At 46.9% G+C, this 144,179-nt stretch overlaps 2 protein-coding genes and 4 pseudogenes across 4 annotated transcripts; 1 reads left to right on the top strand and 5 right to left on the bottom strand.

Moving 5' to 3' along the window:
- Positions 1-25,464: 25,464 nt before the first annotated feature.
- Positions 25,465-27,171, top strand: LOC123125579 (cytochrome P450 81Q32-like; annotated as a pseudogene).
- A 29,611-nt stretch (positions 27,172-56,782) lies between these two features.
- On the bottom strand, positions 56,783-58,532 carry LOC123125578 (GDSL esterase/lipase At4g10955). The gene is made up of 2 exons (XM_044546054.1): positions 58,234-58,532; positions 56,783-58,071 (listed from the first exon to the last, which is right to left on the bottom strand). Exons 1-2 carry the CDS (start codon positions 58,311-58,313, stop codon positions 57,039-57,041), a joined length of 1,113 nt encoding a protein of 370 aa, XP_044401989.1. The 5' UTR covers positions 58,314-58,532; the 3' UTR covers positions 56,783-57,038.
- A 6,875-nt stretch (positions 58,533-65,407) lies between these two features.
- LOC123120944 (zinc finger protein 1-like) lies at positions 65,408-65,867 on the bottom strand (annotated as a pseudogene).
- A 1,831-nt stretch (positions 65,868-67,698) lies between these two features.
- Positions 67,699-90,936, bottom strand: LOC123125577 (putative serpin-Z8; annotated as a pseudogene).
- A 1,612-nt stretch (positions 90,937-92,548) lies between these two features.
- LOC123120943 (GDSL esterase/lipase At4g10955-like) lies at positions 92,549-93,688 on the bottom strand (annotated as a pseudogene).
- Positions 93,689-116,765: 23,077 nt separating this feature from the next.
- Positions 116,766-119,438, bottom strand: LOC123125576 (transcription factor bHLH113). 3 transcript variants are annotated; one of them, XM_044546052.1, is made up of 7 exons: positions 119,197-119,438; positions 118,639-119,097; positions 118,383-118,457; positions 118,201-118,266; positions 117,650-117,715; positions 117,333-117,395; positions 116,766-117,227 (listed from the first exon to the last, which is right to left on the bottom strand). In XM_044546052.1, exons 2-7 carry the CDS (start codon positions 119,080-119,082, stop codon positions 117,012-117,014), a joined length of 930 nt encoding a protein of 309 aa, XP_044401987.1. In that variant the 5' UTR covers positions 119,083-119,097; positions 119,197-119,438; the 3' UTR covers positions 116,766-117,011. The 3 variants fall into 3 exon arrangements, with proteins under 3 accessions (XP_044401987.1, XP_044401986.1, XP_044401988.1); XM_044546051.1 differs by having other exon boundaries at positions 119,201-119,407; XM_044546053.1 differs by lacking the exon at positions 117,650-117,715 and having other exon boundaries at positions 119,201-119,407.
- Positions 119,439-144,179: the final 24,741 nt, after the last annotated feature.

Raw genomic sequence — 144,179 nt, 5'->3', positions numbered from 1 at the left:
CTGATGTTCCAATGTGCAACTGGCTAGATAATCCATGAGAAAGTCATAAAAATGAAAAACAGGTTGCAAACTAGTTGTGTGTCTTAAAAAACTATAGATTGTAAATGTACAAAATTTTAAAAACAACAGATTGATGGTAAAAATTGAGAAGAATGTCATGCTTCTTGTCTTACTTGCCGAGCTGCTTCGGTACGTCAATGTCAATAATCTGGAAGTGCTCGATGTTGTGATTTGGGTAATGCTTCCTCCATAGCTGGCGTACTGCCCCCGTGAAAGCACAAGTGCTCCCTGGGTGATTTTGGTAATTAATGTCAACATATCTCTTGTTGAACTAATACTTCTACCTAGTATGTTTCAGATAAGTTCAACGATGGAGTGGCATGGACAAGAGGATGTGGAACCCCTTCAAGATGCTAAGGACAAAGGATTGGCTCAAGCTCAAAGCTCAAGACTCTACATTTTCTATTTCAGTGATCCAAGATCACATTGAGTCCATAGGAAAGCCAATACTATTAAAAGGGGATGAGGTGTTGCTTAATGGGTTTCTTGCTCAAAGTGCTTAGTGATATGCTCTAGAGCCCTCAACCACTCACATCCACATATGTCCCAAACCAAAAGTCAAACTCGGCCCCACCAAATCTTCTATCCGGAGCCACCGAGTTTCCTCTGACATATCCACTGCCAAAACCCTAATCAATTCGGTCTCACCGATGGGATCTCGGTCTCACCGAGATGGGCTTGCAAACTCTCTGTTGACTATTGCAACAATTTTGGTCTCACCGAGATACGCAATCGGTCCCACCAAGTTTGCTTGGCTAACTCTCTGTTTTGCTTATTACCCAAATCGGTCCCACCGAGTTTGTGTAATCAGTCAAACCGAGATGAGGCTTTACCCTAACCCTAGCACATCGGTCCTACCGAGTTGCTCATATCGGTCCCACCGAAATGCCTAACGGTCACATTATGAACTAAATTGGTCTGACCGAGTTCTCTGATTCGGTCCCATCGAGTTTGGTAAATTGTGTGTAACGGTTAGATTTTGTGTGGAGGCTATATATACCCCTCCACCCACTCTTCATTCTTGGAGAGAGCCATCAAAACGTGCCTACACTTCCAACATACATTTTCTGAGAGAGAACCACCTACACTTGTGTTGAGGTCAAGATATTCCATTCCAACCACATAAATCTTGATCTCTAGCCTTTCCCAAGTTGCTTTCCACTCAAATCATCTTTCCACCAAATCCAATCCTATGAGAGAGAGTTGAGAGTTGGGGAGACTATAATTTGAAGCACAAGAGCAAGGAGTTCATCATCAACACACCATCTATTACCTTTTGGGGAGTGGTGTCTCCTAGATTGGTTAGGTGTCACTTGGGAGCCTCCGTCAAGATTGTGGAGTTGAACCAAGGAGTTTGTACGGGCAAGGAGATCGCCTACTTCGTGAAGATCTACCCTAGTGAGGCAAGTCCTTCGTGGGCGATGGCCATGGTGGGATAGACAAGGTTGCTTCTTCGTGGAACCTTCGTGGGTGGAGCCCTCCGTGGACTCGCACAACCGTTACTCTTCGTGGGTTGAAGTCTCCATCAACGTGGATATATGATAGCACCACCTATCGGAACCATGGATTAAAAATCTCCGAGTCTACATTGCGTTTGCACACTCCAATCCCATCCCTTTACATTCTTGCAATTTGCATGCTTTACTTTCCGCTGCCCATATACTCTTGTCATGCTTGCTTGATATGTATTGTGAATGTTTAAACATGTGCTAAAACTCCAGCTCAACTTGAAGAAATTAAAAACTGCCACTTTTCTTGCTAAGCGTCTATTCACCCCCCTCTAGACACCTCTTCTCGATCCTTTCAATTGGTATCAGAGCATTGGTCTCCATTGCTTTGGTTTAATCACCATTGAAGGAAGATGGATGAGTCTATGTTGGGGAGTCTTAGACCCAGAGTGCCTATTCTTGATGGAGAGTTCTTTCATGAGTGAAAAAATGAGATGCTTGAGATTTTCAATGAATATCATTTGAACAAGTACATTACTAGCCCTTGTGCACCTCATGTTGATCCTTTGCATCCTACCCTTGATGAGTCTATTGACATGATCCGGAACCTTAGAACTGTTAATCTTATCACTAGAGTCTTGCCTAGAAACTTGATTGGATGTTTACCTACTCTTGATTCTGCCTACACTATATGGAGATTTCTTGAGGAAAGATTTCCAAACTATTCCTTGCAAAACTTAGATGAAATTCTCCATAAGTCTATTGCCTTGAGTAAGATGAATTCCAATGATCCTAAGTTTGGTGATTGTCTATTTGAGCTTACAAATCTCATGCGTGCCAAAGGAGATGTTGGAATCATTAGCAATATCATCTCCGAAGCTATTAGAATTCATAAAGATGACCATTGTGATGATCATTTATCTAATGAATTACCCTCTCTAGGAATTGATCAATCACAAGACGATGTTGAACATGGATACTATGATGAGGATGATGATAGTGACTATGATCTTGATGATGCATGAGACACTTTGGTCTTATGGCCAATCTTCGCGGCTACATGGCTGGAGGAAAGGAATGGGTCCTTGATAGTGGATGTACTGATCATATGACCGGAGACAAAGATATGTTTTGTGAGCTTGCTGAAAGCGATGGCCCTCGAAAATATGTCACTTTTGGTGATAACTCAAAGGGTAAGGTGGTTGGCCTCGGTAAGGTGGCCATCTCACATGATAGCTCCATACAAAATGTCATGCTCGTTGAATCTCTTGGGTATAATTTACTTTCAGTATCTAGACTTGCTGATTTCGGTTTCAATGCCCTATTTACGGAAGTATATTGTTAAGTGTTTCGAAGAGACAATCATAAAATGGTCTTTACCGGTATACGTAGAGGTGATCTTTACATTGTCGATTTCACTAAAAAGGCTCAACCTAGAACTTGCTTAATTGCTAAATCCTCAAAAGGCTAGTTGTGGCATAGAAGTTTAGGTCATGTGGGCATGCGAAATCTTGATAAGCTTATCAAAGGTGATCATATCCTTGGAGTGAAAGATGTTATATTTGACAAGGATAGACTTTGTAGTGCTTGTCAAGTTCTAGGAAGCCACCGTGTGAAGAACATTATGACCACGAGAAGACCGCTCGAACTACTTCACATGGATCTCTTTGATCCCAATGCCTACAAGAGTCTCGGTGGTAACTCATTTGGTCTAGTCATAGTCGATGAGTTTTCAAGATTTACGTGGGTGTTCTTTCTTGATGATAAATCGCAGGTCCAAAAAATCTTCAAAAACTTCGCTAGGAAGGCCCAAAATCAATTTGAAGTGAAGATCAAAAAGGTTCGGAGCGACAACGGAACGGAGTTCAAGAACGCAAATGTGGATACCTTTCTTGAAGAAGAAGGGATTTCACACGAGTTCTCGGCTACGTACACGCCTCAATAAAATGGAGTTGTTGAGAGGAAGAACCGGACTCTTATTGAGATGGCAAGAACGATGCTTGATGAGTACAAGACTCCAAAACACTTTTGGCGGAAGCGGTTGAGACGGCTTGTCAAGCAACAAATCACTTGTATCTTCACAAGCTACTCGGCAGGACGGCATACGAGCTTCTCACCGGTAACAAACCCCAAGTTGGATACTTTCGAGTATTTGGCTCAAAGTGCTACATTCTTGATAAGCATCGTCGTTCTAAATTTGCTCCTAAATCTCAGAAAGGTTTCCTACTTGGTTATGGCTCAAACTCTCACACTTACCGTGTCTACAACAATTTCACCCGAAAGGTTGAAGAGACGGTAGATGTGAAGTTTGATGAATCTAACGGCTCGCAAGTAGAGCAATTGCCAATTGATGTAGGAGATAAAGATCCTTCGGAAGCAATCCAAGACTTGTCTATTGGCAAGACCGTACAACGGAGGTAAAGGAGAGCACCTCGTTCGTCCAAGTTGAAGCTTCTACCTCATGACAAGGTGAACCAAGAGTTGATGCGGAAGCATCCACAAGTGGGACACACCAAGATGAAGAAAACGAGGAAGTACACCAAGATGAACCTCATCAACCTCCTTCTCCACCAACACAAGAGAACGACAACGTCAACAATGAAGAAGGCGAAGAAGAAGTACAAGAGGATGAAGAAGATGTTCCACCCCGATCAAAACAAAAGCTCTCACGAGTTAGAGCAAGAGTCGCCAGAGACCATTCCGTCGAGCAAATCTACAATGACATCCAAACCGGGAGAATCACTCGCTCTAAAACTCGTTTGGCTAACTTTTGTGAACACTATTCATTCATCTCTAGCATTGAACCTATGAAGGTCGAAGAAGCATTGGAAGATCCGGATTGGATAATTGCCATGCATGAAGAGCTACACAACTTTGAGAGAAACCAAGTCTGGACATTGGTCGAGAAGCCAGACAACGACCACAACATCATCGGTACCAAATGGGTGTTTCACAACAAGCAAGATGAAGATGGACAAGTAGTTCGCAACAAAGAACGTCTCGTCGCCCAAGGCTACACTCAAGTCAAAGGTATGCACTATGGTGAGACATATGCCCCCGTTGCTAGACTTGAGTCCATCCGCATCTTACTTGCCTATACTAATCACCATGATATCACCTTCTACCAAATGGACATTAAAAGTGCTTTTCTAAATGGTGAAATTGACGAGGAAGTTTATGTTAAACAACCTCCCGGCTTTGTCAATCCTAAGAAACCCGATCATGTTTAGAAACTTCACAAAGCTCTTTATGATCTTAAACAAGCTCCTAGAGCGTGGTATAAATGCTTGACCAAGTTCCTTATTGAGAAAGGCTTTGAAATTGGTAAAATAGATTCTACTCTTTTTACTAAAAGGGTTAATGGAGAATTATTTGTGTGCCAAATTTATGTTGATGATATTATATTTGGTTCTACTAACCCTCATTTTAGTGAAAACTTTGGAAAGCTAATGTCGGAGAAGTTTGAGATGTCTATGATGAGTGAACTCAAATTATTTCTTAGTTTGCAAATCAAGCAAACTAAGGAAGGTACTTTTGTCTCTCAAACAAAGTACACCAAGGACTTATTCAAGAAGTTAATATGCAAGAATGCAAAGGTATGAGTACACCCATGCCTACTAGTGGACATCTTGATTTGACTAAGGATGGTGAACCGGTTGATCAAAAAGTTTACCGCTCTATGATTGGTTCATTGTTATATCTATGTGCCTCTCGTCCCGATATTATGCTAAGTGTGTGCATGTGTGCACGATATCAAGCGGCCCCTAAAGAATGTCATCTTAAGGCTGTGAAAAGGATAGTGAGATATTTAATACATACACCAAATTTTGGCATTTGGTATCCTAAGAGGTCTTCTTTTGATCTTGTTGGCTACTCCGATTCGGACTATGCCGGAGACAAGGTTGATAGAAAGTCCACTTCGGGTACTTGTCAATTTCTTGGTAGATCTCTTGTGTTTTGGTCCTCCAAGAAACAAAACTCGGTATCCTTATCCACCACCGAAGCGGAATACATTGCCGCTGGTTCATGTTGTGCTCAATTACTTTTGATGACCCAAACTCCTAAAGATTATGGGATATATGTGAACCATGTTCCTTTGCTTTGTGACAATGAAAGTGCCATTAAGATTGCTCATAATCCCGTGCAACATTCTTGAACTAAGCATATTGAAGTTCGTCATCATTTCGTTCGAGATCATGTTGCTAAAGGGGATATTGATCTTAAGCATGTTCGTACCGATAAGCAGTTGGCGGATATATTCACCAAACCACTTGATGAGAAAGTGTTTTGCCGGTTGAGAGGTGAATTGAACATCATTGATGCTTCAAACTTAGAGTAGGAACTCCATTTGGATACATGCAAGGCATGAGCCTATGACTAATCCTTGATATTTCTTTCATGATGCTATTCATATGTCTCTGAAATATTTGCACCCTTGCATGCTATCTAACCCTTGTAGGTACTTGGATGAATCCAAATCTATGAGATTGCAACTCACTCACATCTTGAGCAATCTCTACATCACCAAGTCTCTACAACATGGTGGTTGATGACAAGGAAGCACGGAACCTTTCAAACATATCCTTTGATAAATTCTAGATCAAGCTTCATAATTATCATTTTGGATACACAAGTGCTATTCCTTGCAAGACTAACCCATGTAGGTAGATGAACTTCAATTCCAAGTGGTGCTCCCAACTCTTAATGAGCTACACCAACCTTGAGCATCCCACAAAAGTTCAACTACATGATCAAGAACAACACCACCACCCAAGGTATGTTATTCCATCTTAGATAAGCTTTACTCCAAGTCATGGGTCAAAGCAACTCAACAAGATGTGAATACATTAAGATGCTTAAACGAAAAATGGTGACCCCATTTTGAGCTTAAACGATGAGTATGACCTATGATCAAGTGCCCTCACTTCACTCCTAAGTCAATATACTCTAACATAGGTGACTTTGTCGCCGACCAATTCTAGATGAAGTTCTCTTGTGTTTCTCCGTGTTCTTGCATTTGTCTCATGCATGTTTGTTTCCCCTTTCAAAAAAAACTTCATCTAGATTTCTTTTATTTTTATCTCAGTTCTGCATTCCCTGCATCCAATTCATTGCAAATCCTTCAGTTAATTCCATGCAAATCCTTGTGAGATCTTACTTGCCTAGTGAGCTGAGGTGACAAGTGTTTTCTCTGTGATGAACTCGGTCACACCGGTATGTTGCTTTCGGTCCCACCGAATCCTTTCGGTTCAACCGAAGCACACAACTCGGTGCCACCGATTTCACTACAGAAAAGACAACTTGCCACTTGATCCTGCATTCCTTTTGCTCCAGCTCCACTCAATGATTCTTGTCCTCTACCAGCATCACATTCAACATGCTACTTTGCTCTGTGACTCAAGGACCAAACCCATTTGAAACAAATATCCAGAAGAACCCTTCTTGGAAATTGATGTCAAAGGGGGGGAGAGAGATCACATCAAAGCTTAGTCATTTCAACAGGGGGAGAGAGTTCTTCAACAGGGAGAGAGAGGAATCACATCAAAAGCCCCAGATGATTGGTGTTCAAGAGGAGAGAAGACACATGTCTTTAAGAGGGGAAAGACATGTTCATGTTTATGCGTATTTGGTTGTTTGCATTTGCTCTGATTTTCTTTGCTCTGATTTTCTGTTCCCTATCTTCTCCCAGCATCCCATACAAGATTCAGGGGGAGCAAGACAGCTAAGGGAAGAGAATCTTCGAATTCTTTGCATATCTTTACCTTTGGGGACATGTCTATATCCAATAGAGTACCTAGTACTCACTCTCCACATGTCATCCCAATCTTGGTACTCTTGTGGTTTGATGTTCTTGCTCTGCTTAGTAGATGTATCTGTGTTATCTAACCTTGTTTACTCAGGTTCATCTCTTCCAAAGCCAGCTCAAGACCACAAGGTAAGTATATGCATCACACTCATGTGCATGAGGATTTCTTGCTGATGTACATATTGTTTGCAAGAAGGACTCATCAGCATGAAGGTATATTTCCTATATTCACACCTTTTGCTCTGATGCATATAGCCAAGATACATGTAACTCATTGCTTGCCTTGTCATGATTATGCATTCACATGCTCTTATATTCATATCTACATGAATGCATACATATAGGGGGAGCCTATGCATGTTACATGTCCTTCCAAAGCTTCACTTGTTATTCTTCATATCTTTATGTAAAGCTTTGATGTATGTTGTCATCAATTACCAAAAAGGGGGAGATTGAAAGAACAAGTGCTCCCTGGGTGATTTTGGTAATTAATGTCAACATATCTCTTGTTGAACTAATACTTCTACCTAGTATGTTTCAGATAAGTTCAATGATGGAGTGGCGTGCACAAGAGGATGTGGAACCCCTTCAAGATGCTAAGGACAAACGATTGGCTCAAGCTCAAAGCTCAAGACTCTACATTTTCTATTTCAGTGATCCAAGATCACATTGAGTCCATAGGAAAGCCAATACTATTAAAAGGGGATGAGGTGTTGCTTAATGGGTTTCTTGCTCAAAGTGCTTAGTGATATGCTCTAGAGCCCTCAACCACTCACATCCACATATGTCCCAAACCAAAAGTCAAATTCGGCCCCACCGAAATCTTCTATCCGGAGCCACCGAGTTTCCTTTGACATAGCCACTGCCAAAACCCTAATCACTTCGGTCTCACCGATGGGATCTCGGTCTCACTGAGATGGGCTTGCAAACTCTCTGTTGCCTATTGCAACAATTTCGGTCTCACCGAGATACGCAATCGGTCCCACCGAGTTTGCTTGGCTAACTCTCTATTTTGCTTATTACCCAAATCGGTCCCACCGATTTTGTGTAATCGGTCAAACCGAGATGAGGCTTTACCCTAACCCTAGCACATCGGTCCTACCGAGTTGATCATATCGGTCCCACCGAAATGCCTAACGGTCACATTATGAACTAAATCGGTCTGACCGAGTTCTCTGATTCGGTCCCACCGAGTTTGGTAAATTGTGTGTAACGGTTAGATTTTGTGTGGAGGCTATATATACCCCTCCACCCACTCTTCATTCTTGGAGAGAGCCATCAGAACGTGCCTACACTTCCAACATACATTTTCTGAGAGAGAACCACCTACACTTGTGTTGAGGTCAAGATATTCCATTCCAACCACATAAATCTTGATCTCTAGCCTTTCCCAAGTTGCTTTCCACTCAAATCATCTTTCCACCAAATCCAATCCTATGAGAGAGTTGAGTGTTGGGGAGACTATCATTTGAAGCACAAGAGCAAGGAGTTCATCATCAACACACCATCTATTACCTTTTGGGGAGTGGTGTCTCCTAGATTGGTTAGGTGTCACTTGGGAGCCTCCGTCAAGATTGTGGAGTTGAACCAAGGAGTTTGTACGGGCAAGGAGATCGCCTACTTTGTGAAGATCCAGCCTAGTGAGGCAAGTCCTTCGTGGGCGATGGCCATGGTGGGATAGACAAGGTTGCTTCTTCGTGGAACCTTCGTGGGTGGAGCCCTCCGTGGACTCGCACAACCGTTACTCTTCGTGGGTTGAAGTATCCATCAACGTGGATGTACGATAGCACCACCTATCGGAACCACGGATAAAAATCTCCGAGTCTACATTGCGTTTGCACACTCCAATCCCATCCCTTTACATTCTTGCAATTTGCATGCTTTACTTTCCGCTGCCCATATACTCTTGTCATGCTTGCTTGATATGTATTGTGAATGTTTAAACATGTGCTAAAACTCCAGCTCAACTTGAAGAAATTAAAAACTGCCACTTTTCTTGCTAAGCGTCTATTCACCCCCCTCTAGACACCTCTTCTCAATCCTTTCACCCCGCGATGGTAGAGGCGGTGTTCATCAACTCAATGTTGTCTAGCTTCCTGCTTGTATCAAGAACTTCGAAATGTCTGTCCCTCAAGTTGACGTTGAAGACCCAATAATGCCTGCCTCCTTCACGGTCGTTTATATCAGCGCACTCAAGCACTGGCAGCATGACCTGCACGTGTGAACGATTCAGACACAGATAGACATTGTAGGTAAGAAAACAGTAAAAAAATGGTGAAGTTAAAATAGGTTGCCAGAAAGTATTTGCCAACTAATAGATATGTCATGTGCAACTAAACATGCTATGAGTGCCAACTAAGAAATGGATCATGTGGGCACAGCACTGACCAAGTCGTGCTTGTCGAGACGGTTCTTGTATTCAAACTTCTTGTTTATCTCATTCACATTATGGATCCCTTGTTGTAAATTGATCTGCAGAAATTGTAAACATGCCTCAAACTCCTTACTAGATGAAAGGACTCCTTGAATTGGTCAACAAAAGTGGTACAAAAAAGGAAGAGGGTAAAAAGGTTCTGAAAAATCTTACAGAAAACCTGAGTGGCATAACGACCTTCTTTGACCCTTCTGGTAAGTTATCCATGATGTGTAAGATTCCAGTCTCAATAAAAATTCTTGAGAGCCATTGAACAGGCTTCATGGAATCAACTAACTCCTTTAAAGAAATGTAGAAAGCGCCATACCTGATTATCTCAGGGCTGAATTTTTTTAAAGAAATAAAAGACAAGTTAGCTTGAAGGGTCACATCAACAAAAAAATATGTACTAAAAAACAGTGTGCAACTAAAAGCTTTGTTCTGTGCAACATGCTTTGCTTTCTGTGCAACTAAGTGGGTGGTCCTGTGCAACTGAAAAAGATATGTATGTAGGCTGTGGGTAGTTGGTTTACCTGGTAGCATCATCATTTGCTCCTGGGTGATGGCTGACCCAATACAAGAGGGAAGCGTAAAGCTTGTTGACTGCCTCATTGGATTTGAACGTCTTCTTCTTGTTGTAATCAATGAATGGAGACCTTTGAGATGCTCCGAGCCTTATTACACTCCTCTGTCTTCGTGCAATAGGTGGTCCTGAAGAACTGCTTGTGCCAACTACTGGTTCTGCGCATATCGGGGTGTGGCAACTGTCTGGTGATCCAACATCTTGCTCTTGAGCTAATTCCTTGCCAGCATCAGCAGCAGCACATCCTTCATTCACAGTTGCTGGGTCCAACTCACCCTCATCTATGACAACCACATTGGCATCCCCTGTTTGTGCTGCTGGAGCAAGTGCTGCAGCAGGCCCATCATCACCATCTATGCCTAGGTCAAAAGTTGGTGCATCGCAGTACCCGTCACCATGGTAGCTATAAGAGTTTGATCTGCGTATGGGTTGAAGGCCCAGGGCATCTCCTTGCGGCACATACATAGGTGCATCATTCGCCGACTTGGTTCACAATAGTGTTGTAGTTGGCGGCCTAGGAGTCTTGCACCTACTTACAATCTTGAACACCTCCTCTTGTGTTAATGAGTGCTGAAAGTCAGCTCTTGGTGATGCAGGCTTGCTTGGATGCTGTGTGTTAGCTCTTGGAGACGACACTTTGGCAGTTTGATCACCTCCTTCCATATTTGGCATTGAAGCATCTCTATGAGTTGGCACCTTGGGGCTTGCAGTTGCAGGGGTGGCTTCCCGAGCAGCAGTGGTAATTTTGACTGTGACCCCGCTGCTAATTGACACTTCAGTTTGTACACTAGTATCAGCAGTGGGCATCTTTCCAGCCTGAGTTGGCAGCAATCTAGCAGAACTTGGCACTCTTGCACCGATGGTCGTGGCATGTTGTTCTGCCTCGTGTCTAAACCCCACACCTTTTGTGCCCTGTTCCCCCTTTGTGCCCTTGGCAAACTTAACAATCTTCTGCTGCTTAGCTGGTTTAGGTGGGACTGCTGAAAGAGGAGTCTTCCCCTTGATCTATTGAACTCCTGTCATGGTTGTAGGCTCAACATGTATTGCTGTCACATCTTGAGTGTTGGTTGGCTCTCTGCTCACTACAGTTGGCACAACAGTTGGCGCGACAACTTCCTTCTCCGCATTTATTTCAGCATCTGTTGCTGGGTTTGAGGAAACTTCAGATTCTTCTTCATTGAAACTCCTTTGTGCTTCTATACCACATGAGGGTTTGCCATGGATGCTGCCTTGCTCTTGCTGGAGCTTATATCTGGAAGCTGCTTCAAATATTCCTTGTATTTTGCCTTCGAATGAACCCAGTCTAGACCCTTTCCCGCTTCCTCCATATCAACTTGATTCTTTTCAGCCTCACTTAATAAGAACAGCTTCTGGTCAATGGCAAAATCGATTTTCTGACACATCTCTTGGTCACTAAAATCTGGCACGGGGAAAGTGGTTGGCAAAGTTGGCTTCAAGTTGCACAACTTGAGCATATCAATGCTCCCCTGAGACTCCGCTTCGTCATTTTTCTTTGACTTTGGTAAATGCTTCTCTTTCCAGCAAGTTTTGTCAATCAACATCTGTAGTGTGCTCCTGCTACTCATTGAGTTGCTGCTGCTGCCAGGGTTGGCAGAGCTGCTACTCCCCCTGGTTGTGTTGCCGCCTGTACCCCCAAAACCAGGGCCATTTTCATCATCGTCATCAGTGTTGTCACTGCCTCCATTGAATCCCCCTTGATCATCATGATCAACATCCTCGTTTTCTTCCTCGTCATCTCCTTCCCCCTCACTGCCATCAACTGTTACACCTTTGTCTCCATCCCCCTCTTTGGCCTCATCATCTTCTTCTTCATCCTCCTCTGCCTCATTATCTTCTTCCTTGTCCTCCTGCTCTCCTTTGTCCTCTTCTTCTTTGTCCTCCTCGTCTTCTTTATCCTCTTCTTCCTCCTCCTCCTCCTCATCTTCTTCTTTGTCATCCTCCTCTTTGTCCTCCTCCTCTGATTCATCCTCATCTATGTCCCCGTCATCTTCAACATCTTGTGCTACTTCCATTTCATCATCTTCTTCTGACTCCTCCTCAACAAACTCGTCTTCTTCTTGTATAGGTGAAACCCGTCTCTTTCCTTTTGGAGCACAGCATGACGTGCCGGTTCCCGTTGATGTCTGCAGTACATATGGATCAATATCCGGTTCCTCATCATCGATCTTGGCAACTGCTTGAATGAAGGTGCCAACCTGTTCAGTTACTGCCTTGCACAAGTCATTGACCACTTTGGCAATCTTTGGCTTTTTCTGCATCAGCACAAAAAAAGATTGAGTACTCATTCAATTAGAAACCATTTAAAAAAACAAAATGTCGGTAACTAATCCAAACTCCTTTATGCAAAGACTTACCTGTGGATCGTAGGTTAGTGGTAACTTGGATGCCACGAATGCTTCAGCTTGCAAAAGACCACCAAAGAGTGGTGTCTGCTCCGTGCCCCTATACTCCTCTTTAAGCTGATGTAAAAAAGAGAAAAAGAAAAGAACAAGGTTATCAAACAAATTTTGTGTTGAACGAAAACCAATTGTTATAACCTGTGCAACTACAACAAAATGCTGGGCAGACTAGATTCTACATATATGCAACTGCACAAACCAAAAAAATTGTGCAACCCACAGGACACCTAAAAATGTTTCTGCCAACTGATGTCACACATCTGTGCAACAAGATAAGTAAAACTGTGCAACTTGAAACAGATGATGTGCCATTTAAAAATGAACATGTGTCCAGATGCCCAGCTAAAGCTACAAGCTGTGCAACTACAGGCATTATTGTGCCAACTAATCACAGGTTTTGTGCAACTACCAAAAAGTGTTGAAAAGTTTATCTCAAAAGCGTATGTGTAGCTACCAAAGGAATTAAAACTGAGCAGAAAATGAATAGAACGTAAAAATAGCCACTGTTGAAAAAAAAAGAGAACTCACCTGTAATTTGCCGAACACACCAGGAGAGATCGAGTCCTTCTTGATCACCTTGGCAATTAGGCTACTGTCCCATGCATTCGCTCGTATAGCGCAGTTGCTTACTGGGATATCATGAACGAGCGGATCAAGGTATAGGATCTGCCACAGTACCAAAAAAGCAAACCCACCTTCAGTTATTATGAGGAGTATTTCAGAAACTATAACTGCACAAATAAGAAAAACACATGGAAGTGCTAGTTTTCACTCACCATCAAGTGATACAAGCAGCAGCAAACGATTTGCTTCTCCTGGTCCATGTTCCGGAAAGCTTCATTTATGCGTTCTGCTACAAAGAGGCAGATGTTTGTGTTCTTCAGCATTTCATGATCTAGCACATGTCCGTAGCACTTTGGGCTCAGCTTCAGGGCCGTGGTTGGTGCTAGAAAAGTGCTGAATGCAACCGCAAGCTAGGCCATAAAGAATGTGTCATTCGTTCTTCCCGCCATATCCTTAATCATCTTGCACCATGTAGTGATCTGGGGATGAGAATCTCCAGTTATGTTGAAAGCCTCTCCGAATCTCCTAGTTGCATCCTTGTCAACTACATATCTGAGTTTTTGACCCCTGTTTGGGAGATCAAACAGCCTGTAAACACTGTCAGCATCGACAGGGATCCTTCCCCTGCCTGGAAACACCATTTCAGAGCTCTCTGGCTGGTAGGACTGCATCGGGAATTTAGTGAGGTCCTCTGGAAGTGTCTCTGATAAGTTCAAGAGGCTCCCAAACAACTTTGAAACTAGCTCAGACTTTTGCGGTGCGGATAGCGAGCTGTTGAACTTCGCAAACCGCCCTGGTGATGCCCTTATCCTGCCCGCTTGTGATGGTCGCTCCACATCTTCCCCTGCAGCCACCTCAACTCCTTCACCGCTGGCCTGATGATGAGAAAATAAAAAATTAAACACAAGACAAAAAACTGGACTGAGAAAAAACTAGCAATGATCATTTGGATCAGTATTGCAAAAACTATATAAACATAAAATGGATCATACCAACTAATATGATGTTTTGTGCAACTATGGAAGCTCATCATGGCAACTGAAGACTACCAGTGTGCAACCTACAAAAAAACTAAGAAAACATACTAGACCTGATAACTACAAAAAGTTCCAGGGGATGTGCAACAATAAGCATGATATAGCAAGAAGATAATAGCAACTAAGAAAAAAGGTTTGCAAGAAACTGTTCAATAGCTCATAAACACACACAAAAACCCACATACCTCAGCATCTGCTGCGGAAGATGATGCAGCTCCTCCAGCAACTGCTGCCTGCACAAAATGGTGACCAGTGATGTCAACTACAAGATGCCAACTCAGGTCAACTTGTGCGAGAACTATATTTAGATCAAGATGACCCGTGATGTCAACTACAAGATGGTTATTGAGCAACTACAACAAAATAGTGGTGCAAACGGCTGCATAATTTCATCAGCGTCTAAAAAAGCGAGAAACATTGATATTCAAGGATTTACTTACCCTAGTAGATGATTCAACTCCCTCTGCAACTGCTGCACGTCTAGTCCATTTTACAACCCGAAACTGATCAACATCCTAAGAAAATAAAAAACATGGGCATGGGAAAAAAATTATTATATGACCCTAACAAAACCAAAATAAGGTGCTTGTGTCATGAGCATGCCACTTACCTCAACTTCCTCTCCCTGTTGAACACTACGCGCAGAGCGTGGCTGGCGATTAGCAGCAAGCTTCGAGTTCCGGCGAAGGGACTGACTTCCAGAACCCTAATTAAGCAACAACAAAAAATGAAAAAATGACATAAGCATACATGGATAAGTTGAAAACAACTCAAAGACACAGAAAAAATGAGAAAATACATCTTCTTCATTCCCATCCGCATCTCTTCCTATTATAACCATTTTTAGCCCGCGGGAAAATACAAGAAAAAAACATAGTTAGAAAATATGCAAACAAACTAGAGAAAACATAAAAAGGTTTCTTTGATCTGCAGACCTCTACACATAAGCATGACAGCTAGTGAAAAAACTGTAGAACATGTGAACAGACAACTACTACAGTGATGCAGCCAACTGGGCAGTCAACCTTGTGCAACTGGACAGCATATAAGCCAACTAGTTTCACTAAGGCAAGTAATAACTAGACAGAAAATAGTTAACTAAAGGCATCCAACTGGGTATGATAACTTGTGCAACTGGGACAAACAAAAAATGCATAGCCAAATAGAATATATGCAACAAACAATTGGGTATACTATATTAGAAAATTGGCAAGCATTGGTACTAATTTGCACAAATAAGGGTCCCTAGTTGCACACATCAGGGGAAAACACATGAACAACCACATCCACAACAAGACTGGCAGATTGGGTAGATTATATTGGTAAATTGGCAAGCATTGGTACTAATTTGCACAATCAAACGGCCCTAGTTGCACACAATAGGGGAAAAACACACGAACCACCAGATCCAGCACAAAGGCTGGCAGAAAAATTAGTAGACTATATTGGAAAATTGGCAACCATTGGTACTAATTTGCACAAGTGATGGTCCCTATTTGCACACGGCAGGAGAAAACACGTGAACCACCACATCCACCACAAGGCTGGCAGATTGGGTAGACTATATTGGAAAATTGGCATGCATTGGTGCTAAATTGCACAAACAAGGGTCCCTAGTTGCTCACAGCAAGGGAAAAACACACGAACCACCAGATCCAACACAAAAGCTGGCAACTTGGATTGAGTATATTGGGAAATTGGCAAGCATAGGTACTAATTTGCACAGGTAATGGTCCCTAGTTGCACACAACATGGGAAAACACATGAGCCAGGAGATCCACCACAAGGCTGGCAGATTGGCTATATTATCTCAAAAATTGTGTACTACTGCTCCTAATTTGCACGCAAGGGCCAACCTAGTTGCACACCGCGGGGGGAAAACACACATCAAAAACACCAGATCCACCGCGAGGCTACAATTCACAGACGAGGCTCTATCGCCGCGAGCCACTCCTCCTCCTCCTTGAACCACTCATCACGTACGTATATGCACGAGCTCTCCCCTACTGCAATGCAAAAACGACGGGATAAGCACAACCCTAGCCCACCCCTGCCAATCCCGCTGTTTCCCAAACGGAGTAGTCCGCGGGGGTGACCTCAACCTCGCCGGAAAATGAGCACATCCTGACCCCGACCGCGACCTCGAGTTCGACCTCTACCTCGACCTCCCTGACCCCGACCACGACCGTGCCGGAAAACGTGCGATCTCACCAGAAAAAGGAGGGCGGGCGAGTGAAGAAACAAGAAGAAGAACAGGGAGCGCGCGTAGGAGCAGTACATGTGCCACCGCGAACGCGACCCTCCCGGCGCGCCCCGCCGTCGACCACACCCTGGTGGATTCGGAACCGCCTCTGCAGCACCACCCAATAGCGAAGGCAAGGAGGAAGGAGGAATGGACCGCGAGAGGTGGGGGATGGACGGGATAATGGCACGGAATTCAAAACCGCCGCTCACTACGCACAACAGCTATCACACTGGGGAACTGCCTAATCCTCTATGACATGTGGGTCCTGGGGGAGGGTTATCTCGCACGGCGCGGGGTGATCGGACCAGGCGACCGGTCCACGTGCGGGTCCAAGCGGCGTGGCTCCATCACCCGACCAGGTAACACCTGGACACCCGCGCCATCGATCGGAACGAGATCGAGCGGCTCTCGTTCGGCCGCTCGCGACGACTAGATAGTGCACACACACTTTTTAGGTTTTAGGTTATCCATAAGGCCGTTCAACGCCGACCGTGGCTGACACTCCTACATAAGCAGTGGTTGTAGACAACTTAGAGCATCTACTCACTGTTGGCCTTTGGTTCAAAAAAAAATTAAAACTCAAAGCATCTACAACCGAAAGTATCGAATTTCGGTCATCAAATGCTCGCGGATGGACCGAGACAACACACAAAAAATCAATTTCACAACGGAATACCTTATTTTCAACGTCCACAACGGCAACATCCGCCACGAGGGCTCGTCCGGCTCCACCATGTACATGTCCGAGGTGGTTGCGGTGCTCGAGGTGGACATGCGCCATACGCAGCACCGGAAAGTGCGACTCCGCCTCGGCAACGTCCGCCACGAGGGCTCCCGCCACCTCCCACGTACACTGCCTCGCACGGCGGGCACGCCACGCCATACTTGCATTGGACGACGCCCATGTGTTCACCTCCACATCGGCGCGCCAATGCAGCGGTTGTGCATACGCCAGCGCGTTGGGACGCCAGACGGATCGCACCGCCTTCGGTGAGGTAGCGACGACACACCTCGCCCCGGATCCATGTGCCAGTTGGGCGGACGCAATGGATTCCCAACGGAAGGACTCCACCCGTTGTCGAGCTGCCTCATCCCGGGAGTGGTGCAATGCCAGGCGGACGACCATCTCCTCCTCGGGGCCGCGTGGGACGAGCTCCGGGCCAATGGATATGGAGGTGTAGGACTCGGATCCGCTGCCCGCCATGCTGGAGACGATGGGAGATCGCCAGATGGGATCTTGTGGGCGAAGGAGAGTGGAGTGGAGTGGAATGCGGCTAAGGTTTCGTTCAGAGTGAGGATAGGGTCCAATTTATATGCGTTCGGGTGGGCCATAGTGGGCCAGATCCTATGTGGCACTCGCGTCCAGGTGTCCCCACATCATTCCCAGATATGGGCTGGACGTTGGGGTTGCCGGTCAGTCCGGGCGTTTGGGCCGAATACGGGACTCCCGGTTGGTTGGCGTTTTTTCATCTGAACACTGACCGGGCAGCCTGCGCGGGCGTTTGAGGCGGGTATGGGGGATCCGGTTGTAGGTGCTCTTAGGGCATCTACAAGCGGAGCCCCGTATCAGGCTGCTTGGACAGAAAAATGTAGCCAAACCGGACTGCACAATCTAGCCCAAACGTTAAGGTTGACCAATACTCCCATACCAAATCCATATCTAGGGACGGATACAGGATGCACTGCCACGTCATTGAGCGCTCCTTCACCTTAGTGAAGACGGAAGCAAACCAGGGAGACTTTGCGGGAGTCCAAACATCCACATGATGAACTAATAATCACCACATACCCTTCTCTGCTCTTTGATCACGAACCAAAAGCCACCACATGTCCGTCTCTACGCCTTCATCCCTGAGAAGGAGTGAGATCGCCGTGACGTGCTGGAGGCCGCCGCAGAGGATCTCACCCTCCTCAATGGGTAGCCGGATTAAGGATTCCAAAACACCTGCGTCGTTTGGGATATCGAGCACGGCGACGTGCATATCTCGTATTTTAAAATTGTACAGCAAACCTTTTTAAAAAACACAATGAACATTTCTTATACATGGTGGACAATATTTTTAAATACACGATGATAAATATAGACAATCCTTTTGAAAAATACAATTTAAAAAATACAGAAGGCAAATTTAAAACATAGGATGAACATTTTTAATATGCCCTAAAGATTTTCTAAATACATGTTGAACAATTTTTAAAATGAACGATGAACCTTTTCTAAATACATGATGGGCATATTTCATACAATATGAACAATATTTTTAGATACAAGATGAACATTCATAAAATACACAATTTTCCACTTTCAAATTACCCACAAACATTTTTTTGGAAATATAACACGATTGTGTTTTTGATAAGGACTATGCGTATGTTATAAATTAGAGGATACCCCACGTGTTGTTGCGGTAATTGGTTGATGAATGTTGATAAATTTTTGGGTTGATAAGATGAGAACCTAATTTGAAAATATATATCACTTATTACATTTGGTTATGTATAGTTATAGAATATTTTATTGAATACAAGTAGAGTAATTGAATGTAAAATATTTTTTCATGCATTGTTGAATGTTGTGGTTAGTTTTTTCCCATGCATGATTGCATGTTGAGGTAGGCACTATCCAATTCATAATTGTATGGTGAGTGACATGTTTACATGATAAAACAGTTAATGGGGTTGGCTCTTTTAGGTATATATGATACGTGATAAAAAGAAGAACGGGAACAAAAGGAAAGAAGGAAAAATTGGGAAAAGAAAAGAAAAATGAGATGATGAAATTAAGCAGGATTTTGTTAAAAAAATTCAACTTATTTTACAACCAAACGATTTTAAAAAATCATGTAATTAATTTTAAAGTGAAAAATAAGCAAAAAATGAAAAGAACAAGAAACAAAATTAAAATTAAAAAAGAAAAAGAAAAAGGAAAAGGGAGAACATAAAATTAGACATAAATTTTTAAAAAATTCAACTCATTTTACAAGAAAATGATTAAAAAAATCATGTAATTAAATTGGAAAGTGAAAAATAAACAAAAACATGAAAAGAACAAGAAAATAAATTAAAATTAAAAAAATAAAAATAAAAAGAAAAAGGGAGAACATAAAATTAGACATACATTTTTAATAAATTCAACTCATTTTACAAGAAAATGACTTAAAAAAATCATGTAATTAAATTGGAAAGTGAAAAATAAACAAAAACATGAAAAGAACAAGAAACAAATTACGAAAAGAAAAAGGAAAAGGAAGAACATACATAAAATTAGGAAAAGATCCGAAAGATAAAAATTAGAAAGAAAGAATAAAATCTGACAGAAAATCCGATTACAAAACCCAGCAAAAAAAAACAATGGGTAGAAACTGCTTCCCGTTCGTTTATTACTGGGCCGATCCAAGCAAATAGCTTTTGCGAGTAGGAGGAGCACTCCCATGTAGCTCTACTTTATTGTCTAAAGAAAAAGCTCTATTTTAGCATAAAAAAAGCAGCTCTATTTGAGAAAATAAAATGTAGCTCTATTTGACTTTTTGTGTAAAAATAGCTCTATTTGATTTTGGAGGCCACAACCATCAGGTCGACATCGAAATCCACAAAACTGACAGCTGAAGAACCTTGTCTCAAAAAAAAAAAAGCCGATGAACCAGTAATGCTACAGCCACGGACCTTAGAGCATCTCCAACAAAAGCGCTAAAAGTAGCCCGTGCTGAAAAAAACACTAATTTAGCGCGCGAAGCATCTTCAACAGACGCTGCAAAAGGCAGCACGCCTGTAAAATCCATTCAGCGTGCTGGGAATTTCTGTATCGCACGCGCGATATTTGGTGCGCGGCGTACAGCGCACTGGACAATGATGCGCGAAGACCAAGTGCTGCGCTCCCTCTGCTCATCCCGCCTCTGCCCTTCTGCTCGCCGGCTGCAGCTCACCGCCTCGAGTTCGCCGGCCGGGAGCGCGTGCCGCCCGGGAGCCGCCGTTGCCCTTCTGCTCGCCGCCGCCTCGAGCTCACCGGCCGAGAGCGCGTACGGTGGCCGGAGGCGAGCGGTGCATGCGGAGCTTGCCATTCCAATCCATTACAAGCTAGCTTGCTCCAACGATTTAAGGAGAGCTCTTTTAGGGTACCCGGGGACAAATATTAACCGTCCATTTGTAAAATCTAATGGTAGCGATCGATCTATACTGCTCCAATTTGGCAATCGAGTCGCGAGCAGTATAGCTTTGCACCGCTTCGCTCCTTTTCTCCAGTATACAAGTCCCGAGGGTATTTTGGGAAGTAAGAAAATTCAGCCCGCCCCGCCGGCCCGCCTCGCCGTTCCCGACCGCGCCCACGCGAGTTCCAGCCGCCGCCGGTGTGCTCCTGGCCTTTTATGGCGAATCAGGAGGTTTGTCTTGCAAGGCCATCTTCCTCGCCATCAACGCCCCGCAGCTCTCTCCCGTCCCTCCACCCTCCTTTTCCTCCTGCCGCTAAGCGCTGGAGAGGACCCGCCACGCCGACACCGTTGCTCCACTGCGAGGCCGCGACTAGTCTTTCCTTGTCTTCGTATCCACAGGCGCCCCGCTGCTCTCTCCCGTACCTGCAGGTGCCCCGCGTCTGAGCTTTGCGCTCATCTACTCGGTCTCGGTCGACCTGCCCTTCGGAAGCGACCGCCGTCTCACCCGTGATTGGCCGCGTCGCCGACTTCAGGCCCGCCGTCTCGCCCTACAGGGACTGGACCGCCGCGGTAAGGAGCCAAGGACGGACGGGCCGGCAAGGTGGAGCACCTTGGAACCGACGCCGACGCCTCCCGGCGCACACAGCTCGTCCGCAAAGGTGGCTGGCCGTGCCGGGCAGGTAAGACCATGGCGGCTGGCTGCCACGGCCTGCCCTCTAGGGTTGCGCTGACCGCTAACAGCGGAGATGCGACACGAGGCTGCGGGGCTGCTCGCGTGCGGGAGGCGGGAGCAGTCACTGCGGGGATGTGGCGCGGGTGATGCGGTTGTTGCTGCGGGCAGGGAGCGGGAACTGGTGCGCACATGGTTGCGTCCTGGGTGTGTGCGTGTGGGATGAGCTCCAGGGACACGTCCATGGCATACAGGGCGCCGGCTTGAGTGAGACGACGCTACGGTGGACGAGAACTATGTGAAAGGAGGCCGGGATGAGCGACAGATCGGCACGGGCTCGATGGACGCGACGAGATGGCCGGGAACGCAGTGGAGACAGGCGAGGGAGCACGCAGATGCCAGTGGTGGTCCTCAGGTGCGCGACGAAGAAGACGAGCTCGAGGCGGAGGTCGTGGTCGACGACGACCGCTCGGCGGGCGCCTCCGTTCAGGCTCGAGCAACCGGAGCAGGAGGTAGAAGGACATCGTGGAGGAGTCGGGGACAACAAATCTATTTCTGGTCACCACTATCTGCTGTGCTGACCTACGACATAGCTAAGGTTCCCATGACAACAAACCTACGTCCATCCGACCCTCAGAAAATGAACGGTCCGATTTTAATATACTGCTCTCTGCCCTGTCAGCGGTATAGGGTACCGTAAAAACTCTCATTTAAGGAAGCTAGCTAGCTCGTGTTTTCGATTCCAATGAGATCACAGGAAGCTAACCTCGCGTGCGGTGGCCAGCGAAAGATGGTTTGCAAGCTAGCTTGCTCCAACCTAATTGGGTTTTTTGTTTTGGTCAGATGAATTTATTTGTAAATGTTTAGGGACCTGTTTGTTATACACATATTTATGGCGCTTTATTTTTTAGTGCGTCTGCTGGACTGCTGCGCGCGGTCCGCTACGCGCTATATTTTTGTGTGTCTGCTGGACTGAATCGGCCATAACACGCTAAAATTATTTTAGCGCGCCGCTTTTTTGGGCGTCTGTTGGAGATGCTCTTACATGGTTTTATGGCGTAGGTTTAAGCTGGCAAATTATCATTGAATTAAGTGGAGGGAGGGGGCTCATCGGGAAAATATCATGTACTCCAAAGGATGTGGTGCTCCGGCTGCACCCTGAACAGTCCAGCCGTTAGATATAGAATCTAGTGACAAGATGCAACCCGAACGCTCCACCCTTCGAAATTTGCAAAAATCACCCCATGCGATTACAGAATAGACTGTTTCTCCAACATGTGTTGCCCCCAGTTTTGAGCAAAACGGACGTGAACAGATAGGGCTCGTAGGCTCCGGCGGCGGAGCTCGGCGTGCGCTGCGCTGCCATCTCGGGCAATCAAACTCGCCACGGTACCATCGCCTCCCCACACCCAGCGGTAGATCCGCCATCTGACGACGCCGGAGGAGAAAACTCCAGCCTTCAGGTATCCTTTTGAATGTTAGAACCATGTGTGTTCATTGTGTATTTTGGGTTCTATCAATTGTCATTTCCACTGATTGTGTGAGATGTAGCCAATGCTATCTGTGTAAAATGTAGTGATATTTCTATGTATCAGGGTGCAGGAAAAGTAATCACTGAAACAACTTGTTCTATTTTGCTTAGACTACATATTCGAGCAAATAGGTAAACAAAAATTTCAACAACCTATGGTCTGAGATGAGCACAAAGTAGTTCTATCTGTCTGTTCAAGTACCTGAATATGAAGTGTTTGTTCGTACAAGACCGAGATCCATTAACACCTGCAATATTTACCTCACTAATTTCTGAGATTTATCTATCATTCTGTTCAGTATTTCCATTGAAACTCATACGATTGTAGTTTCGCTCAAGTGAATTAATGTATTAGCTCTTTTGATTTTTGTTGTTGACAAAAGCCGAAGCCAACGACGCGTTATATTCATTATCAAGCACATTTTACATTCAGGGTTTGAAAATTCTTAACAGATAACATCTAGATTGCCTAACTTTGAAAGCATAAAACACTGATCACCTGTATGTGCTAAGCTACAACATGTCATATTTTTGCCCACACCTTATCGAATCTACTACTTCTGCAGCACAACTGTGAGCCACAGAGTAAAGGTTCCTTGGTATGTGATAAATTTTGTATCTGCATGTTTGCTGTTGTAGCAAAGAATTTTGCTAGCTGGTTTTTGATCTCTCAATGCCCAAGGGAAAGAATAATATTTCTTCACACTGCCTTGCCCAGGGTCAGACTATCCATCAGAAAATGTCATGTTTGCATTCGAATTTGGAAATTATTCCTGCAGCAATCTGAAGGGCCATATACAGACTCTGCTTGTAATGGGGAGCTGACATGTTTGCCAGCTGCTGACACAAAGATATTTGTACTTCATTTTCTTCTTCAATATGTATTCCAATGCCTGCTTTGGTTGATCCTGCCTTGGCACAAATGGCATGACGCCATGCTAAATATATGTTGCTGTGCTCAGGAATATTTTTTATTGGCACCATTTTTGTAACTCTTTTTTAGAACATCTAAATGTCAATGCATTGGACATTTTCTTACTTCGCTGCTTTAGCATGGGATTGTTACATTTTTATACTTCCTTGTGCTACAACTCTCAGGACAAGCTAACTCTTAGTTACTCCTACATGTATTGCTCCAGGGAATGGAGTCCGTGGCAAGTTTTCCTCCAAGTGTCAGGTCAACAACATCGACGGGACTTGAACTTGTTTGATGTTTAGCGGCACAACACAGCCCATGGGAGCCGACATCATTTACTTTGCGTTAAATGCTGGATTAGAAATGCCTTCGTTCATGTGCTATGAACCTAGTTCCATTGTTGTAGACTTCTGCTACAACTTGTACACCTAGTTAAATCTAGCAATTTATGTGTACCTGCTAAGCTGTTATGCCTTGGGTTGTAAAAAATATTTGGATTGCAACTCCAGTTCTGTGCTTCATCATAGATTTATGTGTATTGTCATGCATACTATTCACCAAGCATTCATGATAGCACTGTCGTACTATGAACTTTGAAATGTTGAGATGATGACACGTTGGCTTCTAATTTGACAAAGGTGGTCAATACACCCGATGACTGGTGTTGCCGACTTTGCATTTTTGGTGCAGTTTTTTATCAGTTCAATTTTTGTTCATGGGCTTAATAATTTTTCATTTTCTTTCAATTAACTTTACCTTGTAAAATCAGCTCGCTGAATGTGTGTGTTGTGTTGTGTTTATTTTCCTATCTACATACGTATTGTACAGCTGTTGTCATATTTATATCCATTGGACAAAGCTTAAAGCATCAGCATGAAATGACCAGTACCTAGGTACATCATATGCGTTTTTTTCTGTTCCAAAACTGAGGAAGCATATCTTTTGAAGCAAAGTTATTAGTGTTATAGTTGTTTTGTACTTATACGGGGTGCTTTCTGCAAATTTTACAGGATGGGGGCCTTCAGGTTCCATCATGTACGCACGTATTTCATCCAACGCATCTCTTGTCCATGGTGCACTCGGAGTACTCCATACTTTGAAGTACACGGTACGCTCTCGGGGCTCACCCACCTGAAAATCAGGGGGTGGAGCGAATTAGAGGAAAGGGTCCCCGTAAAGCTCATGTAACAACCCGTATGTTTAGCATTCCCTCTATTATTAAGACCAGCCCAGTAGTACAACCGCATGTCCAAAAAAAAAACAGGAGTACAATCGCAATTTCGACTGAAGATCAATGATTTGCTGGAGATGCTGTGATGATCCCAAGCACATAGTTCCAGTCTCAAAGTTTCTCCTCGTTTGTCTGAGCTACGTTAATTGACATGTCCATGACGTATTGGCGTACGGTTAGGATGGGAATGCCTTGCCATGGCCAGGCCAATTGGTGCTTACACTGTCTTAACTCTGAAAAGCCTTGGATCTTGCATATGGCACTCCCAGTTCGGCCATTGGCTTCGTATCCAAAACTTACGAGCCAAATTTTATCGAGGACCTTATAAAATACCGCGCAAACAAGCCACTGAATCGAACGCGAAACCAGCTCTGCTCCTTCCAAGTTCCAACGGCATGAACACCGTCACCGCCCTCGCCGGCGCGGCCGCCCTTTTCGTCTTCATCGCCTCACTGCTCCGTCTACGTCACCCACTCCTCGGCGGCTCCAAGAACAAGAGCGCACAGCTGCCGCCGAGCCCCGCCGCCATTCCCTTCCTCGGCCACCTCCACCTCCTCAAGAGGCCGTTCCACGCCGCGCTCTCCCGCCTCGCCGCAAGCCACGGGCCTGTCTTCTCCCTGCGCCTCGGCTCGCGCCCCGCCGTGGTCGTGTCGTCGGCTGCGGGCGCCAGAGAATGCTTCACGGACCACGACGTCACCTTCGCCGACCGCCCGCGGTTCCCCTCGCTGCAGCTGGTGTGCTTCGGCTGCACCACGCTCCCGACGTCCCGCTACGGCCCCTACTGGCGCAACCTCCGTCGCGTCGCCACGGTGCAGCTCCTCTCCGCGCACCGGGTGGGCTGCATGACCTCGGACATCGCCAGCGAGGTGCGCGCGATGGCGCGCCGCCTGTCACGGGCCGCGGCGGCCGCCCCCAGCGGCGCCGCGCTGGTGGAGCTCAAGCGGAGCCTATTCGAGGTGTCCCTTAGCGCCTTGATGGAGACCGTCGCGCAGACCAAGACGTCGCGCCCGGAGGGGGGCGAGGCCACGGACATGTCGCCGGAGGCACAGGAGTTCAAGGAGTCGCTGGACGAGATCGTACCGCTGCTCGGTGGGGCCAACATGTGGGACTTTCTGCCGGTGCTACGGTGGTTCGACGTGTTCGGCGTGAGGAACAAGATCGTGGCTGCCGTGAGCAGGAGGGACGCGTTCCTGCGGCGACTCATCGAAGCACAGCGGCGGAGGCTGGGCGACGTCGTCGGCGAGGGGGAGAAGAAGAGCATGATTGCCGTGCTGCTCGATCTGCAAAAGACAGAGCCGGAGATCTACACGGACAAGGTGATCATGGCTCTGTGCATGGTAAGCGCTTCCACCATCTCACTGTCCGTTGTCTTTCACTCTCACAGTCTCACTGCTTCCAAACTCAGTGATTTGACCGATCAGTGGCAGTAACTCTTCTCGTCTTCCTAACCTTGGCAGACAATGTTCAGCGCGGGCACAGAAACCACGGCGACGACGGCGGAGTGGGCGATGTCGCTGCTGCTCAACCACCCGAACGCCCTAGCAAAAGCGCAGGCCGAGATGGACGCGACCGTCGGAACCACCCGACTGCTCCGCGCCGACGACCTGCCGCACCTCGGCTACCTCCACTGCATCATCAGCGAGACCCTCCGGCTATACCCGCCCGTCCCGGCGATGATCCCACACGAGTCCTCCGCGGACTGCACGGTGGCGGGCTACCACGTCCCGAGCGGCACGACGCTGCTCGTGAACGCGTACGCCATCCACAGGGACCCGTCGGCGTGGGAGCACCCGTTGGAGTTCAGGCCAGAGCGGTTCGAGGACGGGAAGGCCGAAGGTCTGTTCATGATGCCGTTCGGGATGGGGCGGCGCAAGTGCCCCGGCGAGGCCCTAGCGCTGCGGATGCTGGGCCTGGTTCTGGGCACGCTGGTGCAGGGCTTCCATTGGGACAGGGTTGGTGATGTTAAGGTTGACATGGGTGAAGGAGGTGGGCTGACGCTCCCCAAGGCGGTGCCGCTGCAGGCGACGTGCCGACCCCGGGCAGCCATGACACATGTCCTGAGGGGACTGTGACCGCTGGGGAGGCGTGCGTCGTGGAGGTAAATTGTACCGCGCCGTGGTCTCCTCCAGCACGCCTTACGCCTTCACTATGTGGACCAAAAGCGGTGCCAAATTTGCTTTCTGGACATTTGGCATCGGTGCCCTACATTGCCCAGCAGGTGCCAAATAAAAAATTCTGAGCTTGATGCATCTTCGTGCTCCGATGCCAAATTCGTTGAGCGAATAAACTAAGCGCGTTGCCCGTCCTTTGTCATGCGAAGCAGCCCCGAGCGCGCTGCCGTTCTTCCACTATATTACTAGTTTATGTGTACGTGGGGCCGAGCTGGAGTCGATGCCTAATCTTGCACGCTGTGTGGCCGGTGCTAAAACAGAGTCGATGCCAAATCTCTGTGTACCTAGCTGGCTTTTTACTATGTGGCACCAAGCACATAGTGGGAGGCCTTACGCATGAAGTGGTTCGATGAGGCCCGGAGGAAACAGGTGGACTCCTTCGTTAAAAAAAGTAGTGTGGGGTTAAGGTGAATGATGATATAAGCCATTATTTTCAGACGCATAAGGGCTTAAGAGAGAATGACCTTATGTCTCCTGTTTATTCAACATAGTTGCGGATATGTTGGCAGTTCTTATCAGTTGAGCTAAAGAAAACAGCCAAGTAGGAGTACTAGTTCCACATCTTTGTGGATGAGGGAGTGTTCATACTACAATACGCGGATGACACAATTTTTTTATGGAACACAATTTTTTTCATGGAACATGTTCTCGCAAAAGCTAGAAATATGAAGCTAGTGCTCTGTTTATTTGAACATTTGTCGGGACTGAAAACTAACTTTGACAAGAGTAAATTGTTCTGTTTTGGGAGAGCTAAAAAGGAGCAAGACGCTTACATACAGTTATTCAGATGTGAAATGGGTTCCCTACCTTCCAGTTACCTAGGGATACCAATTCATCATCGCAAATTATCCAATAAGGAGTGGAAATGCATTGATCGATTTGAAGAAAGGCTAAGTTGCTGGAAAGGCAAACCTATGTCTTATGGGGCCGGTTTGTGTTAATAACCTCAGTTCTGACTAGTTTACCGATGTTCCTCTTGTCTTTCTTTGAAATACCTATAGGGGTACAGAAAATACGTGACTTTTATTAAGGATAGCAATTTTATCTATGGGTACGGGTACCCGCGGATACCGTACCAGCATGGGCAGGGTATGGGCACAATTTTATACCCACAGGTAGTACCCATGCCCTACCCGTTAAGTCATGGATAGGGCATGGGTATAGTCTTTTACCCATGGATACACCCATACCCTACCCAATTATACTAACATGTGAACCTTATCCGTGATTCACAAGTGTATCTATGTTAAAGTTGTGTCGAGAGCTTGTGAGCCTATGTTAAAATTGTCACCAATTTTCAATTTGAATTGAGATAATTGTCATGTACTCTTCTATATGTTATTGAGTTGAGATCAATGTTATTTGGGTCAAATCTGCTATAGATGAATGTAACATTGCGAATAACTTGTGTTCTGTTTGATCTACCTGTTGGGTACCCAATGGGTATGGGTAACCACTAGGCATGGGTACGGGAAAAGTTCCATTACCATGGGTATGGGTATGGGTAGAATTTTGTACCCATTGACTACACGGGTATGGGTATGGTATTGCTCTACCCGCCTCATACCCTACCCATTGCCATCCTTAACTTTTATCGATCTCGCCTTTTTTGGCAAAGTGATGAAGTTAAGACGAAATATATATTGGCCAGATGGGATATAATTTGCAGACCCAAAGACCAGGGTGGGTTAGGGATCGAGAACTTAGAAGTTAAAATAGTTGCCTACTTAGCAAATGGCTATTTCGGCTGTCTGTTGAGACGGAGAGAACGTGGGTACAAATTTTGCGTAATAAGTACTTACAATCTAATACATTGGCCCATGTTATTGCTAGACCTAATGATTCACCATTCTGGAAGGGGTTAATGAGGATGATGTAACGCCCCGGACACACCCTCCGGTAGTCGTTACTCCTGGCGGGATCTAGACTGGCCCCACAGATCAATACTAGTCTTTTCTGTGCACTTTATACTCACTCATGCGCACCCGGGAGCAACTTCCCAGTCGGTAACCCATCCTGAAACTACTCCATGCTGAGCACGCTTAACTTTGGAGTTTTGTCCGAATGGGCTCCCGGAAAAGAAGGAATTCCTTATTGTTATGAGTAGTCTATCATCCTAATAAGCCAGGCTATCACATACACCCCCACTCAGAGGAACCGACGTCCTCGTCGGGCCATAGGAACGTTCCCTCTTGGCACAAACGTATGTGCAACCAGTCCAGTACATGTACCATGCCGTGTGCCACGACGGGTCACAAACGTCATGAACAACATGACCGCGCACCTGTCCGCAAACATCCGTGTAACCGCGAGGGTCGGCTCTGATACCAACTTGTAACGCCCCGGACACACCCGCCGGTAGTCGTTACTCCTGCGGGATCTCGACAGGCCCCACAGATCAATACTAGTCTTTTCTGCGCACTTTTTCCTCACTCATGCGCACCCGGGAGCAACTTCCCGGTCGGTCACCCATCCTGAAACAACTCCAAGCTGAGCACGCTTAACTTTGAAGTTCTGTCCGAATGGGCTCCCGGAAAAGAAGAGATTCCTTATTGATATGAGTAGTCTATCATCCTAATATGCCAGGCTATCACAGATGAAAAAACCTTTTTTCAGAGGGTGAAATTTATCATTGGTGATGGCATCACGACTACATTCTGGGAAGATGCATGGCTAGGGGAGACGCCTTTAGCCTTGCAATGTCCCATGTTATATAATATTATACAACGTAAGGAAGCTTATGTTGCTACAGCCCCCCTCAATATCCAATTCAGGAGGTCTCTGGTAGGGGAATGTTGGAACTCTTAGCTACACTTGGTGTGTAGGTTGATGGACATTTAACTCTCGAACAAACCTGATGCCATTCACTGAAAATTATCTAGGAACGATAGTTTCTCGGTAAAATCTATGTATTTGGATTTGATTGACTCTGGGCCAATCTCGAGATCACTTCATATCTAGAAGATTAAAGTTCGGCCGAGGATTAAAATTTTCATGTGATTTGTCCACAAAGAAGTGATCTTAACCAAGGACAACTTGTTAAAATGAAGATGGGTGGTAGTTCTCAATGTTGTGTTTGCGACCATGAGGTATACAACACCTATTTCTCGATTTTCCGCTAGCCAAACTGCTTTGGCAGACGATTTATATAGCCTTCAACGTTACTCCTTTCACTAGCATCAACACATTATTTTGGACGTGGCTAAATGGCGTGGAATCAAATATTACGAGAAATATTCGGACAGGGATATGTGCACTATTTTGGGTTGTATGGAGCTGCATAAATGATATGATCTTTAACCAAAATTTTTACCAACTTTTTGCAGGTTATCTACAGAGTCACTGATTGGATCCATACGTGGTCGTTACTCACTCCTGCAGACTCCAGGGGGCTTTTGGTAACTGGGTGCAATCGGCAGGAGATAGTAGCACGGGCTATCTTCAACCGATTTGGATGACAAGCTAATAATAGGCTAGGTGTTTAGACCGGGGGCTCTCCTCCTTAAAAAAAAGATTTATCGAGCCTTGCTCTGACAAGCATTATCTCTTGCTTTCCACATGCTTAGCTTGTTCTTGTACGTGCTATATATTTTTTCTAAAGAAAATATATTAATATCGTGAAGATGTTAATTACACCTAGTCTCTGGACTAACAAGATGTTACAAAGACATTTAGGATGCACACAACCTGAAAATAAGACAAAAAGAAAAGGTAAAAAAGAACAAAGGCCTTACCACAATGATCAGCTTCTCTCAGGTGCAAGCCTGCAACACACAAACCACCACCAAAGGTAACACTAGAAAATCATAAAAGGTCTCCAGAAACGACCTCTTCAAGAAGAAAAAAGTGCACAAGCGATGTCCTCGCCCAATCCAAGATCATAGATTTTCAACCTGAAAAAAGACCGCACTCTCAAAATAGTACCTTCGGCAAGGCAATTGCTAGACACTATCAATGAAGGCTAGACCTTAGGTTTTCACCCTGAAAGTCATGACTTGACACCCGAGAAGCACCATAAAAAATGAAATCCTCCCGTACCGCCGACCCCACTTATCATTGCTGCTTCTGAAAGTTATGAAACATCTGGCTGACTCCATCACCTCCAAGGCCCCCTCTGCCTAACCGATCCTCTGATCTCAGCCATCATGACTTTCTCCGCCGCTGTCTGTGCCATGAAAATCAAGATACTGACATGTTTCATGCTGTAAACAACCAGCAGATCAAGCTTCACGCCGCGCCCTCATGAAACCGCGTAGGCTGATATGGGCACACATGACCGGATTCTATCCGATCCAGATATCCTTGGGCAAGATCTCCGGCAGTAGTTCCGTAACACGTAGACAACCAGATCGAGGAGGACCGATCATGCGGATTGTTGTTGTGATGCAATAAGAGCACAAGACCGCCACCACACCACTGCCTCCACCCATGCCGACGCCATCGCCGCCACGGCGGAGGACACCGGCCCGCTCTGCCTACAACCCAGCACCACCACCACCAGATCCATGGGCAAGCCGCCACATCCACGGTGGTCGGCCCAGCACCGCCCCGACCAACCCCAGAGTAGGGAGGAGGGAAAGGCGCTGCCACCCTGCACGCGAGGCACGACCACTGCCCATGAGGCCAGATCCGCATAGATTCGATCCCCAGGGACGTGCAGTAGCCAGCGTCGTGAGCCTGCACCAGCGTCCCCAGGCTGAGAAGCCGTAGGTCGCCAACGCCTGAGATGCAAGAGGCGCGACGTTGCTTCGCCCGCCGCCGCGCCGCCAGGAGTTCCCCTTTTCGTGAAAGACGCCTCCCACCGCAGATGGGGCCATCTTCGCCTACCCCACACGAGCTTTGCCCTCGGGAGGCGCCGGCGACGACGAGGAGGCAGTCGGAGATCGAGGCAATTTGATTGCCGCCCGAGTCACCCCTGGAACGGAGCGATGCAAGGGCCTTTTCTGTCTGCGTATGTCTCATATTAATCCAATCTAATGGTTGATGTAGAGGGCATTTTAGTAAAGTCTCATTGAAAGGATCGAGAAGAGGTGTCTAGAGGGGGGGGGGTGAATAGACTCTTAGCAAGAAAAGTTACAGTTTTTAAATTCTTTAAGTTGAAGTGGAGTTTTAGCACAAGTTCAAACATTCACAATACATATCAAGCAAGCATGACAAGAGTATATAAGCAGCAGAAAGTAAATCATGCAAGTTGCAAGAATGTAAAGGGATGGGATTGGAGTGTGCAAACGCAATTGGAGACACGGAGATTTTTTATCCGTGGTTCCGATAGGTGGTGCTATCGTACATCCACGTTGATGGAGACTTCAACCCACGAAGGGTAACGATTGCGCGAGTCCACGGAGGGCTCCACCCACGAAGGGTCGACGAAGAAGCAACCTTGTCTATCCCACCATGGCCATCGCCCACGAAGGACTTGCCTCACTAGGGTAGATCTTCACGAAGTAGGCGATCTCCTTGCCCGTACAAACTCCTTGGTTCAACTCCACTATCTTGACGGAGGCTCCCAAGTGACACCTAACCAATCTAGGAGACACCACTCTCCAAAAGGTAATAGATGGTGTGTTGATGATGAACTCCTTGCTCTTGTGCTTCAAATGATAGTCTCCCCAACACTCAACTCTCTCTCATAGGGTTGGATTTGGTAGAAAGATGATTTGAGTGGAATGCAACTTGGGGAAGGCTAGAGATCAAGATTTATGTGGTTGGAATGGAATATCTTGACCTCAACACAAGTGTAGGTGGTTCTCTCTCAGAAAATGTATGTTGGAAGTGTAGGCGTGTTCTGATGGCTCTCTCCACGAATGAAGAGTGGGTGGAGGGGTATATATAGCCTCCACACAAAATCTAACCATTACACACAAATCACCAAACTTGGTGGGACCGAATTATAAAACTCGGTCAGACCGATTTAGTTCAAAATGTGAACGTCAGGATTTTCGGTGGGACCGACATGATCAACTCGGCGGGACCGATGTGCTAGGGTTAGGGTAAAGCCTTATCTCGGTTGGACCGATTACACAAACTTGGTGGGACCAATTTTGGTAAATAAGCAAAACAGAGAGTTGGCCAAGCAAACTCGGTGGGACCGATTTCATATTTAGGTGAGACCGAAATTAATGCAATAGGCAACAGAGAGTTTGCAAGCCCATCTCAGTGAGACCGAGATTCCATCGGTGAGACCGAATTGATTAGGGTTTCTGGCAGTGGCTATGTCAAGAGAACTCGGTGGCGCCGGATAGAATGTTTCGGTGGGGCCGAGTTTGACTTTTGGTTTGGGACATATGTGGATGTGAGAAAGTGTTTGAGGGCTTTGGAGCATATCACTAAGCACTTTGAGCAAGCAAGCCATTAAGCAACACCTCATCCCCTCTTAATAGTATTGGCTTTCCTATGGACCCAATGTGATCTTGGATCACTAAAGTGAAAAATGTAGAGTCCTGAGCTTTGAGCTTGAGCCAATCCTTTGTCCTTATCATCTCGAAGGGGTTCCACATCCTCTAGTCCATGCCACTCCATTGTTGAACTTATCTGAAGCATACTAGATGAAAACATTAGTCCAACAAGAGATATGTTGACATTAATTACCAAAATCACCCAGGGAGAATTTGTGCTTTCAATCTCCCCTTTTTGGTAATTGATGACAACATACATAAAAGCTTTAGATAAAGATATAGAGAATAATAAGTAAAGCTTTGGAAAGACATGTAACATGCATATGCTCCCCCTATATGTATGCAATCATGTAAATATGGAATATAAGAGCATGTGAATGCATAAGCATGACAGAGTAAGCAATGTGTTACATGTATCTTGGCAATATGCATCAGAGCAAATGATGTAAGTATAGGAAATGTACCTTCATGCTCATGAGTCCTTCTTGCAAACAGTATGTACATCAACAAGAAATCCTCATGCACATGAGTGTGATGCATATACTTACCTTGTGGTCTTGAGTTGGCTTAGAAAGGGATGAACCTGAGTAAACAATGTTAGATAACACAGATAGATCTACTAGCCAGAGCAAACAAAAGGAACCACAAGAGTACCAAGATTGGGATGACATGTAGAGTGTGAGCACTGGATACTCTATTAGATATAGACATGTCTCCAAAAGGTAAAGATATGCAAAGAATTCGAAGATTTTCTTCCCTTAGATGTCTTGCTCCCCCTGAATCTTGTATGGGGTACTAGGATAAGATAGGGAACAGAAAATTAGAGCAAACCAAATAAGCAAACATGAACATGTCTTTTCCCCTCTAAAGACATGTGACTTCTCTCCTCTTTGAATACCAAGCATCTGCGGATTTTATGTGATTTCTCTCTTCCTTCCTATTTGAAGTATTCTCTCTTCCCCCTTTTGAAGAATTAAGCTTTGATGTGATCTCTCTCCCCCCTTTGACATCAATTTCCAAGAAGGGTTCTTCTTGAGTGTGAGTCAAAATAGGTTTGGTCCTTGAGTCACATTGCAAAGCAGCATATAGAGTGTGATGCTAGGAGAGGACAGGGATCATCGAGTGGAGCTGGAACAAAAATGTAGGAACAAGTGGAAAATGGTCTTTTCTGCATAGAAATCGGTGACACCGAAAGGTGTCAGTTTGACCAAAAATGGCAGACCGGTGTGACCGAGTTCAGCACAGAGAGAACACTTGTCACCTCAGCTCACCAGGCAAATAAGATCTCACAAAGATTTGCAAGGAATTAACTGAAGAATTTGCAAGGAATTGGATGCAGGGAATGCAGAACAAAACAGAGAAAAGAAAAGCTAGATGAAGTTTTTTTATAAAGGAAGGGGAATAAATATGCAAAGAGCAATATGCAAAAACTCAAAGAAACACTAGAGAACTTCATCTAGAATTGGGCGGTGACAAAGTCACCGATGTTAGAGTATATTGACTAAGGAGTCAATTGAGAACACTTGATCATAAGTCATACTCATCATTTAAGCTCAAAATGGGGTTACCATTTTTCGTTTAAGCACTTGATGTATTCACATCTTGTTGAGTTGCTGAGACCTATCACTTGAGGTTAAGCTTCCCTAAGATGGAATGACATACCTTGGGTGGTGGTGTTGATCCTAGTCATGTAGTTGAACTTGTGTGAGTTGCTCGAGGTTGATGTAGCTCATCAAGAGTCGGGAGCACCACTTGGAAGTGAGTTCATCTACCTACATGTGTTAGTTTTTGCAAGGAAGAGAACTTGTGTATCCAAAATGACAATCATGAAACTTGATACCAAATGAAATTTGATATATATAATTTGTCAAAGGATATGTTGAAGGATTTCATGCTTCCTTGACATCAACCACCATTGTATAGAGACTTGGTGATGTAGAGATTTCTCAAGATGTGAGTGAGTTACAATCTCATAGATTTAGATTCATCCAAGTACCTACAAGGGTTAGATAACATGCTAGGGTGCAAATATATCCAAGACATATGAATATCATCATAAGAGAAATATCAAGGATTAGTCATAGATTCATGCCTTGCATGTATCCAAATGAAGTTCCTACTCCAAGTTTGAAGCATCAATGATGTTCAATTCTCCTCTCAAACGGCAAAAGACTTTCTCATCAAGCCGTTTGGTGAATATATCCGCCAATTGCTTATCGGTACGAACATGCTTAAGATCAACGTCCCCTTTAGCAACGTGATCTCGAATGAAATGATGACGAACTTCAATATGCTTAGTTCGAGAATGTTGCATGGGGTTGTGAGAAATCTTAATAGCACTTTCATTGTCACAAAGCAATTTCACATTGATCCCATAATCTTTAGGAGTTTGGGTCATCCAAAGTAATTGAGCACAACATGAACCGGCGGCAATGTATTCTGCTTCGGCGGTGGATAAGGATACCGAGTTTTGTTTCTTGGAAGACCAAGACACAAGAGATCTACCAAGAAATTGACAAGTACCCGAAGTGGACTTTCTATCAACCTTGTCTTCGGCATAGTCCGAGTCGGAATAGCCAACAAGATCAAAAGAGGACCTCTTAGGATACCAAATGCCAAAATTTGGTGTATGTATTAAGTATCTTAATATCCTTTTCACAGCCTTAAGATGACATTCTTTGGGGGCCGCTTGATATCGTGCACACATGCACACACTTAGCATAATATCGGGATGAGAGGCACATAGATATAACAATGATCCAATCATAGAGCGATAAACCTTTTGATCAACCGGTTTACCATCCTTAGTCAAATCAAGATGTCAACTAGTAGGCATGGGAGTTTTCATACCTTTGCTTTCTTGCATGTTGAACTTCTTGAATAAGTCCTTGGTGTACTTTGTTTGAGAGACAAAGGTGCCTTCCTTAGTTTGTTGATTTGCAAACCAAGAAAGAACTTAAGTTCACTCATCATAGACATCTCAAACTTCTCCGACATTAGCTTTCCAAACTTCTCACTAAAATGAGGGTTAGTTGAGCCAAATATGATATCATCAACATAAATTTGGCATACAAATAACTCACCATTAACCCTTTTAGTAAAAAGAGCAGAGTCTATCTTTCCAATCTCAAAGCCTTTTTCAATAACTAACTTGGTCAAGCATTTATACCACACTCTAGGAGCTTGTTTAAGACCATAAAGAGCTTTGTGAAGTTTGTAAACATGATCGGGTTTCTTAGGATTGACAAAGCCGGGAGGTTGTTTAACTTAAACTTCCTCCTCAATTTCACCGTTTAGAAAAGCACTTTTAATGTCCATTTCGTATAAAGTGATATCATGGTGATTAGCAGAGGCAAGTAAGATGCGGATGAACTCAAGTCTAGCAACGGGGGCATATGTCTCACCGTAGTCCATACCTTCGACTTGAGTGTAGCCTTGGGCGACTAGACGAGCTTTGTTGCGGACGACTTGACCATCTTCATCTTGCTTGTTGCGAAACACTCATTTGGTACCAAGGATGTTGTGGTTGTTGTCGGGCTTCTCGACCAATGTCCATACTTGATTTCTCTCAAAGTTTTGTAGCTGTTCATGCATGGCGTTTATCCAATCCGGATCTTCCAATGCTTCTTCAACCTTCATAGGTTCAATACTAGAGATGAATGAATAATGTTCACAAAAATTAGCCGAACGAGTTTTAGAGCGAGTGATTCTCCCGGTTTGAATATCATTGAAGATTTGTTTGATGGGATGATCTCTTGAGACTCTTGCTCGAACTCGTGGGAGCTTTTGCTTGGGTCGGGGTGGAACATCTTCTTCATCTTGTCCTTCTTCTTGGTCTTCTTCATTGTTGACGGTGTCGTTCTCTTGTCGTGGTGTAGAAGGAGGTTGATGAGGTTCATCTTGGTGTACTTCCTCGTTTTCTTCATCTTGATGTCTCCCACTCGTGGATGCTTCCATGTCGACTCTTGGTTCACCTTGTCGTGAGGTGGAAGCCTCCACTTGGACGGACGAGGTACTCTCCTTCACCTCCTTTGGTCGAATCTTTTCAATAGACAAGTCTTGGATTGCTTCCGAAGGGTCTTTATCCCCTACATCAATTGGCAATTGCTCTACTCGAGCCGTTAGATTCATCAAACTTCACATCTACCGTCTCTTCAACCTTTCGGGTGAAACTGTTGTAGACACGGTAAGTGTGAGAGTTTGAGCCATAACTAAGTAGGAAACCCTCATGAGATTTAGGAGAAAATTTAGAACGACGATGCTTATCAAGAATGTAACACTTTGAGCCAAATACTCGAAAGTATCCAACTTGGGGTTTGTTACCGGTGAGGAGCTCATATGTCGTCTTGCCGAGTAGCTTGTGAAGATACAAGCGATTTGTTGCATGACGAGCTGTCTCAACCGCTTCCGCCCAAAAGTGTTTTGGAGTCTTGTACTCATCAAGCATCGTTCTTGCCATCTCAATAAGAGTTTGATTCTTCCTCTCAACAACTCCATTTTGTTGAGGCGTGTACGTAGCCGAGAACTCGTGTGAAATCCCTTCTTCGTCAAGAAAGGTGTCCACATTTGCGTTCTTGAACTCCGTTCCATTGTCGCTGCGAACCTTCTTGATCTTCACTTCAAATTTATTTTGGGCCTTCCTAGCGAAGCTCTTGAATATCTTTTGGACCTGAGATTTATCATCAAGAAAGAACACCCACGTAAATCTGGAAAAATCATCAACTATAACTAGACCAAATGAGTTACCACCGAGACTCTTATAGGCATTGGGACCAAAGAGATCCATATGAAGTAGCTCGAGTGGTCTTCTCGTGGTCATAATGTTCTTCACGGGGTGGCTTCCTCCAACTTGTTTTCCTGCTTGACAAGCACTACAAAGTCTATCCTTGTCAAATATAACATCTTTTACTCCAAGGATATGATCACCCTTAATAAGCTTATCAAGAATTCGCATGCCCACATGACCTAACCTTCTATGCCACAACCATCCTTTCGAAGATTTAGCAATAAAGCAAGTTCTAGTTTGAGCCTTTTTAGTGAAATGAACAATGTAAAGATCACCTCTACGGATACCGGTAAAGACCATTTTGTGATGGGATAATTAGATTTATGTCCCTAGTTGTGTCCCACTCGTCTGTTTTACCCTAATTCCAAAAAGTCACCGGTTCTGTCCAAGTCACTTTGCTCCTCTTATGCTTTTGCCCTTTGACCGTTAGTTCAGAAACTTCATAACTAATTCATACTAAACCAGAAAAATGCAAATAAGATACCAAAATGTTTGAAAAAACATCACCTATATGTGAGTGTCATTTGCATTCATGAAAAAAGTGTTGGAAAGTGCCCATCCGAGTTTTAGCTCTTTTGATACCACCATGAATAGTAAAATCTAAAAAATTTCAGAAAAATTCAAAAAAAATATGGTGGCAAAGAACGACAAATGTTCTAAGTGCTTGCCAAGTTTCATCAGGGAACGACATTCGTGGAAGTCATGGCAAAAAAATAATCTATTTTGGAGTGCTAATTGTTTTTTTTTGCCGCGGCACCCACGAATGTTATTCCCTGATGAAACTTGGCAGGCACTTAAAACATTTGTCATTCTTTGCCACCAATTTTTTTTTAATTTTTTGAACTTGTATAGATTTTACTATTCATGGTGGTAGCATAAGGGCTAAAACTCGGATGGGCACTTTCCAACACTTTTTTCATGAATGCAAATGACACTCACATATATGTGATGTTTTTCCGAACATTTTGGTATCTTATTTGCATTTTTCGGATTTAGTATGAATTAGTTATGAAGTTTTCAAACTGACGGTCAAACGGTCAAAGGGCAAAAGCATAAGAGGAGCAAAGTGACTTGGACAGAACCGGTGACTTTTCGGAATTAGGGGTAAAACAGACGAGTGAGACACAACTAGGGGCATAAATCTAATTATCCCTTTTATGATTATCTCTACGAAACACTTGGCAATCTACTTCAGTAAATAGGACGTTGAAACCAAAGTCAGCAAGTCTAGATACGAAAAGTAAATTGTAGCCAAGCGATTCAACGAGCATAACATTTTGTATGGAGCTATCATGTGAGATGGCCACCTTACTGTCGGTTCTATATCCGGCGTATCTTGTAGTAGGGGTCATAAGCTAAGCGTCTTGGAGCGATGGTAACATGGACACAGGGTTTTACCCAGCTTCGGGCTCTCTTGAAGAGATAATACCCTACATGCTGCTTTTGATTGTATTCATATGGGGTGTAGTACAGAGTACATGTATCTAGCACGAGATTGTAGTAATGAATATGAGATTGCCTATTGACTAGCCTGGCCTCGGTTTATATAACACACCGGAGGCCTAGGGTTTTAGGCGAGTCCTTGGCTTGGGCGCCAAGTCTTGTGGAATCCTTCTTGTATGCGGCATGGGCTGTCCGAACTGGCCCAATAGTGAACCCCCATGGGGGTCCTCAGCCCAATCCAGCTAGTCGGGAGACGACGTGGTGAGTACCCCTAGTCCAGGACACCGCCAGTAGCCCCCTGAACCAGTCTTCAAGTTGGGGACGCTCCTCGATTCTTCCGAACTGTTCTTCATCTTCAGTCATCGGTCTTGAAAACAGGTTCAACAAATCTTCCCATCTTCGATCTTGGGGATCACCGAAGTGAATCCGAAGAGTTTACTCGTCGGGTATCTGAGGAGCCCCTTTAATTTTCTGGCCTTTATCAATGCCTTGTTATTTTTATGCCACACCTCGGGTTTGAAGTTGTTCCCGGGCGGCAGTGTCCTCTTGCGTCCGAGCTCCAATGCCGGACTGCATTCGAGGTATCTTTTGCAGCCGAGCACCAACGTCGGACCGCTTCCGAGCTCCAACGCCGGAATGTATCCGAGCTCCAACGCCGGACTGTATCCGAAGAGTATTGTCACAGCCGAGCTCCAACGCCGAACTGCATCCGAGCTCCAGCGCCAGACTGTATCCGAGCTCCAACGCCGGACTATGTCCGAGGTGTCATAGATCACTGATAACCCACAAGTATAGGGGATCGCAACAGTTTTCGATAAGTAAGAGTGTCGAACCCAACGAGGAGCTAAAGGTAGAACAAATATTCCCTCAAGTTCTATCGACCACCGATAGAATTCTACGCACGCTTGACGTTCGCTTTACCTAGAACAAGTATAAAACTAGAAGTACTTTGTAGGTGTTTTCGGATAGGTTTGCAAGAATATAAAGAGCACGTAAATAAAAACTAGGGGATGTTTAAGTAAAGAATCAATAAAGTAAATATAGCGAGTGTGGAAAAGTGGTGGTAGGAGTTGCGAAATTGTCCCTAAGCAACTTACTACTTTACTAGACCGATAGCAAGTTTCATGTGGGAGAGGCCACTGCTAGCATGTCATCCCTTACTTGGAATTCTATGCACTTATGATTGGAACTATTAGCAAGCATCCGCAACTACTAACGTTCATTAAGGTAAAACCCAACCATAGCAGTAAGATATATTGGTCGCCCTTCAATCCCGTATGCATCAATTTCTATGTTAGGCTGAAGCTTCTGTCACCCTTGCCCTCCAATACATAGTCCTATCAACATACAACTAACCCTATGGTGTGATCCACGCGCGCGCTCATATTATGGGCACCAAAGGACAGCAACATAACCACAAGCAAATTAAATCAATCATAGCAATTCATCAACTACCGATAGGACAACGAAAATCTACTCAGACATCATAGGATGGCAACACATCATTGGATAATAATATGAAGCATAAAGCACCATGTTCAAGTAGACGGTACAACGGGTTGCGGGAGAGTGGACCGCTGTAGATAGAGGGGGAAAGGTGATGGAGATGTTGGTGGAGATGGCGGAGGTGTTGGTGAAGATCGCGGTGATGATGATGGTGGCCACGGCAGCGTTCCGGCGCCACCGAAGGAGAGGGGGAGAGGGGCCCCCTTCTTCCTCTCTTCTTCCTTGACCTCCTCCCTAGATGGGAGAAGGGTTTCCGCTCTGGTCCTTGGCCTCAATGGCATGGGAGGGGCGAGAGCCCCTCCGAGATTGGATCTGTCTCTCTGTCTCTCTCTGTTTCTGCGTTCTGGTCTGCTGCCCTTTCACCGTTTCTTTTATATCCGGAGATCCGTAACTCCGATTGGGCTGAAACCTTCGCCGTGATTTTTTACCAAAAATTAGCTTTCTTGCGTCCGAAGAAGGGCATCAACCGCCTTACGGGTGGACCACGAGGTTCAGGGGCGCGCCCCCTGCCTCGTGGCCACCTCTGGCACCGTCTCGCGTGGATTTTTCTTCCGGAATTCTCCAAATATTCCAAAAATATTCTCCGTCCGTTTTTATCCCGTTTGGATTCCGTTTGATATGGATATTCTGCGAGAACAAAAACATGCAACAAACAGGAACTCGCACTGGCACTGGATCAATATGTTAGTCCCAAAAAATAGTATAAAAAGTTGCCAAAAATATATGAAAGTTGCATACTATTGGCATGGAACAATCAAAAATTATAGATACGACGGAGACGTATCAATCACCTTGGCTCAAAAAAGTTGAAGGAGTTTAGCCGAGCTTAATGCCGGAAATGCCCTCTATGGAGCCAGCCACTGGCGCCCGAGCTTTATGCCAGACTGCTTCCGAGGTGGTGCACCACCTCGACTGCGGGCCAATTTTTTGTTAATATTTTTTATTGGTGCAATTTATTCTCTGCCGAGATATACAGCCAGTAGCCCTCAAGGTGTGTATCGGTCTAAAACCCGAGATGCACCTGAAGGATGACATAAGACCGCTGATCCTAGTAGCCCATGAGACTCAGGTTGATTCTCAAAATCGACCTGAGGATCAACTCCTAGCTCGGCAGAATACTACGGGACACAAAAAGCGGTGTGCAAAGTCCTCGAGACTTAGGTTGGGGGCGGCCGACCAACCTGAGAATCATAATCTCCTCGCAAACTATGTTGCACTTAAATTTTATGCATTGGATTGTCATTGCAGTAGCCCCCGAGACACTGGTCGGTGAAAGGAAATATTCCCTAGAGGCAATAATAAAGTATTATTTATTTCCTTGTATCATGATAAATGTTTATTATTCATGCTAGAATTGTATTAACCGGAAACATAATACATGTGTGAATATATAGACAAACAGAGTGTCACTAGTATGCCTCTACTTGACTAGCTCGTTAATCAAAGATGGTTATGTTTCCTAGCCATAGACATAAATTGTCATTTGATTAACGAGATCACCTCATTAGGAGAATGACGTGATTGACTTGACCCATTCCGTTAGCTTAGCACTCGATCGTTTAGTATGTTGCTATTGCTTTCTTCATGACTTATACATGTTCCTATGACTATGAGATTATGCAACTCCCGTTTACCGGAGGAACACTTTGTGTGCTACCAAACGTCACAACGTAAATGGGTGATTATAAAGGTGCTCTACAGGTGTCTCCAAAGGTACTTGTTGGGTTGTCGTATTTCGAGATTAGGATTTGTCACTCCAATTGTCGGAGAGGTATCTCTGGGCCCACTCGGTAATGCACATCACTATAAGCCTTGCAAGCATTGTGACTAATGAGTTAGTTGCGGGATAATGTGTTACGGAACGAGTAAAGAGACTTGCCGGTAACGATATTGAACTAGGTATCGAGATACCGACGATCAAATCTCGGGCAAGTAACATACCGGTGACAAAGGAAACAACGTATGTTGTTATGCGGTCTGACCGATAAAGATCTTCGTAGAATATGTGGGAGCCAATATGGGCATCCAGGTCCCGCTATTGGTTATTGACCGGAGACGTGTCTCGGTCATGTCTACATAGTTCTCGAACCCATAGGGTCCGCACGCTTAACGTTACGATGACAGTTTTATTGAGTTTTGATGTACCGAAGGAGTTCGGAGTCCCGGATGAGATCGGGGATATGACGAGGAGTCTCGAAATGGTCGAGACGTAAAGATCGATATATTGGACGACTATATTCGGACTTCCGAAAGGTTCCGAGTGATTCGGGTATTTTTCGGAGTACCGGAGAGTTACGGGAATTCGTATTAGGCTTTAATGGGCCATACGGGAAAGGAGAGAAAGGCCTCAAAAGGTGGCCGCACCCCTCCCCATGGTCTGGTCCGAATTGGACTAGGGAAGGGGGGCGCACCCTTCCTTCTTTCTCCTTCCCCCTTCCCTTCTCCTACTCCCACAAGGAAAGGAGGAGTCCTACTCCCGGTGGGAGTAGGACTCCCCCCTATGGCGCGCCTCTCCCCTTGGTCGGCTGCCTCCCCCTTGCTCCTTTATATACGGGGGCAGGGGGGCACCCCAGAGACACAACAATTGATCCTTGAGATCTCTTAGCCGTGTGCGGTGCCCCCCTCCACCATATTACACCTCGATAATACCGTTGCGGAGATTAGGCGAAGCCCTGCGTCGGTGGAACATCATCATCGTCACCACGCCGTCGTGCTGACGAAACTCTCCCTCAACACTCGGCTGGATCGGAGTTCGAGGGACGTCATCGAGCTGAACGTGTGTAGAACTCGGAGGTGCCGTACGTTCGGTACTTGATCGGTCGGATCGTGAAGACGTACGACTACATCAACCGCGTTGTGATAACGCTTCCGCTGTCGGTCTACAAAGGTACGTGGACAACACTCTCCCCTCTCGTTTCTATGCATCACCATGATCTTGCGTGTGCGTAGGAAAATTTTGAAATTACTACGTTCCCCAACAGTGGCATCCGAGTCTGGTTTTATGCGTTGATGCTATGCACGAGTAGAACATAAGTGAGTTTTGGGCGATATAAGTCATACTGCTTACCAGCATGTCATACTTTGGTTCAGCGGTATTGTGAGATGAAGCGGCCTGGACCGACATTACGCGTACGCTTACGCGAGACTGGTTTCACCGTTGCGAGCACTCGTTGCTTAAAGGTGACCGGCGGGTGTCTGTCTCTCTCACTTTAGTTGAACCGAGTGTGGCTACGCCCGGTTCTTGCGAAGGTTAAAACAGCACCAACTTGACAAACTATTGTTGTGGTTTTGATGCGTAGGTAAGAACGGTTCTTGGTAAGCCCGTAGCAGCCACGTAACACTTGCAACAACAAAGTAGAGGACGTCTAACTTGTTTTTGCAGGGCATGTTGTGATGTGATATGGTCAAGACATGATGTGATATAATGTGTTGTATGAGATGATCATGTTTTGTAACCGAGTTATCGGCAACTGGCAGGAGCCATATGGTTGTCGCTTTATTGTATGAGATGCAATCGCCATATAATAGTTTTACTTTATCACTAAGCGGTAGCGATAGTCGTAAAAGCAATAAGTTGGCAAGACGACAACGATGCTACGATGGAGATCAAGGTGGCGCGCCGGTGACGATGGTGATCATGACGGTGCTTCGGAGACGGAGATCACAAGCACGGTGCTTCGGAGATGGAGATCACAAGCACAAGATGATGTTGGCCATATCATATCACTTATATTGATTGCATGTGATGTTAATCCTTTATGCATCTTATCTTGCTTTGTTTGACGGTAGCATTATAAGATGATCCTTCACTAAATTATCAAAGTATAAGTGTTCTCCCTGAGTATGCACCGTTGCGAAAGTTCTTCGTGCTGAGACACCACGTGATGATCGGGTGTGATAGGCTCTACGTTCAAATACAATGGGTGCAAAACAGTTGCACACGCGGAATACTCAGGTTAAACTTGACGAGCCTAGCATATAACAGATATGGCCTCGGAACACGGAGACCGAAAGGTCGAGCGTGAATCATATAGTAGATATGATCAACATAGTGATGTTCACCATTGAAACTACTCCATCTCACGTGATGATCGGACATGGTTTAGTTGATATGGATCATGTGATCACTTAGAGGATTAGAGGGATGTCTTTCTAAGTGGGAGTTCTTAAGTAATATGATTAATTGAACTTGAATTTATCATGAACTTAGTACCTGATAGTATTTTGCTTGTCTATGTTAATTGTAGATAGATGGCCCGTGCTGTTGTTCCGTTGAATTTTGATATGTTCCTAGAGAAAATTATGTTGAAAGATGTCAGTAGCAAAGATGCGGATTGGATCCGTGATCTGAGGATTATCCTCATTGCTGCACAGAAGAATTATGTCCTTGATGCACCGCTAGGTGACAGACCTATTGCAGGAGCAGATGCAGATGTTATGAACGTTTGGCTAGCTCAATATGATGACTACTTGATAGTTTAGTGCACCATGCTTAACGGCTTAGAATCGGGACTTCAAAGACGTTTTGAACGTCATGGACCATATGAGATGTTCCAGGAGTTGAAGTTAATATTTCAAGCAAATACCCGAGTTGAGAGATATGAAGTCTCCAACAAGTTCTATAGCTAAAAGATGGAGGAGAATAGCTCAAGCAGTGAGCATGTGCTCAGATTGTCTGGGTACTACAATCGCTTGAATCAAGTGGTAGTTAATCTTCCAGATAAAATAGTGATTGACAGAATTCTCTAGTCACCATCACCAAGTTAGTAGAACTTCGTGATGAACTATAGTATGTAAGGGATGACGAAAGTAATTCCCGAGCTCTTCGCGATGCTGAAATCAACGAAGGTAGAAATCAAGAAAGAGCATCAAGTGTTGATGGTTAACAAGACCACTAGTTTCAAGAAAAGGGCAAAGGGATAGAAGGGGAACTTCAAAAAGAACGGCAAGCAAGTTGCTACTCAAGTGAAGAAGCCCAAGTCTGTACCTAAGCCTGAGACTAAGTGCTTCTACTGCAAAGGGACTGGTCACTGGAAGCGGAACTACCCCAAGTATTTGGTGGATAAGAAGGATGGCAAAGTGAACAATGGTATATTGGATATACATGTTATTGATGTGTACTTACTAGTGTTTATAGCAACCCCTCAGTATTTGATACTGGTTCAGTTGCTAAAGAGTAGTAACTCAAAACGGGAGTTGCATAAACTAGTTAAGGATGAAGTGACGATGTGTATTGGAAGTGGTTCCAAGATTGATATGATCATCATCGCACACTCCCTATACTTTCGGGATTAGTGTTGAACCTAAATAAGTGTTATTTGGTGTTTGCGTTGAGTATGAATATGATTTGATCATGTTTGTTGCAATACGGTTATTCATTTAAATTAGAGAATAATTGTTGTTCTGTTTACATGAATAAAACCTTCTATGGTCATACACCCAATAAAATGGTTTGTTGGATCTCGATCGTAGTGATAAACATATTCATAATATTGAAACCAAAAGATGCAGAGTTGATAATGATAGTGCAACTTATTTGTGGCACTGCCGTTTAGGTCATATCGGTGTAAAGCGCATGAAGAAACTCCATACTGATGGACTTTTGGAACCACTTGATTATGAATCACTTGGTACTTGCGAACCGTGCCTCATGGGCAAGATGACTAAAACACCATTCTCCGGAACTATGGAGAGAGCAACAGATTTGCTGGAAATCATACATACAGATGTATGTGGTCCGATAAATATTGAGGCTCGTAGCAGGTATCATTATTTTCTGACCTTCACAGATGATTTGAGCAGATATGGGTATATCTACTTAATGAAACAGAAGTCTAAAACATTTGAAAAGTTCATATAATTTCAGAGTGAAGTGGAAAATCATCGTAACAAGAAAATAAAGTTTCTACGATCTGATCGCGGAGAAGAGTATTTGAGTTACGATTTTGGCCTTCAGTTAAAACAATGTGAAATAGTTTCACTACTCACGCCACCTGGAACACCACAGTGTAATGGTGTGTCCGAACATCGTAACCGTACTTTATTAGATATGGTGCGATATATGATGTCTCTTACCGATCTACCACTATCGTTTTGGGGTTATGCATTAGAGACAGCTGCATTCACGTTAAATAGGGCACCATCTAAATCCGTTGAGACGACGCCTTATGAACTGTGGTTTGGCAAGAAACCAAAGTTGTCATTTCTTAAAGTTTGGGGCTGCGATGCTTATGTGAAAAAGTTTCATCTTGATAAGCTCGAACCCAAATCGGAGAAATGTGTCTTCGTAGGATACCCAAAGAAAACTATTGGGTACACCTTCTATCACAGATCCGAAGGCAAAACTTTTGTTGCTAAGTATGGATCGTTTCTAGAGAAGGAGTTTCTCTCGAAAGAAGTGAGTGGGAAGAAAGTAGAACTTGATGAGGTAACTGTACCTGCTCCCTTATTGGAAAGTAGTTCATCACAGAAACCAGTTTCTATGACACCTACGCCAATTAGTGAGGAAGTTAATGATGATGATCATGAAACTTCAGATCAAGTTATTACTGAACCTTGTAGATCAACCAGAGTAAGATCCGCACCAGAGTGGTACGGTAATCCTGTTCTGGAAGTTATGTTACTAGACCATGACGAACCTACGAACTATGAAGAAGCGATGGTGAGCCCAGATTCCGCAAAATGGCTTGAGGCCATGAAATCTGAGATGGGATCCATGTATGAGAACAAAGTATGGACTTTGGTTGACTTTCCCGATGATCGGCAAGCCATTGAAAATAAATGGATCTTCAAGAAGAAGACTGACGCTGATGGTAATGTTACTGTCTATAAAGCTCGACTTGTTGCGAAAGGTTTTCGACAAGTTCAAGGGATTGACTACGATGAGACCTTCTCACCCGTAGCGATGCTTAAGTCTGTCCGAATCATGTTAGAAATTGCCGCATTTTATGATTATGAAATTTGGCAAATGGATGTCAAAACTGCATTCCTGAATGGATTTCTGGAAGAAGAGTTGTATATGATGCAACCAGAAGGTTTTTTCGATCCAAAGGGAGCTAACAAAGTGTGCAAGCTCCAGCGATCCATTTATGGACTGGTGCAAGCCTCTCGGAGTTGGAATAAACGCTTTGATAGTGTGATCAAAGCATTTGATTTTATACAGACTTTTGGAGAAGCCTGTATTTGCAAGAAAGTGAGTGGGAGCTCTGTAGCATTTCTGATATTATATGTGGATGACATATTACTGATTGGAAATGATATAGAATTTCTGGATAGCATAAAGGGATACTTGAATAAGAGTTTTTCAATGAAAGACCTCGGTGAAGCTGCGTATATATTGGGCATCAAGATCTATAGAGATAGATCAAGACGCTTAATTGGACTTTCACAAAGAACATACCTTGACAAAGTTTTGAAGAAGTTCAAAATGGATCAAGCAAAGAAAGGATTCTTGCCTGTGTTGCAAGGTGTGAAGTTGAGTAAGACTCAATGCCCGACCACTGCAGAAGATAGAGAGAAGATGAAAGATGTCCCCTATGCTTCAGCCATAGGCTCTATCATGTATGCAATGCTGTGTACCAGACCTGATGTATGCCTTGCTATAAGTCTAGCAGGAAGGTACCAAAGTAATACAGGAGTGTATCACTGGACAGCGATCAAGAACATCCTGAAATACCTGAAAAGGACTAAGGATACGTTTCTCGTATATGGAGGTGACAAAGAGCTCATCGTAAATGGTTACGTTGATGCAAACTTTGACACAGATCCGGACGATTCTAAATCGCAAACCGGATACGTATTTACATTGAACGGTGGAGCTGTCAGTTGGTGCAGTTCTAAACAAAGCGTCGTGGCGGGATCTACATGTGAAGCGGAGTACATAGTTGCTTCGGAAGCAGCAAATGAAGGAGTCTGGATGAAGGAGTTCATATCCAATCTAGGTGTCATACCTAGTGCATCGGGTCCTATGAAAATCTTTTGTGACAATACTGGTGCAATTGCGTTGGCAAAGGAATCCAGATTTCACAAGAGAACCAGGCACATCAAAAGACGCTTCAATTCCATCCGGGATTTAGTCCAGGTGGGAGACATAGAAATTTGCAAGATACATACGGATCTGAATGTTGCAGACCCGTTGACTAAGCCTCTTCCACGAGCAAAACATGATCAGCACCAAGGCTCCATGGGTGTAAGAATCATTACTGTGTATTCTAGATTATTGACTCTAGTGCAAGTGGGAGACTGAAAGGAAATATGCCCTAGAGGCAATAATAAAGTATTATTTATTTCCTTGTATCATGATAAATGTTTATTATTCATGCTAGAATTGTATTAACCGGAAACATAATACATGTGTGAATATATAGACAAACAGAGTGTCACTAGTATGCCTCTACTTGACTAGCTCGTTAATCAAAGATGGTTATGTTTCCTAGCCATAGACATAAGTTGCATTTGATTAACGAGATCACCTCATTAGGAGAATGACGTGATTGACTTGACCCATTCCGTTAGCTTAGCACTCGATCGTTTAGTATGTTGCTATTGCTTTCTTCATGACTTATACATGTTCCTATGACTATGAGATTATGCAACTCCCGTTTACCGGAGGAACACTTTGTGTGCTACCAAACGTCACAACGTAAATGGGTGATTATAAAGGTGCTCTACAGGTGTCTCCAAAGGTACTTGTTGGGTTGGCGTATTTCGAGATTAGGATTTGTCACTCCAATTGTCGGAGAGGTATCTCTGGGCCCACTCGGTAATGCACATCACTATAAGCCTTGCAAGCATTGTGACTAATGAGTTTGTTGCGGGATGATGTGTTACGGAACGAGTAAAGAGACTTGCCGGTAACGAGATTGAATTAGGTATCGAGATACCGACGATCAAATCTCAGGCAAGTAACATACCGGTGACAAAGGGAACAACGTATGTTGTTATGCAGTCTGACCGATAAAGATCTTCGTAGAATATGTGGGAGCCAATATGGGCATCCAGGTCCCGCTATTGGTTATTGACCGGAGACGTGTCTCGGTCATGTCTACATAGTTCTCGAACCTGTAGGGTCCGCACGCTTAACGTTACGATGACAGTTTTATTGAGTTTTGATGTACCGAAGGAGTTCGGAGTCCCGGATGAGATCGGGGATATGACGAGGAGTCTCGAAATGGTCGAGACGTAAAGATCGATATATTGGACGACTATATTCGGACTTCGGAAAGGTTCTGAGTGATTCGGGTATTTTTCGGAGTACCGGAGAGTTACGGGAATTCGTATTGGGCCTTAATGGGCCATACGGGAAAGGAGAGAAAGGCCTCAAAAGGTGGCCGCACCCCTCCCCATGGTCTGGTCCGAATTGGACTAGGGAAGGGGGGCGCACCCTTCCTTCTTTCTCCTTCCCCCTTCCCTTCTCCTACTCCCACAAGGAAAGGAGGAGACCTACTCCCGGTGGGAGAAGGACTCCCCCCTATGGCGCGCCTCTCCCCTTGGCCGGCTGCTCCCCCTTGCTCCTTTATATACGGGGGCAGGGGGGCACCCCAGAGACACAACAATTGATCCTTGAGATCTCTTAGCCGTGTGCGGTGCCCCCCTCCACCATATTACACCTCGATAATACCGTTGCGGAGCTTAGGCGAAGCCCTGCGTCGGTGGAACATCATCATCGTCACCACGCCGTCGTGCTGACGAAACTCTCCCTCAACACTCGGCTGGATCGGAGTTCGAGGGACGTCATCGAGCTGAACGTGTGTAGAACTCGGAGGTGCCGTACGGTCGGTACTTGATCGGTCGGATCGTGAAGACGTACGACTACATCAACCGCGTTGTGATAACGCTTCCGCTGTCGGTCTACGAGGGTACGTGGACAACACTCTCCCCTCTCGTTGCTATGCATCACCATGATCTTGTGTGTGCGTAGGAAAATTTTGAAATTACTACGTTCCCCAACAGTCGGGTGGCAACACCAGATCAGGGGATCGATGTGCCCCTTTAATACTAGTAAATGATAAGCCCGAAGCCCAGTAACCCCGAGCCTTAATGCGGGCACGGGTGGCCGAATTAAGGATCGATATCCATAGTAAAATCACAAATTATGTGTAATGATTCTATATATCCAAGTACTCTACATCATTAATGCTCGAATCCGTATTGTACAAAACTTTGTTGACCGACCATCGGCTTCAACCTCTTCGGCCAGTAGCCGAGGAGTGTTTTCTTAATTTATAAAGTCGTTATAAGGGCAAAGATTTATGGAAAACAAGGCAATCCGGCCATACGGTTTTATAAACAAAGGTACACGGAGAGATATGTTATATTACATTTTAACGTAAGAAACATCTTCCAAAGAAAATAGTCTCACTATCGGTTCCTTTCTTTGGGTCGTCATGCTTATCATGATTATGAAACCTCACCTCCGATCCGATCAATGTGGGAGGAAAATATTAAGAATTTAGTTCGGGGAAAGTTCCCGAACTCTATGGTATTAATGATTTTTTTTTTCACTTCCGTCATTGCCGACCAATGTGATCCTTTAAGATTGATAGCTTTCGGCTTCACCCAGTCTGAGGTACTAACTCGGATGACCCGGTAGTAACAATCACAGAGGTGCTTCCTTTACCGCCTAGCTGAACAATCAGGGACGTAGGGGTAAGCACAGGAGCTAGGCAACCCAGCTTGGCCAAAATCTTAAGTCAATTGATGCATATTTATGGCTTTATATAACAATAATTACGGAAGGCAACGCTTGTATAATCAATACAAACGCTGATGATATAGACTTATTTTGACTCCATTGCGACCGTTTATCAGTTGAAAGTGGCCCATCGCCGGCTTCTACCCCTTTGTTGATAATATGCAGGGTGTTTCCGCAATAACAAGACAACCCTTGGCCGACGTCTCGGTGAGCGAAGGCGGTTGTGTTAGCGGAAACGAGGCAATCATATATGCGGGCTTTATAACTTTCACTTAGTCATAGGAGCTTAAAGTTGGGAGGACAGTTACTAGCCCCCGTTTAGTGTTCGGCGACAGCCGAGGTCAAGCCGTAAACACTTCGGCCAATGGTATGGACGGCCCGTCATTTAACACAGTCCTCGGATCACTCACCAGTTTACGCTTATTGTGACAGTCAGTTTTCGGCTTTCTCCACTGAGGTGCTTAACCATGCGAGCTGGAATCACAATCGCAGTGGTTCTCCCTTTGCACACCTAGCCGAACAAAGCGGAACGTAGGAGGCAAGCACAGGAGCCGGGCAACCCAACTATTGACTAAAGACACAATTCGAAACTGACGCATATAAAGCAATACCCGAGAATGTTTTGGCGAATCTCTAAAGGTGTCCGGCGTTACACTGCGAGACTTATGCTGGAAACACATAAATAGTTTAAAAATGCCATAGGCTTAAAACCCAAAACACTTATGCGGAAACTCCACATCCGAACTAGATCAAGTGTTCGGTGCCAATCCGAAAATTGGTCTTAGAAAAAAAATGTGCTTCTGTCGTGCTTTAACATGACACATCCTATCTCAAGACTTCAAGCGGGTCGGCCTACGACTTCAACCTCCTATCCCGAAGGCGGAGTACTTCTCGTTAGGCCAGTTTAGCAAACTAAACTCGAGCAGCTTTGAGAGAGAAATTAGGCTCCTCGGCTAGACCACACACTCACGTCGAAAAAAGGAGTGATTGAAAAAGACTTTTGCAACGACTAAGAACACTTATTATAAAACAGCTCACACTAATTTAAGAGCCCCTAAGTGACTTGGGTAAAAGGATTTTATATATAATGATTGTATGTACCGAAGTACTTATATCATATCTGTGTTCACCCGAACTTTAAACACGTCTTAACCGACCGTCGGCTTCTCCCTTTTCGGTCAAGGGCCGAAAAGTGTTATGTACTCCAATCGAGAATGTCGACGGTGTTTCCGATAACCACGCAATCAGGCCATAAGGCTGTAACAGACAAAGCGCGCTCAGGAAACTTATGCTATATTACTGATGAAGTGTAAGAAGCATCTTCGAAGAAAATAGTACCCCCACCGATACCTTTCCTCGGTTGCTCATTGTTACTATGAGACTTGTGCAATAGATTTTTTGTACTCATGAGTTCCGTTGTGTGCCGACCATGATTGAAAACAATAAGAGCGCTAGCTTTCGTCTTCACCCAGTCTGAGGTCCGAGCTCGGATGACCCAATCGTGACAATCGCAGAGGTGCTCCCTTTACTCCCTAGCCGAACAATCGGGAACGTAGGGGTAAACACAGGAGCAAGGCAACCCGGCTTGCGGAACACTTAAGTCAACATGGTGCATATTGTGGCGTAATACACGAACAAGGAACGAAGCCATACAAGTATAATCATATGCAAGAGGAAAGGCTTCATAAAGGAAGCCCCCAAGTAAACGGGGTATTTGAATTTGTGTGTCACAAACAAAGTTTTGACAAGGAACTTTTTCACAAATAACTTTTTGCCAAAAAGTATAATGCTTGGTCGAACCGAACAAAATTTAAAACTGAAAGTTTAGGAGCATGAAAACGACTTAGCTGGTTAATGTGTTCGGTGTTGATGACGCGGTCCGAGCTTACGATGGGACGAAGTCCTAGCCCCTAAGCCGGTCCCAAGGTGGCGAAGCGAAGAGCTTGGCACTCCGAAGTGGCGAAATAGCACAGCCAATGCTGCGAGGTGGAACCCTCAGTCCGACCGAGACGATGTAGCAGGCCGACAGTATGTCACCGAAGTCCCCATCGTGGGTTAATGAAGCGATGACGAAGCCCCCGGTCCAGCCGAGGTGATGTGGTACGTCGGTACGCTGAGGTGACAGCGCTGCCCAATCCGGATCATTTAATTGTGCATAAAAACAGTGCAAGCCGGAGATGATAGTAATGATAATAAATTAAAAAAAAATTATTGCATAATTAATAATTTATGCAAAAGTGATAAAAGAAATATGGCCCGTGCGCCGAACACCTGACGAGGTAGAGCTCTCTTGGCGGCTGTCGGCCGCGTAAGATATCTTGTTGCATTAATCTGATCTTGTTGGATGTGCAACAACTAGTAGTGCTAATTGCATCAGGGAAGCACATGAAAGAGAGACCATTAGTGAAAACTGTAGACAGCCTCCAAACTTAATTAGATAATAGTGGAAAAAGAAAGATCAAATCTCCCTGTGACTGGGCTGAGCCGAACTATCGTCGGTCTCACACGCAATGTTGTGTACGGTACTGTGTCATCTCCACGGCTGAGCGAACTATCGCCGCTCTCACATGCATGTTGTGGCGCAGTCGAAGCTGATTACATGCACACATAAAATAGTGCAAGCCAATAATAATAGTAGTAATAATAATTAAAAAAACTCTTCTACTTAGTTAATTTAAGTGAAGTAAATAATTAAAGGAAAAAAGGGCCTAGGCGCCGAGGTGCGGCAACCAGGCTTTGCAGTGCGATTTCGCCTGACAGGCCGAGCTATGGATGCGGTGCTGGCCGGACTGGAGATGAAACCGGCTAGATCGAAACCGTCGAGACCGCCATCTCGGTCGCAGGGTGGCTGACCGAAATATAAGTCGGTTGTTGGAAATCTGCACAGAAAAATTATGCGGACCGGCATAAATTTTTCTATGTAAAAACTAATATACATATAGGTAATTAGAAAAATAGAACTTGATGTTCCTGTTTTTGATAGCACGGCATGTAACTCCGTGAGGTGAAAGACGTGCAGGCTAACAGACTGGCAGCATAACGCCCAGGTGCACGTGGGTGCCACTTTGGTCCTTGATCCAGCAAACTGTCCGGGGTGAGCCACCGCGATGAGGGCAGCAAGGATCCACGCCGTGTAACTTTGCCGGCCATTGGAGTTCGGAGCCGCAGATGCGTTTCGCCTGGGCCTGCGTGCATGTACGTTGGCTGCCGCTATATCTAGCCATGGGCCGGGGCGGGCTGGGCTTGGGCCGGGCCTAAAAAATCCCATGGCAGAAAACTGAGGCCCAGGCCCTCCCATGCCCTACCATCGGGCCTACTTTTCAAGCCCAAGCACGGCCCATCTGGTAAAAAGCCCTGAAAAGCCCTTAGGGCTTAGGGCCGTAGGCCGGGCCTCTTCCTTAAAATGCCATTATGCCAAGCCCAATCCCGTCCAGGCCCTGCTGGTGGGCTCAAAACTCAGGCCCAAGCCCGGCCCACAGACAAGCCCATCGGGCCTAGGCCCTGGATTTTAGGGCCGGGCCTGGATGGGCCGACAGGGTCGGGCCTGAGATGGCCAGGACTAGCTGCCGTTGATTTCTCCATAATTAGATCGGATTGTCCTTGTCATCGTCTAACGCTGCACACAGACTCTTTCATCCAAATTACTCTCGATTCGATCTAGCACAAATCTGTGCACATAAAAGAGTGCAAACCAGTAATAATAATTGAAAAAGGAAATTTATGCGAAGCGAATAATTTGATAAATATAGCCTGAACACGGAGGTCGGTTTGATGGCACGACGGCGTGGCTACGGACGACACACGTCAAAGTTCGGCGAACGACAGTGACCAGGTGTTTGCGCTGGCGTCGTGACGAAGTTCAATTACATAAAGCACAATATTCGCCGACCCGTGGACAGGAATATAGGCCAAATTCCGAACAGTTAACACACTTTCATAGAATAAACAACCAGAGGTAAAGATGTACGGAGTATAAGGATACTAGTAGTAATTCGTGCATGGAAAGCAAACTATACTACCACTGGTTAGAGACGTGCATGGCCGTTTTAGCTAAACAATAAAGGAAAGGAAGGGTCAAATCTCCCTGTGACTTGTAGCTTGATCGGCCTGTGTCCGATCAGGATTCCTATGCCGGAGCGCCCCTTGATGGATTGGGTTTCCTTTGTTGGATTTGCACAAACTGCTCCCTGCGTGTCAGCCTCCTTGGGACTTTCATGGCGCACGTGAGCCGTAACTGCAACAAAGCTCCGGTCCGGCGTATTTCCAGGCGCAGGGTACGGCCGGCCGCAGCTAATTTTTTATCCTGATCTGCCTGTGACCTAAGTAGCACGGAGCGAGCGACAATGATTTGGAAAAAGATAATAATTCACATAGAACAGATCTAACTCAAAAGATATCACCTGATCGTTGAATTCGATTCCCATCAAACCGCGACGAACGCCTGGCAGGCTCTTAATGAAAGCATCAATGTCGGTTCTATTTCCAGCGTATCTTGTAGTAGGGGTCCTAAGCTAAGCGTCTTGGAGCGATGGTAACATGGACACGGGTTTTACCAGCTTCGGGCTCTCTTAAAGAGATAATACCCTACATGCTGCTTTTGATTGTATTCATATAGGGTGTAGTACAGAGTACATGTATCTACCACGAGATTATAGTAATGTATATGAGATTACCTATTGACTAGCCTGACGTCAGTTTATATAACACACCGGAGGTCTAGGGTTTGACTAGCCTGAGTGAGGCTTTGAACCCAAGCTAGAAGAACAGATTTACAAATCAAAATTTTTCATGACAACATAAAATTGGTAAAATGGAAAAACTTTTTATAACTAAAGAGAAGTTTACAATTTCTATTTCTAAATTGGTCCCTGGTATTACCAGGTTCCTGTGGTTTAATAACAAGAAAACGTTACGATGACGAACTTCATTTATTCGAAAAAATAAGAGATAAACTGACTTCGACCACGAGCAACAGCTAAGCCGGCACTGAGGTAGAAGCAGTTTGTGCTTCAGGTACAGGGTAGCTATAATGCTGGACCTCCAAGCCGAGCTCGCTGTCCTGTTTCCACCACTGCTGGAGACCGTGATTATCGTGCTCGAACCTGCTTTTCCACAGCACCGCCGATGGCAGGAGTTGCGGCCGGTCCTTGTCCTTGCCAATCAGGTGCCAGAACGCGTCACGGCGAGAGAATGCCGCGAACGTTGTGCCAACACCGGGGGAGGCTTCCATGAACTTCTGCCGCTGCTCGAAGTAGTCGATGAACCCCTGGCAGATGGGGTCCTTCTCGTGCACGTACAGATTCGGCACCCAAGGGGAAAGCCGCTGGAACAAGTTGTCCATGCGCTCCCGATGGGAGCGCAAGACCTTTGCAGCACCCTCCCTTAAGATGTTACCCACCCGGTGCACGCTCTCCTTCGCCACCGGGTCCAGCTTCAGCAAGTTGATCGACGTTATAAATGACACGTGCGGTGGATTGAAGAGGAAGGTCGGGAGGTTGGGCGGCTTCTCCTGCACCATCACGTACCGTCCCACGACCAGCGCCACAGCTGCTCCGAGAGAGTGCCCGGCGAGCCAGATGCAGCTGTCTTGGCCTTGGCTTGCTTGGTCCTCCTTTCTCATAGCAGTAATAAGTTGGTCGACCAACCGGCACGGTTGCTGGACGCGCGTGCGTTTCTCCAGTTTGTTGATCACTATTTTCAGGTCAAGGTAGTAGTCTCGAATACTCCCCGGCTTTGTGCCCCTGAAGGCGACGACATACCGTGGAGCGCACCGGTCGCCGGGCGCGCTGGGGCTGTACTCGAAGATGGCACCGTAGATGGTGTCGAATACAACACCGACGATGGCGGAGTATATCGGCTCTCTGAGTTCTTTCTTTAGGTGGAAGCCAAAGCTTTCCCACCATGCCGGCGCCAGCTTAACCGCCCTGCGCTCCGCTCTGTCGTTCTCGTGGACGTAAACGCCTTTGACGAGGCAGGCGGCGATGCAGCGGCGGTGCTCCTCGTTGGCCCTGTGATATTGATACATACAGAGAAATCAGCCTACCGTAGTTCCTACTTCCTACATATGACTGGCGCGGCCACATGTACATACATGCATACTCGAGACTCGAGAGCCTGCGCCACGCGCGAGCACCATACATAAATCGGGCTTGCGCATACAGATAACATACCAGTCAATCTTGTTGACGCCTGTGATATGCTTCGGCCGATTGTCGTCGAAACTGTCGTCGGTGTCTGAAACCTTACCCATCAGCCAATATGATGCGCTTGATCGACCTAAGCTAGCTAGCTAAAGGTCTAGAGGTGGCAGCAGCAAGCCTTGCTATGATCTGATGGACACCACCGGAACTCGAGCTTCTTCTTTTCTTTGGGACAGTAGCTAGTACTGAGCACCAGTGGTTTTGCTTGGCTTAATTTGCAGCGAAAACTTGCTTACTTATAGAGTACTCCGTTTACAAGTTTACAAGTAGCTGCAGCTGCTACTCATTTAATGATGGTTTCTCAGAATGAGTCCAATCTTTGTTCTTCGGGGAACTAAGGAAGAAGGTGCACCATGACTGAACTCGTAACCGACGACCCAGTCGCTCACGTGCTCGTCTTTGGATAACCATGGGCCATGGGAATGTATGTAAGTACGTACTCTTCGAATACTCTTTGTGAAAATACTAGTTACTGAGACTGAGACGGACTTGAAATCAGAAAATGACTCGTTTGACAAATTCCCAGCCAGGGTATAATGACCGAAAATTCGTGAGAGATAGAAGTTTCTGAGTCACATTCGCATATGTCCATACATGGTATCTATCTGTCTCCACACATTGTGGGAGAAAAGGAGCAAAATACGAGACATGCCTTCGGTCCAAAGTTTAGGATCTACTGTGTGTTTGTGATATTTACATGTATGCAAATGTGTAGTTGATCTGGGGTAAACAGCCAACACGTTGTAGCAACTAGGTCCAAGGTTTGAAATTTTGCTTGTGCTTAGGCGGGGACCCCCTCAAAGGTGCTAGCCACCACAAAAATACGTTAGCAAGCTAAGCCCGCCCAATCAATGGGGTTTCAGGGGATTTCTCTCTCTTTGCAACGTGGTGGTGGCCCTAGCCAGCGTGGCTACACGGGATCGTTGCCCGGGAGGACAGCCCTAGCGGATTGTTCTGTGGTGATGCTCCTCACCGACATGATAGGAGAAGACGATGGTGCGTCAAACAGTTCTGGGACTGACGAGATGTTATTAGCCGAGCTCTAGGCTTGGCGGTCAAAACATGAATCTTAGCATGGATGAGGTGAGTGAAGTGGTAGATCCTTCATCCACCGCCCCTCCCTTTTTCGGCCAGGGTGATCGAAGGTGGTGCAACTGGGGCAGGATGTAGGGAGGCGAGGCCCTCAACCTATTTCCGGTGCACTCTCCAATGGCTTAGGTGAGCCTTGAAGTCTCTCGGTGCAGGAATTTGGTTAGGAAGAAGGCGCTACCCAGCAGAGATGTTGTTGGCAGTGATGGTTTCGAGAACACGTATGCAGATTCACGGGTAAAAATAGTGATCTCACCCCTGCTAGATCATGCATTGCCTACGCGCATGCATTGTTTCCTTGTAGAAGATGTTGGCTCGAACCTCGGCTTTGGAGTTTAAAATTCCAAGTTCGACTTTCCGTTGGATCGGTTTTTGTTGTTCAATTACACATTTACTAGTGGATTATAATCTATGGTCATAGGGTTCGTGGTAGGTTAGTGGCGATAATACTCACTGGTAGAAAATGGGCCTTTAGTCCCGGTTCGCAAAGGCCTTTAGTCCCGGCTGTGCAACCGGGACTAAATATGCGCGACTAAAGACCCCCCCTTTAGTCGCGCCTCTTACGAACCGCGACTAAAGGCTTTAGTCCCGGTTCTCGTGGCTAACCGGGACTAAAGGCCTCCTCCGCAGGTTTAGGGTTTTAGCCCCCCTAAACCTGGTTTTTTTTGAATTTTTTTAATTTTTTTATTTTAAAATTTCTGAATTATTTTAACCTCTAATCTCTAATCACCACCCCTCATCACTGCTCAATTTATCCTCTAATCTCTAATCACCCCTCATCATTCCAAATCATCTAACTTCCCGGACGGTCACCCATCCTCTCACTACTCCAGCCTGAGCACGCTTAACTTCCGGGTTCTATTCTCCCTCGTTTCCAAGTCTCCACTTGTTGTTTTCCTGACAATAGTAGGATGTCAATTCTATTAACCCTCGGAAATTTAGCTTGAGCATGAAGTGACACATTTCACTGTTTGAGTTTGAAACTATTGTTTTAAAAAACAATAATTATTTAGTAACACTAATATTTCTGGAATAATTAGTTTGACCATTGTTTGACCACTGTTTGACCACAGTTTGACCAGATTTGACCAAAATTTAAAAAGAACTGAAATAATTATTTAGTAACACTAATATTCTAGAATAATTAGTTTGACCATTGTTTGACCACAATTTGAAATTTTTTGAATTTTTTTGCCTCTCCAGATCTTAAAAGCCCTGTATCTTTTTTTCTGTTAGGTTTTTGAGGATTTTGAAAATGTTTAACGGGGTTCCCCCGGTTAAATTCGGATGTAACTTTTCGAGTAGATGATTTTTCATATAAAAAACTTTTTCATCCGAGTTCGCATGCAAAGTTATGCCCATTTTAAGAAATTCCAGAGAGATTTTGCAAATAAAGTCGAAATTCATATTTATTAATTTTCCCAACAACTAGACCACATATCACATGAGAAACTTATTTTATTTTATTTTTTTGACATTTTCATCATTTTCTTTTGGTCTGGCCAACCGCGACTAAAGGACTAACCTTTAGTCCCGGTTGGTCTGGCCAACCGCGACTAAAGGCCTTCGGGCCAGCCTGAGGACCTTTAGTCCCGGTTGGCCAGGCCAACCGGGACTAAAGCCCCTCCCGTCCGCCAGCTGTCGACCGAGCGCGCTGGGCCCAGATAGTTGGTCGCGGGTTTCCTCCCGAACCGCGACTAAAGACCCCTTTGGTCGCGGTTCGATTATTTTGGGGACTAATGGGGGCGCATGGAAGCCTCTTTTTCTACTAGTGACTCTTGAAATCTCGGAGAGGTCAACGTAGGTCAGTCGTCCTACCAAACATTAAATATTTTCTTTGTGAGAATACGACATTCCTATAGGAATACGAGGAAATAGCTAATGAGACTCTCTCAGAAAATTAGTTAATGGGAGTGAGACAGAATTGACGTGGAAGTGTACGTGACTTAAAACCAGAAACCGACTAGTTTGACAAATTCTCAGCCTTGGTACAAGGACTAAAAACCAAAAAGATTAATTTGCTAATAAGAGCATCTACAGCTGGACTTTGCAAATCCGATCCCTCAAACGCCATCGGACGCAACTGGATGCGTCCGCAGACAGTGACCAGTCACGCCTTAGATTAGCCTCTCTGCATCAGAGTCTCTCATATTTCGAACCCTAGATCTATACAAAGCATGCAAAAGAAATCCTACGCACTACATAATGTATACTACCCTAGCTAATCTTCGTCGTCGGAGATGTCCACAACGACGGTGTCGGGCGCCGGGTGGACGAGCGGGTAGGAGGGCTCCGGCTCATCCTCCTCCCGGTCGACTTCATCCATGTAGGCGAGCATCTCCGCCTCCATCTCCTGCTGGCGATAGCGTCTGGCCTCCGCAGCCGACTCCGAGCGGAAGGAATTGAGGATGGCCTGCTGCTCCGCTTGCAGATCTGCGTCACCAGCGTCCCATGCATCCTCCTCCTCCGGCTCATCCTCCTATTTCTCCCCCCCCTCCTCCGAATCCACTGCATTCGGAGGTAGCCCCGCGGCGATCCGGGCTTCGCGCCTTGCTTAGATCTGTTCAAAGAGCTCGAGCCGGTGCTCCGGCGTTAGAAATGGGTGGCTCCTCATCCGGCAGCGTGGGGGCATGGCTACTAGGCAGACCGGGGGGTGGAAAGTGGCAGCGGCGGACAGGCGGAGGAAAATACGGATGGTTGGGTTTCAGTGTCGCCGGTCGACTTAAATAGCAGGACAAGTCACTATGCGGCCCGCCGGAGCGGCGCCACGCGACGACATCGGTCCGACGAACGAGACAAGCTTCGGACAGCCGTCCTTCTAGACGTTTCCAGGTGGGACACCGACATCAGTCCGACGTGGCGAGCGTGCCCGCGCTCCCGAGCGCCCTATGTCTGCCTCATATTTGGGCTGGATATGAGAGGTGCCGGTCAATCCAGGCGTTTGAGGCCCGTTTAAGACGCTCGTTTGGGTCAGATATTCATGACCGGACAGTGACTGCGGGCCGTCCGGGTGTTTATGGAGGGTTTAGGGCACCCGCCTGTAGCCCGGACATTTCAGAATGGTTTTGGGCGCCCGGCTGTATATGTTCTAGCACGGATGCACAAAGCCGCTCCAAAAGAACAGCAGTAAGCAGATGGAAATGAAACGCTGATTAAAGTAAAACTCCAAGAAGACGTATTATTATAATGGTCTTGTCGTAGTTATTTTTTGCGCAGAATTCCTTTTTATACTTCATCCATTAGAATTCTGAAAGGACACACCAAGCGCACTACAAAATCTCTGCGTTTTTTCGAATGAGTCCACTCGTTATTCTTCTTGGGGGAAAGGAAGAAGGTGTAGCTAGCATGACCATGACTGAACTCGTGACTGACCCAGTCACTCACGTGCTCGTGCGTGGATAAGCATAGGCCATGGGAGTGTACGTACGTACTCTTCGAATACACATATGACGCCGGACGCCCAGTGAAATGCTCGCGTTGATTGGTTCCTTTGTGACGTTGCCATGCAGACATGCACCCCGTGCCCAGTTCGACGCAGGTTCCCCTGATCCAAACACTCTCGGATAGAACTCCGGCCAGTCATCCACAAACCCATTCTACCAAAATTTAGCTCATTTTCTTTGTGAGAATACGACATTCTCATATTAGTAAGTGGAATTACAAGTTGCTGAGTCTGGGACGGAATTGACGTGTGAGAGTGCGCCTGACTTGAATCCTGAAAACGAGCCGTTTGACAAATTCCCAGCCGGGGTATAATGATCGAAAAAGAGCCAGAGATAGAAGTTTCTTAGTCACATTGGCATATGTTCATACATGGTATATATCTTCCTGTCTTAACACATCGTGGGAGAAAAAAGAGCAATACACGAGGCATGCCTTCAGTCAAAAGTTCTCGATCTGAGGGTAGTACATGTGTAGTTGATCTTGGGTAAAAAGCCAACATATTGTATCAACTAGATCCAAGATATGAAATTTTGCTTTGCGGTTAGGAGGCGACCCCTCAAAAGGTGCTCGCCACCACAAAAACATGCTGGCTGCGTGCATACATCGTTTCCTTTTTGAAAGTGTTGGCTCAAACCCCGACCCCCACGTCGCCTTCCTCTGAGCATCCCTGACCCCCGTGTCGCCCCTCGCGACACGGGGGGATCCGCATGCTCCGCCGCAGGGAACCCCACCCTCCGCCTGCTATCGCTGCGCGTCGCCAGAGGACCGGCCGGCGAAGCCGTGCCGCGCCCCGGGATGGCGGCGGCGGGGGCGAATCTGCCCCCTCCTCCCCCCCCCCCCACACGCGCTTCCCCCGTCCCACCCAACGCCCCCTCCCCAATTTGTCAGCCATCGTCAGGACGCCCCCTCCACCCGCCTCCGCTCCACAGCCGCCGGTGGGCCGGTCAGCGGGGCCATGCCATGCCCCTGGGTTAGCGCTGGCTGGATCCGCCCCCACCGTGCGTCTCCCTCACCTCCCCCGGCTCCTGTGCTCCTACGCTAAAGCCCCTCCTCCCAGCACTGCTGCACATACCTGTCGGTCGCCCTCACCAGCAGCCCCCCCCCCCCAACCTGTGCCACGCGGCCAAGCCCTGCTGGTGTTGCTGGTCGTGGGTTGGGTGCGGGGTCTGCGGCTGGTTGCGGCGGTGTTCGTCTCCGGCGGCCCTTTCCCCCCGAGCCGCGGTGATGGCTCACCCGCGGAGGCGACAAAACTACATTGCTAGCGGTAGTCATGGAGCCCCTCAAGGCGGGTACTTGCTCGCGCTGCTCCAGCCCCGACAACCTTGGAACCGCGTCTCTCCGGTGTCCGTGGCTGTCGGTGTTGCCGGGCGGCTCCGGCCTCGGCGACCCAGCAGCTACGTCCCTTCCAGCTCTCTTGACTCCTCGACGTCCCGATGGTCATGGCCACTGCAGTTCGGTTCTGCGTTCCTCCCGTCCTAACTTGTCGGCGTCGCTGATTGCCGTCGCCACACCCCGTCATGGTTTGCTTCATGGTATGCCCTACCTTGTACACCTCAAAGCCTCCTCTTGTGTGCCAGATCCAATGCTTGTGCGTTCGGAGGAGGTGCCACCCTCCGACGGCAGGTGCAGCCCGCCAAACCCCTTCCGACATGGTGGCTCCAACCAGTGGCTTCCTCATCCTCGTTTCCGGATTCAGCGGCTATGGGTTTGCTCAGCCTCAGGCCAGGGAGACATCCCTGCTCGGTTTACCGATGCTGGCAGTGGCGGCGTCTACGGATGTCGTTTCCTCCTTGGAGGCGTTGTCAAGGCCCTGAGTTGAGCCCCTCTTCGAGCTCAAGGGAACCCCTATGTCCTTTTCCTCTGGACCGGATGGCGACGACGTCGTCTTCCTTCTTGAAGGCGCCATCTTGCTTGCTCGCGGTGTCCCCGGTCTTGGCTCCAGTGATGTGGGTGATCATGTTGGTTCCGGGTTGCCGCTCTTGGTTTGGGCTTGATTGGTTTAGCTGTGTTGTGTCTTCTATTTGGGCCAAGCATCCCTTGTCTCTCTACTCCGGGCACCATGTTCACGTCTGTCTGCGTTTGTGTCATGTTGTACTCCAATCTGGACTCTTTCTGCTCGAGGTAATAGCACCGCAGGTCCTTTAACTTGTCCTGAATATGATGATTTGGTCCTACAACTTGCAAAAGACAACTATTTGGTCCTAGAACTTGTATCAGATGTGCACATTTAGTCCTCGGCCAATCACGAGCAGCCAAGTGGAGCCGGCTGGACTGAGCTGGTCAGCACTGCACGTTTTACAAATAGCCCCTCCCATTTTGTCAATTCAACCCGCAGGACATGTGGCATCTCATCTCAAAAGATTTTGTGCTTGAAATTTATTGGTTGGTCAATTCATCTCATCCTGCTCAAGTTCCTTCTACTACATCCTTCCCTCCTCTATCGTTGCATGCAGTTCCAAATCCTGATTCTCTGGTCCTCAACATTTCAGCACTAACAGAATGGGAGAAGCCACTCCTTCTAACTACACTATAGATTAACCAAGTCAAACGAGCTGAACTACCACTCTTCCAATTACTATTAGTTCCAACGAGGAACGGCATCGGGCCAGCACTAACAGAATGGGAGAAGCCGCTCCGTCTGCGCCGCCGTGCCTGGGTGCACCGACGCGTGCGCCTGGATACCGATGGGGTACAGCTCGGGGGAGCCGTAGAGCGGGAGGGAGGCCACGTCGGCGTAGCCGTAGGGGTAGGCCTCGAGCCGGTGCACGGCGCGCCGGGGCACCGCCGGTGTGCGTTACTGTGTTCTGCTGCCCACCCAGCGCCTGCGAGCTGAAGAACTTCGTCTAGCAGTAGTTGCACGTGAACACCCGCGTTGGCTCGCGCGCGGCCTGCGCGTCGCCGTTGCTTTTGGTGGTGCTCAACTCGGCGGTCGTGGTGGCGGCGGCGGCGGCGGTGATGGTGAGCAACTGGTCGAGAGCGAGCTTGGGGCGGGAGGAGGTGTTGGACGCCGCCTGGCTGCTGATGTCGGACAGCTGATCCTCACACGCTTGTTGGACGCTGTTGCTCTTCATCTCTGAACAATCTCTCTCTGTCTTCTTTCGCTGCACTTTGATCTTTTATCTATCTCTCACATGCATGCATGCATGCATCCAGAGAACAAGCCAAGTCATGTAAGCAAGTGCATGTGTTCTTAGATGATTTGATGCCCTGACGTCCGCGTCGCTCCTCCTCCGTGCTTCTGTTGCTGGCCGCGCGCCGGCGCCAGAGTCTTCTCGTGCTCCTTGTCGTTGTCGCCGCTGCTGACGGCGCCATCGTCGCCCATCCACAGCCTCGTTGTTGGAGCCGATCGAGGATCGACGAACGATCAAGAAAAACACGAGACACAGTAGATTACCGGGCGACAAACGCCCGCCGGGCAACGTGGGTGACGACGCCACGGGTTGAAAATTCTAGACGAGACGAGCTAGGCGAGGAAGCTGGCAATATGTCATGCGAGTTTAATTGACAAAATGGCAAGGGTGTATTTGCAAAACATGCAGCGCTGACCGGCTCGATCCATCCGGCTCCACTTGGCTGCTCGTGATTGGCCGAGGACTAAATGTGCACATCTCATACAAGTTCTAGGACCAAATGATTGTGTTTTACAAGTTGTAGGAACACACTGAAGACAAGTTCAAGGACCTGCGGTGTTATTACCTCTCTACAGATTACCAAAACCGCTACTGCTGCATTCTTTTTTTGCGAGAAAACTTTCAATCTATTCATCTTCTATCATGGCAGTACAACGAACACTAGAAATAATAAAAATTACATCCAGATCCGTAGACCACTCAGCGACGACTACAATCACTGAAGCGAGCCGAAGGCGCGCCGCCGTCATCACCCCTCGCTCGCCGGAGTCGGGCACAACTTGTTGTAGTAGACCGTCGGGAAGTCGTCATACTAAGGCCCCGTAGGACCAGCGCACCAGAACAACAACCGTCGCTGATGGAGAATAACGTAGATCGAAAGGATCCAACCTGAAGACACACGAACATAGAGGAACCACAACCAGATCCGAGCAAATCCACCGAGGATAGATCCGCCGGAGACACACCTCCACACGCCCACCAACGATGCTAGACGCACCACCAGAACGGGGACTAGGCGGGGAGACCTTTATTCCATCTTCAGAAAGCCACCGTCGTCTCGTCTTCCTGAGTAGGACACAAACCCTAACAAATCTTGAAGGAACGACTAACAACGGAGCCCTCCCGCCGGCCTTTGCCAGGATCCACCGCGTCCCCATGGCCCTAGGGCCACCGGAGACGAGGCGGACCTGCGGCGGAGCCGGCGAGAGGCACGAACCCTAGCTTTTCTTGGAGGAGGAGGCGGCGGCTGGAAAGAGTTCTCTTTCCGCTACTGCTGCATTCTGATTACGTTGCATAGCCAAACACCCGCATGCAACTTGATACCTTTACACGTGGAAAACAAACAAACTAGCTAGTGGACCTGTTACAGCTCGATCCCACTGTCACCACATTACATTACCAGTCCGGTTACCAAACAAATACCTCCTAAGTGATTATGGAAAGGGGTTAACCCATGTAAAACATATATAAAGGGACAATCGTTGTCGTTTCAAAGTTGTTCTTCTATTTGCTATGTCCATGTATTATACAGAAGACGATTATGATAGCGGAATTAAACACTTCAAAATTCCTTAATGACTTTCATGCACACAATTCTTCTCTTGAAATCAAATCAAACAAAAGGCACAAAGTACATTCACATCATCATAGAAAAAATAACATGAAACCACATCATTATTATTATGCCAACTGGGATTCAAATCCAAATCAAAACAAAATCATCATTTGCAAAAACACAAAAATCAAAACAAAATCATGAGCATGAGATGACCTAGTCCTCATTAGAAGGGTCAAGGACGTGTCCCGCAAAGACAACTATGCCGGTCGCCTCCTCCACTATAAAGTACGCAAACAGATGGTCAGCTACAAAATCCACCGGAGGAGGTGGCGATGGCGGCATTGCACAACATCACTCAGGCTGCAGCTTCAGTGCCTTCCTCGTTTACCTCGATGACCGCCTTGTGGATGATATCACTCAGGACCAATGGCAAGCCGGATCCGTCACCTTCGACCATGTCAGACAGATCAGCCTGGTCTCTGAGCGGCAACTGAAGCCCCAGCTTCTTGAGAACGGTGACGAGGCTGTTGTGGAAGGACAGCTTGAACTTGGGCACCCGAAACTTCCTAACACTAGTAGAAAAAGGATCATTTGTCCCGGTTCGTAAGGCCCATTTGTCCCGGTTGTTGAATCAGGACTAAAGGGTCGTTACTAAAGCCCTAGGCCTTTAGTCCCGGTTTTTACACGAACCGAGACAGATGGGCCTCAACGTGGCCGGTGCGGTGAGCCCACGCAGGAGGGCCTTTGGTCCCGGTTGGTGGCACCAACCGGGACCAAAAGGCCTCCACGCGTCAGCATTTCAGTGGCTGGGGTTTTTGTTTTTTTTTATAAGGGGGAGGGTTTAGGGGGTAATTTAAGGTGTGTAAGCTAGCTAACAGAGAGAATTGTCCTCTCTTATTTCCGTGCTTGATTTACCAACGCTACTGCTATGCCTAAATATGGCTTAGATTAAAGTTAAGGCAACATGTGGTGCATGTCGAAAGTAATATTAATCATAACTTGATCAAGTTTGAATTAGTGCTACTTTCGACATGCACCACATGCTTGTTGCCTTCACTTCATTCCAATCCATGTTCATTTCACCCACTGATATATAATAACTCTTCATGCCCGCATCATGCATCATCATAATAACAAGTCCTACTAATCATAATCATACAACTTCTACTCGTTATTAATAACAAGTCATACGATCATCATCCTCATAGTCATCGAACCAACCCTACTTAATTGTTCTTAGCACATGATTATCAGTATTAGGTAGGACCTAAATACCCTCTTTAAGGTAAAATAGCATAAAACAATATAGACCCCGACTCTCCATTATGGAGAATGGAGATCATCCTGTCTCCAATTTTTGCGCTTCGCTTCCTTTTGCTTCCAAGAACCTCCTTGCGACTGTCCATACATTTTTTCCATTCTTTGATTTTCATGTCTCCACTTCTTTTAGGAATCCGGTATGGACAGTTGAGATTCGTAGGATGACCTGGTTGTATGTTCAAAACATCAAGGCTACCATTCTGATACATCAAATGAGGCACACAATCCTCTGGGATTATCTGTTAAAAAACATAGTAATAACTTCATAGTTAGCAATGATGTACTAGTTTTAGAAGTATGCAAAAGATGCACGGATGTCGTAATAGTAAGAAATCTTACCAGGGTATCTCCATGGTAGTTACCGTAGTTCAACACATGCACTAGTGGCACGTATTGACCATAATGTGGAGGAGTTTTACAATAGATATTGTAATTTTCAAGATCAGTACAAAATCCGACCAGATGAGTTTTCTCCTTACACTAGTAGAAAACAGGGCATAGGTCACAGGGCAGTTTTCACATTAGCCCCGGTTCAGTCACGAACCGGGACCCATGGGGGCATTCGTCCCGGTTCGTGAGCCCAGGGGGCCGGCCGGGGCCTCGTGGGCATTGGTCCCGGTTCGTATGGAACCATTTGTCCCGGTTCGAGCCACGAACCGGGACTAATGGTCCTCGCTCCTGGCCCACAACCATTTGTCCCGGTTCTTGGCATGAACCGGGACAGAAGGCCCGGATTTAGTACCGGTTCATGCCACGAACCGGGACCAATGAGGTGCCTATATATACCCCTCGCCCGCGAGCAGAGCACTCCAGTGCTCTGTTTTTCTCTGGCCGGCGAGGGGAGGGCTTTGTGGTGCTCTAGCTCACCTCCTATGCACATGAGGTGTTCGATGAAATGCCCGAGCCACACTAGTTAAGCTTTGTCCTCTCGAAGCTCGACCTCAAAGCTCCATTTTCCTCGAGATTTGTCTAGGTTTAGCGGCCCGTCACGTCCCATTCCCGTCTTCACCGCCGTCGACCGCCCGCGCCGATCTCGTCGCCGGCAACACCGTGGTGAGCCTCTTGTTCTTATCTTCTTTTTGAAAGAAAAAAATTCTTACTTTAGATAGATACTTGTCTAATTTTCTTACTATTTTATTCCTTCTTATTACATAGTGCGATGGTTTTGGTATCCGCCCCCGTCGGCCCTCGTCCTGTCTATGATTCGGATGTGGTATATATTATCTTTTTATAACTATTTGATTCATTTATTGTTTATGACAAATATACCGACCAGCGTGACATAGATTTTATTTATCTAGGAGGTGGTTGAACCGGAAATTCTAACCGACCCTATTGTCGAGAGGTTAAATTTAGTTGAAGAAGAAAACAATTACTTGAAGGAAAAAATAAAAAAAATTGAGGAGGAGAAGATGATATTGGAGTTGCATGTTGCGGATGTCGTCGATGATCACAAGATCAAGATGGATGCAATGCGCTTGAAGATTAGAAAGATTAGAAAATATGCCATTCATACCGAGGCTTGGTATCATTATGCCGTTGGATCAATTGTTACCTTGGTTGCGATTATGATCGCATTTGTTTTCGCATTGAAATGTTTTACATAGTTTCAATGTATGGTTTAATTAATTAGATGCTCTGGAGAGCTATATATATGTTGTTAGATGAGAACTATGTATGTACTTTGGTTCTAATGTGATGATGAACTTCTATTAATTTGGTCACTTAATTATCTATTCATGATGTTCTGTAATGGTTTTTGACACACTTAATTATATATAATGCACGCAGATGAACCGGCAATGGATGTACGGTGACAGACACACCTCCGAGTACATTAAGGGCGTGCATGATTTTCTCGAAGTGGCTGAGGCAAACAAGCAGAATGGTTTTATGTGTTGTCCATGCCCTACATGTGGGAATACGAAGTCTTACTCTGACCGGAAAATCCTTCATGCCCACCTGCTTTACAAGGGTTTCATGCCACACTATAATGTTTGGACGAGGCACGGAGAAATGGGGGTTATGATGGAAGACGGCGAAGAAGAAGAGGACGATGACAACTATGTGCCCCCTGAATACGGTGATGCTGCAACGGGGGAAGCTGCTGAAGATCAAGAGGAACCAGACGATGTGCCCAATGATGCTGCAAGGGGGGAAGCTGCTGAAGATGAAGAGGAACCAGTGCCCGATGATGATGATCTCCGCCGGGTCATTGTCGATGCAAGGACGCAATGCGAAAGTCAAAAGGAGAAGCTGAAGTTCGATCGCATGTTAGAGGATCACAAAAAAGGGTTGTACCCCAATTGCGAAGATGGCAACACAAAGCTCGGTACCGTACTGGAATTGCTGCAGTGGAAGGCAGAGAATGCTGTGCCTGACAAAGGATTTGAGAAGCTATTGAAAATATTGAAGAAGAAGCTTCCAAAGGATAACGAATTGCCCGACAGTACATACGCAGCAAAGAAGGTCGTATGCCCTCTAGGATTGGAGGTGCAGAAGATACATGCATGCCCTAATGACTGCATCCTCTACCGCGGTGCGTACAAGGATCTGAACGCATGCCCGGTATGCGGTGCATTGCGGTATAAGATCAGACGAGATGACCCTGGTGATGTTGACGGCGAGCCCCCCAGGAAGAGGGTTCCTGCGAAGGTGATGTGGTATGCTCCTATAATACCACGGTTGAAACGTCTGTTCAGAAACGAAGAGCATGCCAAGTTGATGCGATGGCACAGTGAGGACCGTAAGAAAGACGGGAAGTTGAGAGCACCCGCTGACGGGTCGCAGTGGAGAAAAATCGAGAGAAAGTACTGGGCTGAGTTTGCAGCTGACCCAAGGAACGTATGGTTTGGTTTAAGCGCGGATGGCATTAATCCTTTCGGGGAGCAGAGCAGCAATCACAGCACCTGGCCCGTGACTCTATGTATGTATAACCTTCCTCCTTGGATGTGCATGAAGCGGAAGTTCATTATGATGCCAGTTCTCATCCAAGGCCCTAAGCAACCCGGCAACGACATTGATGTGTACCTAAGGCCATTAGTTGAAGAACTTTTACAGCTGTGGAATGGAAACGGTGTACGTACGTGGGATGAGCACAAACAGGAGGAATTTAACCTGCACGCGTTGCTGTTTGTAACCATCAACGATTGGCCCGCTCTCAGTAACCTTTCAGGACAGACAAACAAGGGATACCACGCATGCACGCACTGTTTAGATGACACTGAAAGTATATACCTGGACAAAAGCAGGAAGAATGTGTACCTGGGCCATCGTCGATTTCTTCCGACCAACCATCAATGTCGAAAGAAAGGCAAGCATTTCAAAGGCGAGGCAGATCACCGGAAGAAGCCCGCCATGCGTACCGGTGATCACGTACTTGCTATGGTCAATGATTTACACGTAATCTTTGGAAAGGGTCCCGGCGGACTAGCTGTTCCGAATGACGTTGAGGGACACGCACCCATGTGGAAGAAGAAATCTATATTTTGGGACCTACCCTACTGGAAAGAGCTAGAGGTCCGCTCTTCAATCGACGTGATGCACGTGACGAAGAACCTTTGCGTGAACCTGCTAGGCTTCTTGGGCGTGTATGGGAAGACAAAAGATACACCTGAGGCACGGGAGGACCTGCAACGTTTGCACGAAAAAGACGGCATGCCTCCGAAGCAGTATGAAGGTCCTGCCAGCTACGCTCTTACGAAAGAAGAGAAAGAAATCTTCTTTGAATGCCTGCTCAGTATGAAGGTCCCGACTGGCTTCTCGTCGAATATAAAGGGAATAATAAATATGCCAGAGAAAAAGTTCCAGAACCTAAAGTCTCATGACTGCCACGTGATTATGACGCAACTGCTTCCGGTTGCATTGAGGGGGCTTCTACCGGAAAACGTCCGATTAGCCATTGTGAAGCTATGTGCATTCCTCAATGCAATCTCTCAGAAGGTGATCGATCCAGAAATCATACCAAGGCTAAGGAGTGATGTGGCGCAATGTCTTGTCAGTTTCGAGCTGGTGTTCCCACCATCCTTCTTCAATATCATGACGCACGTCCTAGTTCATCTAGTCGACGAGATTGTCATTCTGGGGCCCGTATTTCTACACAATATGTTCCCCTTTGAGAGGTTCATGGGAGTCCTAAAGAAATATGTCCGTAACCGCGCTAGGCCAGAAGGAAGCATCTCCATGGGCCATCAAACAGAGGATGTCATTGGGTTTTGTGTTGACTTCATTCCTGGCCTTAAGAAGATAGGTCTCCCTAAATCGCGGTATGAGGGGAGACTGACTGGAAAAGGCACGCTTGGAGGGGGGAACTCAATAATATGCAGGGACGGATATTCTTGGTCTGAAGCACACTACACAGTTCTACAGAACTCTACCTTGGTGACCCCGTATGTCGATGAACACAAGAACAGTCTGCGCTCCAAACACCCGGAGCAGTGTGACGACTGGATTACATGTGAACACATCAGGACTTTCAGCAGTTGGTTGGAAACACGTCTCAGAGGTGACACCACTGTTTGTGATGAGTTGTACTCGTTGTCCAGGGGACCATCTTCGACTGTATTGACTTACAAAGGATACGAGATAAATGGGAATACATTTTACACGATCGCCCAAGATCAAAAGAGCACCAACCAAAACAGCGGTGTCCGCTTTGATGCAGCAACCGAGAGGGGAAAGGACACATATTATGGTTACATAATGGACATATGGGAACTTGACTACGGACATGATTTTAAGGTCCCTTTGTTTAAGTGCAAATGGGTCAATCTGTCAGGAGGCGGGGTACAGGTAGACCCACAGTACGGAATGACAACAGTGGATCTGAACAATCTTGGGTACACTGACGAACCGTTCGTCCTAGCCAATGATGTGGCACAGGTTATCTATGTGAAGGACATGTCTACCAGACCGAGGAAAAGAAAAGATAAGGAAGCGAATACATCATACGATGAGCCAAAGCGGCACATAGTTCTTTCAGGAAAAAGGGACATTGTGGGAGTGGAGGGCAAGACAGACATGTCTGAAGATTATGAAAAGTTTCATGAAATTCCTCCCTTCAAAGTCAAGGCTGACCCAAGCATCCTGATAAACGATGAAGATTATCCATGGTTACGGCGCAATAAGCAAATGACACAAGCGAAGAAAAAGTGAAGACTTTCTCCCGCAACTATTATGATGATAGCATGCCAACTTTGTAATAGACGAGTATGATACCATTGTCCGTTTTGTACAAGAAGTGCATCTAGTTTTTGCCGTAACCCTCTCAACTTTCTTGCACATGCTATGTGGATGAAATGATGATACCATGCCAACTTTCAACCTTTTCAGAGTTCATTTGAAATGCTTTATAAGCCCTGAGTGCAGAGAGGTTAGGCCCGTAAGCCTGCTTTAGAGAGGAGCTCGACAGCTCAGGCGCACCGCACCTTATAAACAGGTGCGGCTCTCTCTTAGCTAGCGAGGTGGGACTAAACTCACCACCACGCCGCTGTGCAAGGCCATTGGTCCCGGTTGGTGGCACGAACCGGGACCAATTCCACCCTTTGGTCCCTGTTGGTGCCACGAACCGGTACTAATGAGGCTGTGGCCCCACGAGCACCTTTAGTACCTGTTCGTGGCACGAACCGGTACTAGAGTTTCTTACTAGCTAAGCAGTTTTTTAGTCCCACCTCGCTAGCTGAGAGGCACTAGGAGCGGTTTATAAGCCCTGAGTGCAGAGACGATGAAGAAGAGGCGCAATGCTCACGTTGCTTAGCTTCAAGCCTTGAGGAATAAGGTAGACTGCATCGAGCTATGTGCAGTGCAGTCTACACTATTCCGAAAGGCTTGAAGCAAATCAACGCGCATTGCGCCTCTTTTTTATTTTTAATCATTAAAAGCAAAAAGAATTTTCATAAAGAACTTTTTTTGATAGAAACTTTAATAGCAGAAAGAATTATCATAAAGTAAAATAAATAAGTAATTAGAAACAAAATAAAATAAAATAAATAAGTTTTTTGTTGTAAGTAGAAATAAAACAAAATAAATATAGCAAAAAAGAAAATAAAAAACTAAATACAGCAAAAAGAATTTTCATAAAGAACTAATGGCACTAATAGAAAGTTTATATGTTTTCTAAAACTAATGGCACTAACAGACAGTTTATAATTTTGCTGACCTAAAAGCAAAAAGAATTAAAAAATAAAGCAAAAAACAAAAGAAAATAAATAATGCAAAAAATTTAAAAAACTGCCACCTATTGGGCCACCACGGCCTGAATACGACTAGAAACCCAACCTGGGCCAGGATTCAGGCCCGCAGAAGGCCCAATAGGCCAACAGACAGCACAGTGTGACATTAGGCCCGTAAGCCTGCATTTGAGAGGAGCTCGAGAGGGCAGCCGCAGTGGAGCTTATAAACCACTCCGAGCCCCTCTCAACTAGCGAGGTGGGACTAAACTTTTGGCCGCGGGCAGCGCAAGGCCTTTGGTCCCGGTTGGTGGCACCAACCGGGACCAATGCCCCCCTTTAGTCCCGGTTGGTGCCACCAACCGGGACCAAAGGCCGCCGCTTCCCGCCCTTTGGGCTGCTGAAAAGAGGCCTTTGGTCCCGGTTGGTGGCACCAACCGGGACTAATGCCCACCTTTAGTCCCGGTTGGTGCCACGAACCGGGACTAAAGGCTTTGCTATATAAGTCCACACTTAGGAAATTTTCGACATACCTCGCCAGTTGCCCCCGACGCCGCCAGGCTGCCCGTGCTCGCCGTCGCCGCCCGCTCCTCATCGCCGTCGCCCCGCGCCCTTGCCTCGACGGGTCGCCGCCCGGTGCTCGTCGCCGTCGCCCTGCCCCCACGCGCCGCCCCGCCTCGTGCTCCCCTGCTCGCGCGCGCCGCCTCGGCGCCCCGAGCCCCCCTGCCCGGCCCGCGCGTGCTCGCCGGCGCCCTCGCCGCCCCCGCCCCGTCCCGGCCCCGTGCGCCGGCGCCCTCGCCGCCCCCGCCCCGCCGTCGCCATCGTCCTAGCCGCCCCCGCTGTGAGAGCCGCCGCCCCGGCTCTGTTTTTTTATTTTTATTAGTTTAATTTTTTTGTTCATATGTGATGTATATGTGTATGTGGCTATAATGTATATGTGAACAAAAAAATTTGTATGTATGTAGATGTTCAAAATGTATGAATATATATGTCAAAAATGTTTTTTGTTCATAGAAAGTTTTTTGTTCATATATAGAAAGTTTTTATATATGACAATGGATATATATTCGATATATATGAGAAATGATGATCCACATGGAAAAGTTTTATATATGCAAAAGTTACAATTTTAGAAAAGTTTTATATATCTAGCTAGGAAGGGAAGAAGAAGAAAAAGAAGGATAGGAAAGAAGAAAATAAGAAGAGGAAAGAAAGAAGAAGAGGAGAGGAAGAAGAGGAGATATAAATAAGAAGAGGAAAAAAGAAGAAAAAGAAGAGGAGAAGAAGAAAGGAATAGAGGAGAAGAAGAAAAAATAGAAATATTCTATTTTTTCTTCTTCTCCTCTATTCCTTTCTTCTTCTCCTCTTTTTTTCTTCTTTTTTTCTTCTTTTTTTTCTTCAATCCTCTCCTCTATTCCTTTCTTCTTCTCTCCTCTTTTTATTTCTTCTTCGTTTTCTTATGTTTTATCGGGTCTGTCGTCGTCGATATATACCCCCTCCTGATAACTTCAACACGTGGGGGGGGTCGATATACCCCCTCCCCGATAACATTATTTTCCCGTGTATGTATGTTGTCGTTGTCGATATTACCCCTCCCGATAACTTCAACACGAGGGGGATATAACTTCAACACGAGGGGGGTCGATATACCCCCTCCTCGATAACATTATTTTCCCGTGTATTTATGTCGTCGTTGTCGATATAAAACCCCCTCCCGATAACTTCAACACGTGGGGGGGGGGTCGATATATACCCCCTCCCCGATAACATTATTTTCCCGTGTATGTATGTCGTCGTTGTCGATATATATAACTCCCTCCCAGATAACTTCGACATGATGGACGGTCGATATGTATACCCCCTCTCGACCGTGATAACTTATACCACGGGAGCACCCCCCGGCCCTCTCGCTCGACCAAAACTCTCGAGGACACCCAAACCCTAGAAAAAAACGATGTCGGTCTCCTACCCCCTCCCGCCGCGCCCCTACCCTTGAAGCATTGCCTAGGCCACCCCAAACCCGGAATAAGCTAGGTCTACGTTTGCACTAATATATCCACCTGCTGTCATGTTTGTGTAATAATTGCCATGTTGTAATATTTGCAGAAACAATGGAGCACGGACGAGATGAGCAAGCAGAAGAGGTGTTGGGGGACATAATCTTAGCCGGAGGTGATATCTTGTCGTATCTTAACGACAATGATGGTCTGGAAGAACAGGGTGAAGAAGCTGGCTGCGGTGATCGAAGAGTGGAGGAGGAAAGACATGATTATGATGGCTCCGGTGACCCAATGCTGGTGCAAGAAGGAGCCCGTGGTGACGGCTCCGGTGACCGAACAGAGTCCGGCCAGGTAAATATATTAGTTAAGCCTGTGCTGACTAGCTAATTGATGCATTCATTGTTTTGGTATGTACACATATTAATTAACACTCGTCTTTCTTCTTTTTTCTAGCCCTCCGGATCGAGCACAACTGCGGTAAAGAGACGAGGCCCGAAGAGAAAGTTGCGCTCGGATGAAAGGTTTGAGATCACAGCAATCGCGCGCGACGGCCAACCGATTGAACCCCTCCGGACAAAGGATGCTTTTGCTGCTCAGTGCGGGGTTCTAGTTAGGGACAAGATCCCGATCAGCATCCACCAATGGTATAAGCCTAAGAAGGAAGACCCTGAGGTGTCTTATGTCAATGATATGCAGAAAGATGATCTTTGGACTGAGCTGAAGGCAAATTTCACCCTACCGCCAGAGGAGGATCCGGAGAAGCCAGTTATAGAGCAATTAATCAAGTCTCATGCTCTTAAGAAGATGGCAGACCTATTCAGGAGGTGGAAGAATGAGCTGAAAACGTTTGTCGACAAAGAAGAGACACCTGAATTCATCGGCCGGTATGAGAAGATCAGAGATCACTGGCCCGCATTTGTGGCCCACAAGACATCGGAAAAGAGTAAGAAGATGTCAGCGACAAACAAGATGAATGCTGCGAAGAAGAAGCTTCACCATCGCACGGGGTCAGGTGGCTACCTCAAAGCCCGGCCTAAGTGGGCCAAGTCTGAGAGGGATCTGCTTGATAAAGGGATCGAACCACAGACAATGAACTGGCCAGACCGTTGCCGGACTTGGTTCTTCGGGGCTGGCGGAACCTTGGACCCTGTATCAGGGAGGTGTCGTTGGACGGACGAGCAACTTGCAATACCCGTCAAGAAGATTCAGCACTATATCGATGCAGCGCAGCAAGGGACGTTCGTTCCAGACAGAGAGAACGACGAGCTCACAATGGCCCTCGGGAATCCTGAGCACCCTGGACGGACACGAGGCACGCCAGGCTCCGTTCCGTGGAAGGCTGGTTTTCCGGACGCGGGCGGTTACAAAACCCAGGAGAGGAGGAAAAAAGTGGAGCAGATCCAAATTCAGCGTCTGCACGAAAGGGTTCAAGTGCTAGAGGAACGAGACGGCAATAGAGATGCCGAAACTGCCCCCGAAGCTACACCGCCATCTCAGCGTAGAAGCAGCGTGGCTTCCACCGAGCTGCCTCAGCTGGAGCATGCGGCTACTCCTAGCTACCCCGTGGATGCTATCACGGAGTCTCAACATTGCCACCTTATGGCGGAATGGCAGAACTTGAAAGTCAAGGCGGCTGTTGGCTCTGTTTTACCTACTGAACCCGGCGCAACCTACCACTGCCGGCCGATTCCAGAAGGATATGCTAGGGTGATGGTGGATGAAATAACGGAGGGATTTGAGGACCTCCAGCTTGACCACCCTACCGGTGAAGGGGAGACTCGGCTGGGTTTAGCTCTGAAGACTCCATGCCTATGGCGGAAGGAGCTCATCAAGCTTCCGAACTGGACGGCTCCGGCGAGTAAGGGCACTCCGCCTCCTCCTCCGCCTCCTCCTCCGGCGAGTGATCAGGGCACTCAGCCTCCTTCTCCGGCGCGTGGCGGCACTCCGCCTCCTTCTCCGCCAGCGCCGGCGCGCCAGGGCAGCCAGCCTCCTCCTTCTCCGCCTCGTCAGCAAGGGCGGAAGAGACCCGCCGCCGCTGCGGCTGCTCCGGCGCGTCGTAGTCCTTCTCCTCCGCCTCGTAAGCAAGGAAAGAAGACAGCCGCAGCCGCTCCGTCTGCTCTGCCGGCGTCTAGCAGTACAGCTGCCAGAGGCGGGAGGCAATACAGATTCGGTCCTTCTCTGAAGACTCCAGAGAAGTTACCATATGAGAGGACCGAGGAGGAGAACGCGAAGATCGTGCGAGCCGAAGTGAAGAACTTCTTTGAAGGGGTCAAAGCAAAGAAACATCCACCTCCGGAGGAGAAGGTAGATCCGGTGAAAGCAAAGCGCACTCTGGCTGCCCTGACAAAACCACCAAAGTCTCCGCCAAGAGGCAACTATGAGCGCGTTCTTGGAAAGGCATATGCCGAAGCGGAGCGGTCGGGAAGTACTGTCAGTGATAAAAGGATGAAAGAACGACGAGCTGGGAAAAAAATTGCCCAGCTCGGCGAACAAGCGAACCAATCGTGCCCCCCGCTCAAGGTGTCAAAAGACATCGTCGCTAATGATCCGGGTATGGTGCCCGGTTATAGCAATCTTGGAGATTACCTGCCCGACGATGTACATTATGAAATCATGGAGGTGGACAACCACAAATACCATTACGGGAAGCCTCTCGTCAAAGATGTCAGATCTCTAAGCACGATGATGCGAAGACTACATGATTGGTACATGAAAACCTACAGAGAGTCTGATGGGATGAGTACTTTGACGCTGAGAGTTAAACCGGAGCATGACCTCGTTGGAATTGAACTGCTGAATGTTCCATTTGAGGATTTCTTCCAGTTTTACAATCTAAAGTCCCTCGATAAAACAACGATCACTTGCTACTGTCTGTAAGTAGTACTACTTCTGTCATTAAGTCTCTCTATATAGGTCAGCTCTTTCATTGCATGTATTTATACTTATCCTCACTATATTATGCAGATTGAAGATCGCCGAATTGAAGAAAAGACAAACCGGTGATATTGGGTTCATTAACACAAATCTCATAGATGCATATATGGTTGAAAACATCCCAAAGAAGCCGAGGCCAACTTGCTACAATCGTTGGTATTAAATCAAAACAAAGATATAATACTCTTTCCTTACAACTTCAAGTGAGTGTTACTGTCTTGTGCATATTCGGTTTCCCTTATTAGTCCAGGTTATGGTAATGTAATTGATGACTTATGCATGCATGCGCAGCTTCCACTATATTCTCCTAGAGATTAAGCTTGAGCCGGGAGTAGTAACCGTCTTAGACTCGAGACGAAAAGATCCCCAGGACTATGCGAACATGACTCAAATGCTCCAGAAGTAAGTTAAATCGATCATTATCCACCATATCAGCAACTTTGTTCATTTCCTGATATCAAGTAATTGTTTTCTTTGTCTGGCAGGGTTTGGAGAAAATTCACCTCAAAAGCCCCGGGACTGCCGAACCAGCTGCAATTTAGACACCCGAAAGTAAGTACTATAGTAGCATGTTCCGCGCATCTCCTAGTGATTCAAGCGCTAGTTTGATCAATACCATTTAGCATGCTTGCTTATCAGTTTGATTGACCTCTATTTCTTGTAAAGTGGTTGTGGCAGCAACCCGGGAATAATTACTGTGGATACTACGTTTGCGAGTCCATCCGCTACCATACCTGTGAGCGGGGCTACACTGAAGAACAATATGAAGTGCGTAAGCAATAATATTCACAATTTTATTTTATTACCATCATTTGTGTTGAGTTTCATTTATTCATATATATATATGTATTGACCCCCTTCTTCAAATTAGATTTTTCGGAAGCGGGATCAACTCCTAGCAGAAGATCGTATGCGAGGAATTCAAGAGGAATTGGCGGCATTCTTCCTTGACCACGTGATCGCTGAAAACGGAGAATACTATGTGGACCCTGTGTTCCTACAATATAATTAGGAGATTGTATTGTAAGAGATAATTATTGTATATATGTAGCCGGTAGTGTCGGATAGATATACGAGAACTTGTTGTTCGACCAATATCTCGGAGAAGGAGAGGTGGTCGATATCACTTCTCTCTGTCTGCATATGTTCATGACGATCTTCTGTTTCCTTCATTTGATTACTAGCTAGCGTGTCTACTCCTCTCCATACGTATATAGTACGTAGCGTCGACCAAGCACGGAGATAAGAGAGGACACTTCTGTCTATTAATTAGCTAGCTAACACAATATATGAAACACCTAAATTAACCCCCCAAAACCCCTAAACCACCCCCTTTCAAAAAAACAAAAACCTCAGCTCCTGCTAGGGGCTGACGCGTGGATGCCTATTGGTCCCGGTTGGTGGCACCAACCGGGACCAAAGGCCCTCCTGCCTGGGCTCCCCGCACCGGCCACGTGGACGGCCTTTAGTCCCGGTTCGTGTAAGAACCGGGACTAAAGGGGTAGGGCATTAGTAACGACCCTTTAGTCCCGGTTCCAGAACCGGGACTAAAGGCCCTTATGAACCGGGGTAAAGCCCCTTTTCCTACTAGTGTTATAAGTTAACTCAGAGCCATCGGTGTAGTAGGTTCTGTCTACCATGTTCCGCACATTGTTTGAACAATCAAAATAAGCTGTCAATGAAAATAAGCTGTCAACTATTTTGAAATGAACAATATAAAATTAGCTAATAACTATGTTTGAGAAACTCACATAGCGGTAGAATTGGAGGCGTATCAACAAGGACCCAAATGTCCATATTGTCTTGCTCGATGTCAGGATCACCAAGATCCATGGTGACAAGCATACCCTCATCAAAACCATACATCTTGCAAAATGCTTCCCAATTTTTGCAACCAAAATGGGTTAGCTCTCAGAATTATACAGATTTACTTCAAAATCTATATCATGATGGGTCCTTAGGTGAATTTTCTTTGTTTCCATACTTTCATGGTCTTCAAAACCCATCCTCTCCAAGACGTAGCGTCTTGCATGGCATGGGATAAGCTAGTCGAATTGTAAAAGATGAAAAGTACACATTGAAATAGTTGAAGTCATGCTTAATTACGAAAAAATAACACTTCTCGGCGTTGCGTACCGTTTCAACATCGAAGGTCTCCTCCAGCTTAATACTGAAGCGCCGATCTTCGTCCAGGTGAGGCATGTCGCACAGACCTCGGTCGTCGTGGCACCAGTCGCACTCCCACGGGAAACTTTCGTCGTCCGAGTACAACATTTTCTATGTTCATAATTCAAATATTAAACGTCTACAATTAAATATATGTACTAAAAACCTAAGTTAGATCATTATTATTCATCACGGGTTGACTATCGGTTTGTCGAGTCTTTTCTTGAAAACCCTCAGCTCATGTGGTGTATACATTCGACCGTTGGTGATGGTCGCTCCTCCATTTTTCCCCGAGTGCATTACACCAAAATGTCTAGCACACGGGAACGAAGGAGAAGCGACCCCCACGACAACAGTCGGGATTCTTCGTCCTCTCATATATATATGGTGGAACTCTCCCTCACTGATTCCTCTCAGACATTTCCGACCGTCGGTGATGGTAGCTCCTTCCTTTCGTTCCTGAGTGCATTACACCAAATTGTCTAGCACACGGGAACGAAGGAGAAGCTACCCCCACGACAACAGTCGGGATTCTTCGTCCTCTCATATATGGTGGAGACTCAATAGACTTAAAGTCAACCCGAAATATCGTTTAATTATCTTTCTAAAACCAGTTCGTGGCTGGTCTCACCTCGAGGTCGGAGGGGGTCGGTGACGGGGACGACGGCGGGGATGATGGAGGGGGGCTCCTAGATTTCTGCGAAAACAAAAACCCTATAAGTTATCAACTAATCATATGCATACGCCTTGCAGAGTGCTCTCCAATTTTAGCATTCAAAGTAGGAGTAGTTTTCCAATTTGAGCATTCAATAAGCAAAATCAAATCACAAAATAAAGTAGTATTCAAATTAGGATGCATTCAATTATAAGCAAAACTACATCATCTCCATGCGTCCGTACATCGTCGAATATTATCACTAATACACCTCGAATACTATAATACATATCGCCAGTACAGCTAGAACCGTAGTGCCCGACGGGTATCGGCGCGGGCGGTGGACACCCAAAGGGAAGGAACCATCATAGGATCATAGCTCCAGTGAGATCCCTGAAGAACCTGCCAGGTATTGTCGAACCTGCTCTCCAACGCAACCATGTAGCGACGGACGTGCTGGTCCTCCTCGCTGACACGGTGACGTACCACCTCCGCGGTGTCCGGAAGCCTCGGCACCGTCACTGGCCCACGCGACCGCCACCAAACAAGGATCGGGTCAACGACGGGCTGGCTCCTCACCAACCTACGCCCCCCGGAAGGTAGCACCTCCGAAAACCAGCCCGGAGGAGCCCAGTCCCGGACATGGCCCCTCTGATCAAGCCGGCCTCCTCCGCCGAGTCGACGACAAGGATGCGGGATTGGCATCGTCGACGTCGATGCGGGAATAATTGCTTTAACTAAAAAAATAAACTAGTTCTATTAATTTTCTTGCTAAAAATAAACTACTTCTATATATACTAAAATAAAGTAGTTTTATTAAATCAACTCGTTCAACTAGCTACTAAGCACTTACTATAAATAAAATAAAGTAGTACTTACTAAAAATAAACTACTTCTATATATAGTAAAATAAAGTAGTTTTATTAAATCAACTAGTTCAACTACTAAGCGCTTACCTAAAATCAAGTAGTACTTACTAATTTTACTTTTTCCTCTACACTAACCTAAAATGCACTAACCTAAATAAAAAATTAATACATATATGAAAAACATATATAAACAAAAAAATGCTATGAACATTATATTCATACATACATAGCCACATCCATTCATCATATAGCTACCACATACATATATACATTATATATATATATGAAAAAAATGCAATGAACAAAAAGGTAATACACATTATATGGAAAAAAAACACTGAACAGAGCCGTGGCGGCGGCGGCTCACATCGGGGGCGGCCGGCGAGCGCGACGGCGGGGGCGGTGAGGGCGACGGCGGGGGTGGCGAGGGCGTCGGCGACGGCCACGGTGGGGGGCGCGGGCCAGGGCAGGGGCGTGGCCGGCGACGACGGCGACGGTGGGGGCGGGTCGTGGCGCAAGGGCGCGGCCGGGCATGCTCGGGGGCGGCAGAGGGCGACGGCGTGGGTGGCGGACGGCGTCGGCGTGGGCTCGGGGGCGGCGGACGGCTTCGGCATGGGCTCGGGGGCACGGGCGACGGCGACGACGGCGGGGCAGCCTTGCGGCGTCGAGGAGGTCGGCGTCGTCGGGGGCAACTGGCGATGAAATTCTGAATTTTCGATAAGTGTTTCTTATATAGGAAAGGCTTTGGTCCCGGTTCGTCGCACCAACCGGGACCAACGCCACCTTTAGTCCCGGTTGGTGCCACCAACCGGGACAAAATGCCTCTTTTCAGAAGCGGCGGCCTTTGGTCCCGGTTGGTGGCACCAACCGGGACTAAAGGGGTGGAATTGGTACCGGTTGGCGCCACGAACCGGTACCAATGCACACCTTTAGTCTCGGTTGGTGCCACCAACCGGGACCAAAGGCCTTGTGCTGCTGCGCCCGCGTCGAAAGTTTAGTCCCACCTCGCTAGTTGAGAGGGGCGCGCAGTGGTTTATAAGCCCCACTGCCGCACCCCTCTCGAGCTCCTCTCCATTGCAGGCTTACGGGCCTAATTGTCACTGCTATGCCTGATGGGCTTACTGGGCCTTCTGCGGGCCTGAATCCTGGCCCATTGATGAGTTTCTAGTCGTATTCAGGCCGTGGTGGCCCAATAGGTGGCATATTTTTTATTTTTTGCCTGTTTTTTTGTTTTCTTTTTTGCTTTATTTATTTTGTTTTGTTTCTACTTACAACAAAAAACTTATTTATTTTATTTTATTTTGTTTCTAATTACTTATTTATTTTACTTTATGATAATTCTTTTTGCTATTAAAGTTTCTATCAAAAAAGTTCTTTATGAAAATTCTTTTTGCTTTTAATGATTTTGAACAGAAAATACTTTGATCATTTTAGTTGCATCAATTTTATATGATTTTAGTTTCAATAATACTAGAGGTTTCTTATAATGTTTTGAACAGAAAATACTTTGTTAATTTTAATTTCATAAATTTTATAAAAGTTTATTTTATTTTGTTTCTATTTATATATTTTAATAAAGTTATATTATTTTGTTTCTAATTACTTATTTATTTTATTTGTTATTTTTCATGCACCATTTTTCATGGATTTACTAATTATTTTGAGCTATAAGACCCTAAAATTGAAAAGCATTTCAAATGAACTCTGAAAAGGTTGAAAGTTGGCATGGTATCATCATTTCATCCGCATAGCATGTGCAAGAAAGTTGACAGGGTTAAGGCAAAAACTGGATGCACTTCGTGTACAAAACGGACAATCTCTTTCAAAGTATCATGATTTCATACGGAAACTCGTCTGTTACAAAGGGATTTCATTTTTTAAAACTTATTTGAACTCCTGACTTTTTGTGTGTTCAAAATGCACCATTCAAAGCCGCATCATCTTTTTCAATCCTTTCTGACTTCATTTGTCATTTTTTATGCATTTACTAATTATTTTGAGCTATAAGACCCTAAAATTGAAAAGCATTTCAAATGAACTCTGAAAAGGTTGAAAGTTTGCATGGTATCATCATTTCATCCACATAGCATGTGCAAGAAAGTTGAGAGGGTTACGGCAAAAACTGGATGCACTTCGTGTACAAAACGGACAATCTCTTTCAAAGTATCAGGACTTCATACGGAAACTCGTCTGTTACAAAGGGATTTCATTTTTTAAAACTTATTTGAACTCCTGACTTTTTGTGTGTTTAAAATGCACCATCCAAAGCCACATCATCATTTTTCAATCCTTTCTGACTTCATTTGTTATTTTTCATGCATTTACTAATTATTTTGAGCTATAAGACCCTAAAATTGAAAAGCATTTCAAATGAACTCTGAAAAGGTTGAAAGTTGGCATGGTATCATCATTTTATCCACATAGCATGTGCAAGAAAGTTGAGAGGGTTACGGCAAAAACTGGATGCACTTCGTGTACAAAACGGACAATCTCTTTCAAAGTATCAGGATTTCATACGGAAACTCGTCTGTTACAAAGGGATTTCATTTTTTAAACTTATTTGAACTCCTGACTTTTTGTGTGTTTAAAATGCACCATTCAAAGCCACATCATCATTTTTCAATCCTTTCTGACTTCATTTGTTATTTTTCATGCATTTACTAATTATTTTGAGCTATAAGACCCTAAAATTGAAAAGCATTTCAAATGAACTCTGAAAAGGTTGAAAGTTTGCATGGTATCATCATTTCATCCACATAGCATGTGCAAGAAAGTTGAGAGGGTTACGGCAAAAACTGGATGCACTTCGTGTACAAAACGGACAATCTATTTCAAAGTATCAGGATTTCATACGAAAACTCGTCTGTTACAAAGAGATTTCATTTTTTTAACTTATTTGAACTTCTGACTTTTTGTGTGTTCAAAATGCACCATTTAAAGCCACATCATCATTTTTCAATCCTTTCTGACTTCATTTGTTATTTTTCATGCATTTACTAATTATTTTGGGCTATAAGACCCTAAAATTGAAAAACATTTCAAATGAACTCTGAAAAGGTTGAAAGTTGGCATGGTATCATCATTTCATCCACATAGCATGTGCAAGAAAGTTGAGAGGGTTACGGCAAAAACTGGATGCACTTCGTGTACAAAATGGACAATCTATTTCAAAGTATCAGGATTTCATACGAAAACTCGTCTGTTACAAAGAGATTTCATTTTTTAACTTATTTGAACTTCTGACTTTTTGTGTGTTCAAAATGCACCATTTAAAGCCACATCATCATTTTTCAATCCTTTCTGACTTTATTTGTTATTTTTCATGCATTTACTAATTATTTTGGGCTATAAGACCCTAAAATTGAAAAGCATTTCAAATGAACTCTGAAAAAGTTGAAAATTAGCATGGTATCATCATTTCATCCACATAGCATGTGCAAGAAAGTTGAGAGGGTTACGGCAAAAACTGGATGCACTTCGTGTACAAAACGGACAATATTTTATACGGAAACTCATCTGTTATAAAGGGATTTCATTTTCTTGAACTTATTTGAACTCCAGACTTTGTGTGTTCAAAATGAACCATTCAAAGCAGAGACTGATTTTGAATGGTCCATATTCAACACACAAAAAGTATGTAAAGATCGCCAACTCAACATAAAAAAATGAGTATAGATGCGCCTATAGAGAGAATTCAACCTAAATTCATAATAAATTTTTCAGAGAAATTCACCCTGAATTTAGGTCAAATTCCTTGTATAAGGACATCTATTTTCATTTTGAGAGGAGCTCAAAGGCAGAGAGGGACAGGCTTATAAACCTGTGTGAGCGCCCTTCGGTTGGCGAGGTGGGACTAAACTCTAACTGCAACAAGGACCAACCCTTTAGTCCCGGTTTGTGGCACAAACCGGGACTAATGGTCATGGGCCAGGGGCGAGGCGCATTGGTCCTGGTTCGTGCGTGGAACCGGGACCAAAAGGTCCAGACGAACCGGGACCAATGGCCCACGTGGCCCGGCCGGCCCCCTGGGCTCACGAACCGGGACAGTTGCCTTCTTTGGTCCCGATTCATGAGCGAACCGGGGTAGATCTTCTCCTCGGGAAGGTGCTTGTGCAGGAAGCCAGGTTGAGATGCTATCGTGTCGACCAAGCTCTGCAAGCCGTCGATGGCATCTGGAAGAAAGATGCACATAGAAAACTGTGTACCCTTGTTACGATCGGCGCGCCACCCTGTCAACAGGTTAGCAAGATGTAATGCATGAGTGTGACCCGCGAATGAAAGGATCGAGACTGTGTCTGTGCAAACGGATTACCTTGCGCTTGAGCCATTCGGTACCGGAGTTTGAGCACCTTGAACCCTTCGCGCACGGCGATGAACTGGGAACACCAGCTCTTCATGAATTGCGCTTCAACGGTGCGGCCGTCGAGCCGGTGGAAGGGTTTGTTGGCGGTGTCCTGCTTGCCGAAGGGCTTCTCCCACTTGCCCTTGAAGTACATGGCGTTGCCGAGCACGACGCGGGTGAGCGGCGTTATGGATCGGGGGCCAAGGACGGAGCCGATCAGGTTGCTCGTGACCTGCGCGACCCACGCGTTGAGCTGGCCCCGTGCCGCCTCCGGGTCGTTGCGGAAGTCGACGGTGCTGGCATCGGCCTTGTACGTGCTCACGGCGGCGTGGCGGTAGGCCGGCTTCAGCGGGCACGCGAGGTCGGTCCACACGCCATGCGCGAACGCGACGCGCGGCCCGCCGGACTCGGAGTGGTCCTTGAGCGCGTCCTCCGCCACGCGCGAGAGGAACTCGTCGAGCGCGGCGCGAGACGGCGCGCCGAGGACGCCCAGGATCTCGTCAAGGGTGGCGCCCCGCGCGCCGGCGGCCAGGAGCGCGAGCGCCGCAGATGGACAGCGGCGAGAGCACCAGGTTGCTGTCCGCGTTGTCGTCGGCGAGGCGACTCGCGAGCCTGGCAGCGAGCGCCGCCTGGCCGCCGGAGCAGGACTGCGCTGTGTCCCTCGTCGCTTCCATCGCTTGCTTTCGGGATGGAGACAAAATTCTTCTCCTTGATGCACGCTAACAAGAATCGGCTCTATTTATGCTCGGTGATTGCTAGGCATATACACGTGACAAGTTTCAATTCTCCAACCGAAAGGTAAAAATCTGAGACAAAAAGGAAACAACTCGTCCCAAAATAAAAAGATCCTAAAAAATCATTTGCTTCCTTTTTATCAATGGAAAGCATGCCAATTTTCTAATTAATGATGAGATTCTGTGACGCATACTACGTTTTTTCGATAATTTTTTCTACTTTCTTAAGTTTATTTTTCAACTGTTATATTGTCAATTGTCTAGGTTGTCTCAGCTTAGGAAAGCTCAAATCTAAATGATATGTCTGCACATTCCTCAAAGAAATTATTTGCTGACCCTAAAAAATCATTTGCTTCCTTTTTTTTCAATGGAAAAGCATGCCAAGAAGTGTGCCGGCTGAGCATGGCCAATGCATAGCCTTATGTTGATGCCCCATGTGCCATGTAGGATCGGATGTCAGAGAAAGTAGGTTCGGATAGGGAAGTGGGTTCCTCTGGAAGAGGCGGGTGCTTGGAAAGAAAAAAATGTGATCCGACGTAAAAAGCTGAAAATGTTGAACTGAAGAGTAGAGATGCATATGTAAAAAAAATATTTTCTATTTCTTGATGCTGTCCACTAGTAGTAGCTTGCGTTGGGGAGAAAAAAATTAATGTAGTTGCCTCAAGCTACTTTTTGTCATGAGGCATCTGTATCCATATGCTACCATTGTACATGCCATGAACGCGCAACCAGTCACGTCGCAAGCATTCGGTCTACAGGTCTTATGTCTATCCCACGTCGTACTGCGTCCAGTTTTTTCCATTATCTTCCCGATCGCCCCTTTTCCTCTTTCCCCGGCTAGCACCACCGGCCAGTGGGCTCGCGCCTAGCCGCGCGCCCCATCGCGCCCGCTGCTCAGCAGCACAAAAACCCAATCCCACTGCCTTTTTGCTGCAACCTCGTCGCCATGGCCGCGCCCGTCGCCATGGCAGCGCCCTCGTGCTGCTCATGTCCCCATGGCCACGCGTGTTGGGGCGTGGAAGATGCGGCGGGGCAGACCTCAGGGACGACGCAAAGATCACCGGCGGTGTTGTGTTGAGAGAAGGCCGGGCCGACGAGGCTGGCGGGGAGGAACTGTGTTTCCGACGTGCTGCAACCGGCGATGGTGGAAGCTACCACCGGCAACTTTTTTGCTGCAATCATTCATAATTAGCACGAACCCGCGATGGCAATGATGCGCTTTTTGCTGCAACCATCGTCTATTTTTGCTACCATCGAAGTTTTTTTTGCTACATCCATTACGACATAGCTGGCGACCCCCGACGACGAGACGATGGTTTTTGTTTCAACCACGTCTTGATTTTGCTACTACCGGGCAACATTTTCGCTACATCCTGTGTACACGGATGGCGCCTCGCCGGCCATGGAGGATGGCAACCAAATATGCTACAATCGGGGGGTGACCATGAAGTGTGACCGGAGTAGGTGGTGCTGCATTTGCTGCAACCGGCAACGAGAAAGCTACCACAGGGGACCAGATGTGATGCAACCAGCAACGGTGAAGTATGGTCGTCGACGATGGCGCCGTGTTTTGCTACAACTGGCACCACCAGTGATGTGCTGGAACTGGCGCCGGCAATGATGAAGTATGGCCGTCGACGACGATGATGTGATTTGCTGCAACAGGTACCACCAGCGATGTGCTGCAATTGGCGCCGTCGCTGGCGGAGCCGCAATTACCGAGGAATGCTTCGACCAGTGGTCAATTTTGCTGGAACCGGCAGTGCGGTAGCAGCATAGGGGCAGGCCCACGTGGGCACCAACAATGCAGCAGTGAGCGGCCCGACAAGCTATGCCGCTGCGCGCAGGAGCTTCAATCGAGAGACTGCATGGGAGGCGACAGAAATAAGCATGCACGGGGGGAAGAAGACGACATGTGCAGGGTGCAGGCTGAGGCGAATCGTACGGCTGCTAGCACATACATCATGTGGCTGCGAGTTGACCAGCCCAAATTTGGGTCGGCGTAGAGTGCTGTCCTTCCCAATAAGAGATTCTCTGACGCAAACTATGTTTTTTTTCTATACCTAATAAAAAGCTTCTCGCGGTATGTCACACAAATTGCCCCCAAATTTGCAAAATATTACCCACCAATGCCACCTATAAATGATTAAAAAATGGTTCACACAGGGAAATCCCCCTTCTGTGCCGCCCCATACAATAGGGACCTCCTCTACTGCGCTCTGTGCGCTGGGTGAAAGCGCAACCACCTATTTGGGCCGGCCCATGTCTGGGTGGTCTGTTTTTCAATTTTTGTTTTATTTTTATATTCTTTTCCCTTTTCATTTTTTACTTTAAATATTTTGGGATTTCAAAAAGGTTTAAAATGAGAATTTTTAAATAAATGTTTAACAAACATAAAATGTTTGTCTATTAAAAAATCATGCTTTTATAAAAAATGTTTGCTTATTCAAACAATGTTCGAAATTTTAAAAACAAATGTTCGGGAAATTAAAAAATGCTCGTGATTTTTAAAAAGTTCATGTATTAAAAAATGTTAATTTAATTGTACAAAATTTTGCAAATTCAAAAAAATGTTCATGAATGAAAAAATATCCTAAAAATTCAAAAACTCTTTGTGACTTACAAAATAGTTTATTTATTCATAAACTGTTTGTTGATTCAAAAAAATTGCGTTAAATCAAAAAATGTTCATGAATTTCAAAAAGTGTTCTACCAATTTTCAGAACAATGTTTTTCCATTCTAGAAATGTTCGCAAATTCAAGAAAAATGTTAAAAAAAAGTTTGCAAATACTATAAATTGGTCATGAATTCAAAAAATGTACTTGATTTTTGAAAATTTGTAAAAGTGTTCATGCTATCAAATATGTTTCCAAGTTTAAAAAATGTTCATGATTTGAAGAAATTGAGAGTGATGGTATATCTCGGTGCTGCAACAAAATGTGATCATGGCCATTGAAGATTTTTTTTTCTCCCGCTGCAACGCACGGGCCCTATTGTTAGTCGATTTTTAGAGGACTTACATCAATCCTAAGAAACTCTCCCGTGTAACATTGGAATTTCTAAGGATTGTTTTGCATCCACATCCACTCAAATCTCTATAAAGTTTATCTATTTCAGTTGTTGTATGTCAAACACTTATTTCCAATAATTTATTTAGTTTTCTAATCATAGGATTCAAAGTACATAATACTCCCTCCATCCCAAAATAAGCAACTTTGTACGAAATCAGAGACACTAATTTTAGGATTGGAGAAGTATATACAGGAAGCTGACGCCCGCTTCGCCGCGCCAATTGTTGTTGTCGGGTCTATTGTGTAGTTTTTTTATTTAATCATTTCATTACCATTTGTTTATCATAGTACAAATGCAGATGCTCATACAACAAACACATACAATCATCCTATAAAAGCACGTATGCACACCATATCCCGATGAGCATCTCCAAGAGACTGAGTCGGTACATCATCTTGAGATTGACGAAGTAGCCGCGGACGCCTTCATAGTCTACAGGAATGTCTCCTCTAACTCAACGCACATCGTCGACAGGAATGTCTCCTCTAACCATGTGGCCCCCCTTGTTGATTGTCATTTGCAATTGTTGGATGGACAAAATCGGTACAGCACCCCCACGGCCTCTATCAAACCAACGCATCCAGTGGATGCATCCCCTCATGGGATATATACGTGGAAATCATCATAATAAAGTGACTGTTGATTGTCATTTGCAATTGTTCTAGCACAAATTTTACAACTCACTATAGCTAAATTGGTACGTAGGAATTTAGTATAACTATTTTCTTGTGATTTTACAAGAAAACGTTCCGATGATGAACTGCACTTGACAGCTTGCCGGCATATATAGAACTAGAAGTAGTTTATGCTTGAGGTACAGGGTAGCTATAACGCGTGCCGGCGCCCAAGCCGAGCTCGCCATTCGGTTTCTACCACTGCTGGAGCCCGTGCGCATCGAGGCTGCTTTGCGCGGTCTTCCACAGCATCGCCGATGGCAGGAGATGCGGCCGCTCCTTGTCCTTGCCAAGCAGGCGCCAGAGCATGTCACGGTACGACAGCGTCATAGACTTGCTTGCAACACAGGGAAAGCGGTCCATGAACTGCTGCCGCAGCTCGAAGTAGTCGATGAAGCCCAGGCAGATCCAGTCCTTCTCGTGCAGGTACAGATTCGGCACCCATGGAGAAAGCCGGGCGAACAGCTTCTCCATGCGCTCCCTGTGGCAACACGAGACTGTTGCCGCACCGGCCTTGATGAAGTAACTCGTGAAGTGCAGGTGCTTCTTGACCACGTCCTGCGCGTTCAGCAAGTTCATGGCCGCTGTCAGCGACACCTGCGGCGGATTGAATAGGAAGGTCGGGAGGTTCAGCTCCAGCCTCTCCATCATGTGCCGCCCCACGTCCAGCGCCAGTGATGCGCCGAGGGAATGCCCGACGAGCCAGACGCCGGCGCTTCCTAGGCCGACTTGGCCATCCATAAGTCCGTCGACCGCCCCGCACGCTAGCTTGGAGAGCGTGTCATTCTTCAGTTTGTTGATCAATATTTTGAAGTCAAGGTAGAGATCTTTCATCACCACCTCCCACTCCGGGTGCCTGGGCGTGGTGCCCCTGAAGGCGACGACATACCTTGGAGCGGCTGGGTGGCGGGGGCTGGGCACGTGCTCGTAGATAGCACCATATATGACCACATCCTCCTCGAGTTTCCGGTTGAGGCCGAAGTGAAAGGTCTCCCACCACGCCGGCGCCAGCGCCGCCGGCTAGGTCCTGCCCATCGCTCTGTCGCACTCGAGGACGTAAGCGCCTTTGACCATGCAGGCGACCATGCAGCGGCGGTGCTCCTCGTTGCCCCTGTGACATTGATACGTGTGGAGAGATCATCAGGCTATGCAGATACTAAATCTGGTTGGCTGGCTGGATCATATAACGTACCAGTCAATCTTCGCCGCGGAAGAACCGGGGCGCAAGATATGCTTCAGCTCATCGACGTCGAAGCGGTCTGAACCCATCGGTCAATATGATGCGCTTTGATCGACCTAGCTAGCTAGAGGTCTGAGGTGGCAGAAGCTAAGCTACCTATGATCCACAACATGAGCTTCATTTGGTTGTACTACTGAGCTTCAGTGCTTTGATTCTGCTAAAGTTGCTACGAAAACTTTGCTTATGTATACTCCGTTTACGTGTAGTTGCTGAAAATCTACTCGTTATTATCGGGAAGAAAGAGAGAAGAAGATGGCAAGTCAACTCGGTCGTAACTGTCTAACAGACCCAGTCACTAACATGACCCAGTAACTGTCTAACAGACCATAATATCATATTAACCAAGTGGAGTGTATAGAACGATGTATGGCTCCCTTCTCTTAAATACAAAAGACACGCGGCTTGTGTGTTTCTGAAAGGAAAGAAAAAAGGCAAGTGCAGTGTACGTACGTAACGTACGTACTTGCTCTTCGAATGCACAAGATCAGGTCAAATGTCGCGTTTTGGCAAATGATTGGCTCCTTTCTGACGGAAATGTTACTACTAGTAATATTTTCCACTGTTGTTTACATAGACCGGCGCAGGATTGACGTGGGAGTGTGCGTGAAATGAAGATATAGTCACTGAACTATTTTTCTCCGTGCAGCTCCGTCCCACAACTCAAAATATCTCATACGGTTCGCGATGACGAATTCGTCGCTGCCCCTTGTCCGGGCGCGATGCACGCGCGGCATCGCCTTCGATGCCGAGGACTCGCTCCACCATTTCCTTCACCGCGCAGGCCGCCTTCGATGCTGCAAAACCCGGCGCTGTCGCTATGCACGGGGCTCCGCCGCGACCTCTTGGTGCACTGTTGGATAAGGAAGAGGCCCGTCGTCTGGTGGATAAGGAAGAGGCCCGTCGTCTCACACTGTTGGGCGAGTGCCACGGCGTGACCCGGCCTCCGGATGCGGTGGAGGTGATGCCTGCAAGGGCTGGAACATCGGAAGCTGAAGAAAAGGAGCAGAAAAGGTTCACTAACGAAACTGAAGTTCGTTTGGCGGAGAAAGCCATGGCGGGAAAATGGAAAGGCGCTGCCGATCGGTGGATGTGGACAGGAGTAGATGAGCGTGCGCCATGTGGTTAGCGAGTGACGTGGGGCCAGTTATAAGCTCGTAATTGTACCCAGGCTAAATTATCGATCAAGAAATGAAGTCTCAATGACTCATCTCCTCTGTTCTTCTTCTTTCTCAAGTCTCTTACTCCTACCCAGAATCTTTAATGTTCTTCTGAATTGGTGTTACATCTAATATAATCATAGGTGTGGTTTCTGGTGATGGAAATCGGAGAGGGAGATCCCTTTTTCAAAAGATAAAAATAATCACAGGTCAATTGGTATTCAGATCTTTGTCGGTCTAGTGTTTCGATGTCTCGTACACTCTTTTTCCTTTCTCGAATACACACGAGTGTGCGTATCATCTATTAAGAGAAGAAGGGGGAAGGAACCCTAAAATAATTTTACAGGGCACGGCTACATGACACCCACGCCAACTCCACCTTACTCTACCTAGCACACTGTGACTACTCGCCCTGCGCCCACCTTAGAGCTGCCTCGATGCCCTGGTGCATATCGTCATCGCTGCGGAGCAGTCCCGCGTCCCTCCATAGCACGTATTCGCTAGCAATTTTCCGCAACAAGTCTCTGAGACATGGAGTCCTGCCATTGAACACAACGTCGTTCCGGTGTTTCCACACCTCCCAGAGGACTAGTAAGCAAGTCGCGCGCCTCGGCCTCGCCCGCTTCTTGGGCAGCCTATTTAGCCCGCTGCGCACGTACCAGTCCGATAGCGTCTCCTCCTGGCGAGGCTCAACACGCCCCAGGCCCAGCGCGGGCAGGACTCGAGTCCACACTTGTCGGACGAAAACGCAGTTCAGAAGCAGGTGGTTTATCGTTTCATCATGCTGATCACACAGCGGGCAAACGTCCTGGTGCGGCAATCCTCGCCTCGCCAGTCGGTCCGAGGTCCAGCACCTCTCCTTGATGGCCAGCCAGGAAAAGAACCTGCATCTTAGCAGCGCTCGCGAGCCCCAGGAGAGCGAAGCCGTGGGCGAAACCTAAAGCCCCCAAAACTTGGCCTGGTAAGCCGAGCTGGCCGAAAATTGCCCCTCCTTGCTCCAGGCCCAGGTAATAGCGTCGCTGTCGTACTCCTTCAGGCGGGTGGCCACCACCGCGGGCCATAGGGACAAGAATTGCTCCAAGGTGGTGTGGTCAATGGCCGGCCCAAGGTCCCGCGCCCAAGCATCTGAGGTTATGGCTTCGTAGACGGTTCTTGAGTTCTTCACACGCGCCGGGATGCGGTCATAAAGACGTGGCACAAGCTCTTGGATGCTGGATCCCATAAGCCATCGATCCTCCCAAAACAAAGTGCTCTTGCCATCGCCAAGGTGCACGCGCGCTGCCGCCTGGAAGAGTAGTCTTGATTCCTTGGGCACGGGAATGGCAAACTCCACCCAAGGCCTGGAGGTGTCCGTCTTTTGTAACCAGATCCACTTTGTCTGCAAAGCTACATTCATCCAGCGCAAGTCTAGCACGCCAAGGCCACCTGCCCACTTTGGACGGCAGACGACGTCCCAGGCGACTGCACAGGCGCCTCCTCCTGCCTCCGCCTTGCTGCTCCATAGAAAACTTCGACAGATTTTGGTCATTGCTGCGAGCGTTTTGGGTGGCAGCCCCAGAGCTAACATTGAATGGATGGGTATCGCTGTGAGGACTGATTGGATGAGAAGGAGCCTGCTGCTCTTCGACAGAGTCGCTGCCTTCCAGTGTGGCAGCATCGCAGCGAGCTGGTCCACGAGTGCACAAAATTGCACTGCCGTTTGCTTCCTGATGGTGAGGGGAAGGCCAAGGTATTTGCACGGGAACTCGGCCGTCAAGCAACCAAGTATATCACGGACAAGTTGCATTTCCTCCTGGGTGCACCGGATGGGAAGGGTTGCCGTCTTGGCAAGGCTCACATGCAGCCCAGAAGCGTGTCCGAATATGTCGAGGATCGACGAGCACGCTGAGAGCTCCTGAGATTTCGGCTTGAGAAAAACCATGACATCATCGGCGAACATGGAGAGTCTTTGTTTCAGGCCAGAGCGCGCCAATGGGGCCAGCAAACCAGTATCGGTGGCTCTCGCGAACAGCCGGTGGAGTGGCTCCATGCATAAGATGAAGAGCATAGGAGAGATCGGCCCCCCTTGCCTGAGCCCGCGGCAGTTGAAGATGGCATCGCCCGGCCTCCCATTGACCAAGATTCTGGTGGACGAAGTGGAAAGCATGCCACAGATCCAAGTGATCCATCTCTGCCCAAAACCCATTTGTCTCATCACCTCTAGCAGGAATGGCCATTGAATTGAGTCGAAGGCCTTGGATATGTCAAGCTTCAACATGACAGAAGGGTCACGCAGCGCGTGGAGGCGCCGGGCCGTGCACTGAACGAGCATGAAATTGTCGTGCAAGGACCTCCCCGCTACGAATGCGCTCTGATGATTACCCACGAGGAACGGTAGTTCGCTTGCAAGCCTGACAGCCAGAGCTTTGTCGAAGATCTTGAGCGCCCCGTGTATAAGACTGACCGGCCTAAAGTCCGTGATTTGAACCGCTCCTGCTTTCTTCGGCAAGAGGACGACGATGGCCTTATTGATCGCCGGGAGGCCGCACATGTCACCTCTATAGAACTGGCCCATCGCCCGCATCATATCATCTTTTATAATGTTCTAGCAAGAGGCATAGAAACGTCCCGTGAAACCATCCGGCCCAGGGGATTTGTCCATTGGCATGTTCTTGGCGATGCGCTCAATTTCCTCGATCGTGAATGGGGCTTCGAGGTGAGACAGGTTCTTCCATGGAAGATCAAGGGCGTCAAGCTGGAGCGAGTACTCACGCTCGGGGGCAGTTCCGAGCAGCCCGGAGTAGAACTCGTCTACCGCGGTTGCGATTTCCTCCTGATTCGTGAACGTCTGCCCGTTGTGTTGCAAGGAGAGGATGGCATTCTTACGTTAGCGATGACAGGCCTGACGATGAAACTAAGCGGTGTTGGCCTCGCCATCTCTGAGTTGCAGCAACCTCGATCTTTGCCTCGCTATTGTCCTCTGCAATGACGCCAGCCCGAGTAACTTCCGCTTGAGCAGTCTGCGCAAGGCGTGCTCGTCCAGGGAGAGAGCCTAGAGTCCATGGCCTCATCGAGCCGTGCAATGACCTCTAGGGCGATGAGGTTCTGCATCCTGACATTTCCGATCCACCGATCGCTCCAACGTTGTAGTGCTTTGGCCGTGGCTCGCAATTTGTTATCCAAGGTCAGGAAGGCATTATCGTGCAGGGGGACCGACTGCCAAGCAATCTCCACCGTCTCGTGGAACCCATCAGCTTTGGGCCAGAACGCCTCGAAGCAGAATCGCTTCCCCATCATGATATCGGCGTTGAGGTCAAGTAGGAGGGGGCAATGATCAGAGACTGCAGATCCCAGGGCGGTCAGGAGGCATGTCGGGTAAAGATCTTCCCAGCAGCTCGTGGCAAAAACGTGATCGATCTTTTCTAAGGTCGGCCTGAGCCTCTCATTCGACCATGTGAATTTTCTCCCGTTTAGATACAACTCTCGCAGCTCCAACCTGTTGAGCTTGGCACGGAAGCGGGCCATCATGCGGTGGTTCACGGCGCTGTTGTTCTTGTCCTCTGGGTCTACCAAGAGATTGAAATCTCCCGCTACTATCCAGGGGCCTGCATGTAGATCCCGGATATCAACCAGCTCTTGAAGGAAAGCAATCTTATCCTCGTTGCTTTGAGGGCCATAAACTCCCGTTAGCCACCATTGGCCTCCACTTGCCGGCCGGACCAGCCCCGTGGGTGTGTTCGTAGTGCGGTGAGGGTTCGAAACTGATGCCATGGTGACATCCCATGCAAGCAAAATTCCCCCACGGGTTCCCACAGCAGGAAGGTACTCGAAATTCTCGAATCTATTACCCAGACAATGTTTCACGATTTCAGGTGATACAGCTTGGAGCTTAGTCTCCTGGAAGCAAACCACCGCAGGGTTTGCCTGTTGGAAATATGCCCTAGAGGCAATAATAAAATGGTTATTATTGTATTTCCTTGTTCATGATAATTGTCTATTGTTCATGCTATAATTGTATTAACTGGAAACCGTAATACATGTGTGAATACATAGACCACAACATGTCCCTAGTAAGCCTCTAGTTGACTACCTCGTTGATCAATAGATGGTTATGGTTTCCTGACCATGGACATTGGATGTCATTGATAACGGGATCACATCATTAGGAGAATGATGTGATGGACAAGACCCAATCCTAAGCATAGCACAAGATCGTGTAGTTCGTTTGCTAAGAGCTTTTCTAATGTCAAGTATCGTTTCCTTAGACCATGAGATTGTGCAACTCCCGGATACCGTAGGAATGCTTTGGGTGTACCAAACGTCACAACGTAACTGGGTGGCTATAAAGGTGCATTACAGGTATCTCCGAAAGTGTCTGTTGGGTTGGCACGAATCGAGACTGGGATTTGTCACTCCGTATAACGGAGAGGTATCTCTGGGCCCACTCGGTAATGCATCATCATAATGAGCTCAATGTGTAAGGAGTTAGCCACGGGATCATGCTTTACGGAACGAGTAAAGAGACTTGCCGGTAACGAGATTGAACGAGGTATTGGGATACCGACGATCGAATCTTGGGCAAGTAACATACCGATGGACAAAGGGAATTGTATACGGGATTGATTGAATCCCCGACATCGTGGTTCATCAGATGAGATCATCGTGGAACATGTGGGAGCCAATATGGGTATCCAGATCCCGCTATTGGTTATTGGCCGGACAGGTGTCTCGGTCATCTCTGCATGGTTCCAGAACCCGTAGGGTCTACACACTTAAGGTTCGGTGACGCTAGAGTTGTTATGGGAAATAGTATGTGGTTACCGAAGGTTGTTCGGAGTCCCGGATGAGATCCCGGACGTCACGAGGAGTTCCGGAATGGTCCGGAGACGAAGATTTATATATGGGAAGTCCTTATTCGGTCGCCGGAAGTGTTCGGGGGTATATCGGTATTGTACCGGGACCACCGAAAGGGTTCCGGGGTCCACCGGGAGGGTCCACCTGCTCCGGAGGACCCTATGGGCCGAATATAGAGGGGAACCAGCCCCTAGGTGGGCTGGGCGCCAAACCCCGCTAGGGCCCATGTGCCTAGGGTTGGGGGGAAACCCTAAAGGGGGCGCCCCCCTTGGCTTGGGGGGCAAGCCTCCCCCCTTGGCCGCCGCCCCCCTCTAGATCCATCTGGAGGGGGCCGGCCCCCCTCTCCCTTGCCCCTATAAATAGAGGGGGGTGGGAGGGCAGCCGCACCCCTGGCAAGGCGCAGCCCTCTCCTCCTCCAACTCCTCCTCCTCCGTAGTGCTTAGCGAAGCTCTGCCGGAGAACCACGCCCCATCCCGCCGGCACGGTCACGTCGCCCCCGGCGAGACCTGGATCGACCACGCCTATCACAGTGATCTGGCGGCCCATCTGAGTCACCGTCCTCAGGCGGCGGCGGCGGCCCACCCCCAAGACGAGGAGCGACCGGATGGCCGAGCTGGGAGATCTCGACTAGATACCAGAGCGCGTCCGGCAGCCCGTCCTCCTGGCGCACCGCCCTTCTGCCGTTTTCTTCCACCACCAATATTCTACGAGCTGGAATCTGCGCCGGATCATCTGTACGGAGCCAAACCCGGAACGCCGACATGTCGTCGCGCCGGGTGGTGATGACCGCCACCTTGACGACGATGCCGATGCCCCAAAGCAGGGACTCCGCCACCCGCCGAGTCCAAGCGTGAGCCGGGACGCCTCTGAGAGCTAGTGGAACCAGGAAAGGCATGGATATGGCAGTGGCCTGAGCATGGCGCTGCCAAGGCCACAGAAGGAGCGTGGCTTGCCCGGCCTGGGCATGGCCACCCGACACCAGCCTGTTCCGCAAGGCACTCTGGCAGCGGGGGGAGGGGGGAAGCGAGTCGCCCCGGCAGGCGGCGGGCCCGCAGGAGGAGGGCGCAACGCTAAACAGGGGGGAACGAGGGCCGGGAATCCAGCCGGTGGCGGACCGCTCGAGCCCAAACGAAGCGCCGGGGGCGGATGAGGCGGCTACGACACCGGGGAGGGGCTCCGCGGTCGCGTGCAGCCCCGCGAGGTGTGGTTCTCGCCGCCGCAACGAACACACCGGGTTGGGTTGCTGCACTCCGCCGAGATGTGCCCCTCCCGCCCGCAGTTGTAGCAGCAGCCGTAGAGCTCCGCCGGCAGCCTGGAGTCCGGGCGAGGGCGATCGGCCGGGAGCGCGCGCCGGCGCAGGGGCCGCTGATGCCGTCGCGGCGGAGAGCGTGGCCAGGGCGCCCTGTTGCGGCGGTCCCGCTTGACCTGCCAGTCCGCAGCCGCCGGAGCAGGCGCGCGGGAGGGGCCGGCCGCCGCGTAGCCGCCCTGGACGATCGGGCCAAAGGGGGAGCCGACGACGGGCGGGACCACGATGGACTGGATCCGCGGCCTGGGCGGGGGCGCCGGAGAGGGAGGGTCTGACGAGAAGGAGCCCGAGAGGGAAACCTGGGAGGCCATGCGCGCGGGGAGGGTGTGCACCGGCTCCGGAGCGGAGGCCGCGGGGGAGGTGGCCGCCGGGGCCGGAGTGGCCGCCGGCGCAGCGCGCGAGCTTGGGGAGCGGGGCAGCGGGGGAGCGGAACTGATACAGACGGATGCAAATTACATTTTTGTGTCTCATACACTCTTGGTCGACTAGTCAAAATTTCGAAGATGGTTTGTTGTTAGCCGCAAGGCAGTCAACATGAATCTACAATCAGTTAGATTGATTCGAAGGAATAGCCACAGCTCCATCATTCAAGCCAACCGCGCGGTCTCAATTCATCGTCGCCCAATTCATTCTCGTGGAGGAGAAGCTGCAGACCGGGATTAAGGCCCTGTTTATTTGAACTTTTGCTTCTGCTTTTGTAACTTTTTCACTTTCGCCAAAAAGTCATAAAAGCTCCTAAATATGTGCTTTTGGAGTTTTTATGCTTTTGGACTTTTATGGCTTTTGAGGGATCAATATTTATAAACTTTTATGGCTTTTTGTTCAAAGTCAAAATAACTACAAAAGCAGAAGAAAAACCCAAACAAACAGAGCCTAAAGCCCTATCCGAGCGGTCCGGCGCTCTGGATCTGGTCCCGAAGCAGCTCAACAACCTAACCAAAAGAAAGTGGGAAGGCCATGCGTTGCAAGTCGCGCTAAACTCGGCCTCTCGCTCGTCTGCCTCGGCCAAGTGCAGCGGGAGCAACAACAACAACAACTTCTCCGAGCCAACTACTTGCAATCGCTGGTCAAGCGTGGTTCTGATCTGCAGGCGCTGACCATACTGGACGCGGTTGTCTCCCTCCACCGACGGTCACTGACCAGGTATCGCCTCCACCGCCAACTCCGATTACCGTTGATATGCATGAATCCTCAGATACAGGTCATCGACCCAACTAGGTGCCTAAAATGGAGTTTCCCCCATTCGCATTTTATCAAATTCCTGAGGGGTTCAAGGTAGTCGCGGTGATGTTGTACATGGTTGAGAATACGGTGCACTCGTGCCAAGCTGACAAGCTCACCGTCGGGTGTATGACTGGCACACGTTCAGTGAAGATGTGATGCTGGAATTCAAGATCAATGTCCACCATGACAAGCTCCAAGAGTGGTATCCTCTCAAGGAGTCGGGCATGGTGGAGGAGTACAAGCGCAAATTTTTGATCAATTGGTGTATCACATCAAATTGTAGGATCTTTCTGTTCGGGAACTCATTGCTAAATCAGTTCATTATGGGATTGAAACTTGAATTATGCGGGCATTTGGAGACGCTGTTACCAGAAGTAGTGGCCCACTTTGCCACTTTTGCCATGGTACAGGAAGGAGATTTGGAAAGACCTACAGTTTCAGGAAATAAAATTTTTTTTAAAAGGAGGAGGAGCCCCAGCCTCTGCATCTGGACGATGCATGCAACCACTTTATTAATTGTTTACATGAGACCGTATAAAGTCACACAACAGTAAGACTAAAGCCACCGTCTAGGCAACATATGTTGCTACTCCTAACCACTTGATGAAGGTGAAGGAAATATGACCTAGAGGCAATAATAAAGTTATTATTTATTTCCTTATATCATGATAAATGTTTATTATTCATGCTAGAATTATATTAACCGGAAACATGATACATGTGTGAATACATAGACAAACAGAGTGTCACTAGTATACTTCTACTTGACTAGCTCGCTGATCAAAGATGGTTATGTTTCCTAGCCATAAACATGAGTTGTCATTTGATTAACGGGATCACATCATTAGGAGAATGATGTGATTGACTTGACCCATTCCGTTAGCTTAGCACTCGATCGTTTAGTATGTTGCTATTGCTTTCTTCATGACTTATACATGTTCCTATGACTATGAGATTATGCAACTCCCGTTTACCGGAGGAACACTTTGTGTGCTACCAAACGTCACAACGTAACTGGGTGATTATAAAGGTGCTCTACAGGTGTCTCCGAAGGTACTTGTTGGGTTGGCGTATTTCGAGATTAGGATTTGTCACTCCGATTGTCGGAGAGGTATCTCTGGGCCCACTCGGTAATGCACATCACTATAAACCTTGCAAGCATTGTAACTAATGAGTTAGTTGCGGGATGATGTATTACGGAACGAGTAAAGAGACTTGTCGGTAACGAGATTGAACTAGGTATTGAGATACCGACGATCAAATCTCGGGCAAGTAACATACCGATGACAAAGGGAACAACGTATGTTGTTATGCGGTTTGACCGATAAAGATCTTCGTAGAATATGTGGGAGCCAATATGAGCATCCAGGTTCCGCTATTGGTTATTGACCGGAGACGTGTCTCGGTCATGTCTACATAGTTCTCGAACCCGTAGGGTTCGCACGCTTAAAGTTCGATGACGGTTATATTATGAGTTTATGTGTTTTGATGTACCGAAGGTAGTTCGGAGTCCCGTATGAGATCGGGGACATGACGAGGAGTCTCGAAATGGCCGAGACGTAAAGATCAATATATTGGACGACTATATTCGGACATCGGAAAGTTTCCGAGTGATTCAGGTATTTTCCGGAGTACCGGAGAGTTACGGGAATTCGCCGGGGAGTATATGGGCCTTATTGGGCTTTAGGGGAATGAGAAAGGAGAGGCTGCGCGCCCCCCCAAGGCCTAGTCCGAATTGGACCAGGGGGAGGGGCTGCGCCCCCTCCTTCCTTCTCTTCTCTCTCCTCTTTCCTTGACTCCTACTACTACGAGGGTACTGTTGGAAATATGCCCTAGAGGCAATAATAAAATGGTTATTATTATATTTCTTTGTTCATGATAATTGTCTGTTGTTCATGCTATAATTGTGTTATCCGGAAATCGTAATACATGTGTGAACACATAGACCACAACATGTCCCTAGTGAGCCTCTAGTTGACTAGCTCGTTGATCAACAGATAGTCATTGTTTCCTGACTATGGACATTGGATGTCATTGATAACGGGATCACATCATTAGGAGAATGATGTGATGGACAAGACCCAATCCTAAGCATAGCGCAAAGATCGTGTAGTTCGTTTGCTAGACCTTTTCCAATGTCAAGTATCTTTTCCTTAGACCATGAGATCGTGTAACTCCCGGATACCGTAAGAGTGCTTTGGGTGTACCAAACGCCACAACGTAACTGGGTGCCTATAAAGGTACACTACAGGTATCTCTGAAAGTGTCTGTTGGGTTGACACGGATCGAGACTGGGATTTGTCACTCAGTATGACGGAGAGGTATCTCTGGGCCCACTCGGTAATGCATCATCATAATGAGCTCAAAGTGACCAAGTGGTTGGTCACGGGATTATGCATTACGGTACGAGTAAAGTGACTTGCCGGTACGAGATTGAACAAGGTATTGGGATACCGACGATCGAATCTCGGGCAAGTAACGTACCGATTGACAAAGGGAATTGTATACGGGATTGATTGAATCCTCGACATCGTGGTTCATCCGATGAGATCATCGTGAAACATGTGGGAGCCAAAATGGGTATCCAGATCCCGCTGTTGATTATTGACCAGAGAGTCGTCTCGGTCATGTCTGCATGTCTCCCGAACCCGTAGGGTCTACACACTTAAGGTTCGGTGACGCTAGGGTTGTAGAGATATTAGTATGCGGAAACCCGAAAGTTGTTCGGAGTCCCGGATGAGATCCCGGACGTCACGAGGAGTTCCGGAATGGTCCGGAGGTGAAGAATTATATATAGGAAGTCCAGTTTCGGCCACCGGGAAAGTTTCGGGGGTTATCGGTATTGTACCGGGACCACCGGAAGGGTCCCGGGGGTCCACCGGGTGGGGCCACCTATCCCGGAGGGCCCCATGGGCTGAAGTGGGAGGGGAACCAGCCCCTGGTGGGCTGGTGCGACCCCCATGGGCCTCCCCCTGCGCCTAGGGTTGGAAACCCTGGGGTGGGGGGCGCCCCACCTGACTCGGGGGGGGGGGGGAGTTCCCCCCCCCCTTGGCCGCCGCCCCCCATGTAGATGGGATCCCAGGGCCGGCGCCCCCCCCCGGGGGGCCTATATAAAGGGTGGGGAGGGAGGGCAGCCGCACCCTAGCCCCTGGCGCCTCCCTCTCCCTCCCGTGACACCTCTCCCTCCTGGTTGCGCTTGGCGAAGCCCTGCAGGGATCCCCGCTACTTCCACCACCACGCCGTCGTGCTGCTGGATCTCCATCAACCTCTCCTTCCGCCTTGCTGGATCAAGAAGTAGGAGACGTCGCTACTCCGTACGTGTGTTGAACGCGGAGGTGCCATCCGTTCGGCGCTCGGTCATTGGTGATTTGGATCACGACGAGTACGACTCCATCAACCCCGTTCACTTGAACGCTTCCGCTCGCGATCTACAAGGGTATGTAGATGCACTCCTTCCCTCTCGTTGCTAGTACACTCCATAGATGGATCTTGGTGATGCGTAGAAAATTTTAAAATTCTGCAACGATCCCCAACAGGTACGTGGACACACTCTCCCCTCTCGTTGCTATGCATCACCATGATCCTGTGTGTACGTAGGAATTTTTTTGAAATTACTACGTTCCCCAACAGAAGGGACGCTGATAGTCTGGGCCTAATACCAAACAGACCTGGCATCCAAACCTAACACCTAAGACCTGAGGTCCCAACCAGGACGTCTGCCGGGTATGGAGCACCCACCAGTCCGGCGCACTCTTCAACCAGGACGTCTGCCGGGTATGAGGCCGCCGCAACCACCTGCCACCAATCCATCTTCAGTGCTGTACTGCTGCATCTACCTTGCCCGGTCTCGCTGCCGTCGACGCCACCATGGCACCAGACAGATCCACCGCCCTGCGCTCGTCCATCCAGCCGCATCCGTCTTCGATATGCAGTTGCACCATGCCGCCAAAACTCGTCGTCATCTATGCGGTGGATACAACGCCGCACCACCTGGCAACCTCCACACCGTCGCCACTGCTGTAGGTACTCGGAGCTCACCATCCACAGCATCTCTCCCCCGAACAGCAGGTCCTCCCAAGACGGCGCCTCCATGGAGGATACGATGCGCAGGGCGCCGCCACCGCCCAATCCAGACTGAATTTTGGACTTCCGTCCGGGAGGGGTTCGGAGGTGGATAGGAGAGACCCCGGCTTCGCCTCCACAGAAATAACTGTTGGAGATATGCTCTCGAGGCAATCATGTATGATGATAATTCATATGTGTTTATTGTTGAAAATATGCCTTAGAGACAATAATAAATATATTATTATATTTCCATGATTATAATTAAGTTCATATTTTTGTGTTATATTTGCATTGATTATTAAGTATGAGATTCGGAGGAAAACTCAATTGCATGTGTGGAAACATAAACACCAATAGGATCCCTTGTCATGCCTCTAAGACTAACTAATATATTAAAGATGATCTAGTTTTTCTGATCATGAGCATTGTTAGGATGCTATCAATAATGGGAACGCCTTGTTATCCGAACAATGGAGTTGGAAAGACCCAACTTATGACTTACTACAAGATCACATCGTTATTATGTTATCAGTATCTTCATATAAAGCATTGACCTAGTTCCTTAGACCATGAGAATATGGTATACTAACATACCGGATTGTTACTTTGGGTTTACTGAATGTCACTCTGTAACTATATGTGAAAAACTTACTTATGGTTATACTAAAAACATATGTCTCGGTATTGAAAGTTCAAGACTATCATTTGCTCCTCGAACGATAAAGCGATACTCTCTAGGCCCACTCGATATTACTATATCATTATTGCTTGGCCACACACATGTGATTAAGGTCACGGGTTACCGGAATACAAATACAAGTCACGGGTTACCGGTATAATGATGAAAGTATTGATCACGGCGATTCCGATAATATCTCACCTTGAGTTTTGTGGCATTTTACGGAGCAAAGGGAATGACATTCGTAAAAAAAAAGGTTTGCTCGAGAACATTGTAAATATGTGTGAGTTAACAACAGCGTCTAGATCCTGTTGTGAACTATTGACCCGGAACACTTTCTGGGTCATGTCTGTGTATTTCCGAACCTATACGGTCACGCGCGAGTACTCCATCGGCCCACAAAAGACCACACATCTAGTATTCAAAATTGTCTAAAAAACAGTGTTCATCTACACTCCCAGTGCACAGTGCTTTCAATATAGTCATCCTTAGTTGACTAATGCAGCAACTTGTGGCCTAATTATTGGTTGCATTCTCACTTGAGTCGGGAAGGGGAGGACGAGTCCACCTCTTAGTTCCACCTCCTTCCTCCCTAGTTCGGCGGAACTAAGAGGAGGGCTCCTTCTAGTCGGCGGCCCCTTCTATATGTGGGGAGCACACACACAAAATCCTAAGGGGATCTCTCCCACATAGCTAAGCTCCAATTAGGCTCTAATCCTGGTCTCGAATTAGGATGTTATAAGATGGTGAGGATGCCATCCAACCCCCGTCCCCGAAGATGTTCATCGGCCATCCGTCGGCCCTCATGGACCGCGTTCTCTTCTACCGCATCACGAGTCGCGACATACCTCTTCCTCGCCTCCGGATCGATGACCATGCGCTCGAGCGCCATGGCGGTTCGAGCATAATGCAGTGCCAGAACAAAGAAGTTGTTGTAGCTGTAGACTCCCGTCATCAGTAACGTCTTTAGATGATAATGCGGCTCACGGGCCGGGGGCAACTCCTCTATCCGCTTCAACGTCTCCCCTGTTCCGACTGGGCATAGCAGCTGGGCTCCCACATAGCTAAGCTTCAGTTGCCCATTTTACTACTCTATGTCACTACCCATTGTGGCTAGTCTAAAGGTAGTAACATAGAATAGTAACATAAGCATGTTATGTTACTACTCTATGTTACTACCCATTGTGGCTAGTCTAAGAGGATCTCTCCCACATAGCTAAGCTCCAATTAGATAGGCTCTAATCCTGGTCTATTGGGTCTAATTAGATTAGACTCTTTATTAGATGGGAACGCTGCTAGACTCCTAATTAGACTTCTATTAACAGTTCTTTTATTTCTATACCTAGATCTGAATATTTGGTGGAATTCTCCGCATACGCGCCATTCATCCCCCTTGTAAAGGTTTATGAGCGATCATCTCCGCAAAAAATTCGTCCTTAAACTTATGCGACATTGGCCACTAGACAGTGGCAACTCTGAAGGAGTTTTCCTCATGAGCATGTTTGATGGTTGCTGATAAACAGAATGTGCCGATGCACAAATCAGTGACCACAATTTGGTCCTCGTTCCATAACACTAAGATAACAAATCTGTATACGTCAAAAAAAACTAAGATAACTAATCTGGCCCCGGTGGCAGCTCATTGAGCAAAGCCCCGCAGGCGGTAAACACTTAAGTAAGTTGTTGATGCCGTCAAGCTTTGATTCTTGGATGCACACAATAATGTAGCCGCAGTCGTTTCCTGGACCACAGTTTGACGGTCGGGACAGTTTACGCCTCGATTTCGAGTTCAGAGTATCACCTCTGAAGGATGGGGCGTTGACCCGTTGGTTGAGCAGCTGGGGTTGCTGTCAGCTCATTCGAGTTCGAGTCCCGGCTCGGACGCGCAGTGCTCGCGGAATTTCTCTTATAAAAGTGCCAATAAAGGTTGAACTTTGGGTTGGTCTCATTTTTAGAATATCAACTTGGCACACCCAGGATCTTGAACAAATGATTTGCTAAGATAGAAATTGCATACAGATGACATCAGCATCCCTTCAAACTTGAAACTGAGGGGAAAGAGAAGCTATTAAGTGTTGGAATATTAGGCAAGTTCATGATTAATTCCAGTAAATAATTCATGACTAGAAGAGATACTAGCATGCAATAATCTAGCAAACTAGAAGAATAGCAAGACATGCATAACAACAGCAAACACGTAACAATAGCTGTAGAAACAGACATGAACAGAGGATGTTGGACGTACTGATCGTTAGCTATTATGGGTGCGACAGTGTTGATGACGATGTTGGCGACGATCTGCTGCTGACGGCGATGAATACGATGATGAGTAGCACCGCCCGACTTGGACGGAAGACGACCTGTGATGACGAATTTGAGCAGTCGCGCACAGCGCTTCCCAAAAACCTAATTCGTCCTCTCCCGGTGCAGGATCGCAAAGACGAACGGTTCGGAGACCTGCTCTCCCACGCGCCGATGCACGCCGGCGTTTGGGATGGAGTAGACTACGATGGCGGCGCAAGTTGTGAGATGAGGCAAAACCCTAGGTGTTTTTCGGTATATCTCTGGCCGCAGCCGGTAGCTGTATATATATTAGGACTAGAGGCGGTATTGTGTCGCGACCACAATCGCAAACCGACTCGGTTTCTAATTCGTATACTTACCGGACAAGTAATCAAAAACTTGTCTGCCAAGACATAAAAATAAAACGGCAAACGGGCCATTCACGCGCATGTCGCATGTACGCGCCGCCTCGCCTCGCCACGGCACGGCCCGGCCCGGCGAGGCGAGGCGAGCGAGCGCGTGTGGTTTTCCCTTTCTCTTCTCACACACCACTTAGAGTGGTGGAGAGAACCCACTATATAAAGAGGTCCAACTCTTCTTCAACTTCCGGGGTGGGACTAAACTTAGCACCACCACTTGCCATTTTACACATGGGCTTTGAGATTTCAGAAATTGCTATGGGCCTAGCCCATTAATTCTAACAATCCCCCACCAGATCTCAAATACCCATTTAGAGATTTGCCTTCTCTCACCACTTGTTTAATATACCAGTGTTTCAGCAGAGACTGTTAAGTTGAACTTCTGCCTAGAACTTTAAGCTACATCCATTCACAACTTGACAATTGACTATGCCTTGAATTGCTAATTTTGTGTGAACAGGTTTCACTCAAAGTCTTAACCAGTACCTGACCGCCAGTAGGCTACCCCGCGGTTTGGAGCTTATACGTCATACTCCCTGGTCTCTTCGTGAGCTTCCTAGAGATCACCCAAATCTCATAGACTGCGACGTTTACAGTCAGGACTCATATAGGTGTGTTCTTTCAAGACTGCTCTGTAGGACAGCATCTTTGCTAATTATAGCCAATAGAACCACATTAAGGCGTGTTGCCAACCTGCCTTACAAATCTGAGCCTTACAGCTCTGAGAGTTTTACATCTTCACTTGAAGACGATCATAAGTTATTACTCTCCTCAGTTAACCAATAGCTTGTTCTTCCCAGATCCTAATTCACGGGATCTCCGATCACAAAGGTTGGGTTACTACTATGGTGTAACATCTATGGGTCTCATACCCATCTCCCTCGATGCAATATCTATCACATTTCGTGATAGTCCCTTTGTAAAGGGATCTGCCAGGTTTTTGTCTGTTTGTATATACGTAACAGTTATTACTCCGGAGTTTCTCAACTTCCTGACAGACTTCAAACGTCTTTTCACGTGTCTTGATGACTTTGCATTATCTTTAGAATTGTTCACTTTAGCGATAACCGTTTGGTTATCACAATTCATAAGAATAGCCGGTACAGGTTTTTCAACAACCGGCAAGTCCATCAAGAGCTCACGCAGCCATTCTGCCTCAACAGTAGCTGTGTCCAAAGCAGTTAATTCTGTTTCCATAGTTGACCTCGTCAATATGGTTTGCTTGCAAGACCTCCATGACACTGCGCCACCACCATGAGTAAATACATACCCACTTGTTGCGTAAAGTACATCAACATCGGAGATCCAATTTGAATCACTATATCCTTCTAGCACAGCAGGATGCCCTGAATAAGTAATTCCGTAACTCATAGTACCTCTCAGATAGCGCAAGACCCTTTCTAGTGCATGCCAATGATCATCACCCGGGTTGGACATGAACCTACTCAGTTTGCTCACAGCAAAAGAGATATCTGGTCTTGTAGCGCTAGCTAAGTACATGAGTGAACCGACAATTTGAGAGTATCTTAATTGATCTCTCGTTTCTTTCTTATTCTTTCTGAGTGTCACGCTGGGATCATAAGGTGTTGGAGAAGGCTTGCTATCCATAAAACCGAATCGGTTCAAGACCTTCTCAACATAGTGAGATTGCGTTAATGTAATCCCACTCTCATCCTTAATAAGTTTGATGTTTAGAATTACATCGGCTTCTCCCAGATCTTTCATGTCAAAACTTTTTGATAGAAAAGACTTGACCTCATTAATTGCATTAATGTTTGTACCAAAGATCAGTATGTCGTCCACATACAAACATAATATGACACTATTGCCCCCACCATGGCGATAGTAAACACACCTATCAGCCTCGTTAATGACAAATCCTGCAGAAGTCAGAGTTCTATCAAACTTCTCATGCCATTGCTTAGGTGCCTGTTTCAGACCATACAAAGATTTTAACAACTTGCACACCTTTCTCTCTTCACCCTTAACCACAAACCCGTCAGGCTGATCCATATAGATCTCCTCTTCCAACTCTCCATTGAGAAAAGCTGTCTTTACATCCATTTGATGAATGATAAGACCATAAGAGGCAGCCAAGGAAAGTAACACTCGAATGGTGGTCATTCTAGCAACGGGTGAATAGGTGTCAAAGTAATCTTCGCCTTCTTTCTGAGTGTAGCCCTTGGCCACTAGCCGCGCCTTGTACTTATCAATAGTACCATCAGGCTTTAGCTTCTTTTTGAACACCCACTTACAGCCCACAGGTTTACAACCATATGGTCTATCAGTTAGTTCCCAAGTTCCATTAGAAAGAATTGAGTCCATCTCATTATGAACAGCTTCTTTCCAATCATCTACATCCGGAGATGCATATGCTTCTGCAATCGTCTTGGGTGTGTCGTCCACAAGGTATACAATGAAATCATCACCAAAGGATTTTGCAATCCTTTGTCTCTTGTTCCTTCTAGGAACTTCATTGTTATCCTTCTCAAGGACTTCCTCATGTGATTGTTCGAAATATTCATCAGTTGTACTAGATTCAGGAATTATCTCAGAAGAAAATCTAGCAATGCTATGCATATCTTTCATAGGAAATATGTTCTCAAAAAATGTTGCATCACGAGATTCCATTATAGTATCAACATGCATATCAGGTACTTCAGATTTTACCACTAAAAACCTATAAGCAATGCTCCGTTGAGCATACCCTAGAAAGACACAATCCACTGTCTTTGGTCCAAGTTTGCGTTTCTTAGGAATAGGAATATTGACCTTTGCCAAACATCCCCAAGTGCGCAAATAAGAAAGTGATGGTTTTCTCCCAACCCACTCCTCATAAGGGGTTTTTTCCTTATTATTGTTGGGAACTCTATTCAGGACATGACATGAAGTCAATAGAGCCTCCCCCCACCATGCCTTAGATAAACCAGCAGTGTCTAACATGGCATTCACCAAGTCAGTCAATGTGCGGTTTTTCCTCTCGGCCACTCCATTTGATTGAGGTGAATAGGGAGGCGTCCTCTCATGAATAATACCATGTTCCTCACAAAATTCATCAAAAACTTTTGGAAAATACTCTCCACCACGATCGGACCTAAGACGCTTGATCTTTCTCTCTAGTTGATTTTCAACTTCAGCTTTATAGATTTTAAAGTAGTCTAATGCTTCATCTTTAGTTTGCAACAAATAAACATAGCAAAATCTAGTCGCATCATAAATCAAAGTCATGAAATATCTCTTTCCACCTTTTGTCAACACACCATTCATCTCACAAAGATCAGAATGTATGAGTTCTAGAGGTGCCAAGTTTCTCTCCTCGGCAGCCTTATGAGGCTTTCGAGGTTGCTTAGATTGCACACAACTATGGCACTTAGAACCTTTGGCAACTGTGAAGTTCGGAATTAAACTCATGCTGGATAGCCGAGACATTAAACCAAAATTAATATGACATAAACGAGAGTGCCAAATACTTGCATCATCATTAACACTAGCACAAATTTGGTTTATTGACTTATTGCAAAAATCTGAAAGAGAAAAGCGGAACAAGCCTCCGCACTCATAGCCTTTTCCTATAAATTGTCCAAATCTTGACACGATTACTTTATTGGACTCTAAAACTACCTTAAATCCATCTCGACATAGAAGGGAGCCGCTAACTAGATTCTTGTTCATAGTAGGGACATGCTGCACGTTCCTTAGTTGCACGATCTTTCCCGAAGTAAACTTCAGATCCACCGTGCCAATGCCACGAACAGAAGCATGTGACCCATTCCCCATTAGGACGGAAGAATCCCTTGCGACCTGATAAGAAGTAAACAGGGAGATGTCAGCACACACATGAACGTTAGCACCCGAATCAATCCACCACGAAGATGATTGAAATACTGAAAGCACAATAGGTAAATTACCATACCCATCAGTATTGCTAGCGGTCACCATGTTGACAGTCTTGGAGCTTGTTTTGCCTCTGCGGTCTGCACGTTCAGGGCATTCCTTGGAAAAGTGTCCAGGCTTCCCACAGACATAGTATTGGCTTCCTGGAATTTTCTCCGATCTTCGTCGGTCATTCCCTCTGGAGCACCAACACTAGCGTGGAAAACTTTCAGAGCAGTAAGCCAGAGCGTGATCTTCACCTGCCACCTCTTAAAGTGCACACCGGTAAACTTATCCGGCCTCAGTGCATCAGCGAATCCAGCCATAGTTAACTCAGGAAATTGCCTATAATTAGGTTTTTGGATTGTTGGAATATTAGGCAAGTTCATGATTAATTCCAGTAAATAATTCATGACTAGAAGAGATACTAGCATGCAATAATCTAGCAAACTAGAAGAACAGCAAGACATGCATAACAGCAGCAAACACGTAACAATAGCTGTAGAAACAGACATGAACAGAGGATGTTGGACGTACTGATCATTAGCTATTATGGGTGCGACAGTGTTGATGACGATGTTGGCGACGATCTGCTGCTGACGGCGATGAATACGACGATGAGTAGCACCGCCCGACTTGGACGGAAGACGACCCGTGATGACGAATTTGAGCAGTCGCGCACAGCGCTTCCCAAAAACCTAATTCGTCCTCTCCCGGTGCAGGATCGCAAAGACGAACGGTTAGGAGACCTGCTCTCCCACGCACCGATGCACGCCGGCGTTTGGGATGGAGTAGACTACGATGGCGGCGCAAGTTGTGAGATGAGGCAAAACCCTAGGTGTTTTTCGGTATATCTCTGGCCGCAGCCGGTAGCTGTATATATATTAGGACCAGAGGCGGTATTGTGTCGCGACCACAATCCCAAACCGACTCGGTTTCTAATTCGTATACTTACCGGACAAGTAATCAAAAACTTGTCTGCCAAGACATAAAAATAAAACGGCAAAAGGAAGCTGCACTCCTGCAAGGAGACGGACCGGATTTCGGCGGACCATTCACGCGCATGTCGCATGTACGCGCCGCCTCGCCTCGCCACGCCACGGCCCGGCCCGGCCAGGCGAGGCGAGGCGAGGCGAGCGAGCGCGCGCATGTGGTTTTCCCTTTCTCTTCTCACACACCACTTAGAGTGGTGGAGAGAACCCACTATATAAAGAGGTCCAACTCTTCTTCAACTTCCGGGGTGGGACTAAACTTAGCACCACCACATGCCATTTTACACATGGGCTTTGAGATTTCAGAAATTGCTATGGGCCTAGCCCATTAATTCTAACATTAAGAGCATCTACAGCCGGGCACCCCAAACCGGCCTCAAACACCCGGACGGCCCGCCCGGTCACTAACCGGTCATGAAAATGTGATCCTGGCCGGTGTGAACGTCGTGTGGCACCGCTCCCACTTGCCGCCTGAGGCCAAATCCGGCTATTTAAGCCAGCCGGTGTCCCCCAACCCTAGCCCATCCACCTCCTCCCTCTCTGCGCCACAACCCGAACCCATCCACTTCCTCTCCCCCGCTCTCCCCACGCTCTCCAGCATCGCCATGGTCCGGTAGAAGATCATCACCTACGCTATGCTCACGCCGGAGCGTCGGTACCAGATTGCAGAGGAGGAGGAGGAGCAGCCGGAGCCGATGGTGGTGGCGGATCTAGAGGAGGACGAGGCGGAGCATGCCGCTCCGGGCTTCAACATGGAGGACACGGAGGTGGAGTTCGCCGTCGCCCAAGCCGCGGAGATGGCGGAGCAGCAGGTCATCCTGGAGTCCATCGAGGATGAGGCCTATGTGGAGGCCCACCGGTAGTTCCTTCGGCAGGAGCGGGCGGCGACCGCCGCGCTCTTCGCCAAACTCGACACGAAGATAGAGGAGGAGGCCGGAGCGGAGCAGACGGAGGCGCCGAAGCTGCAACTGCCACCCAGGTACCCGGAGCCGGGCACGGAGATTGTCGACATCTAACGAGGAGTAGGGTAGTTGATCTACGTAGTACGTAGGTTTTTTCTTTGCATGCTTTTGTATGGATTTAAGAATTCTAGTATGAGGTGGCCGGATGCAATTTCGCAAATTTGAGGTCTGATCGGTCATTGCCCGTGGAGGCGCGTCCGCGGGCGTTCGACGGAAGAGACGAGTTACGGACCGCCGGATTTCTGGACGATTTCGTGTCGGACCCCGACGTCAGTCCAACGTGGCGGACGCATCATATCCATCCAATATTTCGATTGGATATGAAAGGGGCCGGTCAGCCCCGACATTTGAGGCGCCTGTCTATGGTTGAAATTTTGTGGGCCCATCCAGACGTTTGCGGAGGGCTTGGAGTGTCCGGCTGTTATTAGGTGGTGTTTGGTTCTCTAGTTCTAGGACTTTTTCTAGTCCCAACTAAAAAGTCCCTAGTTCCTAAAAAAAAGTCCCTCCCTGTTTGTTTCCAGACTCTAAAAAGTCCCTAGTCCCTTCCTAGAGGTTATTAAATGACCATGTTGCCCCTAGTATATAGAAAAATAACAATCAAACAACACCATGGGGTGGCGGGCTAATGGGTGTATGGAGGGGCATTGTTGGAAAAGTCTCAAAAAGTTTCAAAAAGACTCTCCTTGAGAGTCTTCTTCATTTAGTCCCAAATGCCTAGTTTAGTCCCTAAAAAGTCCCTCCCGTTTGATAAAAAAGTCTCTAAGAGTGACTTTTTCTAGTCCCTACATAAAAAAGTCCCTGGAAACAAACACCCCTTAGTTGAATGGCCGACGCACCGCCTACTGTCCGGCAGACACTCGGTGACGATGATTTGGTGACTAGCCAGCCGTGGAGTTGCCCTCGCCCCAGCAAATTAGAAAAATGCAGATAGTGTGGCACATTGTGCAAGGTCCTACTTCCAAGAGAGACGCATGATACCAGGAACAAGACAGCATATTCAGATCTGACGGAGCGTATCCCCGATGCAGACCACGGATACCGGAGCCTGTCGTCGATCCGCACCGCTTCCCTAGCATCAACACGGACAGACACACACACATCTAGACTAGTAGACGTCGCCTCTAGCTACGCACCCACGCGCACCAAGTTAAACACAGATATCAAAGCCTGCCGTCCGCCCGTCCACAATCCTTCGGACAAGCACTAAAGTACCATTCACTGCCTGTCGTGACAGCACGGAGCCATTCGTGGCATCGTGTCCGAGCGAGCATCTCGGCCACATCAAACCCTGACGAGTCTTTCGACGCTGAACACAAGTTGGAATTTGGAGCAGCGTTGCTAAAAAAACGTCGGAAACACCGCTGCATATGCACACTTGGTTCGAGCCACCTTTCTGCCGGAACATGGTTACATGGATCACAGCCACGGCCCGTGCACCTAATAGAACGACAAAAAGAAGCTCATGGAGTCCTACCGCGGATTAACTCTGAGGAGCCTACTACCTGAAGTACTCTAGAGTAGTAACCCAAGCTGAAGCTGTAAATGTAACTGGAGCTAGGCTAGGCCAGCTGCCTGCTAGGATGATGATCCCGATCCCCGCGAAGCATCCCAGCAGCGACCGCGTACTCCTCCTCCGCCGTCGCCGGCATGCCCATCGCCGGCACCGACGACCAGACGTCGGCGCCGTTGCCGCTGCCGCCGGCGACGTGGTCGGTGCAGGACACCGGCACCAGGCACAGCCCCCGGCTCCGCAGGTCGCCCGGCTCCACCACCGCCTGCACATCGTCCGTAAAACCACACGTCAGATCACGTACGCATAACCAGACAGCGACGCGACACAAAGCGCCGGGGTAAAACTTCGATGGCGCCGGGTAGCTTACCGGGAGTGGGGCGGGCGGCGCGGAGGACGGCGGCAGGCGCTGCATGTACGGCGAGCTGAGGACCTGACACCAACCAGGGAAGAAGAAAAGCGACGACAGTGTTAGCATGCATGCGGCGCGGAAGCGGTACACGCACGGCAACAGCTACGGCCTAGCTAGCTCATCTCCTCGCTCGGCGTCTGCACGTACTCGTACGTACGTACACTGAGTAGAGACAGTATAGACTGGGCCTGCTGCTGTCGCGGCAGCGATTTAATTTTTAATTTTAATTTTAATAATAATGGACGTAGGTAGTAGCTGGTGCGTAGTGTACGTACCTGAACCTGGTCGTGCAGGAAGCGTATGTAGCCGAGCGCCTCGTGCAGGACGGAGGCCGTGTCGGTCTGCATAGGCAGCGGCAGCGGCAGGTTAGGTTAGGTTAGGTGGGTCAATGCAGTGCAGCAGCTCACATAGTATCATCCACCCGTCAGTCAAAGGGTCAAAAAGAGGAGAGACAGCAGCTTCAATGACCCATAGTCTGCCTTAATTACCGTACTATCCGTCTAACATGCATGGTTGCAAGCAAAAGGAAACTACAGTGATGTAATGTTAACGATGTGTGTGTGTGTGTGTGTGTGTGTGTGTGTGTGTGTGTGTGTGTGTGTGTGTGTGTGTCAGCCTGTGGGTCATTGACCAGTTGATTCATCTGCGTGAGTTTTTACGGCAAGAAATGCAGATTTTATCGCGGGTAGTTTCAGATGTTGCACCGGGATGGCAAGGCAGGCACGTACGTACAGCAGAGGGAGAGAGATGATAAAGAGCGTATCGCCAAAAGCGAAAGGCTTTTCCAGCTTTTGCGATCTCCTTTTTCACTGTCTTTCTTTCTTACCTTCCCAAACGGAGAAACCAGCTGCTGCAGCGCCAGGATCCTCTCCCCGAGCCGCTCCTTCCTCGCCTGCACAACCACAGCCAACCAAGTTTTTACTCCACTTTTTTACTTCACTGGATCATCATGTCTTAATTAAATTGGTCAGATGAGACGATTTATTAGTGGAGGAAACAAGCACTCACCCTGGGCCTCTTGTTTGTAGAAGCGGCAGGTGGAGCAGCCTTTCTCTGATCGCTGCTGCCTCTTGATCCTCTCTTCTGAAGAAGAACAAAGAACCAAGATAACCATCGGTCAGTTAAGAACTTAATCGTGCAAGAAACCTCCAAGAAACTTGCCGCAACAACCGGTCAACCGTCTTAATCTTCTTGCAAGAAAACGGCAGAAACACCAACCAACAATGCAAAGGATCGACGAAGAGAGGAGTTGCAGTATACACACCTTGCTGGGCTGTGGCTTGGAGGTGGAGATGCCCGAGGCGGCGGTGGCCGTGGGCGAGGACGACATGGTGGAGATGGAGGAGGAGCAGTCGGTGGTCGGGCTGGACTTCTGCGGGGCAGCCACTGGGACCGCTGGACCGCCGGCGCCGTGGTAGTAGTACTGGAAACCGAAGATGTCGCCACCACCGTAGTACTGCTGCTCCGCCCGGCCGCCGAAGCTCAGGACGTGGTGACACGGCGCCGCCAGAGGAGCCAGGTAGGAGGCGCAGGTGGGAGAAGCGACCGTATGAGTGCTGGCGCTGGTGGTGGTGGTGGTGGAGACGGCGGCGGAGGAGGACGGCGACAGGCAGAGGAAGTAGTCGGCCATGGCCTCCTCCCCGAGCCCGAGCATATCCAGGTACCCCCTCCCTCCAGCCTCCGCCATGACCTCCTCTTCCTTCACCATGATCTCCAGCTCGCACTGGCGCACCACGAGCAAGACACGCACGGGATTAACTATGAGCACAGGAAAGAAAGAAACAAACAAGAGGATTAATCGAGGAAGATTGGCGCGCCGTACCAACCAGATTGGGTGTCTTCTTGCTGCTTGGCTCTGGTCAAAGGGGTTTCGCGCCTTCCGCCGCTGCCGCGCTCTGGGAGCTCTGTGCGCGGCCGGAGTTCAGGCCTCGCACACACGCGAGCTTAAAAACGCTTCCACTTCTGAGTGTGGGGAGAGGGGACTGAGACGGAGGAGGATGTTGGAGTGGACCATGGTCTCGCTGTCTGGCTTCTCTCCTCCTTTCTCTAATGTAGAGGCCGAGGCCGAGGCCAGTGTACAAGTACGACCGACCGAGAGGACGGGCGGCTTTGTGATGCGGTGCCGGGACAGGGCTGTCAGAGGCACATACCAAACCAAGATTTGGAGAAGCGCTATGCGGAGTGTTACATATCCACCATTTCTTCACAAGAAAAATACAGAGTAAAATTCAGCTATTATTTCGATAATGGGACTATATTAATACCAAGATTATACGAAATACACCCAGCCTCTGAAACAACATAATGCTTAGATTCAGTTAACATCAAGGATGCCCACATCCAAAAGAAAACAAACGAGAAAGAATAAAGAAAACAAAGACCCGGTCAAAGCAAATAGAGATTCGCAGCAGCAAGAGCACGACCAGTGGTGATGACACCTAGACTTCAAAGAAGGTTCTCCAAAACGACGCCTTCAGAAAGGTAACAGTGCACAAACACAGTCATCATCCGGTCTAACCAGCCAGGGACGGATCTAAGGGGGGACGAGGGGGGTCGAGACCCCCCCCCCTCCCCCAAACGATCGTCTCGTCCCTCGATATCGATCAGTTAATCGCTGATTTTTTGGCTCCCCCCCCATCCTTCCCCACCCCCATTGTCATTAACGTGTAAGCTTCAGCCCATTACGTGCTAAAAAATCATCATAAAAGAAAATTGCCTAACAGGCCATCATGGAAGGAAAGGAGGCCTGTTAATTACAGCACGCAGCCACGACCTGATTACGCACTCCCCTATCGCTAATCTCTCCAAGCCGCCGCTGCTATCGAAACTGACGCCTGATGGCTGCTGCGATCAGATCTCTTCTTCGGGTCGCCATGGAGAGAAGCGGAGAAAGGAAGGGATCGCCGGAATACACAGGTGTCGATCCACGCACATGTTGCCAGTTCCCAGCAGAGACGACGCATGGATGAACAGCAACCACAAAAGGGGAAAAGGTAATTGTTTCTCGCTTCAGATTGGTTCTTTGCTTTAAAAATTATAGAAGTATAATTAGACAGATTTAGAATCAATTATAACATTCCTACTTGTGCTTGTATAAACATGAAGAAGAATAAGAGAGCAGGATCGATTCATAAATTTTCGATTCAGGTTTTGGGATTGGGTTCAGTCAGTGAAGTCCATCTTGCCAATTCCAATAAATAATGAGATTAGGTAAAATATTATTTATACCCACATCGCATTACTACAAATTATTCTTTGATAAGTTTATCTGATGTTTCTAGTGTTTTGATTTTTTTTCATTTGTCAATTTTCTATCAAGTTTGATCATGTGAATGCAATGAACAGACACAAAAAGGGTATGTTGATACCATGGCATCTCCATTAGACCAGACCCTAAATTTTTTTTACAACATGGCCGTTGCGTATGAGACTTGGTGTGAAACCTCGCCCCCCATGTCGAAATCCTGGCTCCGTCCCTGTAACCAGCATGGTTAGATCTTGAATTTTCACCCTCGAGAAGGTCTCATCTCCACACAATGTCTTCAACAAGAAAAACTACTAGGGAGCCGCCATTGCCAAGTACAACCACCAAAGGCCAGACTTAGGGTTTCACCCCGGAAACTGAGACGCGAAACTCAAAGAGCGCCACCAAGAACGAAGTCTGCTAGTGTAGCCGCCCCCACTTGCCGAGAATACTATTGCAAAATGCCAAACATCGACACACATACTTCTTCTGATCCGCTATGCATGCTCTCTGGAATCTTCACCGGCTCTCGACTCGATACGAGCATGCAAGATGGAACCTCCACTACCTATCCAGTCTTCTTCAAACAGGACCGCCTTGACCCCCCCCCATCAACACCTTAGTTAACGCGGCAATGAAGGTGCCAAGGCAGACCCAAGGTGGATGGTGGTCACCACTAGCCATAGTGAAAGGATCGATATGGTTGACTAGAGGGGGGGTGAATAGGCAACTAACAATTTTCAGCTTTTCTTGGCCAAATTAAACTTAGCATCAAAATAGGTTGTCTAGATGTGCAACTAGGTGACCAACCTATATGATGCAACAACAACAAGTACACGAGGAAGCAAGGGATACAACACAATGAAGGCTTGCACAAGTAAAGGTAAGAGATAACGAAGAGTGGAGCCGGTGGAGACGAGGATGTGTTACTGAAATTCCTTCCCTTTGAGAGGAAGTACGTCTCCGTTGGAGTAGTGTGGAGGCACAATGCTCCCCAATAAGCCACTAGGGCCACCGTATTCTCCTCACGCCCTCACACAATGCGAGATGCCGTGATTCCACTATTGGTGCCCATGAAGGCGGCGACTGAACCTTTACAAACAAGGTTGGGGCTATCTCCACAACTTAATTGGAGGCTCCCTTCGACACCACGAAGCTTCACCACAATGGAATATGGCTCCGCGGTGACCTCAACCGTCTAGGGTGCTCAAACACCCAAGAGTAACAAGATCCGCAAGGGGTTAGTGGGGGAATCAAATTTCTCTTGGTGGAAGTGTAGATCGGGGCCTTCTCAACCAATCCCTAGAAAATCAACAAGTTTGATTGGCTAGGGAGACAGATCGGGTGAAAATGGAGCTTGGGGAGGGAAGAGGTAGTCTTCTTGGGGAAGAAGACCCCCTTTATATTGTGGGGAAAAGATCCAACCGTTACCCCCCTGAAAGCACAAGTGCTCCCTGGGTGGTTTTGGTAATTAATGTCAACATATCTCTTGTTGGACTAATGTTTTTATCTAGAATATTTCAGACAAGTTCAACAGATGGAGTGGCGTGGACAAGAGGATGTGGGACCCCTTCAAGGTGCTAAGGACAAAGGATTGGCTCAAGCTCAAAAGCTCAAGACTCTACATTTTACTTTTAGTGATCCAAGATCACATTGAGTTCATAGGAAAAGCCAATACTATTAAAAGGGGATGAGGTGTTGCTTAATGGGTTACTTGCTCAAAGTGCTTAGTGATATGCTCCAAAACCCTCAACCACTTTCTCATATCCACATATGTCCCAAACCAAAAGTCAAACTCGGCCCCACCGAAATATTCTATCCGGCGCCACCGAGTTCAGTTGACATAGCCACTGCCAGAAACCCTAGTCACTTCGGTCTCACCGATGGGATCCCGGTCTCACCGAGATGGGCTTGCAAACTCTCTGTTACCTGTTGCAATAATTTCGGTCTTACCGAGATTTGTAATCGGTCTCACCGAGTTTGCCTGACCAACTCTCTGGTTATCTTATTACCAAAATCGGTCCCACCGAGTTTGTGTAATAGGTCCAACCGAGATGAGGTTTTACCCTAACCCTAGCACATCGGTCGCACCGAGTTGATCATATCGGTCCCACCGAAATGAATAACGCTCACATTATGAACTAAATCGGTCCGACCGAGTTCTCTGATTCGGTCCCACCGAGTTTGGTGATTTGTGTGTAATGGTTAGATTTTGTGTGGAGGCTATATATACCCCTCCACCCACTCTTCGTTCGTTGAGAAAGCCATCAGAACATGCCTACACTTCCAACATACATTTTCTGAGTGAGAACCACCTACTCAGGTGTTGAGACCAAGATATTCCATTCCAACCACATAAATCTTGATCTCTAGCCTTCCCCAAGTTGCTTTCCACTCAAATCATCTTTCCACCAAATCCAATTCTGTGAGAGAGAGTTGAGTGTTGGGGAGACTATCATTTGAAGCACAAGAGCAAGGAGTTCATCATCAACACACCATCTATTACCTTTTGGAGAGTGGTGTCTCCTAGATTGGTTAGGTGTCGCTTGGGAGCCTCCGTCAAGATTGTGGAGTTGAACCAAGGAGTTTGTATGCGCAAGGAGATAGCCTACTTCGTGAAGATCTACCCTAGTGAGGCAAGTCCTTCGTGGGCGATGGCCATGGTGGGATAGACAAGGTTGCTTCTTCGTGGACCCTTCGTGGGTGGAGCCCTCCGTGGACTCGCGCAACCGTTACCCTTCATGGGTTGAAGTCTCCACCAACGTGGATGTACAATAGCACCACCTATCGGAACCACGGATCAAAATTTCGTGTCTCCAATTGCGTTTGCACACTCCAATCCCATCCCTTTACATTCTTGCAATTTGCATGCTTTACTTTCCGCTGCTCATATACTCTTGTCATGCTTGCTTGATATGTATTGTGAATGTTTAAACATGTGCTAAAACTCCACCTCAACTTGAAGAATTAAAAAACTGCCACTTTTCTTGCTAAGAGTCTATTCACCCCCCTCTAGACACCTCTTCTCGATCCTTTCAATTGGTATCAGAGCATTGGTCTCCATTGCTTTTGTTTAAACACCTTTGGAGGAAGATGGATGAGTCTACATTGGGGAGTCTTAGACGTAGAGTGCCTATACTTGATGAAGAGTTCTTTCATGAGTGAAAAATGAGATGCTTGTGTTTTTCAATGAATATCATTTGAACGAGTACATTACTAGCCCTTGTGCACCTCATGTTGATCCTTTGCATCCTACCCTTGATGAGCCTATTGACATGATTCGCAACCTTAGAACTGTTAATCTTATCACTAGAGGTTTGCGTAGAAACTTGATTGGATGTTTGCCTACTCTTGATTGTGCCTACACTATATGGAGATTTCTTGAGGAAATATTTCCAAACTATTCCTTGCAAAACTTAGATGAAACTCTCCATAAGTCTATTGCCTTGAGTAAGATGAATTCCAATGATCCCATGTTTGGCAATTGTCTATTTGAGCTTACCAATCTCATGCGTGCCAAAGGAGATGTTGGAATCATTAGCAATATCATCTCCCAAGCTATTAGAATTCATAAAGATAACCATTGTGATGATCATTTATCTAATGAATTACCCTCTCTAGGAACTGATCCATCACATGACGATGTTGAACATGGATACTATGATGAGGACGATGATAGTGACTTTGATCTCGATGAGTCTATGAGACACTTTGGTCTTATGGCTAATCTTCACGGCTACATGGCTGGAGGAAAGGAATGGGTTCTTGATAGTGGATGTACCGATCACATGACCGGAGACAAGGATATGTTTCATGAGCTTGCTGAAAACGACGGCCCTCGAAAGTATGTCACTTTTGGTGATAACTCAAAGGGTAAGGTGGTTGGCCTTGGTAAGGTGGCCATCTCACATGATAGCTCCATACAAAATGTCATGCTCGTCGAATCTCTTGGCTATAATTTACTTTCCGTATCTAGACTTGCTGACTTTGGCTTCAATGTCCTGTTTACTGAAGTAGATTGCCAAGTGTTTCGTAGAGATAACCATAAAATGGTCTTTACTGGTATACGTAGAGGTGATCTATACATTGTTGACTTCACTAAAAAGGCTCAACCTAGAACTTGCTTAATTGCTAAATCTTTGAAAGGCTGGTTGTGGCATAGAAGGTTAGGTCATGTGGGCATGCGAAATCTTGATAAGCTTACTAAAGGTGATCATATCCTTGGAGTAAAAGATGTTATATTTGACAAGGATAGATTGTGCAGTGCTTGTCAGGCAGGAAAACAAGTTGGAGGAGGTCACCCCGTGAAGAACATCATGACCACGAGAAGACCGCTCGAGCTACTTCATATGGATCTCTTTGGTCCCAATGCCTACAGAAGTCTCGGTGGAAACTCATTCGATCTAGTTATAGTCGATGATTTTTCAAGATTTACGTGGGTGTTCTTTCTTGATGATAAATCGCAGGTCCAAAAGATTTTCAAGAACTTCGCTAGGAAGGCCCAAAATCAATTTGAAGTAAAGATCAAGAAGGTTCGCAGCGACAACGGAACGGAGTTCAAGAACGCAAATGTGGATACCTTTCTTGACGAAGAAGGGATTTCACACGAGTTCTCGTCTACGTACACACCTCAACAAAATGGAGTTGTTGAGAGGAAGAACTGGACTCTTATTGAGATGGCGAGAACGATGCTTGATGAGTACAAGACTCCAAAACACTTTTGGGCGGAAGCGGTTGAGACAGCTTGTCATGCAACAAATCGCTTGTATCTTCACAAGCTACTCGGCAAGACGGCATACGAGCTCCTCATCGGTAACAAACCCCAAGTTGGATACTTTCGAGTATTCGGCTCAAAGTGCTACATTCTTGATAAGCATCATCGTTCTAAATTTGCTCCTAAATCTCATGAAGGTTTCCTACTTGGTTATGGCTCAAACTCTCACACTTACTGTGTCTACAACAATTTCACCCGAAAGGTTGAAGAGACGGTAGATGTGAAGTTTGATGAATCTAACGGCTCGCAAGTAGAGCAATTACCAATTGATGTAGGAGATAAAGATCCTTCGGAAGCAATCCAAGACTTGTCTATTGGCAAGATTCGTCCAACGGAGGTGAAGGAGAGTACCTTGTCCGTCCAAGTGGAAGCTTCTACCTCACGTCAAGGTGAACCAAGAGTTGACATGGAAGCATCCACAAGTGGGACATGCCAAGATGAAGAAAACGAGGAAGTACACCAAGATGAACCTCATCAACCTCCTTCTCCACCACGACAACAGAACGACAACGTCAACAGTGAAGAAGGCCAAGAAGAAGAACAAGATGATGAAGAAGATGTTCCACCCCGACCAAAACAAAAGCTCTCATGAGTTCGAGCAATAGTCGCCAGAGACCACCCCGTCGAGCAAATCTACAATGACATCCAAACCGGGAGAATCACTCGCTCTAAAACTCGTTTGGCTAATTTCTATGAACATTATTCATTCATCTCTAGCATTGAACCTATGAAGGTTGAAGAAGCATTGGAAGATCCGGATTGGATAAATGCCATGCATGAAGAGCTACACAACTTTGAGAGAAACCAAGTGTGGACATTGGTCGAGAAGCCCAACAAAAAACCACAACATCATCGGTACCAAATGGGTGTTTCGCAACAAGCAAGATGAAGATGGACAAGTAGTTCGCAACAAACCATGTCTCGTCACCCAAGGCTACACTCAAGTCGAAGGTATGGACTATGGTGAGACATATGCCCCCGTTGCTAGACTTGAGTCCAACCGCATCTTACTTGCGTATGCTAATCACCATGATATTACCTTGTACCAAATGGACATTAAAAGTGCTTTTCTAAATGGTGAAATTAAGGAGGAAGTTTATGTTAAGCAACCTCCCGGCTTTATCAATCCTAAGAAACCCGACCATGTTTACAAACTTCACAAAGCTCTTTATGGTCCTAAAAAAGCTCCTAGAGCGTGGTATAAATGCTTGACCAAGTTCCTTATTGAGAAAGGCTTTGAGACTGGAAAAATATATTCTACTCTTTTTACTAAAAGGGTTAATGGTGAATTATTTGTGTGCCAAATTTATGTTGATGATATAATATTTGGTTCGACTAACCCTCATTTTAGTGAGAAGTTTGGAAAGCGAATGTCGGAGAAGTTTGAGATGTCTATGATGAGTGAACTCAAATTCTTTCTTGGTTTGCAAATCAAGCAAAACTAAGGAGGGTACCTTTGTCTCTCAAACAAAGTACACCAAGGACTTATTCAAGAAGTTCAACATGCAAGAATGCAAAGGTATGAATACACCCATGCCTACTAGTGGACATCTTGATTTGACTAAAGATGGTGAACCGGTTGATCAAAAAGTTTACCGCTCTATGATTGGTTCATTGTTATATCTATGTGCCTCCCGTCCCGATATTATGCTAAGTGTGTGCATGTGTGCATGATATCAAGCGACCCCTAAAGAATGTCATCTTAAGGCTGTGAAAAGGATAGTGAGATACTTAATACATACACCAAATTTTGGCATTTGGTATCCTAAGAGGTCTTCTTTTGATCTTGTTGGCTACTCCGACTCAGGCTATGCCAGAGACAAGGTTGATAGAAAGTCCACTTCGGGTACTTGTCAATTTCTTGGTAGATCTCTTGTCTCTTGGTCCTCCAAGAAACAAAACTCGGTATCCTTATCCACCGCCGAAGCGGAATACATTGCCGTCGGATCATGTTGTGCTCAATTACTTTGGATGACCCAAACTCTTAAGGATTATGGGATCTATGTGAAACATGTTCCATTGCTTTGTGACAATGAGAGTGCTATTAAGATTGCTCACAATCCCATGCAACATTCTCGAACTAAGCATATTGAGGTTCGTCATCATTTCATTCGAGATCACGTTGCTAAAGGTGATATTGATCTTAAGCATGTTCGTACCGATAAGCAATTGGCGGATATATTCACCAAACCGCTTGATGAGAAAGTTTTTTACCGTTTGAGAGGTGAATTGAACATCATTGATGCTTCAAACTTGGAGTAGGAACTCCATGTGGATACATTTTATAAGGGCATGAGCCTATGACTAATCCTTGATTCTTCTCTTATGTTGAAAATCATATGTCTTGGATACATTTGCACCCTTGCATTCTATCTAACCCTTGTAGGTACTTGGATGAATCTAAATCCATGAGATTGCACCTCACTCACATCTTGAGCAATCCCTACATCACCAAGTCCCTACACCATGGTGGTTGACGACAAGGAAGCATGAAACCCTTCAACATATCCTTTGACAAATTCTATATATCAAATTTCATTTGGTATCAAATTTCATGATTGTCATTTTGGATACACAAGTGCTCTTCCTTGCAAGACTAACCCATGTAGGTAGATGAACTCAACTCCAAGTGGTGCTCCCAATCCTTGATGAGCTACATCAACCTCGAGCATCCTAAACAAGTTCAACTACATGATCAAGTTCAACACCACCACCCAAGGTATGTCATTCCATCTTAGAGAAGCTTTACCCCAAGTCATGGGTTAAAGTAGCTCAACAAGATGTGAATACATCAAAATGCTTAAACGAAAAATGGTAACCCCATTTTGAGCTTAAACGATGAGTATGACTTATGATCAAGTGTTCTCACTTGACTCCTCGGTCAATATACTCTAACATAGGTGACTTTATCACCGCCCTATTCTAGATGAAGTTCTCTAGTGGTTTCTCTGAGTTCTTGCATTTGTTCCTTGCATTTTTGTTCCCCTTCCCTTTATCATAAAAAAAACTTCATCTAGATTTTCTTTTCTCCGATTTTGTTCTGCATTTCTTTGCATCCAATTCATTGAAAATCCTTCAGTTAATTCCCTGCAAATGTTTGTGAGATCTTATTTGCCTAGTGAGCTGAGGTGACTATTGCTCTTTTCCTGTGTTGAACTCGGTCCCACCGGTTTGTCACTTTCGGTCCAACCGAACCCGTTCGGTGCAACCGAAGATCTCAACTTGGTGTCACCGATTTTACTGCAGAGAAGAAAATTTGCCACTTGTTTCTGAACTTTTGTTCCAGCTCCACTCAAGGATTCTTGTCCTCTACCAGCATCACATTTTATATGCTGCTTTGCTCTGTGACTCAAGGACCAAACCTATTTGACTCACACTCCAGAAGATCCCTTCATGGAAATTGATGTCAAAGGGGGAGAGAGATCACATCAAAGCTTAATTCTTCAAAAGAGGGAGAGAATACTTCAAACAGGGGGAGAGAGAGGAATCACATGCCCCAGATGCTTGGTGTTCAAGAGGAGAGAAGTCACATGTCTTTAAGAGGGGAAATACATGTCTATGTTATGATTTGTGATCTGATCTTTTTGCTCTGATTCTGTTTCCCTACTTTCTCCCATTATCAATATAAGATTCAGGGGGAGAAAGACTGTCAGGGAAGGAAGCACTTGAATTCATTGCATATCTTTTACCTTTGGGGACATGTCTGTATTCAATAGAGTACCCAGTACTCACTATCTACATGTCATCCCAATCTTGGTACTCTTGTGGCTTCTTATGTTTGCTCTGTCTAGCAGATGTATCTGTATTATCTAACCTTGTTTGCTCAGGTTCATCTCTTCCTAAGCCAGCTCAAGACCACAAGGTAAGTATATGCATCACACTCATGTACATGAAGATTTCTTGCTAATGTACATATTGTTTGCAAGAAGGAATCATGAACATGAAGTTACACCTCATATATTCATATCATTTGCTCTGATGCATGTAGCCAACATACACGTAACTCATTGCTTGCTGTGTCATGGTTATGCATTCAAATGCTCTTACTTTCATATTGACATGAGTGCATACATGTAGGGGGAGCATATGCATGTTACATGTCTTTCCAAAGCTTTACTTGCTATTCTCTTTATCTTTACCTAAAGCTTTGATGTATGTTGTCATCAGTTACCAAAAAGGGGGAGATTGAAAGCACAAGTGCTCCCTGGGTGGTTTTGGTAATTAATGTCAACATATCTCTTGTTGGACTAATGTTTTTATCTAGAATATTTCAGACAAGTTCAACAGATGGAGTGGCGTGGACAAGAGGATGTGGAACCCCTTCAAGGTGCTAAGGACAAAGGATTGGCTCAAACTCAAAAGCTCAAGACTCTAAATTTTACTTTTAGTGATCCAAGATCACATTGAGTTCATAGGAAAAGCCAATACTATTAAAAGGGGATGAGGTGTTGCTTAATGGGTTACTTGCTCAAAGTGCTTAGTGATATGCTCCAAAACCCTCAACCACTTTCTCATATCCACATATGTCCCAAACCAAAAGTCAAACTCGGCCCCACCGAAATATTCTATCCGGCGCCACCGAGTTCAGTTGACATAGCCACTGCCAGAAACCCTAGTCACTTCGGTCTCACCGATGGGATCCCGGTCTCACCGAGATGGGCTTGCAAACTCTCTGTTACCTGTTGCAATAATTTCGGTCTTACCGAGATTTGTAATCGGTCTCACTGAGTTTGCCTGACCAACTCTCTGGTTATCTTATTACCAAAATCGGTCCCACCGAGTTTGTGTAATAGGTCCAACCGAGATGAGGTTTTACCCTAACCCTAGCACATCGGTCGCACCGAGTTGATCATATCGGTCCCACCGAAATGAATAATGATCACATTATGAACTAAATCGGTCCGACCGAGTTCTCTGATTCGGTCCCACCGAGTTTGGTGATTTGTGTGTAATGGTTAGATTTTGTGTGGAGGCTATATATACCCCTCCACCCACTCTTCGTTCGTTGAGAAAGCCATCAGAACATGCCTACACTTCCAACATACATTTTCTGAGAGAGAACCACCTACTCAGGTGTTGAGACCAAGATATTCCATTCCAACCACATAAATCTTGATCTCTAGCCTTCCCCAAGTTGCTTTCCACTCAAATCATCTTTCCACCAAATCCAAATCTGTGAGAGAGAGTTGAGTGTTGGGGAGACTATCATTTGAAGCACAAGAGCAAGGAGTTCATCATCAACACACCATCTATTACCTTTTGGAGAGTGGTGTCTCCTAGATTGGTTAGGTGTCACTTGGGAGCCTCCGTCAAGATTGTGGAGTTGAACCAAGGAGTTTGTACGGGCAAGGAGATCGCCTACTTCGTGAAGATCTACCCTAGTGAGGCAAGTCCTTCGTGGGCGATGGCCATGGTGGGATAGACAAGGTTGCTTCTTCGTGGACCCTTCGTGGGTGGAGCCCTCCGTGGACTCGCACAACCGTTACCCTTCATGGGTTGAAGTCTCCATCAACGTGGATGTATGATAGCACCACCTATCGAAACCACGGAAAAAAATTCGTGTCTCCAATTGCGTTTGCACACTCCAATCCCATCCCTTTACATTCTTGCAATTTGCATGCTTTACTTTCCGCTGCTCATATACTCTTGTCATGCTTGCTTGATATGTATTGTGAATGTTTAAACATGTGCTAAACTCCACCTCAACTTGAAGAATTAAAAAACTGCCACTTTTCTTGCTAAGAGTCTATTCACCCCCCATCTAGACACCTCTTCTCGATCCTTTCACGCCCCCACTCAGCTCGTGAGACGCGGTACTACCGCACACGGCCGCGGTACTACTGCTCGCGCGGTAGAGGCCAGATGAGGTCTTGTTGCACAGGGCAACGGGCGGTAGAACCGCCGGAGCGGTACTACCATGCGCCCTTACGGTACTACCATAAGGCAGGGCTCAACTAGCTCTGGAAAATGCACGAAAGAAATAAATTGCTTCCATAGCTACTTCCGCTGACGTTGGAGCTGTGCAAAAATCCGGCACGGTACTACCGCTCACAAGGAGTGGTACTACCGCGTAGGGGCGGAAGTAAAAAATTACATATGTGCCTACTTTCGCATGCGCCAGTCAACAGGGCTGGAGGCAGCGGTAGTACCGCTCACCAGGAGCGGTACTACCGCTGTCTTGAGCGGTACAACCATGCGACCCTGCGGTACTACTGCTCCCTTGAGCAGTACTACCGCACGCCGCAGAGACTTTAGCATTTGGCAGCCTTCATATCGCAGAGACATGGATAAACGGATGGTGCTCCATCGAAGCGAAGGAAAGGTGGTGTAAAGGAACAGATGTGTATGTGTTGATTCCACCCTAATCTTTCCAAAGCAGGCCCCCTCTTAATAGTACGGCTTTCCTACGACTCAAATCCACCAAAAAGAAACATAGAGAACCGCCGTCTTCGATAGGCTCTGAGGGGCACCGAACCGTCTTGCGCCTAGACATGAGATATCTGAAATGCTCAATGCACATGATTAGTCCACAAATGCACTGTCATCAATCACCAAAACCACTTAGGGAGAAATATGCCCTTACAATCTCCTCTTTTTTGGTGGATTGATGACAATACGGGATTTGCACATAGAGATATAAAATGATCATAAGCAAACCCAAAATCTATAAAATATAGACAGGCTCCCCCTAGATGTGTACATTCTCTAGATATGCTTTGGACTGCACAACACACACACTAGGATCAACACTCCCCCTATATTTTATAGACAAGGCAATCCTTGCGACAATATAAGAGAGACTAAGCATGGAAACAAGGTATAGTAAGTGAGCATGATGTAAAGGGCATAAGAAAAAATAAGCTCACAAGCTATTAATCATACTAGACAATAAAAGGATAAGATTGAAGGCATATGTCTCACACCATATGATAGAATAGGTCTCCTGGACTCACATGCAAAACACAAACCAAAGCAGCGAAGGTTCAACGAAATGAAAGCAAGGAATGAAGAGACAAGACAAATACTCGCAAATCCTACACTCTCTCCCCCTTTGGCATCGAGACACCAAAAAGGCAGAGAGGACACCTAAGACACAGGTGGTAGCTCCCACTGAAGTGATAACCCAACAATCTCCTCATCTGACTCAGCAGCAGGAACGGACTCCTCATCTGACTCAGCCCACTGATAGCTTTGCTTCGTCATCCAAGCAGCCTCAGGAGTGATGTTCTTCTCCGACCCGCTCGAGACGTGCTCGCCAAGCTTCCGCAAAATCCGCTTGTCGTGCTGGCGACTCTCCTTCTGAGCAACGTGAGTCTGGTACTGCCCCTTGGCCTGCATGCAGAACAGAGTCTTCACCTTGGCCTTGAGCTTCTTAGCCCAAGATGGCTCAGCAGAGGAAGGAGCATACCCCTCATAAATGTCCTCCGCCTCCTCCTCCTCAATCTCATCATCATCAACATCCATGCGGGCAGCTTCTGCCTCAGCCCGGGTAGTGGTGTTAGCCCACTTGTTCTTCTGGCGCAGCTTAATGGGCTCATGGCGAATCCAATTGGGAGCATGAAACTCTTCACCCGGAAAGAGCTTCTCCCAAGTCTTTGAAATCAAGAGGTGCAAATCAGGTCCATAGATGGGAACCTTGCGATGGAACACAGCAGTCTGAAGCTCACACCACATGATGTGAGAAAAATTAAGTTGTCTAGGTTGTTGAAGATGCGCCTCCTCACAGATAAGCATCATGTCCACAAGATAGGAATTCACCTTGTCCTTATCTCCCATGCGAGAAAAAAGAGAGTTGCGGAAGATCCGGTGCCTGATGTCGAGAAACGGGTTCAGCACATAAGACTTCTTGCCATTGGGTAGAGTCTTCTCGACAAGGTAGGGTTGAAACTTGTTCTTGGAAGCAGACTCTGGGTTGGCGTGCGGGCGGATACCAACGGGCACATCAAGCCCCTCATCATGAACGTGCAACATATCCATGAACTCCTTCCACTCAGCACTCATCCTCTTTCCATTTGTCATCCAAGTCATGGTCCGCTTCTCATCCGTGTGAAAGTGGACATAAGCAAAGAACTGAGCCACAATCTCTGGGTCAAACTCAAGGTGGAACGTGATGATCCCCTCATTACCAAACTGCTCCACCAAGTCCAGAGGCTCACCAAAATATCCCTGGTTCTTCCTCGGATGGACCATGTCAATCCATTGAACCGGTACAAAGATGTTATGCTTGGCCTTGATCACATCTAGGAAGATGAGATTTTGTTGCTTGGTCCAAAACAATTCATTGCCCTTGAAGAGTGCCCTAGGCTTGACATAGGGGTTGAGCTTCCTTCGAATCAAAAACTCTGCTTGAGGCATTTCTTCCAAGCTGACAACTGGCTCCTTGATCTTGGTGGCGGTGGTCTTGACTTGGCATTGCGGGGCATTGGACCCCTCAGGAGCTTCTTGATTGCGAAGGCGCTTTGAGCTTGTATCACAGCTAGGATTCGAGCGCCTAGCACCGGAATCGGAGCCACTACCGGGGTCCATGGCAAGAGGGCGAGGTGGGGGTCGATCCCACCGGTTGAAACGAGAGGAGAGTGGCCGGGGACAAGATCCGGCGAGGTCCTCCGGCTCCATTCTTGAGCAGGAGAGAGAGACGAGGTGAGGGGAAGAGATGAATGGGTATGGGGGAGTTGGAACTCCCCATGCCCATGCTTAACCCCCACGCGCTCTCGACAGCGGTAGTACCGCGGATCATTGCGGTAGTACCGCACGCTGGGCGGTAGTACTACTCTTCCAGCGGCAGTAAAAAATTACTGCAGCGATGGAAGCGGCAGTACCGTGTCGTGGTCGCAGCTGTGCAAGCGCAGGAGTCACCCACCTGCATCAGTAGTACCGTGGCACACCACGGTAGTATCGCATGCCCAATAAAGTGCATGTTTCGACAAGAGAGAAACAAAAGGCCTTTGCAACACAAACGACAAGAAAAAGGACACACACAAAGGGCACAAAAAGACACAACTAAACCATGAACAAGGTCCAAAAGATAAGCACGGAGAAATAGAGGACCAAACAATGAACCAAAACCTCTCAAGAAGAGAGGGGGTGGCTGGAGCCACCTATGTTTGAGTCAATTGGTATGGCACAGCGAAGAATTATCCTTGGTCCCTTGACCAAAACTCGTCTTTGAAGCACAAGTACCATCAACAATGGCTAATGTGAAAGAGTTGATCAATTTATGCATAATGGGGGGAGGGAGAGTTCATTGAGAGAACAACACTCCTCCTATGTACATGCCTACACCTAAACAAGACATCAAGATGAGTATGGTGGGGTGTGCAAAGGTTCAAGCCACATTGCTCAAATGGATGATATCGCGAAATCTTGCTTCATCCAAAGGCTTCATGAAAATATCTGCAAGGTTATCATGAGTGTTGACATAGTTAAGATCAATCTCCCCTCGCCTAATGTGATCCCGGATGAAGTGATACCGAATCTCAATATGCTTCGTCTTGAAGTGTTGCACCGGGTTGAAAGAAATCTTGATGGCACTTTCATTGTCACACCAAAGAGGCACTTTGCCACAAATGACACCGTAATCCTTTAAACTTTGCCTCATCCATTGAAGTTGAGCACAACAGCTACTGGTGGCCACATACTCCGCTTCGATGGAGGAGAGAGACACACAACTTTGCTTCTTAGAAGACCAACTCACTAAAGAGCAACCAAGAAATTGGCACCCTCCGGAAGTTGACTTCCTATCCACTTTGTCTCCCGCCAAATCCGAGTCCGAAAAGCCCACGAGGTTGAAGTTTGCTCCTCTAGGGTACCGTAAGCCAAAGTTTGGGGCATGAGCCAAATATCGAAAGATCCGCTTGACCGCCACATAGTGGCTTTCCTTAGGCGAGGCTTGAAACCGTGCACAAATTCCCACACTCAACATGATATCCGGTCTAGATGCACAAAGGTAAAGCAAGGAGCCAATCATGGAGCGATATACCTTTTGATCCACCGCTTTACCATTGGGATCTATGTCAAGTTGGCATTTGACGGGCATTGGAGTGGAAGCCGGCTTGACATCACTTAGCTTGAATCTCTTGAGCATGTCTTGAGTGTATTTGGCTTGGTTGATGAAGGTTCCTTCTCTTCTTTGCTTGACTTCGAACCCGAGAAAGAACTTTAACTCTCCCATCAAAGACATCTTGAAATTTGAGGTCATGAGAGCGGCAAATTCCTCATTGAAAGCTTTGTTAGGGGAATCAAAGATAATATCGTCAACATATAGTTGGCACACAAACAACCCCCTTTGACCTTCTTAGTAAAAAGAGTGGGGTCGATTTTCCCAACTTCAAATCCACGATCTTGCAACAACTCGGTAAGGTGGTCATACCACGCACATGGGGCTTGTTTAAGGCCATAGAGTGCCTTATCAAGTTGATACACATGATCGGGGAAGTAGGGATCCTCGAACCCGGGGGGTTGTTTGACATATACCAACTCATTAATAGGACCATTAAGAAAAGCACTCTTCACATCCATTTGTTGCAACTTAAAATTATGATGAGAAGCATAAGCAATCAACAAACGAATGGATTCAAGGCGAGCAATGGGAGCAAAGGTTTCACCGTAGTCGATACCCTCAACTTGGGAGTAGCCTTGTGCTACCAATCTCGCCTTGTTGCGAATGATAATCCCATGAGCATCTTGCTTGTTCTTGAATATCCACTTGGTTCCAATGACATTGTGGTTCCCCGTTGGTCTTGGCACCAATCTCCACACCTTGTTGTACTCGAAGTTGTTGAGTTCTTCATGCATGACATTAAGCCAATCCGGATCTTCGAGCGCCTCATAGACCTTTTGGGGTTCAACACAAGAGACAAACGCGTGATGTTCACAATAGTTTGCCAATTGTCTACGAGTGCTTACCCCCTTTTGAATGCTTCCAAGCACATTCTTCATGAGATGACCCTTGGTAGAGAGCTTGGATGCAATCTTGGCGGCACGACGCTCCAATTCCTCCTCAAGGGTGAGTTGAGGAGCGGAAACTTGATCGTCTTGAGCTTGTTCTTGATCTTGAGCTTGCTCTTGATCTTGAACTTGCTCGGAGGAGCGAATTTGACCTTGGGCATCACTTAGTGGTTCACCACCATCTTGAGGTTGATCTTGCCCTTGATCTTGTCCATTTGGTTGAGGGCCTTCACTTTGTTCTTCGGAAGCATGTGGGTCTTGGGTTGGTGATGGTTCCACTTGAGTGCAACATTGTCCTTCTCCTTCGGCCACAATGGGTTCCTCAATGGGTAGGATATGACCAACACCCATTCTTCTTATGGATTGGGGAGGAATTTCATCACCTACACCACAAGTACCACTTGGGAGCCGTTATTCTCATCAAACTCCACGTTACACGTCTCCTCAATAAGTCCCGTGGACTTACTGAGGACACGGTAAGCATGAGAGTTTCTAGCATAACCAACAAATATGCCCTCATGAGCTCTAGCCTCAAATTTAGACAAGCGAACACCTTTCCTGAGAATGAAACACTTACACCCGAACACCCGAAAGTACTTGAGGTTGGGCTTGTTACCGGTGAGAATCTCATATGGAGTTTTGTTCAAGCCTTTGCGGAGATAGAGCCGATTGGATGCATGACACGCGGTGTTGATGGCTTCGGCCCAAAAGTTGTATGGAGACTTGAACTCCGCCACCATGGTCCTTGCCGCATCCATCAACGTCCGGTTCTTCCTCTCCGCTACACCATTTTGTTGAGGGGTGTAAGGTGCGGAATATTGATGCTTGATCCCCTCATCACTAAGGAACTCATCCAAGGTGTAGTTCTTGAACTCGGTGCCGTTGTCACTTCTTATCGTCAAGATCTTTGCATTGTGTTGGCGTTGAGCTTCATTTGCAAAATCAATGACGGTTTGTTGGGTCTCACTCTTCCTCTTGAAGAAATATACCCAAGTGTATCTTGAATAATCATCCACAATCACCAAGCAATACTTTCTACCCCCAAGACTATCAAAGGATGGAGGCCCAAAGAGATCCAAGTGAAGGAGCTCCAAAGGCCTCTTCGAGTAAATGATAGTCGTGGGAGGGTGAGCCTTCTCATGTAGCTTTCCTTCGATACAAGCACTGCAAGCACGATCTTTGGCAAAACTAACATTTGTTAGTCCACGGACATGGTCCCCCTGAGAAGACTTTGCAAAGATCTCATATTGACATGGGCTAAACGGCGATGCCAAAGCCATCCCACGTCAACTTTAGCCATTAGGCATGTCGCGGTCTTAGTGGGTCGCTCCGAGAAGTTAATCACATAGAGACCGTTCTCGACATGCCCAACAAAGGCTACTTTAAGAGTCTTGCTCCACAAGAGGGCCACGGTATCAATATCAAAGAAAGTAGCAAAGCCCATAAGTGCAAGTTGACGAACGGAAAGTAAATTGTATGCAAGGGACTCAACAAGCATGACTTTCTCGATCGTGAGATCATGAGAAATGACAACCTTGCCAAGACCCAATACCTTAGAAGACGAGGCATCACCCCACTCGACATTGGTGGGCATAGATGGAATCTTGTGCACGTCCACCACCAAGTCCTTGCTTCCGGTCATATGATTAGTAGCTCCACTATCGAGCAACCATGATCCCCCACCGGAAGCAAACACCTACAAGAGATCAATGCTTGGTTTTAGGTACCCATTTTGTAATGGGTCCTTTGATGTTAGTGACAAGGGTCTTAGGAACCCAAATAGACCATTCAATGTACTCATAAGGAGAACCAACAAATTTAGCATAAACATGTCCATCACTAGCACGGCATTACACATAGGAAGGGTTAAAGTCGCCGGCTTTGTTGGAAGGGGTGGCATTGCCTTTCTTGACACCACCACCCTTCACATTGTTCTTCTTCTCCTTAGAAGCACCCTCTCCCTCTTTCACAAAAGTTTGCTTGAGAGGAGGAGGTCGTTTGGCCTTGTCATTCTTCTTCTTGTTCTTGGACTTGGGTGCGAACCCAATCCCTTCCTTGGCCACAACTTCCTTTTGATTGCTCAAAAGGTCATTGAGATTCTTCTCACCTTGTATGCATGACACAAGGCCTTTCTCAAGTTGCTCCTTCAACTTTGCATTCTCCTCAACAAGATGCACATGCTCACAACAAGGGTTAGTAGCATTTGCATTATCAATTAAAACCATATGAGGAAAAGTGGCTTTCTCCTTGGTTAGCTTCACTTGGAGTTGATCATGAGACTCTTTAAGACTAGCATGAGTACCCTTCAAGGCCTTGTGAGCCTTGTCAAGTATATCAAACTCCTCCTTGAGTCTAGCAAGATCAACCCCAAGTTTGGCCTTCTCGGAATTTAGCACACGAGATACAACAAGAGCATGATCAAGATCTTTCTTTAATTTAGCATGGTCATCGTTGTGTGACTCCTCAAGAGCCAAACGGTGACCACGCTCTTCCTCAAGCGCATTAGAGAGATCCGATATCTCATCGGCATAGTCACGACTATGCCCCTCCATCTTAGAGATGGTTTCTTCGTGAGCCTCGATCATGTCATTGGCTTCACCAAGTTGTTCCAAGAGAGCAACAAAGTGCTTCTTGGATTTACCCTTGAGCTTACTCATAAAAGACTCAAATTCATTTTCCTCCTCATTAGACCCCTCATTTTCATCAATGCAATCCGTCAAAGAAGGATTAGTAATGATGGTAGTTTTGATGTTGGGGGTTACCTTGTTGGTGGCTTTAGCCATGAGGCACTTGGCGGTGATGTTCTCGTTGGGTGAGTCGAAGAGGGACACCCGTGGAGTTGTTGCAATGGCCACGGAGGCCATGGCAACCGAGTCACCGTCTTCATCATCATCATCATCCTCATTGTACTCTTCTTGTGCCACCAACCCCTTGGGAGGAGTCTTCTTGGTGAAGTTGCTCTTGTTGGGGAAAGACTTGGCCTTGTCTTTTCGGATGAGCTTGCCACCATTGTCTTCCCTCTTCTCATATGGGCATTCCGCAACAAAGTGGCTCACATTGCCACAATTATAGTAAGTCCTCACATGTTGCTTGCCCTTCTAGCCACTTGAGTTGCTCTTGTTGAAGTTGGGCCTTGTGTTCTTCTTGCTCCAAAATTGCCTTGAAGCGAGAGCCATGTGCTCATGATAAGCATACTTTGTATCTTCGGGGTTGCTCTCCTCTTCTTACTCTTCATCCTATTCTTCCACACTAACATTGGCCTTCAAAGCAAGGTTGGGTTTCTTAGCTCTTTGAGAACGCAATACCGCATTGTCAGCGGTCTTATCCAAGATCCTCATTGCCACAAACTCATCCAACACTTCACTTGAGGACAAGGTGTGAAAGTCCGGCCTTTGACGGATGACGGACGACATGGCCTTGTGGTAAGGCATCATGGCCTTGAGGAACTTGCGCTTGATCCAATTGTCATCCGTATCCTTGCTCCCATGATCTCAGAGTGAGACCGCGAGAGTGGTTAGCCTCCGGTAAAGCTCACGAGGTTCTTCATCTTCATTCATTGCGAACTCATCGGCTTCATCTTGCACCACTTCATAATTGGAGCGTTGAATGCTCGCGCTTCCCTTGTAAAGAGAAACGACATGGTGCCAAGCTTCCTTGGCCATGGTGAAGGGTCGGAGATGAGCAATATCTTCGGGCGGAATTGCATCTTGGATGATGAAGAGAGCATTCTCATTGAATTGATTATCCGCGGCTTCTCTAGGGGTGAAGTTGCTCCGGTCATGCGGATAGAAACCTTATTCAATGATTCTCCAAAGATTAGTATTAACATGGTTTAAATGACGCTTAAAGCGATATACCCAAGCATCAAAGTCCTCATTTTTCACAATCTTAGGGGGAGAACCGGCATGATTCAAATGAGTGGAAGGAATCGGTCCACCATAAGTAGGCGGAGGTTCCACATGGGCAAAGATGCCATTTCCACTTCTACCACTAGATAAAGGAACTTTGTCATTAGTAGCTTCCCCCTTGTCGGAGTTAGCATCCGTCACCTTGTTAGTGGGATCGACCACTTCCAACGGTGCGGTGGGTAATTTAAGACTATCAAGAAAGTTCTTAAGCATGCCTTTGACCTCGGCCGTCATGGAAGTTTTCAATGTGTCCAAAGCCACATTGAACTCCTCGCGTGAGATCGAGGTTCCCCCATCGGCAGTAGACGAGGACGGAATCACACCGGGGTGCTCCTCCTCTCCGTCTACGGAGTCAACCATACTCTTCGGACGGCAAAGTCCTTAATAAAGAGACAAGGCTCTGATACCAATTGAAAGGATCGATATAGTTGACTACAGGGGGTGAATAGGCAACTAAATTTTTTAGCTTTTCTTAACCAATTTAAACTTTGCATCAAAGTAGGTTGTCTAGATATGCAACTAGGTGAGCAACCTATATGATGCAACAACAAGCACACAAGCAAGCAAAAGAACAACACAGAATAAGCTTGCACAAGTAAAGGTACGAGATAACCAAGAGTGGAGCCGGAGAAGACGAGGATGTGTTACTGAAGTTCCTTCCCTTTGAGGGGAAGTACGTCTCCGTTGGAGCGGTGTGGAGGCACAATGCTCCCCAAGAAGCCACTAGGGCCACCGTATTCTCCTCGCGCCCTCACACAATGCGAGATGCCGTGATTCCACTATTGGTGCACTTGGAGGCGGCGACCGAACCTTTACAAACAAGGTTGGGGCAATCTCCACAACTTAATTGGAGGCTCCCAACACCACCATGAAGCTTCACCACAATGGAATATGGCTCCGCAGTGACCTCAACCGTCTAGGGTGCTCAAACACCCAAGAGTAACAAGATCCGCAAGGGATTAGTGGGGGAATCAATTTTCTCTTGGTGGAAGTGTAGATCGGGGCCTTATCAACCAATCCCTAGGAAATCAACAAGTTTGATTGGCTAGGGAGAGAGATCGGGCGAAAATGAAGCTTGGAGCAACAATGGAGCTTAGGGATGGAAGAGGTAGTCAACTCGGAGAATAAGACTCCTCTTAAATAGTGAAAGAACAAATCCAACCATTATCCACCAACTCAGTCTGCGACACGCGGTACTACCGCACCATACAAGCGGTACTACCGCATGGGCCCACGGTACTACCGCTGGCACGGCAGGGGCTAGAACCAACCCAGAAGCGCTAAGGCAGGGAGCAGTAGAACCACTAGCGCAGTAATACCGTGCCCCCTTGCCGTACTACCGCAAGGCAGGACTAGTCAAGGCTGGGAAGGCATGGACATATAAAAATACATCTGTGACTACTTCCGCTGAGTTTTGATCTATGCAAAAATCCGACACAGTACTACCGCAAGCCCGGAGCGGTACTACCGCGTAGGGCGCGAATGTAAAAAATTACATCCGCCCCTTCTTCCGCTCATGCTGCTGCGCCTGGCCAGAGCCCATGGTACTACCGCGCCAATGGAGCGGTACTACCGCGTAGGGCGCAGATGTAACAAATTATATCCGGCCCTACTACCTCTCGAGCAGCTGCGCCTGGCCTGATGCCACAGTACTACCGCTCCCAAGGAGCGGTACTACCGTTAGCACCTACGGTACTACCGCAAGAGCCTGCGGTACTACCGCTCCGAAGAGCCGTACTACCGCATGCCCCGGATCAGCAACACTAGGAGTCCTTCATTTTCCATAGACACGGAGAGACGGAGGATGCTCCAAAGAGCCAAAAGGAAAGGTGGTGCAAAAAGGAACAGAAGTGTACTTGTGATTCCACCCAAACCTTTCCAAAGCGGACCCCCTCTTAATAGTACGACTTTCCTATGACTCAAATCCACCGAAAAGAAACATAGAGAAACGCCGTCTTCAATAAGCTCTGAGGGGCACCAAATCGTCTTGTGCTTAGACATGGTATATCTGAAATGCTCACTGCACACGATTAGTTCGCAAAAGCATTGTCATCAATCACCAAAACTACTAAGGGATAAATATGCCCTCTCTACTATTCTGGCCCCTTCCAGGACATCGTCGAAGTACCTCTCCGGCTTCCGATGATCCTTGCCTTCGGGCGGGCCTACGGTCGCCACGTCGGTGGCCTTCATCTTCGCCCATTGCATCTTGACGCGGGCAAAGGCCATCCGAGCACCCTCTATGTAGGCCGAATGCTTTATAGCATCAATTCGGGGCCGCGCATTGACAAGCCGCTTCACCAAACCGAGGTAGCTGCTGGGAATAGGTTCAGCCGGCCAGAGTTGGACTATTAACTCCTTCATTGCCAAGCCTGCCACCCTATGCAGCTCCATTAGTTGCTACAGCTGGTCGTTCAGAGGCGTCGGGTGCTCCAGCGTGAGAAATTGCGCCCAGAACAGCTTCTCAGTCGAACTCCCCTCCTGGGCTTGGAAGAACTGTGCGGCATCAGCGGCACTCCTCGGAAGATCCGCAAACGCGTATGGAGAACTCCACATCGTGTGAGCAAAGCATACCTCTGACCTCCAAAAATACTCTGCAAAAGAAAGGCCTTACTAGCCGCTATCTGCTTCGCCTGATGGATCTCCTCGCGAGCACTTCGGGACTCGACCCGCGCCGCCTTGGCATCATGGAGAGCCTTGGCGAGTTCGGTCGACTGGACCGACGTCTTCTCCTCCAAAGCCTCACATTTGTCAATGGCATCTTTCAGCTCCTGCTCAACTTCGGCTACCCGAGCTTCGTGCTGGCGGCCGACGGCCTACTCGGTCTTCAGTTCTGCAACAGCTTTGTCAGCAGCTGCCTTATTCGCCTTTGCATCTTTCTTGGCCTGGGCAAGGGCGCCTTTGAGGGTCTCGACCTTGGCTGCGCCAACTATGCTCATAATCACAGCATTACATGAGTTAATCTATGAATATAACTATCACTTCTGATATACAACTAAGCTTTTAACACTATACGCATAAGTTGCGTCTCATCGAACCGCTTGTTAATGCGGTCGATTTCTTCATCGGCCACCTTAAGCTTCTGATTGAGTTCCAAAACTTCTGCGTCCTGGGCGGTTGCTGCCAACAGGGAAGCCTGTTACAATAACAGAGCAGTATGTTAACTCTCCCGAATACTATGTGGATCCTCTGTACGGTTTCTTTCAAACCGGACAGAGCCTCAGGGGCTACTATCTGTACACAGGTATATTCCTATATATGGAAAAGCGTTTAGAGCATTACGTCGCATACCTCAAAGCCTGTCAGTAGGTTGGTAAAGGCTTCGTCCAGTCCGCTCTTGGCAGACTGAACCTTCTCTACCACCAAACCCATCAGGGTGCGGTGCTCCTCAGTGCTTCCTCTAGAGCGTTGGGCGCCTCCGGATTAGTGGAGGTCGCTGATGGAGCTGATGCTCCTCCCCCCTCTTTCAAAGGGGGCAGCTCACACGATCTCGGAGCCGCGTTGGTCTCCGGGATGGTGTCTGACTGGGGCCCGGATTGTTGGGTGTCCCCACCGTCGGTTGTCATAGGGGTCGCCTCCCCTAGGTCTTCGGCGATCGAGGTATCAACCTCGGGTGCTTTCTCGACGGCCTCGTCCGCCCCCCTCGGCCGAGAGAGGTCCTTGGGGACAACACCTCGGTGTCATCCATGGTGATAGGCGAGGGGGCTTGTGGCGGTGTCTCGCTCCCTGCCATCTTGGGCGGCAAAGAGTTCCCCTCCGATAACGGAGTTTGCGGGAGCTCGCGGGGAGGGCTGAAAGGCACATAGCAAAATAACTTAGGTAATGGAAATAGGAAGGCTGAAGATAAATAGTGAGTACCTGAATACTTACGATTCGGCCAGGGGCTTCACCCTGGGTGGCTTTTGGGGACCAGTTCGACATCTGAGTCCGAA

Source organism: Triticum aestivum, chromosome 5D (assembly GCF_018294505.1).
Source record: "Triticum aestivum cultivar Chinese Spring chromosome 5D, IWGSC CS RefSeq v2.1, whole genome shotgun sequence".
NCBI classification, from domain to species: domain Eukaryota; kingdom Viridiplantae; phylum Streptophyta; class Magnoliopsida; order Poales; family Poaceae; genus Triticum; species Triticum aestivum.
The sequence above is the reverse complement of the archived record's forward strand: the minus strand, read 5'-3'. Positions and strand labels throughout refer to the sequence as shown.

Bases quoted from the DNA above. Each gene is read 5' to 3' on its own strand.
- LOC123125578 (XM_044546054.1), bottom strand. From the start codon at position 58,313: ATGGGTAAGGTTTCAGACACCGACGACAGTTTCGACGACAATCGGCCG. The intron at 58,072-58,233 runs GTATGTTATCTG...TCAATATCACAG, and splicing joins GGCGTCAACAAGATTGACTG to GGCCAACGAGGAGCACCGCC.
- LOC123125576 (XM_044546052.1), bottom strand. From the start codon at position 119,082: ATGGTGAAGGAAGAGGAGGTCATGGCGGAGGCTGGAGGGAGGGGGTAC. The intron at 117,396-117,649 runs GTACGTACACTA...GGTTGGTGTCAG, and splicing joins TCCTGCACGACCAGGTTCAG to GTCCTCAGCTCGCCGTACAT. The intron at 117,228-117,332 runs GTAAGCTACCCG...GACGATGTGCAG, and splicing joins CGCCGCCCGCCCCACTCCCG to GCGGTGGTGGAGCCGGGCGA.